Below are 137,330 nucleotides of genomic sequence, written 5' to 3'. Positions count from 1 at the left end.
AAAAAAAAATTATGGACCATGATGAAACACACTATGTAGAATCCCCACTTCCATCTTATGACCCACTTGTATCCACGCTTTTACCAATCATTTTCCAAATCGATTTCGCCATATTATAATATTATAAACTCGTTTTTCATCTATCTGTCGGTGTTGTATCATTGCTTTTATTTAGCACATCATTTTCACCGAGGAATAAAAGAAAAGGTATCATCACAGAAAATTTCCACTATATGTCTTCACGAACTGCTTTCGGTGGCGACGGTTCAGCATTAGAGGTTACTCGAGGAGGAACGAGACCTATGGTACATCCAAGGTGGTACTATGCTCGCCAAAACCAGGGAGGTGGTAAGAGATGAAACCCTCCTTGGTATCCATCCTACAGCTTTATACCTCGCAGCTCTTCAGCTGGTCACAATCTGCCCTTTGGTGTGTGTGTATAGGCCTACATGTTCTTTCAAAACACGGTATTACCAAGGAGCTATTAGCTCCTTGGTATTACGTAAGACAAGCAAACCTTTTCCATGCTTACCCCCCCCCCTTCTTTTTTTTTTTCCAGTCGTCAACAACGAAGCCATGATCAGGTGGAGGTCCACGTGACCAAACGTCATGTGTGTGTGTGTGTGTGTGTGTGTGTGTGTGTGTGTGGGTGGGTGTGGGTGTGTGTGCTTGTAGTAAAGTTGTACATGACTTGTGCCAGGTTATTTTGCACGCGATCGATGACCGCTTCGCTTTCACGATATCGTGATTTAAAAGGAATTTTCAACGAACTATTTGATCAGAATTCGCTTCCAATTTACTCAGCCATCATCACATTTCGGTGCTTGGTCAGTTGGATTGTAGTGGATGGTAATAAGCCTGCTCTTATTGTCAGAAGCTCCAGGGATAATCACGTCATCGAAACCAATAGTTGTGGGAATAAGCCGTTGATTTACAAAGTCGTAAATAAACGGGCAGAGAAAGAGATGTATTCTAACAAGAGGTTATTATCATTAAGATCGCCTACTATACATTCTTGTTGGATCCATATAACTGCAAAATATGACTTAAAATCGTTTCTAGTTTATATAAGTGCTACATTTTTTTTCCTCATTGCATTTAGGATTGAGCCAATGTTGTTCGCATACGAGTTGTAGCTCATTGCGTAATTAATGACGTTTATGTTGTATCAGAAAAACTGTCATACTCATTGATTGAGTGGTCAGAGGGGCTCTGATACAAAATTCAAAGCTGATGTCCAGTCCTCCAATGGACAATAGATAGTGTTGTTATAGTGTTATATATAATATGTATATATATATATATATATATATATATATATATATACAGATATATATATATATATATATATATATATATATATATATATATATATATATATATATATATATATATACACAGTGCGAGAAGAAGAGCATTCGTGGACGTAGCTAGTGATCAACGTGCGTGTTTATTGCCGAGCTTTCGGTCTCGTTAGGACCTTCATCAGGGCTGTAATGATACAAAAATGACTCATTCATATGGCTGCGCTCGTAACAATATAAATCTAACTAGCGTGAGTCTATAATGACTATGTAATCAATAAATCCGTAATTATATAACAGAATACTATAATGATATACATAATTAATTTCATATTATTGAATACATTTCATATCAAACTCGTATTATTAATTGAAATGAAGGTATATAACAAAAACGCCAATTCAGTATCTTCATATTGTGTGTTGTATAATATAAGACTATAATAATATAAAAATAAACATTTATGTTGTCGACAATAATACAGCATGTGGCAGCAGTGCAAGACGTAAGTGGCTATATAAAATGCAGTACAGCAGCCACGCATCGTCTTCTGGCTATCGAATAATAATAACATAAATAATACTAATAATATAACACAACCATTCATATACATATTAAAAACAAATGATATAACATAATAACAGAATATTACATAAGGTACAAAATGTGAACGATTCACATAATAAAATTTATATATATATATATATATATATATATATATATATATATACATGATTTTATTTATATTTCTCTTGACATGTACTTCCAGTATCATACAGCATTTTCGTTACCAATTGCAATAATTTCGTTCACCTTGTAGAGGCTCTTTGGCTTGTGTACTTGGTTTTATTTGGATGAAAAATTGAAATTTCTCTTTCAATTTTTGAAACATACTCAATTTTCGAGCAGTGAAGTAGTCTGATATTAAACTACACAACTCATGAAAGTCAATTTCTAAACACTGACATACTCAATTTGAATCGCATTATAGCTGATATCACAGTCTTTGACCATGGTTTTCTGAAGAGAGGTGATTTACAATACGACAAAATTTCATGTTATATGATCCTTTATGACAAGAAGTCACAACTACGTCATCATACTATACATGTATTAGTAATTACATGAACATTGCGCAACTAACGATAGATCATCAAGATAATATAGACACGTGTAACCATCAGTGTGTTATTAGCCAAAGTATCTGATTGAAAAACCAAAACTCAGTTCTTTAGTTAGACAGGAAAAATTATAAGAAAACAGCCGTTACAATCATCTGAAAATGAAGTCATTTTGTAGTGTCAGTGTAAGACAAAGCAAATCTCAATGACAATATATGAAATGTTCAGTTTTTGAAACACTATACCAATATCTACGCAGACGACCGTATATCTTGCCACGATATAAATGTCTTTCTCGGTCACCGATAGAGATGATATTAGTGCTTTATTATGTTTTATAGAATTGCATGTGCCTTTAAAAGGCGAATAGACAACGAGAGCCACAAGAAGAGACAAAGGTACCTGGACCACCTCGGGACCATTGACTTCAAAGTTCATTGCTTTTGCATAATATGGTAAACTTGCCCCCGGGTTTGAGGGATTTAGCTCATGTAAACAACCCTAGAAGAATAACGATGATCGATAAACAAGGATTCAAGTTTCGGCGGGCTCGGCTTGGCCATTCTTCGACGGCGTGCTCGACGGAGGGAGCAAAATTTACGGCTGTATAAATCCCCCCTGTTCGTGGGATTACGTAACGGGCCAGGTTCATTGTCGCGACTCTGTAACTATCAGTGGACAGAAAGGATCTTGAGCAGCCTATTACTGCTCCCATGTTTTCAGCTGAGTGCCCGGTTACACAATACGTAAACTTCAAATGAACCGTCTATCTTCACACATTGTGTGTGTGTGTGTGTGTGTGCGTGTGTATGTGAGTGTGTGTGTGTGTGTGTGCGTGTGTATGTGAGTGTGTGTGTGTGTTTTGCGTGGGTTTGAGTGACAGGAGGAAAACAATGATATGACATTTGGACACAACTACTTAAAGGAATCATTTAGTTTTGGTTGAGACTTAACTTCAGGCTTTTATCATGTTTTGGTGAGAAACCTCTCATGAAATATGAAAGAGCATGTAATTCCATGAGGATTTCAACGTTTATTTGATGAAAATTGATTTTGAAATGGCTGAGATATCCAAAACAGACTGATCCTAATAAAATGTGGGACCCACATTTTATTACAGTCGTTTTATTTTACTTTGTTTTTGGATGTTTCAGCTATTCCAAACCTGAATTTCATTAAATAAACTTTGAATTCCTCTTAAAATGGTATGGTCTGTACTATTTCATAAGTATTTTCTTGGTATCTCACAAAAAAAGTTCAAGCCCAATTTTCATCTCCACCAATACTGTACCATCCAACATGGATGTTCCTAAGCCCTTCCATCTACTGGAGTTGATCTTACGACATTGCAAACAAACGGAGAAAACTTTGAATACATTCTGGTCAGAGGACGTTCGCACATCTCTCTTGGTGAGACACCACTGTGTTTCTCTCTCACAAATTTAAAAAAAAATGACCTCAAAGGACCGAGGAAAGTCTCGGCGATATATATAGTACCTCCTGGCTATATATTTATCCCTCCCCCTTCCTTCTAACGCTAGGTGATGATGTAGTACTTCTATAGAGGTTGTAGCGCTGTCGTGTGTATGAATAGAGTTAGTAGCCTGTATAATCCTTTCTATTGACGCAGGACCGCGTGGTCTATCAGTGATGGCAAAAGCAAACCACATAAACTAAAAACGGAAAGCCGACAATGAACTTGAACAATCACGTTCTTGTCGTTTTCTGTGGGTGAATAATATTTATAGTTGTACCCAATACATGATCAGCATTCAATTTGCAAACAAACATTCAACACTTTCTTCCCCCTAGAATTTTCTTTCATATCTTTTATTGGTAAATTTATACAGTAAAAGTAATATGTTTTTGCGTGTCCTCCTCATGGGAAGATGTCTGTCTGTGCCAAAATATTGGAGAAGAACCAAAATTAGTGACAGTTTGTATACAGAACAAATGGAAAGCTGCTCATCAGCAGTATCATACTCAGTTGCCAACTTGCCTCACTTTCTTCAACTTTTACAATTTACACGCTCTTTGTGATTAGTTTATGTCGGATATTTCTCAGTGATTTACTGATCTGCTTCTCTGATTTTTCTGCTTTCATAAAGGAGTACTAGGTTGGTCTTGTCCTTTGATGAAGATTCATGTGCAATCTTGTTAGACGCTTGAAGGAAGATGTCATCTTTAACTCATCTATAATTTCAAATGTGATCCTAAATGCATGATACGTTGCAGCACCGTTTTGTGGAAAAGAAGGTGAAGCTCTGTAATGCAATTAATGAGGTTCAGAATCATTCTTACCTTTTTGGTCTGATCTTGATGACGATCAAACCTTTTTTTTTCCGTTTGATACCTTTCACTACATCAAAATCACTTTGAACATGGTGAAAATTTTTCTTTATATTCTCATTCAATTCTAATCATTGCTTATTGTCCTTATGTGCCTATTACGGTCAAAAACATTAATTTTGCTCCTCGAAAATTGCTCCCATGAAATATCTGCACGCTAAGCTAAACATAACTTCTACCCACAAACATAACCCTAACCCTAATCCTAATCCTTACATCATACTAAACCTAAAACCCTAACACAACCCTAACCCTAACCTATAAGTCCTTGGAAAATAAGACCGGAGCAATCATTGTCGCAGGAGCAAATTTCGTGTCACCGTCTACAACCCTTTGACTATTTTGAATCAGAACGGAAGTTTGCATACCCTTCGGAAATTTTGCATAATCTGTTTTTTTTTTTAAACAACCTGTAGTACATCTACCCTGTAACTGGTAAATACGCGATTAAGACATTTTAAGAGATCTGCACACAGACATGCACACATACACCAACTCACAAATTATTAATGTAAATTACATGCGCTATCATTGACATTTTTTTTTTACCTCCATCGTTTCATAGCTTCATAACTTTTTTTCCCCCACCAGAATATCTATATCAGTTACAAATGCGTAGAAAAAACTACAACAAACAAACACAAGAGACACATGAGAGCAGGTCTCCGTTACTTATGCACTACCAGGATGATAGTACTTCTTTCATTCTGCGGCACTGAATAGACCATTAGGACAAATGTTTCATCAATGGTAATTTTAGATTTTACGGAGGATTATTCTTCGGCAGTTATGTTACTTTCAGCAAAAGAAAAAAACCAAGACAAACACTTCAGCATCACAACAGAGGAGGAGGAGAAGGAGGAGGAGGAGGAGGAAGAAGAAGAAGAAGAAGAAGTAGAGAAAAAAACCCTCTTGACTTGCAGAAAGACTATTTGACGGCTGTCCATTTAACCAATGCTTTTAAGGCCGAAATTATAGGTCTTAAGGACACATTACGGCCTGCTAAAGTCGCGAAAGGTAGTACAATGTTAGTAAAGTCCTTCCGGTAAACATCTCTGCACACTAGCTCTGCTCTTTATTTCAATAAAGGATTTTTAAAGGTCTAGTGCAACCCCCTTTACGAGCGCCCATTATAATTTTCACCTTATTGATTGATCGAGCTTTCATTTTCTATTTCAACTTAGGTGTAGTTTTGCTGTAGACATGGGCCCACGTGAAAAAACACATATGTACACACAATTTTGTAACTCCATGAATATTTGAACTAGGGGGCTAGAAAATAAAGATATATATTTAAGTAAGGAAATTAAAACATAAAAATGATTGTAGATGAGAAAGTCATTAATAGATAAACTGAAAAAATCATTTGATAAATAGATGAGAGGAATAGATAAGAAATTCGTGAATAACAAATAATCTAATTCAATGAATAAATAACGAAAAAATAAAACAAATGAGAAATGTTACCCACAAAGGGAATAACAAATAATTTAATTCAATGAATGAATAATGAAAAAATAAAACAAATGAGAAATGTTGCCCACAAATTTGCAAACATAGAGATTGATATTTTGATTTGCTATGATTTCACCTCACTTCGTTTATGCATTCTCAAGTAAAAAAAAAAAAAAAAAAAGAGAGGAAAGAAACATAAAAAACACTCACACGCATACATAGTTATTTCGAAAGATACAAAGAACAAACTACATAATATGATCATTATCCTATATAAGTGCCGATTAAGTTAACTCCCAGGCAAAATAATTATCAGAAACGTCGTAAGATTACAACAAATAATCTTGTTAATTTGCAAAACATTTTAAAAGATATTAATTGGTCGTTTGTATGCAATAGTACCGATCTTGACTTATCTTATGATTATTTCATGAAAACTAGATCACTTCTAAATTGATGAATATATTCAGTTTTGTACGAGGAAAAGTACTTACAAAAGAACTCAAAGACTACCGTGGATAACCCAATCTCTTCTAAGATCGATTGATTAGAAAACGTAATTTGTTTTGTAATTAAAGAAGCAACCCCACTTATACAAATAAATAAAATATGTGAACTATAGAAGCACGCGCACTATTCCCATAATTCATTGCGTTTGCAAAAGAGAAAATTTTATGCTAACCAGCTAATGGAATATAAAGATGATATCAAAAATATTTTGAAAACAATAAAAAATGTTATGAATGATGTATCTAGTATTTCAGAAGTACGATTAATGATTTTTTTTTTTGTGTGTGTGTGTGCATTGATTGGGAAAAATTATCACAAAAATCCCCGTATCTAGTAAAGTATTTCATGATTTTTTAGATATACCTAATCCCAAAACTATATTTTTAGATCCCACATGTAGAGAAGAAGTTGATAATATTGTTTAAAATGTGAAAGAAGGGAAAAGCCCGGATTGTGATGGAATCGATAATCTTGTTGAAAACTATAATTTCCCAAATAATAGATTCCTTAGTACACATTATTGATTTATTGTTTATGACTGGACTTGTACTAAATAAGATGAAGACTGCAAAAGTTATACCTATGTATAAAAAAAAAGGAGAAAATGATGTCAATAATTATAGACCAATATCGTTATTAACTTTTATTTCTAAAGTATCCGAATCGTGAATTTTTTTTTCAACATGAGCAATATGTTTACGAATTTTCGATTTGGATTTAGAGAAAATCACAAAACCACTCGCTTTACTTACCGTTGTGGAGAAGAGTACACATGCACTCGATACATTTTCGCATACAATAGGCATCTTCCTGGACTTTTCCCAGGCTTTTGATACGATTAACCAAGATATACCTCCTTCTAAATTATCCCATTACGGCATACGTGGAAAAGCGTTGCAATGGTTCGCGAGTTATTTATCTATAACAGATTTCAATATGTACATGTTAACTGTTTTGATTCTTCAAAGTGGAAAAAATGAATGTGGTGTTCCACATGCAAGTTTGTTAGGCCTACTGTTATTCATAGCTGAAATTAATGATTTTTTTTTTCAGGTTTTCAGATTAAATCTCATTTATGTTATTTGCGGAAGATTCCATTTTTTCAATCCCCTCCCCCTGACCCTAATATTTTGATTAGTACAGTCAAATATTACATTAATATATAAACTTTAAAAATATTTGCTTTCAACATACACCAGATAATTGCGTTTATAAAAATCCTCCATTAAAAAAAAATCATAAATCCAAAATAATAGTAAGTATACTGTTTATAGTATGCTTGTATTATCAACATCATACATCAATGACCAAATGTACAATGGTATAATGAATTTAATATAAATATACTTTATTGTACAACACATTGGTGTTGTCGTTGTTTTCAATCCAGTGTACAACGTCTTACAAGCTTTGCCTTTTATATAGCACTTGTTTAGTGGAACACTGTTTTCCGTCGCTATGGTTTCTTACTTTTTTTTTGTTACCATGACAAAGTGTGCATTGTTTCTTTTTTTATAATATCATTCGTGCATTATATACTTTATTGTTGTATTCGAAGGAACTGTGCTTATCAGATGAATGAAAGACGAATCGACAACTTGTAATGCTTTGAATCATGTTTTCTTTTTATTCTTTGATGGAAATGAATAAAACTATTGAATTGAATTGAAAACATACCAGCACAAACAAGACAAAGAATATTTGATAAGATGAACCTTTTCGTTGGCTGTTTCTGTGTATGCAAATCAAAATGTTTCATTGTAGGTACGCCCAAATTCTAAAAAGGTGCAATGTATAATAATGCATTCTACGCTATGATCCAAACTTCCCAAGCCCGGGGGAGGGGGGGGGGGGGGTGATAGCACAGGCCGCCATTCACAGCACATAATATTATTATTGTTATGTCATGATGGGCATGTCTATTATGACGAAATAATATTATAATGATGATGAGAGTCTGATGAAAAACTTGTCTCAGACTATCTCAGCTTCCCCTGTGTCTTGATGCCATGAATAAGGTTCATTTCTAGTGAACATCACTGGACAATTTTTATCCCTGACAATATCCTCTACCATTTCGCCATTTTAGTCGAACTTCATTTGGTTTACGACCGTATTGCATCCACAGTTCCATTTCATTTGATTTTCTTTCTTAATCTTCTCGATCTTTTGCCAGTCTGACCGCGCCTATTTTTTCATTTCATTTCATTTATTTTTTCCATCTCCAACAGAACTTGTAGTTACATTTTCCTTCCACATAAAATATAGATACATATAGATGTCAGTATTATAAAATATGATAAATGGAATTTATGGATATACAAATAAGGTGAAAAAGAAACAGCACCAAAAAAAAAACACAAACATTCTAAAGTGAAGAAAATGCAGGAGATGGGGAGGAATGCTGAAGAAGCAAAGCTTGTAGGGTGCATTCCCCCCAAACATATGGTAACATCTTATATAATTGATCTTCTACTTAGCACATGAGACTAAATTTACAAAAAGAATTACAAAAACTACAAATAAAATGGACTGCAATTGCGTATATGCAAATGAAGAGTTTGTTCGCAAAAACCGATAAGTCCATATTTGCCAAATGGAGATATTTGCGATTAAAGGTCAAGAAAAATAAAGAGAATAATAAGAAAATTTTTGCTTCTTTTGACCATAACTTCAAAAATGTACCTTTATATGTAGTGACCAATATATCATTTAAAAGGTATTATTTTGTACTTTATGACAGAGACCGTACTTCAAAATCTTCAAAAATGGACTTATCGGTTTTTACGAATAAACTCTTCAAATGCATAGTTACACTGTTGAATATTCATGGCATGAAAACATGAGAATGGCTTCAATGGCACTAATAGAACGTGGGTGTGCTTTTTAGCATCCCACCATTATACATCCTTTTCCCTCATAGGCTTCAAACAATGAGGACTAGTTAGAAAGCGAAGTTGAGATTCACACCACGCTTCATATAGACGATGCGTGTCTATCACGCTATTATAACCATGAATGAGAATGATTGGACCAACTATGATAGACCTAATACTGCTACTCCATTTAGTGATAATGTTAGTTACAGAAATAACAGTAAACATTTTCCCAAAAAATGACAATAAGATTAATGATAACAATAATGATAATGATAATGACTTTTATTGTCAGTTATCATCATCATCATCATCATCATCATCATCATCATCTTCATCATATCCATCATCATCTGTATATAGTATCATAGTACTGCCCTCGTTCAGAAATATACACTTGTCTTAATCTCATACTAGCAATTTTTTATTTCTATTTATTTTATTATATATATATTTTTTATTTTTTATTTTTTTAAATTTTTTTCATCTAGCAAATCTATCTATCTATCTATCTATCAAAGTTCAAAGTTCAAATTTATTTTCATTTTCATCAAATAAACAAAAAAGTTATAGTTATACAATGTATAAGCAGAACATATTTGTAATAATTGCAAAAAACGTATACATGTGATAATGAGTAACAAAATAAAAAAAAACCCAACAAACAATTGTTTTTTTTATAGATATTATGTCATACATAATAACATGCATACTTCAAATTTAAATAAGGATGCCGGGGAATGGAAAAGGGTCCCACTATCAAATGGGACCCTCAATCTTTTTATCTACTATCTATCATCTATTCAATTATCTATCTATCTATGTACCTATCTATCTATCCATCTATCTATCTATCTATCCATATATATATATATATATATATATATATATATATATATATCCATCTATACTTGGATTATTTATATTTGTATTCGTGTATGTGTGCACGCGTGTCGTGTGTGTGCGTGTAATGTGACGGTAAGAAGGGATTCGTGTTTAGCAATGTACATTGTATAACGTCAACCTCCGAGAACTCTGGTGTCACGCGATTGATACCATGATGCGGATGAGCCAGATGTCTCGCACTTTTATGGTCCCTTCTTGTTTTTTTAATATGTTTCAGAATACTTCTTCCTCTTTGCTTATTTTATATCTTTGCTCTGTTCTTCATCAGCTTCCAGTATAGCACGTTATTCTCGATTTTGGAAGTCACACGTATACAGATAGGTAGGCCCTATACGCAACGATTGTCGGTATCGGACAAAAATAGAATCTCTTCTGTATGCCATTTTGCTGTCATGTTTTACTTTCCATGACATCATGTTCGTTGAATGTGTTCACAGAGAGTACAGTCTGTCATGGATCTTAATGTCCCAAGCTCGTGTTGATGAGAAACACCCAAACTAAAACTAAAAGTTTGCCACCTCCATTTTTTTTTTGAAGAGTCTGACAGATTCTGATTCACCTCCTCTTGCGTTGAGAACAGCTGATTTCCTGTTTTTGTGCGAATCACATGTATTTCAGTATCTATTATCTGGCCCTAGCAACAAAACGTTCCTAAATGGGCCACAGTGATACCACGCTGACCTGCAATCGGCGACAGAATTACGAGGAAACACCACGCTTCAGTCGGCGGGGTCGCCAAACTTTCACCGTGTTGTCAACGAACTTTCTGCCGCAACGTTCAGTTGCTTGCTATTGTGTGTTCTTCGTTGTACATTGTTTGTAATCTCTTCGTCCCTTGTCACCATGACTATATGATACATATATGTCGTCTAACCAGAAAGAGTAGGACTTTCCCCGTTTAGTTGAGATTATTTCCGATTAACACCAACCTAAATACAACGTCATAAAGTTCTGTAAACGTGCAATTGTGCCTCATGACATGCAGAAATCCATAAAGTCCAAAATCGTGGAAGAAAGCTGCAGTATGGTTGAAATGTCACCCTGATGGGATTTCTGTAGAAAGAGGAGGAATTCAAGGTGAAAGTTTGCTCTTTACTTCTGTAAAATTACACCATTTCGCTATTGGTTCCTCAAAGCGGAAATCTGCTTTGGACATCACCGAATAAAGCATGTCAAAGATAAAGAATGAATTGTTCCTTGTCGTTCAAAAGACATTGTTTATCGATATTTTCCCGCTTTTCATACTCATGTCACAATGTGACTATAAAGCTGATTAGGCTACAGCTCAGAAAGTGTGAGTCTGTGCATCTAAATAATGACAGTTATTAGGTGATGAACTGTTGGCCTATAGTGGTCTGTCCAAAATCGCGTTTGCTTTCACCTGAAGAATGTTAAAGGGATCGTACAGTATTGGTGGGGATGAGGAATGGGCTTTTGACTTTTTGTGAGATACCAAGAAACCACTTATGAAATGGTACAGAGCATACCATTCTAAGAGGAATTCAAAGTTTATTTGATGGAAATCAGTTTTGAAATGGCCGAGACATCCAAAAACAAAGTAAAATAAAGGATGGGTCCCACCTTTTATTAGGATTGCTCCGTTTTGGGTGTCTCAGCCATTTCAAAACAAATTTTCATCAAATAGACGTGGAATTCCTCTTAGAATTACATGCTCTTTCATATTTCACAAGAGGTTTCTCATTATCTCACCCAAAAATGTTAGAAACCTGAAGTTAGGTCTCAACCAAAACTATACAATCCCTTTAAGAGCACAACGTCAATGTATAGTTGACATCACTCTGTTGCATTTTTCAGATGTGCGTATATAATGACAATACTTATTCAATGAAAATACATGCTCTGTCACTATCTCTCTCTCACACACAGCTCACAGCTTTGTATTCTTTATATATATATATATATATATATATATATATATATATAATAATCATGTATAAATCAGTGCAGTAAATAATTTCTCGCTGCTCGTAAGTTTAATTTCATCAAAATGTGAGATAATGTTATGATTACAACTATAATGGTATTTGAATTATTCTAAGTTCATAGTTGCATGAGAAAGAGATTCTTCATTTTCTATTCATTTTCCTCTTTCATCTCTCATTTTGATAACCTTTTTCATCTCTCATTTTGATAACTTCTTGTGTCTTTATGTAATATACTTATTACCTCCGCCAATATGGTTAATAGTTTTTACAGACGCTTGTTTGTTTATTTGTTTGTTTGTCTGTTTGGAGAACAACTCAAAAAGCCTTTTGCGGATATGGATGAAATTTCAGTAAATTGATAAAAATTGATAATGGCATAAAGATAACAGATTATCAAATATTGGTAGTGATCACCGTTTGGATCCAGGGATTTTTTTAAAGGATTCTTTATCATTGGAAAATAAGGCCATTTTCGGCATGTTTATATAACACCACAAAAAATAGCCAGATAACTTAACATTGCCATCACTCTTTTGAATGATCATGTTATGACAGTGACCGTTAATCAATTTTGATTATATGCAGTGGGAAGTAACAATAAGGGTGGAAATGAGTTGTTCGGCTCCCCGAGTGCTTTTCTACCAACAAACAAGCAAACAAACAAACAAACAAACAAAAAGTTACTAGAGATGATCTATGTATTACAACACTTAACATATTCTTCACACAAGACTCCCCCATTATAAGATTATTCTATCATGTGCAAAACACGCATGAATCACAGGTAAACGCATATATACTTAGTATTTCATTATTGATGTGACAGAATCATGAGAAAACTTTTTTTTTTTTAATGTTTCATTAAAATCAATTCAAATGAAGATTTACATGCGATTATAAACGATTGGAAAATTATGACAAAAACAACAACTGCAAAGAAGAAAAAGAAGAAGAAGACAAAAAGGCAGCAAAATATATTGTTTTACAGTCAAGCCACCAAAAGGACCAGAGAGGGGCAGCCCGGGACAACATCGACGACACCAAAGATACACCCCCTCCCCCCCACCCCCCCCCCTTTCGAGCGACTAAAACTGAAATATTGCAATGTCCGTCAAATCTTGCTATATCACATTTACTCTTAGCTCCTTGTCAGATCTTCAGTATACTTAATGTTGTTCATGGGTACCATTAAACTGAAGAATCGAAGAGAGAAAATCACATCAGTCAAATCACATTAAACGTCATAATATATGAGAAGAATAGCTGCGTCATCTAACACTCGAAGAAGAAAAATACTGCGATTATCAAAATCTAATAATTCTACTTGTTGCCATTTTGAATAAGTAGTTGATGAAAAGCAGGCATTTGGTTTCTGTTGGTTTTAATGCATACATCGAGTTTAACGCATACAATGGTAAAATTAATACTGGTCATGATGGTAGATTGGTGAACTCAAATCGTTGTCTAATCACTGTGTATGACACAAACCTGTAGAAAATCAGGGAATGAAATATCTACATAACAAACAAAAAAGCGAAAGAAGAGCTTCATCCTTCATCCATCGTACGGATATAGGTATTCTGATTTAAAAAGAGGGAAGTGACAACGTGCGTAAAAATGGAAGCAATTTTGACGGGATTATCTCACGCAGATTACATTGTGTCTTTAAACTATACAACCATTGAAAAACGTGAGAAATGAAAAATCGTTGCAACTTTGCAGCAATGCAGAGATCGAGAGGGTACTCAACTGCCCCGGTTCTGAAGGTCATCAAAATTAATTAAAAAGAAATTGCGCTGTGGTTGAATAAGAGGATGGGAAGCTTCAAGCAAGTTTACACGAGCAAACTATGGACAGTATGGATAGACACCCCGCGATAGCTTTCATCCTCTATCGCGTTGGGTAACTTTATGGACTTGGGGGGGGGGGGGGGGGAATGATATAAAGTGGTACTATCTGTTCTAACAAACATCCATTTTGTAAAGTTATGCAAAGAAGGAAAGTTATACTTCTTGTGCACACGTGCTTTAAATTCAGTGTCCTCTTATTTTCAAGACAATGTTTTTCATTAAGATATTTTGCTCAGTTCAATTCTATTTTTGTTATTAGAGTAACTGTGTTTGCAAGTACAGCTGTTACACACACAGGCAACGCAAACAGTGTTCGTGTTCGTATAGCTTTTTAAGGCAATAATCATTCATCAAGAATTGAATGGAGTGCCGTCCCAGTTTTGGAGGCCATCAAAACAATTAGATATCTGGTTATGATTGATTATAAGGATGGAAAGTTTAAAACGAAGTTTGCAACACTACGCAAAAAAGGCCAACCAGTTCGACACTAGGCAAACAATAAAGCCCATGAGCTTGACACAAGGCAAATAAGGCCCATGAGTCCGACACAATAAGACAAACAAGGCCCACGAGTCCGACACTGGGCAAACAAGGCCTACGAAAACGACAAGCCCTGCAATGTAATGTCTGTCTCGTGGGCCTTGTTTATCTTATTATATCGGACTCATGGGCCTTATTTGCCGAGTGTCTAGCTGGTGGACTGTAGGACCATAGCTCTTGGGCCTATTTTTACCTAATATATGAGTTCGTGGGCCTTGCTCACTTTATGTCTGTAGCTCGTGGGCTGTATGACTCGTGAGCTGTATGACTCGGTGTCGACTCGTGACTTGCACCCACTGACCTTAGACCATCGAAAACTACATGACTAGGCCTATGTATATAAAAAGCATTACGTTCTTGGCAGTCCTGTCAGTATTCTGTTTCATTGTTGTTGTTTTTTTCATCATTGTCAATATGATTTTCTGTTGCACACAGTATTCATGGAACGGTTTGTGACATTGTTTTAACCTGTATAGACTGATCTTAGTGGTATGCATGGGTCCACAGTTTGTCTCTGTTATTTCATTGTTGTTAGGCCTATATTATATTTCCGCGACTTAGGGGCATTTCGCACGTCGGCTATTGAAAATCAATGCTAGGTTAAATCCTTGAAATAATATGCAATTCCGTTGTAAATTCCCCATATAATGTTATTTAATGACGACTTCCTGATGTTTTTGCATGCAAGAGTTAAGTGTATAGCTTGTCAGAGTACAAACATAAAAGACAAAACAAAATAAAATAAACAATAGTCATGGGGTTTGATTTAATGATGATGGGGAAAGAAACCGATCATCCGCGCGCGTTACAAAGCACGAATGACTTATCTCGTCCTTCTGAGCTTTGTTCTACCTAATCAATGCCATTGCCATTGCTGAGGATTCGTGATAACTCAACGATCCTATCAGGACTAGGAAGTCAAGTAGGCAAAGAGATTAATTATATCATCATCATCAACGTTCCAAACATGCCGTGTTATCGGTAATTACGTGTTTATACTATCTCGGCAAATAATACGTGGACTTGGTACACCAAGTCCCACACGTAGCTCGATAGAGATTACGGCGGTGTTTTCGGCACTGTGCTGCTTTTATCATCGCGCATTGTTTAACATGAAGCTCAACGGTTTGTACGGTAACAATGATCTCAAAATGGCTGAACTGTCAAACTGTACGCCTGCCCATCACGAGGTGACTACAGATCCGCTTTCGGTTTGACAGCAGTTACCGTTGCCAATCAGTGCTGAAGGATTTCTACTACTATTTCGTTTGTGGCAGTTCAACAATAATTGTTCCACCATGTTTCGGTCATCTCTGTACATTCGTTCACCACAGACTCATTTGAAGAAGGCTGCGGTTTTTTGTTTTTTGTTTTTTTAAGAAAAAAGAAAGACATTATATGCTGCTTGTCCTTGCCATTTACTTTCCATCTGTAATAGGACCTACATGTTATATTGATTGTTTATGCGATTTGACATAGTTTATACCACGTCTATATTGCCATCAATTTGATTTTGTATTGGCGAACAGTATTATATTCTTATTTTTTGTTTGTTCGATATAGAAAGTGTTCTGTTGTTTCTCATTACCACACACACACAAAAAAAGACATCTAAAGCACCCTCTAAACCAAACAAAAGTATCCCTTTAAGAATTGTATGTAGAACTGGTGCAGTAAACTCTATCATTTTTTTTTTTTTAATAACCCCCTCCAATTCTATAAACACTGTCATCTTTATCATCAGCCTGAGCAAAATCAAGTCATGAGCTTTCGATTTGAAGTTGTCTATTTGCTACTGGTTTCTCATGAAGTCGTTCAAGGAATAATTAATTGCCATGTGAAAAAAAAAAATCTGGTTATGATGTTCAGTTGGAACAAAATTCTGTGACTCTAGATATTCAGGACAGAGAGACTCAATATGTGTGTATCTTTGGCTTATTCAAGAAGAAGATATATATATATATATATATATATATATATATATATATATATATATATATATATATATATATAGTAGTCATAGTTCAAACTTGCATAAATCCAAAGTTATTGAGAGTACATCAAATCGTTGACAACGCTGACAACGGAAAAGTGATGTCTATTCTTGCTTACGCTACTCGGGCGAGAAAAAATGAAGCAAAGTCAGATGATGAGAAAAATATACTTGTTGACACTGCTTTAATTCTTGCTTGACTGATTTACAACAAATTAAATTCTGTATGCCTATCATATCAAAATTATCAAAATGTCTTGATTCTCTTCTACATGTTGCCATTCCATGATATTTCATTAAAAAAAAGATCAAATACTAATTTCTGCAGTTCTTACAGTTTGAACTTAAGAACTGCAGTACACATGTGTGACATACATATAATTGTCATATGAAGGAAAACATGATGTAAGAACGAGTAAAGATCAGTAGACCTATTTCATGAACACGAAGATCACAAAAGCAAAAGATTAGAGTTTATAAAGTGTAAACATATACCTGCACATTAGTTTCAAACTTTACAATAATCATATTCAATTTACAAGCTTCTTTATATATATAATTGTGGAGTAAAAGATGACATGGCACAGCACACACAGTAATCACTATGATGTTAGACATGCTATATATTATAAGCAAATGTAACATTTGTCATACTGAAGTATAGGTGCATGTCATCGCTTCCTTGGCAGTGGAGTAACATTACTGTGCCTCTGCAGAAATCATAAAGCCCACACAACTACACGAACATGAATAATAAATTATACACACTTTGCTGTACATCCAAGACACAAACACTTCCGTTACATTTTACAAACGCACAAACTGTCATAAAAATTGGGATGGCTGCCACACTTCTTTATACGAAGAGGCATGTTACCATGTGCCTTCATGTGATAGAGTTTACAGATTATGGACATGGCAATCTATAGCATCATTATGATTGAAGTCTTCAAAACATAAGTTTACAGGTTGTTTTCTTTCATATATTTTTTTTTTAAATTTCAAACAATTAAGGCTTCTTGTTGAACACTTGTCAGGAGCAGGCAAACAGACTGTGTGTGCTGAGTTATTGGGCTTAGATGTAAATTAATACCTTAACCTAGTTTTCTCTAATTTATAAAAAAAGAGTAAATTAATGAAGACTTTATTGACAACAGTCTTTTTAAAAGCATTAGATAAAATCACTACAAACACACACATTCTGTAGAATATTCACATGTCTGCATCTGTCCAATAAAGGCAAAACTGGCAGGGTTTTAGGAAATAATGGGAAATAATGGGAAAGCATTATACTAATCATTGTATATGTGACAGCCATTGAAAACTCACAAAGCTGCAGATCAGGATTCTCTTGTAATGGACCCAAATATCATTTGACTTGACAATTGTTTTTTTTTTCTTAAATTTGTCTTTCCTAAGCAAGTGATCATTTCTCTACCTACTGTCAGCATTTGGTGGTTTAAAACAAACCCTAAATTGGTACATCAGCATTTTTTGTCTGGACCCATTTTTTTTTTCCAAAGATACTTTTGCACAGCAAGCCTGCATGACCTTAATCTTTTCTTCCTTTTCTCTTTTCTCCTTTTTCTATGAATCTGCACCTCCTAATTATCTTTTATTTCAATTACTTTTTTTTTATTGAATGGGTACAATGGTCCAATTTGATCAAGTTATAGGGATTTTAAAGCTCACAGCTTAGTCTTTTATAACATGTAGAAATTCATTTCAGCCTACTTTTTGTGGGTTTTGAGCTGAGTTGTCTGATATAGATTTTGTTCTTAAGCTGTGAAACAATGGGGAAAAGTAAGCTTGCTGTATCTCACACAAAAGTGTGTGTGTGTGTCATGTGTGTGAGGGGTATATAGAAGGACTCACATTTTCAGATTCTGTTAATAAGCTGTGACAAGTTTAAAAGGTAATAACAAATGGACTATCACTCCGCGGGAAGAGTTTTGTTTGACATAAACAAAAGTTGATAATCTGCAACTAGGTTTGATAACAGATGTGAAAAATAATTTGTGATACTGACATTTAAACTGTGAAGGAGTGCCACATGAAAATATTTATCCATTGAGAATGACATTCGTGAACCTACACTCCAAGACATACATTCACATGTGGGAATCTGAGTAATTTGTTTTCTGTCTTGGACAGGTGGAGGAGGGCATGGTTCCCAAGAATTCCTTCTACAAGAACAGACACAAAATGGGAGACATCAGAATTAAATATGTAACTTTGAAAAAATAGCAATCCATGGAAAAAAGTGCACCCTGTGTGTTATCAAGTCCTGGTGAAAATATTTGGATCCATTAAAGAATCAGGCGATGCAGCTGGCCTTACTGTCAGAAAGATGTATGTACACATCAGAGTTTATGTGTCAAACATGTCCGTGGAATCGGAATAACGTAAGAGTGATGTACTGAGCTGTGTAGCAGCGACATTAGAAATATTGCTTTGCCATGAAAACTGATGGATTAAAAAGATACTGAATTTACAGTGTACATATAACAATCTTGTCAATTTCATGACTAAATTGCAGAGGTGTCTGATGCATGTGGAAATATCAAGTCAGAATCATCAACCTTAACCTCTTTCCAGAAATCTTTCGAACATTCTCCAAAACTAAATTAGAATACTTAAGAAGGATCATAAGTATGTGTCCTACTCTTAAAGCAGAAGTTGAAATTAATGCACTGTATATCTCACACTTTATCCTAAGTAGCTCCAGTACCACGTTTGGCAATTCAATAAATAAATTTGTAAATTAATCCTTTTCAATTCTTTTGACAGGCAACATACAGTAATGTTTCTCCAAAGCATGTAAGACATTTACAACTAACATGAATGAAATCTCAACACAGAAGATAGATGTCTTTTCCAATCCTTGGACCTTGTTCCCACAAATATTAACTTGATCGAAGTGCCAGTCATTGGTACTGGTATTTGTGCTCCAACAAAGGGTGAATAAATATAAAAAACCATTATTTTCCCTCCAAATAATTGCACAATGAGCTGGTATGTACAGAGCAAACTCTTAGACAATTTAACATACAAATGTCCACAAAGTGAGGGGCATTTTTTTTTTGTAACTACCAGAATGCCGTGAAATATGACACACAAGTTTGTACCACTCTTTTCTGTCATGTTCAGTCACACAATGATGAAAGTTGAATGAATAAGTGATTGATTGGATTTGAACAACTTTTTCACGTTCACGTTTAAAGTTCCTTCATGAAACCAGGACTTTTCCCTTTTCAGTTCAAACAACAAACAAAATGAAATCACGGAAAGAGAATTAAGACATGGAGGCACTCTTGAATAGTCATTTCTGCCATTACTAGAAGAGCACTGTGGAGAGCAGAACAACTAGACTTTGTGATAGCTTCTGGAATTTCCACCAGCTTTCGTTTTTCCATTTTGACTCGGCCTTTACAGTGGCATGTGTCAATACAGGTGACTCCATTACAAGAAAGTCCACAAGATGGGGCAGCTTTGTTTCATTATATCAAAATTTCATTAAAGCCGAACAAGTATAAAGCATATCAAGATGTACAGATGATAATTATTGGGACCTGAATTTCGACTTCATTGTAATGAGGACTTTGTTATAACCTTACAACCATTGTTCCTTAAGAGTGGGAGTGCACTGTATACGATAAACTCTATGCCTATGCCAATTGAGCAATGGTTGCTTGATGAGTACGATGAAAATTGCATTTCATTATGTCTCTGTAACTAACAGCTATTTTAAGAATGTAAATACAGAAAAAGGTTGTGACTGGACTTTGGTCAGAGGGGTAACAATGACTTTCCCATCCCCACACCCTCTTCAACTGATATCCTGTCCACTACGCATAACTCCTTAGCATGGAGGGAAAAGCTGTGATTGAAATCAAATGATGAATTTGTCATTATGTGATTGGTGGCTGTACCCCTGTGCAAGCATAGTTTAATACATCAAAGATTTCCTTTTGATTGTGTGGTAGAAAGACATGTGAAAATACTTAATATCAAGATCACATGATGACAGTAGGTATCAGCCTGGTTCCAATGCAGTCGTGTTGAAAAAGCTGAGGGTAAAATCTTGAATCAGCTTTAACATCGCTCACAACAATGATAGCTGGTGATGGAAGTAAATATGATTTTGAATAACTTGGTTTACTTCCACTTAACATTTCCAGCCAGTCAGCTAGCTTACAGAGCTTTCCTTTCAAGCGGCCTCACACTGTCCCAAAATTAAGACAAGATGGCAATGTCAATATGAAATTTTCAATTTCATGTGAAGTTGGCTCTAAGTACGGTCAAAGCCCAATCAACAGCTTTTATTATGATGCCCACACAGGGGGTCAAAAGATGGCATCCAAACCACATGTAGACAGATGACATGAAGATGTGAATCTTTATCAAGAAGCTTTAGATGGACAAATGAAGGGTGGCTACACGTAGATTTTGCCACCGTTCAAGAAGTTGCTGCTGGAGCCTGAGAAACTCCATCCCTGGTCAAACGATGGCTTAAGATGCTCTCATGAATGACCTGGTGTTTATACAATCACAGCCGAAATTTGAACATTTCCTTTAAAGGCACTGTTTACCGTTGGGAGCAGTGGTTAAAAAAAAAAAAAAAAAAAAAAAAAAAAAAAATTCGAGTTATCACGTTTCATGCACATGTTTAGGTCAGTTGTATCACAAATCATTCTATCATATAAAAATTTCACAACAAAGCCTTAAATATCAGGAGATATCACTATTCTTCTTAATAAACCATAACTGTAGATGGTTTAGTCTAGAAACAATTTTATTGTAACCATTGTTCACATTTTGTATATTTAGCAATACTAACATTGATTATTATGACTACAATCTTTACATTGGTTGTTTCTAGCCCTATCTCACATTTTAGAACTATTTTGAAGCACTAACGCTGGGTTTTTGTTTCATCTTCACATGGTAAATAATGCCTTTAATATCATGTGCCCATCTTTGTCTATTTTCAGGACAGTGTAATGCCTGCATTAGAGCCCACATCATCCCTGCTATGCCTATCTCTTGCAAAGTTGTCATAAGATATACACCATAAGGTGGCGAGCAGTCCCTTCACAAACTGTCTCCATTTCAACAGAAATCCATATAGATGTGATGTTGGAATGTCACACACCACACTGGCAAACTTGTTACGGTACTCGGCATTGACACTCTTGAGCGTTTCCGTCATACACTTTTAATGATTATCTCGGGGCTAACAATATAAAAAAAAAAAATGCTTTGCCACATAGTGAATATTAATTGCTATCATGTCAAAATATGCTTACACGAGTCTCAATATTTATCATGTTATAAAGACTTTCTTCATTTAGCTGCCCCCCCCCCCACACACACACACAGACACACACACAAAAGAAAAAAGTTTCAATTGATCTTATGAGTATTAGTTGTAACTGTATGGCTATTAGGGTAGAAAACAAACTTGAGATCACTAAAAACTCTCTCTGATTTTCATTCATATTACCCTGCATAACTAAGCACCATTGAATGCTGCTTCCCAGAGCCTATAGTGGATACTCACAGGAGATTGCCATCATACACAATGCCAAACTTTTGAACTTGTGATAATTGTAGTAACTAATGGCAACAGCCAGATGACACCCTATCAGCTGCAAGCATTTTTTGTTGACCGCAATATTTGAAACTTTAACCCATTGAGGACAAGTCCCGAGTAGCCTATACTCGGGCAAGTGTCTATGGGAAAATGCATGTTGTAGCAAAATCAGTCCGTCCTCAACGGGTTAAATGACAGTCAACGGTATCAAGACAAAAACCTTATAACTGGAAGGTACACAGAACACCAGGGGAAAGTAGCCAGCACAACACACGGTTTCACTGGACTGTAAGATTGACTTTGAATCTGATGCCTGTTTGACAGGTCTTCAAAAATCAACCCTTTGTGCTAGATTGCAGGGGGATACTAAATTTGCATAGGAATTAAAAAAAAGAAAGGATGCCATTCAAAAGAGGAATATCTTATGTAATGAAGAATAAACTTTCATGGAATATGACCAACTGGAAGTAATCTTTCATTGCAGAATATTAAGTACAGTCAGAGACATTCCGTGTTGCTGGATGGAGGCCTATACCAATGAATCGGCCATGTGCTGACAGACTAAATCATTGCATCGTTTCTATTCACACCATCTCCATGATTGTCTCCTCTAACAGGGAAATGGGTTTGCGCTGCTCTTTGCTCCAGCATTAGTCATCTCCATGGCGACGGGAGTCAATATTCGGCGTACTCGGTGCCGTGGAGTCCCCGACAGATGAGACTGAATTCCTTCACCAGGGTCCTAACTTGTCTCTTGTTGGAGCGATGCCTGCATTGGGAAGAAAATGAATGGGAGTGCAGACAATATAAAGCAATGGCAGTTTTTTTCCTTTTTTGAATTACAGTGCCCTCCAATTTTAACAAGTAGGGTTATAACGAAATCGTTGTTACACAGAATCAAAAATTCAGGTCACAAAACTATCATCTATATGTCTTTATATACTTTACTGTTCAGCAATAATGAAAGTTTGATATGGCAAAAGAAAACTGCCAGTCTCACAGACTTTGCTATACCGGTAGTTGCCCATACTGTAAAACAGAAATTTTCAATGTGACCAGAAACGAGTGCTAGAGAATAAAAGGTCACAAATACTTTTGCTTGTTATATAAAACACTTTTTGATATTTTGATTGCATGGAATTTAAAACCTGTGAAATTAATTTTACCTGGTGGAGCATGAAATATTACTCACGCCCAAATTTTCACTTTTACAGCAATTACGGCGTATGCTGTAAAACTCTCATACATTCAAATGTAATAATTGTGGCTAGTACTCAAACACTGAAATATCAGTATGTTTACGCAAATAACGGGCAATTTGTCAATCAGTTGCAATTATAAAAAGATCAGGTGGAACACTGAAGTTCAGTAGGCTAAAACTAAACTTGGGAGTTCTTCATAGCTGACAAGTGCCACGTTACGGAAAAGATCCCATGCCTTGAAGGTTATTTTGTGTTGGTGTGTTTTGAGATTCAGCATAAGCAAAAATCACGGACTTGCTGATGGGAATGAAGTTAGTTGAACTACAATTATTCATAATGACTGATTGATATCAACTAAACTGGCTGCATTTGTGGAATTAACATGCCATAATACATATGAAAGACAATACAACCACTCACATGTACACAAAAGTACATAAATATTATCACAACTTTGCGAAAGCGATGACGCCCAAACTAAAACACCAGGAACAGGTTAGAAATCACTGGTTTGACCCTTTGGCAAAAGTACAATGACCCTGAGCTGCTTAGCGTCATTTGAACAATGTCAGTGCTCTACTTAGAGCACAAATCCTTGCTGTTGCTGTATCCGTGAAAACTAACATGGGGATACAGGAAGCACATTTCAAGTCTGTTGTTTTTTAGAACTGAAGTTAGGTATTAAATACAAACTTAACTGATGTACCATCTGCAAAAAAGTACAATGAACCATGCACAATGTAGTTCAGGTACGTATAGTTGTATATATCCATACATCATAGGCCAAACTACCTATAACAACAAAAAAGACAAAAGATTTCTATCCTTTTTGTGAAGCTGAATGCAGTGTTGCTTAGTCTGCAAATATTTTTAATGTAATTTTTGGTGGAATACATGTTTACTACATCTTATACATTTGTAGCATTATTATCATCATTGTAATAGCATTGCAGAGACTCCGGCCCTTCTGTGTTGAGGCCACTTCTGCTAAATCTGTGCAATCTTTGGCTTTAACTGTGTGTATGTTTCTCTTTAATAAGCTGTATCTTGTAATGCTTGAAGGCATGATATAGTTTGGTTGAGATGGGGCTGCAGGTTTCCAACTTTTTTTCTGAGAGATATGATGAGAAACCTCTTATGAAATCTGAAAGAGCATACAATTCTTATGGGAATTCAAAGTTTATTTGATGAAAATTGGTTTTAAAGCCTTACAATTGTGGCGAGTGGTTTGTGCGGCACGGAGACGAATGCAACACACTGCCTCCCCCATTCTGTATCAAATGTCGTGACACCGAATGAGAATAGCGCTGGCTCAATGGGTCAGCGAACACACACTGGGCTCAAAATCACCCTGACCCAAAATGGCTGTCCGAGCCACACAAGCTTCCGAATGGACGCACACTCACAGTGCGCATGCGCACGAAGAGAGGCCAAATGAGCCCACGTCTTCTGGCCTCTCTAGCCTCCAATCACCGCAGCTCGCGGTCACAATGTTTGTGTATGATGCGCACACACACACACACACACACACACGTGTCTCAGTGGCAGCATTGTCCCACACGTTTGTGGATAGCACTAGAGTCTGGCATTGCGCAATTGCTGCACAAATTTCGTTCGTTCGGAGGAGTTACATAATAACGTACCATTAGGGGTTAGGATCGTCCGACTTGAAAATGGCTGAGATATACGGAAACAGAGATGTCCTAATAAAAAGTGGGAACTACCTGTACTTACGACCACTTTCTTGTACTTTGGTCTGTCTGTTTGTTTGTTTGTTTGTTTGTTTTCTTGATATCCCAACCATTTCAAAACTGATTTTCATCAACAACAACAACAACAACAACAACAACAACAACAACAACAACAAAAGACCTTTGAATTCCTCTTAGAATTGTGTGCTCTTTAATATTCCAGTAGTGGTTTCTCACTGTCTCAAAAAAAAAGTTGGAGCTCCATCTCAACTGAAACTATACCATCCCTTTAAAGTTAAGCTTTCATCCGCCCAACTTCAGTTAGGTCATATATTAAAAAAATAAGGCTAAGAACAGGGGCAGATCCAGGAATTCCGTAAAGGGGAGGCGTCTTTACAAAATTAGAGGGGGGCGCTTGGCCCCCCTTTTTCTTTTTATTTCTTTTGTTTTTATAACAAAAAATAAGGAGGGCGGCACACCCGGTGCGCCCCCTCTGGATCTGCAACTGAAAAAAGTACCAGAGAGCATCTATATAATCCTAGCGTTTCAAGGGCTCTTTGGCGGGCCAAGAACCCCAGTTGCAAGGGATGTTGTGTTTTGCAAACATGATGTGCGCTATGTAAACATAGTGCACATGTTCGCATAGTCATAGTCTCTGGTTTGCTAGGGAGTCTAGGCGGGAGAATCTCCACTTTAAGAGGTGCTTAGGGCTGGAATCTCTTGATTTGAATTTGGTTGTATACAGTATTTGATATGATTATTCCTCCACAGGCAGGAAACATGTCCACATCAGTTGAAGACAACAGATGGGTACCTAACTCATGATCTCGCAGTAGGTCAATCACTGACTGATTCATCAAAGTATATGGAATGACAGACACACATATGGCTGATAATTTCACAACACATGACCTGCTGGTCAATTGTAGACCCAACCTAACACAGCTGATTTATATAACACACTGAATTGTAAAAGTTATTGCCCCTTGCACCTGCCCCCCCCCCCCTTCCCCTGAAAGGGAAGACGAATGCTTCGGCCAACTGCCAAAGTCATCGAAAAACAAACAAACAAAACAAGCAAGAAAACACAAGCCCGATGTGATATACTTTAATCGGAAGTCAGGGAAATCCTGTACATACCTGCTTGTTCTATTAAAGTGTCAACTATCACACATGTTTACATCCCATGACAATAATTTTCTGCTTCATCCATGAGCTAGATACTGAATCTGAAGGACTATGCACTGTTCACTGCTTCTGCCATTTCCTCCGTCATGAGGCTAAATTGCTGGCTAATGTACTCACAGGCGCCACTGGAGATGTCATTATGTCGGATTTTCACAACCTTAAAACAATAGTCAAATGTCATTACTACTGGCAAATTTAAATCTGTGCACATTTCCTGGGGCTCTTAACGAACAAAGAAAATATTCAGTTTACCACAAGGCACAACAGAACAATGCTAAAGTAACACGTAGTCTGAGTTCCAGACACTTTTTTCTCTATCAGAAGGCAAGAATGTTTATCTTGCAGAGGCAGCTGCATGACATAATGTAGTCTGCAATATTTTCTAAAGATAGTTCATTTTTCTGACCAATTCTTTGATATGTATGGACAAACCAATATCCCTTGTGCATAAACATGATCATGCGGCTAGAATACTACCCAATGGCCCAGGTCCCCAATGTACGCATACAAACAGTACATAGACTCTGATGCACTAACATATCAATTATTCAACTGCTATCCAAACTTCTTTGACATGTTTTGCTTTCATATTCCTCTTTTTGTTTCAGTTTCTATGGCTTTAATCGATCTTGTATGTCTTCAAAGGTGTTTGGCCATACAACTCAGTGGTTGTCATGAGCAATACAGGTATTACAGAGTAACTGTACCTAGAATTTGACTACCGGTACACTGGCAAATCAGTCAATAGAAACTGTTCAAACCAATTCTTTTAAAAACTTTATAAATGATTTTGCAGCAGCAAGGCAAGGAGACTTGTTGCCATGGTGATGCCTACATTCACAATACAAAACAAGGGCATATGCACTTGGTTTTTATCTCTCTCTCTCTCCCTCTCCAATATAATATGGATACATATATGTATATCATCTATCTATCTATGTACTGTCATGCCTGTCTGCAGTGGCCCTGTAAGAGAGGCAGAAAAAGTGACTGTTGTGGGCAGGTGGCCTCTATAGACAAGGTCTTTAACACAACTTTTCTTGGGAGGGGGGAGGAATTAGTGGCTGTACATGGCAGGTTGCTTCTAAGGCAAGTTTGACTGTATATACATATACACATATATACATATACATATACATATACATACGCATTTATATATATATATATATATATATATACACACGTATATACATACATATAAAATATATATATACATCTGTTACCGCTACTTAAAGAGTGTATTTGCTGACAATAATGTGCACTTCCAATACTTCTGGATTCCTTGACGATTTGGTGACAATCTGCTTTTAAAGTTTTCACACTACAATGCACTCCCATTTTATCTAAGTCAAAATTTAGGTCCCAGAATTATGAACTTATCTTTATTTATTCTACTTGTTCTGCTAGAACAAACTTTCCAAGTAACAAAAGAAAACTGCCAGTCCCAAAGACTTTGTGTTTAAGGGGAGTTGCCAGTAAATTTGTGCTGGTGGAACTGGTGATTCAAATGTGTTTTAAAACAACTTTTATCAAGATTCAGGAACTTGTCTTTGATAAATATTACAAACATTTATTGTCACTATGCTTCCATTCAGCTGTTTGAAGTCTAATCTCTCAGACTCATGATTTAATACTTGTATTAAATCCAACAAACATTTTGTGAAAACAATAATTGGGAAAGAAAGAGAGAGAGAGAGAAAAACAAAAGAACTTGTGGAGAAAATGCTGTGTGTAAGTTCTCGTAACCTCTCAATCAGCAGGGTTTTATCAGTACTATCTTTAGTGACAGATAGTATATCTTTCAATTCTTGGAATGGGTATCATACCGCACTCATGTCCATGGTGTTCTATCAGCCACAAAACATCCTGAATGTTCTCAGTATGTGATACCGGTAGGTGTTGACACACCCACTGATAGATTCAGTTTAACACTTTGCGTGCCAAGGCACCAAGCATTTATTTCTTGCTAAGCTTCTTTTCCTCAGTGCTCAGTATTAAAGTGATGGAGATTCAGATTTTAACTTCTTGCCAGATAATTTGAAACCTCCTATGACATGTGAAAGAGCTTATTGAAACCCATTGAAGACGAGTCCCGAATATACTTGGGCAGGTGTCTATGGGGAATACCTGTTGTAGCAAAATCAGTCTGTCTTCAACGGGTTGAGTGAAGCAATGCCGTTCAGTTTAACTGGAAGGTCATGCAGACACGATTGGGATTAGAAGAATAAAGTAATCTCTATTCTTGGCCAATCAATTTCTATACATGTGTAAAGAGATGGCAAAGAAACACGCTTGTTAAAGGAAACCAAAGTCCAAACATAGATAAAATTTGTGGAATTCTTGTTATATTTTCTTTATATTGTTGTCCATGATGACATCATGAACTGTAGCCATCTTCTTATCCAGCCATGACAGCACCAAAACTTTAAGAATCATAACTTTTGAATCGATTTGTCCGATTCTCTTCAAACTTTCACTGATGTATTCCATAAATTATATACCACTGCTTCCGCTCAATCCACATTAATATTTGGGCTTTGGTTTCCTTTAAGGGTTAAAGGGAACTGACTTTTACTCTGGCTTCGACGGGAGTCACTGGGAACGGTTGGCTCGCACTTTCGGGGCGGCCTGACCGCTATCGTGTCCACACAATCTAAAAGTCCCTATTGTAGGGAGAAGAAAAAGCTGGCCTTGAATAAGCTCATTTCATCTTGCATAAGTTGATGATGCATTAAAAAAATTGTATCTAGGGGTGCATTTATCAACTCACTTCTGGTGCACAATTAAGGTTTCCAAACAACTTTTATGGAGTTTTGAACAGTTGATCAATGAAAAGCTGTTTTGATTATGGTGCTAGAAATGCATTTCTGAGACACCAAAAAAAGCGTGATTGCAACACATTTTCGTCAGAAACGCATTTATGTAGAGTTGATAAATGCAAAGTTGTTTTCAAATGCGTTTAGAGCTTGGACCTGCCCACGCCAACCACTGAAAACTGCACATCTCCTCTCCTTGGGTCAAACTGCGCATTGGAGGTGTGCAGTGACAAGGCCTCCCAATCGACTCATGACAGAGTTGATAAACGCAACAACTCAAGAAACACGATCCGAAAGGCATTTGCAAGTTTTAATAGTGGGTATTGAAACACATTCAAGCATGGGAAAGTTGATTAACATAGCCCACTAGTCAGCAGCAATCTACTGATATAAGTTTCAAGTATATTTTCTTTGTGGAAATGCTGACTACTGAAGTTGTTACTGCAAGACAGAGAGTAACAAGAAAGAAAAAAAAATGGAGGAAACAGATTTGACTCCACTAGGTGATTAGTCAACTGTTATTTTAAGCTTCTATTGATTGCTGCTTTGTAAACTCCCATAACAGCATCCTAACTAGAGCTTTATTGAGCTCATCATGAAATTTGATCACTTCTGTTGTATAGTAGGTGGTCAAAATGTCATAAACAGTGGTTCTTGTTAAATGCACGCAGAGGTTAAACTGTATGATGGTAATGACTTTATTATCTTGCTTTCTTTTCAGTGCATCTAACTGCACATGGTTTCATTTACCTTGTGTACCTTAAATTATGCAGGTATATCATATAATGTACAAAACAAAACAAACAAAAACACCTATCCACAACAGTTAAAAGCAAATAACACAAGAAACTCTTGTGGCACAAGCTGGTCTTGTGAGCTATTGTGAGAGGTTTGACCCAAACCCAGAGGTTTGACCCCAACCCAGGGGCTGAACACCACTGATTGGGTCATACATAGCTTGGTAAACATCGGCCATCAGTGGACATACAGTGCTCCCAACATATCTGCGGAACAATCATGGCACCTTGCCAAATTCTCCCCGTCATCTCTGTAAACCGGCACTTATTGTTGTATGGGTGGATGATTCCCTTTTATACCGAGTCCAGCAAAATAACAATCTTTGCATTCAATCAATGAGAGTAACAGTGTAAAATGGTGTTGGAGACATTGCTTTTGTCAGTTATTTTGTTGTATCTGACAGAAATTAATCCATGCTCTGTGTGCCAAACATAACTATCCTCAAGTAATACGTATGGCAATTCAGTGTTTCACAAAAACGAAAAGGATCATATGGTCCTCAAGAAAAAAAAAATGGAATTAGCGATACCATATGCCCCTCCCCCCCCCCAAAAAAAAAAAAAAAAAAAAGAAGAAAAATTACAACGGGACCCTTCACAATGGTAACTTCAAAAATAGTGAATCAATCGAAATACAATTTCAGGGTATGAAACTATAACTCATTGCCCACATCTTGCAGAAAACTGCATTCAATTTGGTTCAGTGGTCAAAGAGGAATGAGGATCTTTGTAGAGCATGTCAAGAATCCCTTCCGTCCATGTTCTGTCCATTGTGTTCACACATTAATGTGCAGTTCCAAGAGCATCAAAGTGCTAAACTTGGGAGAAACTGACCCATAACATGTTTTAGAAAGATCCACATTTCTCTGTGACCACTTACCTAAATTGAATGGGGTTTTTTTCAAAATATAGGTAAGATGTTATATCTTTAGACCCTCAATAGTATTCATCAAGTTTAATCACTTTAAAAGTTATCAATGCGGAAATCCATTGTATTTTTTTTTTCTTTTGGGGGGGGGGGGGGGCGTACTGTATTCACAATCAGGGGAAACCAAAAGTGTGTGACCATGTACTAACTATTGAATTTCACCATGGAAGAGCATTTGAACTCACACTCGATGAAATGGTAAGTGCAGGAACTCCAATGTTTCCTCTGACGAGGTCACTCATATGAGATTCATATTCATCTCTCATTACAGGAAATATCCAAGATTAGTCAAAGTCATTCCACATGTGTATGAATGGAAGCTGAATTTTAGTGTGGATGTATGTCTTTACACATCACATGTGGAAGTGATGCAAATGACTTATAATGGATATAACACACCAAGAGTACATTATACCATTTATGCAAGTGCAAAGGTCAACCTGATATGCACACAGGCACATCAATTTGATGCGATTTTTTTTTTAATACTTCGAAGCTCTTTCAGATTTTGGGAAATGAGCAGAGTTCACAGTTCACAAACCAATTTCTCAAAAACTGCTGCGTAATCCTCCCGCCCGTAACTATGTATACTGAAATGAGCCATTTTATCAAATTCACCGAAGATTTCCTTTGCTACCTGGAAAATTGAATGACTGGATTTTCATGCATTTGTGATGACATACCCTGTATGTTTTAGTATACAAACCCTCTTGCCAATTCTTGCAGGAGGTTGGGCAGTTATCATAATGGCCAAAGAAACTTGGGATAAACTAAGGTTGATATCAAACCAATCCATTACTACACAGTAATGAGACACTCAAAACATTCAACTCAGATAAAGGTTATTTTGTAAGGATACAGTTTTAAGACATATATATATATATATATATATATATATATATATATATGCACATCTTTCCAACCTTTGGAGTAAAACAGAGTAAAAGAATAATAACCTTGCCACTACCTAACTTTATTACCAGCTCATGTGTGAACTTGGCACATATATTAGTCACTCCTCAATGTCAATTTCAAATGATATTTTGATGGAGGTTGGGGAAAGTTTGCAAAAGGTCACACAAGTGTTGGTGAACTGTTTTTCTCCTTGTGTAGCATCCTAAATTGCTTTTGTTAAGGTTACAGATAGAGAAACCAGTCCATACAGGTTACCAAGCAGGCATTGTTTTGCAGTTGGACCAGAAAAACAACAACAAAACAAAACAAAACAAAACATTTTCCTATATGGTGTAGCAGTTAGAGGTGGATCTGTAATGAGGTTTGTGCAATGTGTCCTCTAGAATTCTACATCTTGAATGACAGTCATCTCATCACCACTACAGTGGAACTTCATAATAATGAGTTCTGATATAGTGAGATACCTGATATGACAAGGTAATTTTACAGGTCCCATTCCTTTATGATATTCTTTTGTTTTTATCCATGATATAAAGAAAAAAAAATCAGTGGTCTCCAGTGGCTTGTTATAGTGGGATTCCCATGTACTAGAAATTTGCTAGATGTCGTTTGTTCTAAAGACTGAAAGAAATGTCACAGGTACACTTATTTGGAATAGCCATAAAATGTTGGATCCGACAGTGTAGTGTTATGGTGCATACATGAATTACAAGCATAAACGTGAATGTCAATAGACGTGAGAAAAAAAAATACAAGTGAAACGAAAATGTAGACCAAAAAAAAAAAATTATCTAATCTCATGGTGATTTCAGTAAATGTAATTTCAGATTTTGATTTGACTGTTTCAAAACATGTACTTAATCTTATGCTTGCAGGAAAGCCACTTCAAAGATCAGATTCACCATTTGCAAAAGCTTGATCCCAAAACCAGTTTGTACTTTGGAACAATTAGCTGACCAGAGTTTGAAGAACAAAGGTTTATGGGAGGACCATGACTGTGTAGTCATTATGAGTGATGTTGTACCAGTAATCACAAGGGCAGAACCATGGACACAATAGAAGGTTAATAACAAACTGGAATGTTGATAAGTATCAAGATTAATAACATATTTCCCAGAAATATAATCATGGAAACCCAAACATTTGTATATCAACAAGATTACATATTTACCTAGATGGCCATGCTATACTTACACATTGATTAGTCAACACTTTGATTAGTCAACAACCATCAAAAAGAAAGAAATTGATGAATGTCCTCTCTGTGTGTATGTCTGTGTGTGTATGTGTGTCTGCATCTGTATCTCTGTAGCAGTGAATTGAACAAACACTGGCTACTTCTATACCTTGAAGGCGGAGGGAACACACTGAGCCAAACCATACAGGCGGTATTCTCCGTTCACCCTACCAATTTTCTTCAAATACCAAAACTTCAACAGTTCTCTCAGTGCTGGAGTGTAGAGTTTGTTGACCCCAGAGGGCTTTCCCTATTGTGTATCTTGGTCACACAATTCCAGCGTGGAATAGCCATGTGGAGCAGTCGGAAACACGAGGTGTAATGAGCCAGTTTCCTGCCATCTCGTCAATGCTTTCCTCAGGAACCATCCTAAAATCTCTCCTCAAATCGAATCGATATTGACCACACTGGTGGGTTGGAGTGGTTTTGACCAGTTTTTGTCACAAAGGACAACTCTAGGAAGTCACCCACACACACACACTGTAGTCGGGAAATTAAATGAAAACATCTCTGCTATCACGCAATAGAGATGCACCCTTTTCCATAGAATAAGACAATTAACGGTTGTAGCTCCATGGTTGAATTTATATCTCTTTGTGATCAGGGAGGTAGGACGTCTCACCTCCCTGTTACGATCAGCTCTACCTGTTAGTCGCCTAGGTGCAGCTCCAGAGATCTAGTGTGGAGAATTCAGCCTAGCTGCCAGCCTCAAATCTTTCCAAAATGCCACTCAGACCATATAGCAGCTCCATACTCAAACAACAAAAATGTAATGAAACACAAATGACACTGATGAACACAAAACTGTGCTCATCTATCATATAGGCCTATCAGTCAGTTGAGTATGAGATCCATTGTGTGTCATCTCAGGGTGATATTACACAACTCCTTGGTCATCTCAACAACTAACCAGAGCAAGTAAAAGCACAGTGCCCCTGCGAATCCGTAACGTTCAAGAATTCATCGCCACACCGTGAAAAATGGGGCATTTCGAATGACAATGTTTATCACTCTACATGATTCTTGTATAGAGCAAATACTTTTAACACCTCTAATACAGGATGATGAGAAGAAATTAAAGTAAAGCTACAGGTGTACAGACATGATGTAATCAGTGGAATACAGTGGGCATATTGTTCAGGTCACATACATGGACTTGACTTCTCAAGACTGTGGACAGTTTTAGAAGTCAAACACTGTCTTAATAGAAAAGGGGAATGCTTCACCTCTCCTACTGATTCTGGAGGTGGTTATTGTGTAACAGCAAGTCATGATGTATATGTACACCAGGGAAACTAAATAAAAACAATACTGCAAAAGTGGATATTTTTGTGTGAATAATTTTTCGTGCCTGGGTGGGTGAGATGAATTTTTCGTGTTTTTAATTCTGAAGAACTGGGACATTAATCACTGGAATACATATAGCATGCAAAATTATTTGCATGCTCGTATTTTCGCGCTAGCTTCTGGTTGTGTGAAATGTGTGAAATTTTCAACGTGGCAAAAAAATTTCCACTTTTGCAGTACATTTTTTTCCTCCAGAATTAGCACGCATGGACAAAAAAAAAAGAAAAAGAAAAAAGAAGAAAAAAAAAGTATGTGGGAGTTGGGGCTTCACATGGCTCATTGTGGTATAAGGTCCACAGGATCCAAAAACAGGTGCAGAAGCTTACCATGAACATAATCCTAACGGTGGTGCAAGCCCAAACTGATGTAGTCATGTGACCAAGCACCAGAATTTTCATGTCTTGAATGGGAGCAAGCATTACACTTTAGAAAGGGTCTGAGGAGGGATGGGTAGAACTTTGACAAACTAGACTTCTGATGTGGGTTTTTTTCTTCGGGCTTTTTGCTGAGTTTGCACGAAGTTGCATATCGACTTCCAAAAACTATACCAATAATGTCAAAATAACTTGTGTTGCCACTTTTTTTGTCTCTCAATATGATTTTTTTTTTTCATTGAAAGTATTCAGTACTTTTAAGCTTGATCCAAGAGGGCATTTCACAATGGTAAGTGATAACTTACTTGAAACTAACACACACACACACACACACACACACACACATACACACATGAAAACAACAACAACAACAACAACAACAACAACAACAACAACAACAAAGCCAAACAATGCAGGGGGAAATCCTTATTTTATGAAACAGTACAGCAAACCCCACTTGCCCAATACATCAGCATAGGTCAGGTGACTTCCACCGACAACCTCAGTAGTTCTGGGTTGGGTTTTTATTTTTTTTATTTCTGGAGCACGCTTCCTGGTAACATACTGTCATACTTGGTAATACCACATCTGAATTCTTTCATTTTGTAGCTAGTACATGTATGTGCTGACAGTCGCAAAGGCAAGACTGAAATGTATGCTGGTCTGTATAAAAAAAGACAAAATAAAAAGCCCCAGTAGGAAATGGATGTGAAACTAATGGTGTACCTGTCAAAGCTCTGGTGGATTTGTTGAAATCTACTGCCTAAGACCAGAATTTTTGGTGCGCATGAAACTTTTGTGAAGCACCACTGGCATTGTAAAATTCACAAAAGTTTCATGCTGCGAAAAAGGCTGTAGGCTCTGATTTGCTTTTAAAAGTTAAATGCCACTAATGGTTTCTGGCTTAAACTGCAAGTCAGGAAAGAACATCTTTCAAAATGAATAGACCTACTTCCTTACACAGCACCATGACTGCATGTATGAATTCTTGTATTTGCTGCAAGACTGAAATCCTGGAAATCTCTTCGTTATGCAGATTACTCTCTATTTAGGAGCATTTACATTGGCATAAAAAATAATAACAATAATAATGCCACCCGCAAGTTTACCGGCCTTTCGCAAATCCTTTCTTGTTACAGCACCATCCACAAGTTCCCAGGAGATCTTGGGTAAAATTTCCTATTCATAATGCATGAAAGGGGTATTACAGATAGTTGATAAAGCAGATCATGGATAAACCCTGTGAGGTGAACAAGCCTCAAGATGTTTGGTAAACTACGACAGAGTTATAAAACTTCACCCAGATGAACAACTTGAATGTGTGATCTTAGAGGATGAGGACAAATATGGTGCTTGTGCAAACATTTTTAGATCATCTACAAAAACATGTGTGCCTGCAGGTGCTCAAAATATCTGTATCAATTTCAGATCAAACAATGTGTAACTTGAGTAACCTGTATAACATGACACAGGGCAAACCTGGTGCCTTGAGAAATGTGTTCAGCAAATATGGCCATTTTCTATGACAATGACTCAGATCATTTTACAGCTGTATTGTTACCATCTGGTAAATACAGCAATATTTACCTTCCTTGTTGAGTCAATATTTTCTTTCCCTTTTTTTTTTTATAGGTTTCTCAGAGATTTTCTTGAATATGTTGGTACCTTCGAGGGGGCATAATGAATCTATGACTTGTTCAACATGCCACGTTTATGTTTACATGCTACATCAACTATGTAGAGTTAAAACTTAATAGGTACATGACGGCATTAAAGAATCGATAACAATTACCTTACACTGTATTCTAGGAACTGTTCCACTTAACCTGTCTTTCATCCTGAATATTTTGATCAAAATTAGTGGAAGGGTTAAACACACACACAGAGACACACATACAAATAAACAAAAATCAAAACAAAACAAAACAAAACAAAGCAAAACAAAAAACAAAACATGGCTTCCAGGCAAACCTGTTCTGGCAAATGTTGACACCAGCCTTATCTCAACTAATGGCAAGTTTGTGTATATACAATTATGAAAGTAATGTTTTAAATCTGAAAGCATTAGAACAAAAGACATGGTTGATCTCTCCCTTTAAATTGGCAAGGCAGGGTTAATAACTTACCAACTGTGGGTAATGAGCACCCAGGAGAACAATTCACTTAAAGTGAAGCACCACTCCACGTCCTTATACTGACTTTATTCAAAAGAGTAAAATTCACACAAATAGAACAAGCAGAGATTGAGGAAAATTGGACAAGTTTTTGTTGTTTTTGTTTTCATGTTATATCATCTTTGAAGTTTGACAGGTTTCAAAAACCCAGGGAATTACGTCACAATCATATAATGTGAATTCAACAGAGGGATGATGTCCTAACTTCACTACTTTTCCATCAGTTTGAATGTAAACACATCCGATATCCCTTAAAACAATACTATTCAGACACTGAACGCCATTCCTGTCACAAGTTGTTCTTGCTCAATAGATGGTTTGGACTGTAAAGTGTATAAAAATGAGGAAGTATAAGTTAAATAACTCTGATGTAATTTCCACTGTACTGTTTATCAGAATGTTATTCTGATTTATTAGTCAACTTTAACATGAAATACAGTATAGGCCTATACTGTATTACATGTTTGCTTCTTTTCTTTTCTTTTCTTTTTGTAACTTCAAGCCGATTTCTACTTTAAGGCCATTCCAGGTTTTTTAGCATGCCAGGCGGTGTCATTTTATTGTTACTGGCAAAACAGAAACTGCCTGGTAATGATACTAATTCACCCCATGATAATGCAAGTATGAACTGCCTACTGAATGACATATAGAAAAAAAAATCCTCTTTATATAGCTTCATATAGATATACACACACAACTTAACATATATAATAGACATGCACACTGTGGCAATAGAAACCATGTTCCTGGGGGTGCAGTCATAACTCCACTGTACACAAACCAATTCATGATGTGCAGAACTGACTAGTCTCACCAGGGAGGTGGAAAGAGCCCACCTCCCTGGTCTTACAGAGTGTACATACATTATAATAAATGATCACATGCACTGGCACGGAACTCGTTCAGTACGTGAGGTCAATAACACAACAATCTTTGGGTTAGACCCCTCAACAGCTTGGCCTTCTCCTATATGTGTGACTATCACGGGGACATGTCTTTGCTCTCACTCTCACGAACCCTCACGGACCAAAGGCATTACTCATTTTCTGCAACCTCAACCAAAATTATTACCAAAGTGTTCGAATAACTTTTTTTTTTCTTGTTAGGATACCATCTTTGCCTGATTTTTCAGTTCATACAATCAAACACAAAGCCAGCAGTTGGTACCCCTGAATTTTTGTTTTAAAATTCTATTTCTTCCTTTCCTTTTTGTATTGTAATGTTCATGGACAACTTTTTATTACCTGTAGAACCCACCCCCCCCCCCCCATATTTCATCTGGTCAGCATCATGGAGGCATTTGAACCCGAGATATTGACTGCAGTAAATGACTGCCATTTTGACTTTATAAAACAACAACAACAACCCCAAAACAAAAAAACAAAACAAAACAAAACAAAACAAAACAAAACAACAAGTTTAGAGATGTGCAAATTTTAAAAGGTTTCCCAGTATTCATTTCTCATGACATTATGGAAATAAGTAGAAGTGTTGTATCTTATTACTTTCAGTTTCAATTTAAAGCTTACAAATGGAACTAACAAAACACAACAACTGAGAGAAATGCCAAAGAAACAATTAATTCACTGAACTCAACTTAGGAAGAAAACACAGAGACATGTAAGATGCCAAACTTTCATTGAATACTTTGCTTTTGTCACTTCAACAAGCAGCTTCTTTGCTTTAATCTCACTCAGTTCCAAAGAAAATTCAGGAAAAATACTTCCAAGAAATGCAGCAACCAATGGAGCAAGACACTTTTGACGAGGAGTCATGTTCCGGGTAATCCAGGCCCCGGACTTCAAACAGCACCTTTAAGGTCCACTCCATTCAGTTTAATCATCAACATGTCAATATGTGCATTGCCAGCTTGGTGACAAGCCCTTCTGTCATCTCTATTTGCAACGGCCAATAACAGGAGGGAGAGAGATACAGAAAGAGAGGGAGAGAGAAATATATAGAAAGAGTGAGAGAAATATATACACTGTAGAAAGAGGGAGAGAAATATATAGGCCTACACGGCAGAAAGAGAGAGAGAAATATATACACTGTAGAAAGAGAGAGAGAGAAATATATACACTGTAGAAAGAGAGAGAGAGAAATATAAACACTGTAGAAAGAGAGAGAGAAATATATAGGGCCTACACTGTAGAAAGAGAGAGAGAAATATATACACTGTAGAAAGAGAGAGAGAAATATTCAGAAAGAAGGGAAGAGATATGAAGGAAAAAAAAGAGTGGAATAGAAGAAGAGAAAATGAGAGGGAGATAAAGCAAGAGAGAATTTAAAGGGAAGATATGAAATCTAACAAGAAGGAAAGATACGGGAAAAGATGGGGGAGTGTTGAGAGAAGGGATACATAAAGAAAGATATAGAAAAATAGAGGAAGAAGAAGAAGAAGGAGAGAGAGAGAGAGAGAGAGAGAGAAATATACAGAGAAGAGAGGGGGCAACGGGGAGAAGAATGGGAGTATTGAAATTACACATACTGTATAAGAATGGAAGAGGACAAAGTCCAGGGGAAACCACAAGTCAAGACTACAGCTGGTGACCTGGGAGAATGAAACACAGCAAGCTCACTGAGAAAGGCCAAGTATATTTTTAGCCCATCCTGTGTTGTCAACAAGCACTTTCAGAAGTTCCTCATACATACATACATACACGTACATGTACACACATACACTCCCAGCCTGTGTACATGTATGTTGTAACTCCGATCCATAGCAAAGACTTCTTCTATTCGGATGAAGAAATTGGCCAAACTATGAAATCAGAGTATTGTGGGATATTACATTGTACATCCAGCTCCATCTTCCCTCTGCAAAACTCATGGGCCCGAATTCACGAAGGTGGTACAATTGAAACCATGGTTTAAACCATGGACAAAAACCATGGAGTGCCAAGTGTCGCATGGAATATTTCGTTACGAAATTAGTCATTTCGTTGATGAAATGATTAGTTTGTAACAAAATGACAACATTTTGTAACTACTGAACATATCGTCCATGATATGTTAATTTCATAAATGAAACGGTCATTTTGTCGATGACATGACCGATTTCATAACGAAATATTCCTTGCGACACTTGACGCTCCATGGTTTTTGTCCATGGTTTAAACCATGGCTTCATTTGTACCACCTTCGTGAATTCGGGCCATAAGGTGTGAGAGATGATTCTTGGTTATTAATTTGAATTTCTAGTCAAATATCAATGCAGATGGTATTAAAATAAACACAGCTCTGCCTTTGACAAGTGGTAACCATGACAATGGAACATTCCATAAGCATACCTAATACCCCCCCCCCCATGCACATCTTCAATTAAAGCCAGAAAGAAAATGTTTGCCTCCAGGGAGAATGACTACAAAGGGACAAGTTTGGACCACAAAAGCCGAAACACCTGTCCTGTGCATGCAACATGAGCACACACATACCAGGGAGGTGGGATGCCAACTCCCTGCACATACACAAACACACACACTTGTACACACTGTACACACTGTACACTTGTACACACTGACATGGACCCCACACACATGGAGGAAGAACAAAATAAAGGGGAGGGGGTTAGCTCGTTTTGCAAGGCCAAGGGTTTAATTGTCAATCAAATAGCTTTCAACAGCAATGCACATACACCTTGAAATGTGTGCATGACGACTGTAAATGCTCTTCTCCTGATATAAATTAAAGGCTAATGTAAAAGGCAACCAAAGAATCTCAGAAGGTCAATCACCTATTGACTAACCCATCTCCACCCCCATCTCCTACCCATCTCCACCCCAACCCCCCCCCCTTTCACAAACACACACTCACATTACTGTACATGCATGTGCAATGGATGGAAATCAAGGAGGTATGTACCTCCTTGGTGCAAATCAAGTGTGTTAGCATGGCCTCCATCTCTTATCGGAGAACATGTCTGCATACAACATGCATTCATGCCTCTTTCATCCCAGAAAAGCACGCTCCACGCTCAAAGGCACTTTTATGCGAAGGGCTTCTATTGGGAGACATTCACATGTTTTTCAGCCCCCCTAATTCACTCTCTATTCTCATCACACTGGCTATTTGATCCAGAGGCAAGGTTAATGTTGCCCTGGGAATTATTTTCGTAAGAAAAAAATCACCTCCAGTGGCAAGATGAATGCTGCCCTGGGAATTATTTTCGTAAGAAAAAAATCACCTCCCATAAGACACCACAGCAGACTGAAGGGAGGGAAAGGTTTGAGGCAGCTTGGGATGAAACCAAGGAGTTACTACCAACTCCTTGATGAAACCAATAAAACTGGAGAATATGGGAGGGTACGGACAAAACCCAAAAAGCTTCATGGCCAAGTTTGAAACACCTGTGGACTGTGATTTTGTGATGACATTGAGGTTTAGATTCTGCAGGAAATGTTGACTTGTGATTTATGACCATAGCTACATGAAATTCTTTCTCATGTATACATGAATGTGTATAAACAAAAAATCCATCACGGGGCTAGGCTGTCGGGGTAGACCATGTCATGCATTGTCCCGCAAAGGAAACAAAAATGGTAATCATGAACCTGAGAAGCTACTGTTGAACAAGTCCCTCATGCGTAAAGGAGACTCCAATCCACTCCATGACTCCAATTGAAAACAACAACAACAACAACAGCGCAAGTCTGCTAGAATAGAATTGCCAATCAACACTCCCTATTGGCTCATACACAAAATCATTATGAAACTCATATTTTTTTTTTGGTCTATAGTTCAGCAACTATAACCCTTGCCCCTAAAGGTCCTTAAAAATTATCAAGATTTAGTACAGCGCAGCAATAATTTGATGCAAAGGATATAACTAAGTTGTTGCGTTTTTCATTTCACATCTCAAAAATGGGAATTTTTTGGAAATCTGTGTGCGGGACAGTGAGAGATGTGCCAGGTGATGACAATACCAACTCCTTAACTTGGCATTTGTGGTTGCAATTGGCATTGGCTGCACTGTGTAGAAATGCAAAACTCTGAAATTCCTCAACCTTTCCTATCATACCAGTAAATGTAATACAACTTAAAGAGATTATATAGTTTTGGTTGAGGTGAGGATTCAGATTGTAACTTTTTGCAAGATAATCATAAACCACTTATGAAATATAAAAGAGCATACAAATCTAAGAGGAATTTAAAGTTGATTTGATGAAAATTGGTTTTGAAACGGCGGAGATATCCAAAAACAAAGTAAAACAAAGTGGTCCTAACAAAAGATGGGTCCCACCTTTTATTACAACCTCTTTGTTTTTGGATACAGGGCTGTACCTCAGCCATTACAAAACTAGTTTTCATCAAATAAACTTTAAATTCCTCTTAGAATTGTATTGCTCTTTCATATTTTGTTAGAAGTCTCTCATTATCTAACAAAAATGTTAGAAACCTGAAGCCCCACCTCTACCGAAACTATACCATCTCTTTAATTGTTGTATGCTTAATTTATTCTAAATTCAGATTGACTTCAGTGTGGAGTAGCTCGTCACCATACCCCAAGTGCATAGCTCATTTCTCGATAACTGACAATTTCATTTTAGATATAATGAGATCGTGAAGACACAAATGGTTTCACACCATCTTCAGCTGAGAACCCAGTCTAGGCAAGTATCGGGAGCTTCCGAGAAAGGAAAGAGCATTGGAATGTGGAACTGGAACTGAATCATTCCAAGCGCAAAGTTGAGCAAAGGGTTTCACAAATTACACTTGGCAACCGAACCAGAACGTGCGAAGCTCTAGACACTGGCCGTGATGACTATTACCAGGGTTATTTTCATCAGCTGTAAAAATCTAAAATGACTGCAGCTCATCCAACCAGCCCAGTTGGAAAGGAGAGCTGGAACCCTGGGGTTATGTAATCCTGTAGCCTCAGCTGGAGGACAAAGAAGGAAAAAGAAGAGAGAGAGAGAGAGTTTGAAGGGAAGCTGCAAAGAGGGGGGGGGGGTGGAGTTCATGCCTTGTTATTAGTTCCATCCACAAAGTCACCTTGTGCATGTATGTACAAGATGTTTATAGACTGTTTGTTGTGATTGCTACTGTGTTCCACTTGGTCTCTTGTGTGTCTTTCCCCAGACACAACTTTGCAGTTTGAAAACAGGAGAATATACATTGTACAATAGGGTAGGAATTAGCTTACCCAGAAAAAAAAAATCAGTGAAGTACAAAAAGCAACTAGAAGAACAAAATTTGAGAAGTATCTTTTCTTTTTTTTAATTGTAGCATCCAGAATGGCAAACTCATACATCTGATATGATTATGATTGGTATCTTATTGAGACCACAGAGGTGCATTTTGATTACATGATTATTAACATGGCTTACAGACAATGTACCATGTTTAATACATGGGTGTCCCTACAGTGAAAAAAAAAAAAAAATTCTCTGTGAAGATTAATGCACATCAGAGTCTTGAAGTGAAAAAGAAAGTATGATGTACATTGTAAACATTGCATTCACTTACAGGTCAAAATCAGACCTTGGCTCAATTTTTTATTTATGTTTTTAAAATCTCATTCGTTTCTCAGAGATTTCCTGCTCATTTTGAATTAAGGGCGCGCACTGTTTGTCCTCGTTGATAATCTGGAAAGTGTGGCAACCAACCAGAGAGAAAGAAGAAATAAAACCTGTGCAATAACCCACTTCTATAAGTGTATCTCATCAGCGGACATTATGTAACAAATATGACACATGGAATGCCCATGGCCAATGACATACGTGATAAAAGCCATGCCTCATAGATTGTGAGAAAGTGCAACATTAGCCTTGCATCTAGGCTGAACTATAATACTGTCTATGACTGCAAAACTTTCCATCATGCTCGTAATATGTAACACAGCACAAAATGCACTTTTCAGCGAGCTTAAATGGTGTGGCGGAGACTAATACTTCTGCTGAAGATCTGAGAGGGGGGAAAAATTGAAGTTGACAGCTTATAACCTTAAAGGTCCAGTTTACCTTTGGGAGCAGTGATTTCAAAAATGTTCAAGATATCACATTTGATTCATATGTGTAGGTCTGTTGTATCATAAAACATCCTACCATATAAAATTTTTGCAATAAAGCCTAACATAAAAGGAGATATCAGTGTTTTTCTCAATAAACCGTAACTGTATACGCTTTAGTCTGGAAACATTTTTATTATAACTTTTGTTTATATTTTGTGTATTTAACAACACTTGACATCGATTACACGGATTCAAATTTTTACAGTGGTTGTTTCTATCCCTAAATCACATTTTAGAACTATTTTAAAGCACTAATGCTGGGTTTTTGTTTCATATGCAAAAGGTAAATTGTGCCTTTAAAGGGATTGTACAGTATTGGTGTAGATGAGAATTGGGCTTTTAACTTTTTGCGAGATACCAAGAAAACACTTATGAAATACTTATGAAATAGTACAGAGCATACCATTTTAAGAGGAATTCAAAGTTTATTTAATGAAAATCGGGTTTGGAATGACTGAAACATCCAAAAACAAAGTAAAATAAAGCAATTGTAATAAAATGTGGGTCCCACACTTTATTAGAATTGCTCTGTTTTGGATATCTCAGCCATTTCAAAACCAATTTTCTGCAAATAAACATTGAATTCCTCATAGAATTCCATGCTCTTTCATATTTCATAAGAGGTGTCTCACTATCTCGCCAAAAAATGGTAGAAACCTGAAATTAGGTCTCAAACAAAAGTATACCATCCCTTTAATTTATCCCATTTTTGGCAAAGACATTGATTTGCATGGACTTCTCTCCATATAAGCATGCACTGATCTGCAAGCTAGTCACATTACTCATATTATATTTCCTTCTACTTTCTCTTCTCTCTCTCTCCCTAGCTCCTTTTTTTTTTCTTGCGCAGTGGTCTTCCTGTTATTGCTCAGAAGACATTAAAAAAAAAAGGTCAGCACTTAATTGTCCACGTACTAATCTTCCTGTCCTTTTTAAGTGGGAAAACCCAACACATCCTTTATCTTGACATAACCTTACATTCTTATCACACACCAATATAACATCTGTCAAAGTATATGCTTTGAAACACGTAGGCACACTTGGCCATGTCACACCTTTCACGTCAATATCAAAGCCTTGATGACTTTGGTTCCATGTTTGCAGTAACACATGGATGTAAGGATGTATGCACCAGGGTACCAAGTCACAGGTACCAGCTACATGTTCATCATACAGATTTAGTTACACCATTAATGTCTCCACATTTTCAATTTACACAATTATGAGTTTGTTTGGGCAATGTTACCAAGGAGCTTCATGTTGAGCCTCCTAGATGTAGCTCACATGTAACTTTGGGTATTTACACCATTACATACTGTAGGAGGCCAACCAATGCCTAGTGTGTTTTGTATCAATTATTATTACCCTCATAATGCAATGCGCATCTCCCTGAGGTCGCAAACTTAATCAAAAGTGTGCATTATTTGATTTATAAAACAGGTCTACTGTATGAACATTTTCACTCAGCTGGACGATGTGTCTGATTTCCATAAACACATTGTTAATTTGGTTGCATCCTATGATATCATTGCAATATTGATCTACTGCTATGAGCTCTTAATCATTCTCATGAACAAGCCTTACATTCTCAAACTAAATGCAGCCATGGCCATATTTTGTATACTGCTGGTGGGCTAGCACAGCATAAAATTGTACATGTCCTTTCAATGGGCACACAAATGTTATCATTAACTTGAACGTTACAGTCAAGCACACCAAAAACGATTGATTGCTGAGCAAGTTGTGGGACCAAGGGGGTGTTTCATAAAGCTGTTCTTAAAGTTACGAACGACTTAAGAAGGACTGGTGGTCAGTTCTTGTGCTGCATTGTTGAAATTCTGGTACTGTATACGCTGTTATTTTCGTGGAATGACCAGGTCATAGACATTTTCGCTAGATGCTGTTTTCGCGAATCGACACCAACGCTTACGTTTATGCTCTATTAACAAAGCGCATGGAGATATTTCGTGTGTGGTTAAATTCGCGATCCAACTGTGATTCGCGAAATTCATGAAAATTAAACCCTCACGAAAATAACAGTGCATACAGTAAGTATAGCACATCAGAATGTGTTCCAGTTGTTCAGTGGTTCATAACTTTAAGAACAGCTTTATGAAACATCCCCCAGGGCACCAAGTACAAATTGCAGACGGCGCGCTGCACACAAAATGTCTCGACATGTGACCTAAAGACACGTTTGCCAGTTGCTTTGTTCTTCAACCTGTCTCAGAACACATTTATACTGGTGATCAACATGCCCAGAGGAGGAGCTATTAGTACTTGTGTTTCACTCGAACACAAACACAGACATTACCCGATGAAATGTAACAACCATTATACCTTCATGTTAGTATCCCATTACAGGTTATTATAATTCCTGCTACTTGGTGATCTAGTTTGAACATTACCTGCATGCATACAGGGTGTGAAAGAATGCATATATGTTCCATTCTTTAATAGTGCAAAGGTATGAAAACGATTGACTTTTATACTGTGGGATTTCACATGAAAACTACGTATGAGCTTCAGCCTCATAAACCCACTGTCCCTGTCGTCCTTTTTAAACTGTATGAAAAAAAAAATCTTGAAACAAAATTAGAATATTTTGTCAACATTTGCAGCATTATGACAGGTGATGCTAATGTCTGTCAACTGCTGAAATTGCTACATGCTTTCCTTAGAAATAAGTCATGAATACTTTTTGCAAGAAAAAACAACAACAACAACCCTAAAACAACAACAACAACAACAACAACAACAACAACAACAAAACAAAATCAGCAACTACATGTATTCCCCAGCCCATCCAAAAAGTGTATCATTACTGAACTGTTACAACTTTGGACGCATTGAGGCAAACCAAACACATATGAACAACACGCACAAATAACAATAACCATACTCTTAATAATAATAATGATGATGATAGTATGATAGAAATAGTAATAGTAATAGTAATAGTTATACATCGTCGGTTGAGAATGATAAGGGCGTTAAGTTGCCTCTAAACACATAGTGTTCTGGACAACTTACCGCCCTTCTCATTCTCAACAGACGACATGTAGTAATAATAATAGTAATAGTAATATTAATTATAATAATAATAATAATAATAATACAAATTTGGTTAAGATTTGTATTGAGGAATGAGAGACCAGGGATGCTACAACCTCATCTGATTTGCATCGACATCACTATTCTGGAGGGAAGAGGAATCTTAAACTTTGATAAATCCAAAACTCTCTCATCTTATGTGAAATACTATTGAAACTTCTTTCATTCTATTCACTTCATCTCATTCCATTTCCTACCGTCAAAATAAACACGGAGTAGACTTTTACTTTAATCTGTGGTTGTCCAAGCCATATCTAATTGTGTAATTCAGATTGTTGTTGAAGTTTTGTTCTTTCTCTCTGTCCATTAGAAATGCAAATATATCATTCAATCCAAGTTTCATTTTCTCTCCCTTTTATCATTGAATATCACTTTCAGGAATAGGCCTACACAAAGTCATTTGCTAGTAGGATGTGACAATGACACATCTGTTGATACATCTGAATGACCTGTAAATGGATTTTAGAGGTGTGTAATCAAAACAACAGCAAATGAAAAAACCCTTGTTACAAGATGACGCATTGGGTCCAGTTGAGATATGCTTGACCATAGAGGGCGCTAGATGAAAAATGGTTTCCTGTGGAAGAACTCTCCCCTTCAAGAACTTTCACTGTGTTGCTGCAGAAAAACAGTTAGCTTACTTCAGTAAACTACTGTTAACTCTCTGCACTGTATAACTTTAAAGCCACATCAGACCAATTATAAGCATTTAATCACTTGACTGTGATGCATGCGAGGTTTTTAACTATATTCTTTCTCCATTAAGTCCATGATACTACCATTACTAAGTCAAGGACATACATACCACGCTATGGCTTATTTATGTTATCTTTAGGACCTGATATAACCTCTATACTGGTTTACCATGCATAACTGTATTCACTTTAAGGTTTGTCTGTGCAATGTTTGTCACTATCTATATCATACTTTTATTCCACTGACACAAAATGGCTCGACTTTTCCTTTATAACCAGACAATAAGAGATAGATTTTTCAGCTTAATTTTCTGAAGTTAATCATAAAGGGCACAGAATGAGGAAGTTTGATATATATAGAAGTTTAGCATCAAACTGCAATTCTACTTCATCAGAATATCTGGGTCTTATATCAAGTTGCCCAAATAACACAGCGTGGCTTCTCCTATTAATTGTTAATCCCATACTCAAACACAATGGAGCCAGCAGACTGGATGATAACAGGGCATAACTCTGGAGGAGTACATCAGGGGGCCACATTACATGACTGATGGAATTGCCTCATACCTCCTTGGTGGAATCAGGGCCAGGCTTCAAGTCCATGGAAAACCTGTCAGACTTATCTTCCTGCAAATGTCAAAGTTATCTGATAAAAGAGCTTGAGCAGCAACTTATCAAGCAGAAACTGCCTAAAGATTAAAGCTAGTTTTCTTTTTTTTTTCCCCCTGACTTTTGGTGAACATCAAGATGTTACCTCTGCAACAACTACTGGTTATCATAATGCATTGGTATAACTATGTTTTAACCCTTTGAGGATGGACTGATTTTGCTACAACACACATTTCCCATAGACCCCTGCCTGAGTATACTCGGGACTCGTCCTCAGTGGGTTAATGAAGTAATTCTGAGAGGTTTAAAAAGTTCATTAAAAATCTGCACCAGTAAGGTTAAGCATGGTATATTAAAGGTGAAACACTTTATTCCTTTAGAACCTACAGGTTTCTTGACACTTTAATTTTCCTTTTTACTGAAGTGAGAGCTCACTTCAGGGGGGTGTTTCATCAATGTCTGTCAGCGCTGACAATCACAATAGTAACAAGCAGTGACCAGCGCATCTCAGCCAATCAAAACCAAGGATTTTGCTGAAATTGTCAGTGCTGACAACTTGTCAGCGCTGACTAACGTTGATGAAACACCCCCTAATCTATTCCTGCATGATTTCCGACAAACTCAATGTGTATTCGTTGAGATTTCTATCAAGAGGGGCCGAATAGACCCAAGGATTATAATCTAAGTATAGGAAGAAAAATACTTGCATTCTCACATCCCACATACATACAGATACACACACAAGGAAGCCACTGCTGGTTTAGTAATTTGTGGGAGGGGCAGCTACAAGTCCTAAAGGGTTAATCTGTAAAATTCCTTCCACCCCTTTAGCATAGGGGCACACTGGAGTCTTCTTTGCAAAGAGATGACAAGGCATTAGTAGAACAAAGGATAAATGAAACAAAAGACCACTCAGAGATAGCACTAGATATGTAACAATTAATGAGCAAAGGTCGTGAGGAACATTCTAGAGGTACAGGTATTGCAACAGATGTATGCCATTGGATGAATATGCGTAAAGATCTGGTTTCAGAGACTGAGGCAAATGCTTCCTAAGAGGTATACAGTATGAGCAAATTTGAACACGCACATTTCTGTATTTAAAGAAAAGTATGTGTTGAGGAAAATTAAAATTACACTTCTTGAATCACCTAAAATGGGGACTCACATATCATACAATTACTTTAAATGATGGCCATGAAACTGAGATTTCTAAATCACTACAGATAGAGTCACAAACACTGGTAGAAAAATTAGAAGATTTTTGTTCAAAATCATACATGAGGAAAACTTCCTGAATTAGAGGCATTTGTGTCTGTGTGTGGGTGTGTGTGTGTGTGTGTATGTGTGTGTCTGTGTCTGTGTGTCTGTGTGTGTGTGAAAAGTTGGCCATAGCTTTATATAATTTAGAATATACCACTATGTATTTCTGAACAAGCCATAAAACTAAAACACACACACACACACACACACACACAAGATGGAGTAATCTAATAAACACATCTGTTGCTGGCAGAATGCAAGTACAAACTGTTATAGTTACTTTGATATATCATATACATGGATATATAATGTGCAAACACACAGTATAAAATGCTGCATTATATCACTAAAGGAATGCTATTTAATTACTTGTATTTCATCACAGAGAAACTGCATAATTTACTGCTTTTACTCTGATTTTACTCAATGTAACTGACCGTCATATTTGCCATGACATCAAAGCCATAGGCAATAGGAATTCTTATCAGTTCCTCCTTTGGAATCAAGGCTTGATAAATGCTGAAGGACATTACAAAATCAGTGGCAGTATTTAATGAGTCATCATCGATGACAGAATGTTACATAAAAACAGTTTTAATGTGAAAAAAAAAAGGAGGAGGAAATGCTTGATAAACTGCTTAAATAAAAATGATGATGATGATGATAATAATAATAGCAATAATAATAATGATGATAACAATAGCAATAATAATAATAATGATGATAATCATCATCATCATCATCATCATCATCACCACCACCACCACCATCATCACCACCATCATCATCATCATCATCTGGCACTAATTGCCAAAATTGACTGCAACACCATTGGATGATGGAGATAAAGTTTTATACCAAGGAAAGATGCTATCATTGGTTTAAAAAATGGGGTCTAGGGCAATTACGCCCTGGGCGATTACCCCGTCCATTCCCCTGACCCTAACCCTAATCCTAATCCTGAACCTAATCCTAACCCTACCCCAAACTCTAGACCATAAACTTAACCCTAACCCTAATTTTTATTCTAACCTTATCACTAACCAGTATTTAGCCGGAGGGTAATTGCCCTGATACGAAAAAATGTATTAATGAAGTTTCACACACGTTATCTAAAAAAGGGGAATTATTTCAGGAGTAAATTTTCAGATTTTTGTCAATTGCTTGGAGGATTTCATTTGACATGACAAAAACCATCAAAAAAGATTCATGTATAGCATCAAAACAGTTTAATGACAATATGGCCAAGAAAGAAAAATCTCTGCACCAAAAGAGAACCAATGCAATTATCTCTGATAATTGATTTTGTGTCATGTATCAATATTTGATTATGAGAGGTGGTATTTGATCACCTTGATCTCAATTGATGAAGCAATTACACTGACAAAAACACCAGACCTATAAAAGCTTAGACTGTCTTGTAGGTAATAATTCCATTAAATTAAAGATGTCACACATGCAGCATAATCTTAATTTCTGTAAAATACGAAATAGAAGAACCATGGGAACTTTACCCCCCCCCCCAATCTATCATCACAATGTGTGAATACTCATACAGTGTGATGGAAGATATTTCTAAAGATGGATATCAGTGAGTAGGCATTTCATATTACAGTGTCATTTTGTCTACTGGAGAAAAATCTCTTCTTTCTGAGTACCATGTCTTTCATATATGTGACCCTACAAAACATCGTCAGACACAAATTCTTAGAACAAGGGAAGATTCTGCAAGAGAAGATTCCTAAGCTCTGAAATGATGTACAACTCAATATAAATGAAATTTCCTCAACCATCTAAATAATGCAAATAGAGTACACACTCTGGAAAAGTGTTGACTGAAAAAAAAGGGGAAAAAAAGACAATTTCCCAGTTATTTTGTGATCCCAAACTTAAGAATTATGTAGATGAAGAACTGCTCTTTCAGAAAATATAAATAACTAAAGATTGACTACAGTGTAGGTTGAACCCTGTAACCTATTAGAGTCCCAATGTAAAATCGGGAAGTGCAACTTTTCATTGTTTTTTTTTTTTGTGATGCACAGTCACACATCATGTTTGCATTTTTCTCTGTTTTGGTGTGTCTGTCATCAAAGTAGAAATCATATTTTAATGAACATGATAACAATTTTGCTACTTTACATACATTCTGTCAATCTTTTCATTACTGGTATTAAACTTTTGATATGGCATATGAATGATATCTGTGGAACTGTGTGATCATCAGACACATAGTAAATTCATGCTATCGATTATACATGTATGGTACACACACTAATAATACACACAAACAAAAAAAAAACCCCACCACCACCAAATAACTACTGAATATTTTCCAATGACACTCCCGCTCCCTTAAGAAAATGGTGTCTGAAAATGATTGATAAGGATAATAAAAGTGACTTCAATGACAAACAGCAGGCATTATGTCAATTTCATTGTCTCAGCTGAAGCATAAAGAGAGTGAAAGAAGTCGATCAATCCGCAGAGAAGGTTACCTTCATCGAAGTGGCTATAAACTATGCTAGGCCATTTGAGATCTCAATTTCCAGGGTACAATGAATAACAGATCAAACTAAATGATAATTCCACTATGAGTCACTTGCTTTTGTAAAGTGAGTTGACCAAAACAACTCCATCAATTTTTGGTTCCTTTTCTTAGCTGGCCATGAAATTCAATTCCATGTATGAAGTATTCATGGACGATATGTTTGAAACTGTGACATATAACTTCAATAGATTCTTTCAAGATTGGCAAGCCTATGTAATGTTTCTTTTGTAAAGATTCAAGAAGAGATATACCTTTAAATCCTTCCAAACTCAGATAAGAGAGAGAAAAAAAAAATAGCAAGTCCATTTTTTTAGCTCTTGTTCCCTTCACCTGCCGGGATGTATAAACAAAGAGATTGCTATGAAATTCACCTTCACAAAACAAGCGATCTTGGGATACAATGGAGGGGAAAAGATGGAGGCATGGCCCTGGGTCATGCCCAATTGGCAGCTGGTTGGTCGCCCGTATCTCTACGAACACTGCCCTCTGGAGATAACAAAACTTTGTTGTTTGATATCGAGCCCTCCTTGGGTCTTCTATTATGTGTTCCCTCGCATCAAATTTGGCGAGGGTCCAGGGCTTTTTTTTTTTTTCATTTTGGGTGGTTGTTTTGACCATTGTCAAACACATTGTGAAACCAAAATCAACAAGAAGGCAACTATCGCTTCAGCGTATTTGTATTCTGGAAAAAGACAATTACAAGAAAAGGAGGAAAAATCAACAGACTGATCGACTGCTGGTTTTTATGTAAAATGAGTACACTATGAGCATATTATATACACGAAGCCACTGTTATTATTATTATCATAATCAAATTATGATGATGATTATTGTTATTATCATTATTAAACTATGACGATGGTTATTGTTATTATCATTATTAATATTATTATTATTATTATTATTATTATCATTATTATTATTAGTAGTAGTAGTAGTAGTAGTAGTATTATTATTATTATCATTACTACTATTACCATTATTATTATTATTATTATTATCATTATTATTATCATTATTATTATTAACATTATTATTATCATTACTATCATTACCATTACCATTACCATTATCAATCAAAAGAGAATCATGCCTTGAAGCAAATATTTCAGGAGTTTGCAACACCCTAAACACATAGAGAGGTGTATTTACATGAGAATTACCACTGTATTAATACCACAATAATTTGTCAATACCATTCACATTGGCGAGATACGACGGTAATATATGCTGCTGTATTTTACTTGGTACAATTCCCATTGACAAAGTACCATGGTGTTTCTGGCCTGAAAGAACATCTCTCCAAGGTAAGCATGACACTTACACATATCTCCCACACTCAGGAGATGTGAGAAATATGTTTGTACACCACAGTGTGCATGATGGTTGGTATTTCGTGACAAGTTTCGCACTCAAAGCTTGCATGCACATTTGCATTCACACAACAAAATACCATGGTATTTCACCATACAGATGTATGTGTGAATAGGCCTAAAGTGTAATTAGTATAGAATGTCAACGCACCTATGGAATGACACAGAAAGCACAAATTCATTTTCAAATTTCGAAAAGCTCACATTAAAGGGTTTTAGAACTAAAGATACTCTCTTCAAGATAAGAAGCATATTCACTGTTGTACAGATGCACACATGATACATATAATATATATATATATATATATATAGATATAGATATATAGATAGATATATAAATATAGATACAGATATATAGATAGATATAAATATAGATATAGATATATGTAAATATATACACACAAACACAAATCAAATAGAAATGTCAAAGTTGCAAATGCCAATCTGACTTCAATTTTTCCTCATACTTTCACTTGAGGATACGTGGAGGCTGGCATCATGCATCATTTGAATTCCTCCAGCAAAACCTGGGACAGGAAATTTGTGAGTGATACATGCAGTTTAAACAGTTCATCATCATGTCAAGGAACATATTTGTGGTATACGTGCAGGAATGCACAAAGTTCTTTGCTTCTTCCTTTTCCAATTTTGTTGTTCTCAATAATGACAAATTTGTACACATATCATGTGAGATGAACCAAAGCTTAAAAAACTCTTCAGAAGTTTCTGTCATGTAGCCCTACTCATCAGTTAGTACGTTGCCTTTAGCTGCTCTGAAAATGTGTCAGCAACTAAAATCAATTCTACTGCACAAAGTTCTTAACTGTGAAACAATCTAAAAAAAAAAAATTCAATAGCAATGGAGTACAATATTCTCATTCAATAGCTATTGAATTCAAAAGTGCAAAATGCACAACATTAAAGGGATCGTATAGTTTTGGTTGAGCCCTAATTTCAGGTTTCTAACAGTTTTTGGTGAGAAAATGAGAAACCTCTCATGAAACATGAAAGAGCATGTAATTCTATGAGGAATTCAACATTTATTTGACAAAGATTGGTTTTGAAATGGCTGAGATAACCAAAAAAGAGCGATTCTAATAAAGTGTGGGACCAACACTTTATAACAATCGCTTTGTTTTACTCTGTTTTTGGATGTTTCAGTCATTCCAAACCCGATTTTCATCAAATACACTTTGAATTCCTCTTAAAATGGTATGCTCTGTACTATATCATAAGTGTTTTCTTGGTATCTCGCAAAAAGTTAAAAGCCCAATTCTCATTTCCACCAATACTGTACCATCCCTTTAATCTTTGTTACAGAATTCAAATTGTTCAACTTGTGCAACCATCCAAATGCTGCTAGAGTGAATGTCTAAATCACTGAAGAACGTTGCCACTTGGTGCTTCTTTCCAAGTGTCAATGAAAGACATGGCAGACACGTGAATTTCCATCTCAAATTTAACGTTTCTATCATTCGCCAAACAAATTAGGACCATTTGCTATCACAAAGATCGAATAAGCAGCAGTCAGAACAAATAAACAGGGCCGCATCGTATCGCGAACAGCCAAAAAGTTGGGACTAAGAGATAAGATGTGTGCCTGGCCACATGTAAGAACATCTCTATAGTATTTTAAAAAAATCTAGTATTTGATCAACATATTAGGACTATTTCAATTTGCATAGTGCGAAGAAGCAGGGCCAAGGCAAATAAACAGGATTTAATGTGACAAGAAATGGGCGTGACCTGGTCCAGAGGTAAGCTAACTCTTAAGTTATCTTATGCAACACACGAAGCCAAAAATTATGCTCATCATAGAGCTATGAATACCTTTTCAGTCTACTAACACTGGACAAGGGATGAGAACTTTCTAATTCTCAGAATACAAGTGCCTTTGTCAAGATTTGTAAAAAGTGTTGTATCCATACGGATTACAACACTGTTTGTTAGTTTGTCCGCACGCAAGAATGATCAGTTCTTGCATCCTGCTACTCGCATTACCCTTACATTTACTCTGCAATTTCATTTGCAGTCATACACAATCAACTTAAACCCTGGAAAAATGCAGCAAGATTTAAAAACTGCTTTCTGCATCATGCAGAGTTTAGCATTTCAAGTAAGGTGATAAGATGGTTGATATGTACATCAATCAGCTCATCAAGAGAAATCAAAAGCAATTAAACATCGCGTCCTGCCACCAGCTCCTGAGTAATGAAAATGTTAACATTTATCTTATTCTAAGGTGCATCTTTGAATATACACAGATGACATTGATTGTGGGGTGCAAAGTCCACGTAATGTTTGCATCTGTCCTTGAAGTTGACTTTCACAGAGGTTAGACTCTAGATCGTCTCCAATGATGTGTCAGATTTATTTCCTACTAAAATAACCGACAGCAAAGTCATAAAACGATGACATTGAGGTATTTTCCATAGGATGCCTGAATTGGGAACTTTACCCCTACTAATGTACAAAGAGGTTTTTTTTTTCTTTCTGTGTTTGGAATAGAAATCAAAACATAACAAACTTGCCAATAGAGATTAATGGACCAATATTGACTTGCTCTACCCATTCTCTTTTCTAACAATGCACCATGGTCTTTTGAATCTATGCACTAGTAATTCAAACTGGATTGACACTGGTCAGATATGTGCCTTGTAGCACTAAAATAATGTTCTGGCATCATTTGACCCTAAAATATACATGTATGTGTAGATTCAGTGATTGCAGTGATATTTAATACACATCAGCAAAGTTTGAGACAAATTGGGCAATCTATCCAAAAGTTATGAATTTCAATAGTTTCAGTGCCAGCATCGCTGGATTAAAAAAAAAAGAAAAGAAAGAAAAGGTGATGGCTAACTATTCAAGACTTCTTGAGTATGGCCAACATTTCTTGCACATTTGTATAAACGATGAGGCTTTGATTTACGATAAAGAAGATATATAACTGATATTTCTGGAAATTTCTCTGTCCTTTGCTTTGCACAACTACTACTCTTGCAGGTGAGATGATATCCCAGTTTTGCACACAGCCCTGGTCCTAGGCATGCACTCGGTGTGTGTAGGAGTTACTCATTAAAAAGCACATGACCAAACTCCAGAGGGGATATCTAGCCATTGTTTGACATGATGTACAAACATTGGGAAAAGGGAGGGAGAGAAAACGACTCTACCTACACGAATTGAGATAAGTAGGCCAAGGTGTAGTAGGACATTACAAAGTGACAATGAATGGCAAAGGTTAAAACAACAACAAACAAACCTATTAACACTCATACCTGCACATCGTACAACAAAGCGAAACTTCATTTGGGGAAAAACAGGCAACTAGAATGAAATAGGAAGCTAACCACAGAATATCATTATAGAAAATATCTCCCGGCAGCAAACAAAGAATGCAGTGCACTATCTTTATGACACAGTCCTCAGGACCAGTGGTTGTCTTTTGTTGTACTGAAAATTTGTCATAGCCGAACAGACAGAGTACAGTATGTAAAGATATATACATGAAAATTTTGAGACCTGAATTTTTACTTTGTTTTAACAAGAATATCATTAGAACTGTGTTCGCTATAACGGGACTGTACTGTATAATAGTGTCTCAGCAAGAAACGAAACCACTCTAAGAGTAAGTGGCCATCAGGATCATAAAGACGTATGATAACAACTATCATCCTCCTCTGTTGCACTGTCGCTGGGGTGACAAGACCTATATCTCATATTTTGGTGAAAATCACTTTTAAAAAAGATTGATTGCTAAATAATCAGTGAAGTGGTGTCTTGTCCAAATGCCAGCTGTCTTTCCCCCCCCCCCCCCAAAAAAAAAAAAAAAAAATGAAGCCACCACGGCATGTCAAAGGAAAGGCAATCCCATTTGTTATAGTGCCTAGGCTGCCATCTTTTTTTTGCTAGTCCTGATCATTATGTAAATTGACAGTTTTGAGATATGAGGTTTTGTCACCCAAACAGTGATACACCAGCACAGAGAGAGAGAAAAAAAAAAAAAAAAAGGAAGGGGGGGGGGGGGGGGAGAGAGATAGAGAGAGAGAGGGAGATGAGAAAGAGAGAAAAAATAGCATGCAACCACACAAACTCCTCTACGGAGGCCAAGGCAGATTACGACACCATCGAAGTGATCACGAATGTCACGCAGAGATTCCAACGGTCACGTTGGAGCCTGAAGATTGCCTATCTTGGTATATGTAATGACAGTAAACCTCATTAACCCCCTCATAATCAAAACTACCAGATGCCCCTGACATCTAGGGCAATATCACTGCCAGCAGTGGTGACAGGGTTAAACAAATTGCAAACTTTAGAGCCGTTTTAGGGAGCAATCCGACAGGCAGCTTTGGGCGGTTCAGTTACTAATGGGTTAAAAAAAAACCACAACATTAATTTACTCACTTTTCAGAAAAGTGGCTGCTACAGCTGGACTGTATGTAAAAGTCAACTTTAGAAAAAATAAACTAACAACAACGGAACACCAATACACATAAATCTTCCATCTCAAAATTTTTTATAGCAAGATATAATAATACATATTTATAACAAGTGATAATTTTTGCCAAAAGATGATATCTGGAGGTATATTCTTTTTAACTCTGTCAAAGTAGATTATATATTGGCTTTTCTGCATCACAAGTGTATTTAGACTTTACCTCAAAGAAAAAAAAATATCTCTCTGTCATCTTTCTTTTCATATTACAGTGGTCCTTCAACTAAGATAATACAGAATGAAAGATTTGATGTTATCATTAAAATGGAATAAAACACTCATCAACTGAAAAAGATACAATAACACAAACACATATCTTGAGTCCAATGTACCACTCCAATTGTCAAAGTGCCGAAGTTTGTCAAAACACTGAGATCTGCAACTCATTTCTGATAATGCCTATACAAAGAGTGGTGCAATACCTGAATTCATAGTTGAACTTTAACTTACAAGTATGATACACTTTTGCAGCGTTTAAGTTGTCAGGCACGTCTCTGTAACTGATAGTTTGAATTTGGGTTAAAAAACAAGTTTCAGAAACAAATGACTATTAAAGCCCATGAACTTGCAATGAAAATGTTAACAATTTGAATTGTTAGTATAACTTTTTTGCTGCTCTACCCTAATCAAGTTTTGAAGGACACTGGTATATGGATGAAGATCATGGTTGGTGATAATAGTTGCATGATGATCTTGTTGTCAATGTCCGAGCATGAAATTAAATATGGATAGATGTTTAACTGCTGTATCCTAATTTCATTCAGTGATAAAAGAATGAACTATCCTATTTACCGGTCATCACACAATCAATTATCTAATTTATCTCATTCCTTCAACACTGCATGTCATGAGTAAAATCTTTCACTCATTCAAGGGCTCCATGAGCAATTACGTCATTCATTCAGCACGAAATACGCAATCTCTGTCATTCATGCAGCGTCAACATGAGTAAACCAAGGATGTCATTGACTTTAACAACTGGATAAACCAAGTGTGTGGACACATTCCACCACAAAATAACCTCAGAGTTATCGTAACCACTGACCAATGTTTAATATGGAGCAAGCTTGGATATGGTCAAAGGCACCTTCACAGGGCAATATTTTTTTTTCTTTTTTTCTTAAACCAAGTGATGTGAAACAGGCACTTTTTCCCTACAATCGTAGTGTCAATGACTCCCTAACCTTTCATTATCTATCACAGTCCATGAACAAAATGATATCAATCTATGTAATCTTAATTAGTCCTCATCAACAGCATCATCATCATCACCTTCCCTGGTTTAAATCTGTTCACAGTGCGTTTAGAAATGCGCATCATCCAAAAACACTGTAGCCCTCGGAGTACTAGTTCCAGGGGTATTCATGCTGGAGGTACGTTGGGAAATTCACAAGTTGCATCATTTAAGGGGGCATTTAAAGCAAAGCCATGTAAAATATCAACAGAAAGCACCATGCCTCTATTTCCATGACAACATCTCTTGCTGTGAATTGAAAACTTTAAAGAGTATAAAATAAATACAGAGGAGCTGCTGTGGCTTAGTGGTCAAGAAAACAGGCTCTTAGTTGTGAGGTTTCTGGTCCGAGTCCAAAGCAGCAGTAGTAGTGTGCACTTTATCTCCATTGCCAAATCCTCTGGAGGGGACCAAAAAGCAGTTAGCCCTTCTGTTGTTATCAGGCCTCGAATTAACCGACGGCCACCTACGGCCATGGCCGTCAGTGCCCCTCTCGTTGGCCGCAATGCCTTATTTTCCTTGATCAAAGTTACAGCAAAAAAAAAATGTGCCCTTTTTCTTGTGGCTGTGGTGCCCTTTTAACGTTAGAATGAAAGTTATTATTTATGACGTATGATATGCCCTTTCTCAAAGTCTACACTTTAATAAGCTTGAACAACTTTTTTGATCTCAAATATCATATCTTCAGTTCACTCGCGTCCCAATATATCTGATTCAAACTCAAAGTATCTTTCCGAGATACGAGACGACGTGTAGAAGTCTACGTACATGTACGCCCGACGGGCTTTTACCGTCCCGACTGCCTCCGCAGCGCAGCTGCCATAGAGTTACTAGCTAGGCAGCGGCGGGCCGGAGCAAGTGGTCGCAAGCCATGTTAAAAAACGCCAGGCCTGTCGGACGGCTGCGAGCATTGCCATCTCTCTCGCTCTGAAAAAAATATATACCTGACACCATATGAAAAAATGGAATATCATCTATAGAATATTCCTGCCTCCCATTCTACTTCCTTCCATTTTGTCAACGGGAATTATTGTCTTTGGACTTTTCACTCATTTGTATGTTTTATATGACAATAAACCTGATCAATTTCAATTTCAATTTCAATTTCAATTTCCACAGAAAAAACCAGCTGGAAGTTTGGTCTGAATTTGATGCACGCTGATCCAGAGCCTAATGATATGTTGAAGGAGACGACCAGAAGACTCAATCTGAAAGACAGTGTTAGGACATGGGCAAGAGAGACCTTTTACTCCACGATACTGAGGCATGGAATTTATTGCATAACCACCCCACAGGCTGAAGGGCAGACGATTGGCTGGGGGTGAGCGAGCGTTTGAGCATGGACGACATTAATGACCAAAGCAAATGACATTCTGAACATGATGGCTGACAGCAGGTTCCCATTCTTGGCAGTTGCCGAATCTGTAACAAGGACATTAGCCAGTTTCCACATTGTTCGGATTCCTGATAGAAGTGGACCTATCTGAAATCAAACAGACTTGGCCGTGGAGGTTTGAGAAGCAGGGCAGTGTTCTCCAATGTCCTGGATGACAGTCATGTATTATTTGGCCAAGGAATGCTTGCTGCAATGCCCCAATACTTTGGGCAAATAATCAGGGAAAAAAAAATAATAAAGCACAAGAAAATCTCGGATTTTGGAGGGTTCCACATCAAGATTTTTTATTCTATTCTCTTTTGTGTGTGTGTGTGTCAGGTGGGGATCATTGACCATGAGTACTACCCCTTCCTCCCCCCCCCCCCCCCCACTAAAAATGTTCAGCAGCTCCTGTACTGAATACTATGTTGCTCACAACTGAACAACTGATCCTTCTGTATTTCACTGTGCTTACACTTCTGTAATTCAAGCACAACTACATGTGGGAAATAAATTCAAGCAGCATTACACGATGTATAGTTCTCTTTTCAATGTCTCGCTTAATAACCTTGAACCATCATAAAACACTGCAACATGAATACTATTCATTCAATACAACTTTCGCTGACCTGTTTGAAATAGAGCAGTCCTTTAAAATAAGCTTAAAGGGAAGATAAACCCCAAGAGCAATGTGGATTGAGTGAAAGCAGCAACATTAGTAGAACACATCAGTGAAAGTTTGAGGAAAATCGGACAATCGATGCAAAAGTTATGAATTTTTAAAGTTTTGGTGTTGGAACCGCTGGATGAGGAGACTACGAGAGGATATGACGTATGAGTGGACAACAATACAAAGAAAATATAAAGGAAATTCAACAAAAATTCACTTTTCTAGAATCATGAAAGAGCAATGGACCAACCTCTTTCAGAAAGCAGGGGGAATAATTGCTACCCTTAACATATGTCAATATCAAGTTGATGGAATTTGTAATTTTCATGAAAAATGGATTTTTGTAGAATTTTCTTTATATTTTCTTGGTATTGTTGTCCACTCATACGTCATAACCTCTAGTAGTCTCCTCATCCAGCGGTTCCAACACCAAAACTTTAAAAATTCATAACTTTTGCATCGATTGTCCGATTTTCTTCAAACTTTCACTGATGTGTTCTACTAATGTTGCTGCTTTCACTCAATCCACATTGCTCTTGGGGTTTATCTTCCCTTTAATTACAAAAAACAAAAAACAAAACAAAAAAAGCTTTTAGTTCCTATCAACTTGCTTTTGAATTGAACTTTTCATCTCATGTATGTCATGCTGCCCAACTGTCAGAAATGATATGAATAAATATGATGCAATAGGAATTGATCCACATCAATTCTCCTTGGGCACGTACAAGTAGGTTGTGTAACACTTCCAGATAGGCAGCAAAAAGTTTATTCACACTGAAGTGACAAATCAAATCAAGATTTCTCTAGCAGTAAGAACAATGCATGAGCAATAACGGGAACCTAAGACAAATGTCAATATGTGCTCGGCAGAGATAACTTTGAATTGTTGAGAGGATCACACCGTTCTGCACAGTCATCTCTGCTCGACCCTTCTAGAGACTGTCTTGTGCTTTCAAGACTGCGAAGACCGTTACAGACTACTGTCACACAGAATTGGGCCGGGTTGCAAGGGGTATTGAAATGGTAAAGTCATAGTTCACGTGATGTGTGCCCTAATTTTTTCTCTTTTTTTTCTGATAACCATTCTTTGATGGCTTTATTTCACTCCAAGTTCTGCAAAATATTTGGATTTCAAAATACTTAAAAGAATATTCAAGACGCAAACATTTTTTTTTTTTTTGACAGACAAGAATAAAAGTTATGATCTCCAAATTTAGTAATATCAATTTCATCGCATACTTATCTAAATTAGTCATTTTGTGTTGTGATGACCTAGGGTCTTTTCAAAAAACAGTACATGTAAATATAGGCTTTCATTGGTATTAAACACAAGTGCAAATGTCAATCTACTCATTATTACCATGCAATGAGCATTGTTTACCAGCTGAAAGATATACAATGTGATTTGTGATGAGAATCATAAACATTTCCATGATATCAAGTACGAGGACACATATCCCACATATATTTTTTGTCACTTTAGAGCAAAGTTTTCACATGGCAGTGTAGGATAAAAATGAAATTGGGGCTCATCTGTATATTTTCCATTTTTGTCATTACACTACTTTTGTGACCCTAAAATTATCCCAGCACAAACAAAACCTCTGATAATATGCACCAAAGAAACTTATTTCTTCATTTTTTCTTTCTGTCTTCCCTGCTCCAATCTTGCTTTTTTCTTGACACAAATGATCCTGCTACTATATGGTCAGATAGGTTTATATTGTGATTGACTCGGAATTAGTGAACAAACAAAATTAAGGTGTCAGGTCGCGGCCGACTTTTAGCTTGATGCGTGCGAGCAAATAGGGGTAAATCGGCATTATTGGGCCTCAGAAACTGGGTTGCTTGGCATGACCTTTTGAATTCCTCTTCATAATCTTTCATGACTGTTAAAGGGGATGGCTAGTAACTGATCAGTGGGAATCAGTGAGAATGCTGGGGGATGATTGTTCCAATCCTTGTGGAATTCATTTAAGAGTACATTAAATATTTATTGTTACAAAGTGTGAAAATTATTTGCGTCAGAATGGTCTCATATTCAAGTAATGTGCAGTTTAATGTTTCCAGGTTAGCATGCCTGTACAGTGACGGGGCAACCGGGAAACATTAAACTGCACATTACTTGAATATGAGACCATTCTGAAGCAAATAATTTTCACACAACAATATGCATATAATGTTCTCTGAAATGAATCCCACAAGGATTGGAACAAACATCCCCCAGAATTCCCACTGATTCCCACTGATCAGTTACTAGCCATCCCCTTTTATCATAAAGAATAAATCAGAGTGAATTACCACACACATGCTGTCTGTGCATGACAAAGAAATTATTCGGTTAATGAAAACAAAAATAAAACAATAAGTAAAATAGCAACCCTTTACTCTTCCCACCATATTTTCCTCTGAGGGCTATTTCTGTGTCTTTAATTGAAAACTGTCATAACAACATGTGACTTCCTGCTATATTCCTTTCTTCCTGTATTTTTTCATATGCCTGAATGTTAGCACAAGGGTAATTGGGCTGGTTAGTAGGGTGAATCACTGCTCACTTCTACAAATATAAATATTTTTTCAGTTGTTCTGTTGTTGTTGGTTTTTTTTCAGTTGTTCTATTGTTGTTGGTTTCCTTTTTTTGGGGGGGGGGGTCAGGATGATCACAAGACAAAGATAGAAGTCAAGGCAACAAACTGCACTTGTTCTTTGTTCAAACTGTGAAGTCAAAATCATGCACATGGAAGGCCCTGTGAAAGTGATATGACAGGAACCCTTAGCACGATGGCAGCTGCAAATCCTGCTTTTTGGGAGTGAGAGTGCAGGCACTTTCGCATGATGACATCACCAGGAGGATGAAATATTGTATGTCAAACACATAAATACACATCCATAGGAAGGATGTCTGTCCTAGTCTTGAAATGAAATAGGAAAAACAGAGAAAAAAAAAAATTGAGGCTAAATGACAAAGAGATATGAATGATGAGCCAAGGGGTAAAGTTTGGTGCTAGTACTGGTGCTATTTCAACACTAGCACTGGCGATAAAACCGAACTTGAAAAATCAGTCGGTGTTGGAAGGTTGACCTCAAAATTATGACGTATTCCAGGTAGATGGTGTTGAGTCTGGTGTTGAATGTCTCTGCTGAACAGAGCTCCGCCGTTGTGTTTGCGATTTACATGCTTTTTCCCCCATTGGCTGACAGTAGCCCCTCGGGATAATGATCTGTATAATTTCAAGTTCGGTGCTGGTGTTAATGTTGCTTTTCGAGATCCACATTCACGTCCATAAGTACAGTTGTAGATGCACGTTGTACATTATACATAAGCAAAGTCTTTGCTAATGCAATGATCGCCAATTTAACATACATGAACACTCTAGACACAGCAACATAAATCTGATCCTGGGAGCAAAATTATGATCATTTTATCTTGTATCTTTTAATCCGTCTTTCTCATTATCTATCTAAACTAGGCAGTCATGATTACATATTTTCATATTTGACTTTAACTTTGTGACATCCTTTTTTTTTTTTTTTGTCACATGCAATTCATGTGGACTTTGCAGAAGGTTTGATGCAAACACCAGTGTTAGGATTTTGATCAGTATCACTTGCATTCATCTGACCGTTGGTGTTGGAGCTCAATTTAAGGCAGTTGTTTGGGAGGTAGCACTAGCACTAGAGCTTTCCTCAGTATTCACATCCACAAATTACCCCCCCCCCCAAAAAAAAAAAAAGACAAAAAGAGGACTACAACTCAAGATAGTGTATACAATGTGGTTTTCATTTAGAAAAGTACGATTAAAGGAGCAGCAAGCAAACCGGTGCCAAGTAGCCAAAATTCACACTGACTAATATGAAGTAAAGGGGGGGAAGGCTACATTAAAGCTTCTTTCACTTTGCTGGTGTAACAGAGCTAATTCCATGGGGTTGGAACACACACCAACAACCACAATAAATTCCTCCACAACAAGAGATGGCGCTGTTGCACTGTTGGTGCTGCCTCACTGCTATCCACAACGCAACTGAGATTGCGAGGATGCAATACAGATTGTATTTGCCAACGAAACAGCTAAGCAAACATCATAAAAGCCTAAATACTGGCCACAGAACTAGTGACAGCAACAGGCATACTTGAAATTTTTAATGGCCCACAGCAAATTTGAACAGCAATAGCATTCTTTATTGTTAGTCAGCAATATTCGCTGAGGCAAATTAAAGGTAAGAATATTCACCCATTCTTCCATAGATAAGCTAAAAATTATGACAGTACACCATTTTTATTTGTTTTTACAGAGACTTTTCTACTCACACGATATGTATAGCAAGGAGAAATCAAAGGTTTCACACGTTCTCTGATATAAGGAAACATAAATGTACACAAGCGTTCGAGCCTTGAAAAAAAAAAATGCCATCAAATGGGCTGTACATGAAGGCTACAGTAGGTTGTCGAGCAGATCAAGAAAATAAAGTCACTGACCATTCAATATCTGAGAAAACAACAGTCTGCATGCACTCACACTCAAAGTACAATATCTTAAGCATTCATTCACAATAATTTCAATTCTTGTTTTGCTGATGTGTATAGATGTGAGTCAGAAATACAAAATATACACTATTAAGAAAACACACCGTGTTATAACTATCTGAATCCATTCAGGAGTAGGGGTTGAACTCGTACAAAAACATACACACACAAACTCACCACCACATACACAAATAGATAACATGAGATGTATTGTTACTCAAATTTTATATGAAAGTCCGAAAAAAAAACCACAGCCAACCTCAGATTTTTCCCTCACCTCAAAATAGTGTTCCCGAAGTGCTCTCTCTGCTCTTTGGTCGCCCGCGGCAACTCGAAGCTGGTGTTCAGCATGAGTTCGGTGACCCAACCGGAGAACTTGGTGAAGGAGTGCTTGTTGAGTGAAAAGAGGACGTCGGCCACATTGTCAACCATGTTCCTTGGCGCCCCGCCCGAAATAGCCTGTGATGCGTGAATGACGAGGATGGAAGGTGTGACTGTGCAAAATTATCATAATCAATACACTTTGTTCCCATTGTAATGATCATGGTTTTGACAAAATTTTGCTATGACAGAGTAAAAATTCAGGCACCAAAAGTATTATCTAATTTACTTTGTATACTTTATTTGTTCGGCTATTACAAAATGTTGATATAATGAAAGAAAACTGTGGGTCTAAAGGGTTTGAGACGAAACGAGAGATGCCTGTTCACACGTTTCTGATGCCCAGACACGATAGAAATGGGGTGTACTACTGTATGTGCCATATATTTCCCAGGATTTTATTTTCGCAAAGTTCAGGAGAATGGTGCTTTTCACAAATTTAACAATGCGCAAAAGTACGAACTGAATTCCTGACTTTGTGCAAAATGTACATGTCGACGTATCTGTCCACTGTTGTACTCTACAATCACAAATTGATAGGCAATCATGAAATTGTTGGGTAATCTCTCATCATTTAACCCGTTGAGGACAAGTCCCGAGTAAACTCGGGCAGGGGTCTATGGGAAATGCCTGTTGTAGTAAAATCAGCCCGCCCTCAACGGGTTACAAATTAGACTCGCTAAATGTAAGGTGTACACATGACTGCAACCTTCTAACAACTTCCCAATGTGCATAATATGACAAAACAATGAATTTTTGACTGAAAAGATGTAGTTTCAAATTTTACTTGATGGGATCTGGTGACAGTGAATTCCACTCTTGTAGAAGTCAGGCTGGCCTGTTCATTTGACCACTTTCATTGACAGACATCATCCATTCAGTAAGACATTCATTGCTCCTTCACGATAACATGCAAAATTGGGAAAAGTGCAATTTGTCATCTTGTTGTCATCTACGTTCATGTGCTCAGTCATCAGTGTATTACATTTGTCAACATAATTAGTTATCAATGGAAAGAGGAAGAGTTCCCCTTTCCTCACAACCAACCTTGCACTCTCCATTGCTGACATTTATGAAATAGTAGCCCTACAAAGTTGGATTACCTTCTATTTGATACGTTATGTATCACACTTCCCTGTAAAATTGTTCAGTTGAGATTGGAATATCAAAATCTAGATATGAGAAAGATATCTGCCAAATTCAAAGACATCTTTTCAGAAACCAGAATGAGGATAAAGAAGTCACGGCACCTTAATCCACCCTACCAGGTGCATCTAGATCTGTTTGTTTCCCTGATCATTTTTTCCAGTAAAGCCCAGGGCACATACCCAATCCTCACGGTGACCCACAAGTGTCGTGGTGCATGAACGTGATTCGTTTACATTTCGCATGTGAGACCGCAACCTTGGCGCAGGAATCTGGGCCAGCCATATCTTGGAACAACATGAGCAAACTTTGAACAAGGAGGGTAGGGAAGGTTTTGTTGTTTTTGTTGGTGTTGTGTGTGTGTTTTTTTTTTTTAATATATCACTCCTGCGAATAACCTTCTCATGTCATTCTCGTCGGGGAGTGACACGAACACAGTTCCTGCTCATTGCAGGCTACATATTTGTAGATGGCTTTACAGTGTAGTTTTTTAAAAATCCATGAATAGAATCATATTTCACTAACTTTAGAATTAGTGAATCACTTCATACATATGTGGCATACTTGCCATCGTTGGAGGGCCAAAGGAAGTTGTGAAAAATCTTTAAATTATTCAATGGTGATTAACATTCTTAGGGATGTCATCTCTTTACTAACTAGCCCAGTGTGTTTCTGTCTACATCATCATGGGTGATTCTGTGTCACTCTCACGTTTTGGTCAAATGATACATGAATAAATGCCTCCTGAAAGATCAGCAAAGCTTTTTTTTTTTACAAAATGGTTTCAGCTTTTAGAAAAGAAAAACTCAAAAAAGTGTCACTTATATTTCTGAACCTGAAGGAGGGGCAACCAGTATTACTGGTTCTGGACACATCTGCCGAGTGCAAATGACTAGTATATGGGATTGTGCACCTGTTCGCCAGCACAAGCACATTTTGCTAGAAATAGTTTCTTGCACGTGAAGAACAATCACATTCTTTGCAGCCACATCATTCAGGTTTTAAACTGATTTTATTTTTTCTTCTTTTGTCCTAATTTTAGTTCCATTTGTTCCTTTGATCACAAATTGAGGGTTTACTTTACACAATGGTAACAAGCATCTGTCTAGATACACATCAACTGGGATGTGATAGGGACTCTAAAAACTGGTCCCCTGCCTTGTCTTTTGTTGACCCTTGGAACATGAGGCAAAGTCGAATGTAAACCTGGATATAACAATGATGTTCTCTTTATCTCGGGGAGAGAAATTCTGTTGAGACTTGTCAGCAGGTCCTCTTTGTGGACATTTCTTGCCATATAAGGGGGCAGAAGGAAGCAAGTGACAAAGTGCCAATTCTTATAAATAGAACAATGAATCTTTCACGTACATTGACATTAGTGCAGTGTTATGAAGGTCTTGACTTTGCTATCTCTGGATGTTAAAGCTGTGTGCTTCTTCTCAAAACCTTGGAATCCAGCGAGAACATGCCATGTCCAGGTTTGGATGGTTTGTCACTTGCTTCCTTTTGCCACAGTAAGGCTGTATCTAGCTTTGCAAGATTTTGAGTTTTCTCCTGTGGGGGGTATGAATTTGTCAATCGACACCACAAAATATTCCTGTCAGCTTACAAAATTCAATTTTGTTTCCCATCCTACCATATCTCCCTAAACCTCATCGCCCGCTGTTCTCTATCACATGTGACGGTTTCATGTGACCAAAATGCTAGCACAGCGTATCTTGTTCTCTGGCATTGCGCCATAGTATCTGTGCCACAAAGGGGGGGGGGGGAGGGAAATAAAATTATCACACAGTCCTCTCAGCGGCACGCACTGAAGGAGAGATAAACTGCGTGGTCAAACTTCAAGAGCGTGTGCTGAAATATCAGATAAAGTGACACATACAGAAATTATTCATCCTTGATCTGTCAAACAATTCAATCCACAATTGATTACCCTTATCTTGTTACCTAAGGACTCACTTGTATGCAGAACATAAAAAAAAAAAATGATAACACGGAACACATCTGAGGCTACCGCTATATGAAATCTCTGATAACCTGCAGAGTACATGATGGGAGGGCTATTAAAGACGAAGCTCTTTTCTTTTTCTTCAATCAATCTTGATTTGAAATAACTTTAGCAATAAATGTGCATGAAAATGATAATACTCTTTGTATGCTTCACAAAACTAATATAAAGCATATTATTGCTTTCTCCTATTGTATTCAACTGGGGGATATTTAGCATGATTTGAACAATATTATTGCTCAAACAAAACCCCAACACTAGTGAAAACTGGAATACTAACATGCAATTTTACGACTAATACAAATAAAAATATATCAAGTCTGAGAAAAAATGTCTATCTAAAGTGATGGATATGATTCTTAATTAATCTAAGAATGCTCTCGGGGCTAAATAAGCTGCTATGCATGACTTTTCCGCAAATACTAGGTTAGAGACGACAGTGCAAGTTTCAGTTACATTATCCAATCGTATAACAAAGGCTCCTCAATGACAAGGTTCAGACATTGTCTTTGGTGGTGAGTATACATCATTTTCTCAAGGTCGTGTACTTTTCTAGTTCACATACTATTTCCTTCACTTTAAATTGTGATAATTTTGATAGCGTAATATCTACACATATCTTTTTGTTGTTATATAATTTTGGGTAGACGACAGGACAGACCAACATGCTGTCTCTTACAGAATCTTTGCAAACATCAACCAAGCCACCTAGCCCACAAATATCCCCAAATTCTGTGACAATGCAAACATAGCTATGGTGGAAACCAAAACAGGAAATACTAACATTTGCACTAAAAATTCTATAATTTCAATTTCTCCTCTCTCGGAAAGGTGGTGAAAATATCAACTGTACTGAAAACTCCCTGCTGATATCAGCACACCTTTAGGGTGGTTAGTCTCAAACAGGTTTTAATATGGTACAATGGTTCTTTTTTCAATAGTAGCGGTGTGCGCGAGACTATAACCAATAACTGGAAAACCCGTTTTCATCATGCAGACACTAAATACGCTGTACTTGAACACCCACATTAAAGGACAAGTTCACCTTCCTAAACATAAGGATTGAGAGAATGCAGCAATATTAGTAGAACACATCAGTGAAAGTTTGAGGAAAATTGGACAAGCGATGAAAAAGTTATGAATTTTTAAAATTTTTGTGTTGGAACTGCTGGATGAGGAGACGAGTAAGGCTCGTGATGTCATATGAGTACAACAGTATAAAGAAAATGTAAAGAAAATTCAACATATTTTCACTTTTTTCGCATAATAAAAGAGCACTTGACTTGCCTCTTTCTAAAGGCAAAGGGAATAATATTACCAATAACATATGTCAGTAACGAGTTAAGGGAATGTGTAATTTTTTCAAAAGATAAAATTTTGTGAAATTCTCTTTATATTTTCCTTATATTGTTGTACGCATGTGACATCACACACTGCAGTAGTCTTCTCATCCAGTGGTGACGGCAAAAAAACTTCACAAATTCATAACTTTTGAACAGATTGTCCCATTTTCCTCAAACTTTCACTGATGTGTTCTACTAATGTTGCTACATTCTCTCAATCCTTATGTTAATGAAGGTGAACTTGTCCTTTAAAATTCAGTATCTCTATCGGTCCATCTTTTTATTTATTTATTTATTTGTCTGTACGTCTGTCTGTTTGCATGTACAAAAATATAAATGAATAAAGCAAAATTAATATGTGTATGTTTCTGTTAATATTCACATGTGTGTATGGCAAGAGACAATGAGAGACAGCGGTACATTGATACGTCCACACATGTCATAAACATACTCAAAGGAATGAATCAGTCGTAGTTACCCAACTCTGATTCATTCGTAAAGGTGACAGATGCATGTCAGCGAGATAGCTGGGGAGGCAGTAAAATATTATTGTGTATGGGCCCTTTTCCCTCTGATATGCTGGGGTACATCTGCCAATACTTTGCCAACATTCATGGACTGGGCGTGGTCAAGGGATAGGAGATGGTGTACATACCTTCAGCATCAACTCTACAAGGGTCTTCCCGTGCTGTGTTAAGACCTCCCCTGCCCCAGGCAGCGTCTCATTCTGGGAAACAAAGTTACTCTGGAGGAGAAAAAAAAAAAAGAAAAAAAAAAGAAAGTGGAAAGGAATACAAATCGTAAGACCAGCATAAATATATAAACATATTAAAACTGTGACTCATGGAAAAAAGGAGAAATTGGGACTTATTTCATGTATAGTTGGACTGATGTTGTGATAAGAATATTCACAATTGTAACATACACACATAATATATATTTCTCTTGCAATATGTAACAATATCTAATGTTTGCACTTATATGTTACCATTAATATCACTGTACTTCATTTCACTGTCTCTGACATATGAAATTAAAGAAATACTGATATAGATCAACATAAATTCATACTTGACTACTTGCTTAACTATGTTTCTTGCTTCAAATCTATAGAATTGATGATATATTTAGGAGGGGAATAACAGCATTTTGTGTCTTGTCAGAAAAAAAAAAAAAAAAAACTGTCAAGGAAGACCTAAAAGAGGAATCTAGCTCCACTCTGACACAAGGAAGCATGAACCAAAGAAAAACACCCAAACAAAATAATGAGAGATTCTCCTCTTCTCTTTTTCTTCTCTCCTTGCAATTTCTTCTGTTTTGAAGTTATCTCACTTTTTTCTTTTTTTTTCAAGACAGATAGATTTTCCTCTACTGTAGTTTTTTTTCCATGTAGCATCCCATCAATCATTTTTCCAAGAGAATTTGATGGAGAAGTTTCAGGTTTTTGTCTCTTTCAAAACTTTTACCTTCTTGTGAGATATAGACCCAAATGGCCCACTCTGCCTAGTACATCATACACAGACTGAAAATTACAGTGAGTATAAAGGGTATAAGACATACAAAGAACAGACAGCAGGCTTTCAGTGTTTGATGCTCGGGCAGCGTCACGGCAACCAGACCGCACTGGAAGATGGCCCCGAGGTTCAGCTCATCCAAGGTGAAAATTTTTGTGTGCTTCTTTAACAACTGGTGAAACATAAAGTGGAAACAGAGAGAATAAAAGGGGAATTAAAAGAAGCTGCCAATAAGTCAAAGTATTCAAGTCATTGTTGTAAGCTTCATGATACTTTTACAGAACATTCACATGAAACAGGACCAAAAACAAAACAAAAACAAAAACATACTGCTAATGCTGAACACTAGCTTTGTACTTCATCATTTTCAAATTTCTCTGCTAGCCCCTCCAAACCCAATGATGCAAAGAAAAAAAGTAAAAAACGACAAATTGTTACAAACACTATTTTGACAGTTATGCAGCATACAATGGAGCATAAAGTGATTTTATGAATGTTGCATTCAACAGCATTATCTGTGAGCTAAAGTGGTGCATAAATCCAACTTTTTTTTTCCAACAGCTTTTCTTTCAACAGCTACTTGAAATGAATCTTATCATTCAGGGCAACGTTCCTGACATGGGCAATTTTTGAATAAAATCTGAAGAAAATAAAGCAACAGGGAACACACTATTGTGAAAAGTTATTAAAGTGAAACATATTTGAGTGATAATTCAACATATAATGGACTCTGCAGTGAAAGAGCTGATATCACTTTTGTTGTCATTGTCACTTTGTTTTGCATTAATGTCATACAATCCAGTGACAATTTCCCTGAGCTTGACTTTGGTCTTGCAACTCACCCAACCCCTTTAAGATCCTGACAAAATGAAACTCTGAATTATTCATGTAAACACTCCAAAGGGCACTCGTTGAGGTACTGAGTAGCACAGGATGGCTCTCAAACAAAACAAAGCAACTACAAGCCATGTCGTCAAGCACGTGTCACCAACGCACGTGGGGTTGAGCTAAACTCGAGACAAAAAAAGGGACTCTTGCCTATCACTACCATCGCACTCGAACCCCAATAATTGTGGGTCATCTTTTTCGCCGTTCTGATATCCAAGCAAACGCGCAAAGCTCAAGGAGAAGATCTGTGGTTTGAAATTTGCCACTCCAAGCTGGAATGAGAAAACAGGTAACCGAAAACAAAGACTTGTTCAAATAGATAAAAGAGGACTCAATGAATCTCTCTTGTGTCAAACTGGAAAATTACCCTACAAAATTATGAAATCAAATTTTTTGGTTTTGCTTTGTTTTCATGGAAGGAAATATGTCTCAAGAAATATAAATGGGGTATACATACAATGTACATTTACATACATATACATTACATATATACATGTACAAATGCACATACGCTTACACACATATGAAGTGAGATGATTAACCCGTTCCATAATGAATTCCCCATAGACTTAATACACAGGCCACCAGTTTCTCGTATGGAATGGGTTAAGTGAAATTTCCTTTTGACAACTGCACTTTATGTTGAGTCAGCAGTTGAGATATCGCACAACTTTCTTTGTTTCTTTCCACCAGTGAATCTTAAGGTCACCTCTGTCAAAACTGGATCCTCGCCAATTTGAAGAGATCAAAAGCAATCATATTCCCATCTAGTTAGATTGGCAAAAGGTCAGTTATTGTCACTGTAAGAATTATCAGTGTGAAGTGTGTTATTGTATCTACAGCGGTGGATTTGATGTAGAGCTTTTGATGATAACATCGGAACTTGAAGTCAATATCATTTAGCACTTAATCAATTATCAATGACACTAGTGTACTTCTGGAATCAGATAAAGTTTTTCCTCATTTGTCAAGAGTCATGGAAAGTTACATGTGCACAAGAGTAAAATATAAAAATATTTACAAAAGCAGACAGATCTCATATCACTTCAGCTTCACAAAAATACTGTTACCTTATACCTCTTCATCCATAAATCTTTTATATCTCTTTGTTGTAATCATGAGCTAGCCATCTTTTTCCCACTCTGTCTATTTACATATTAATCTAAAATTTAATGCCCTATGAATTATTGTACATGTGGATTATTTTGCAGAATGGAAATTGCCTGAAATTTCATGCTCTAATGAAGCAGCATGAAAGTGCAAATGTGCAAGTATTGTGGGGAAACATCAAAGTAGGTACAGAATTACTCTCATTTGAATAACTATAAGCATGTGGAGTCCACTCTGAGTTGGCCCTATGTATCAAAAAAGTTAAATGATCACACACAGTTACACTTTTACAATACAATTTTCATGTATGTTCTGCACATGTACATGTCGTAAAGTGTTTGCATTCCTCAATCAATCTATCTATACACTATCTCTATTTATTTTACTCTCTCACTCTCACTTCCTCTCCCTGTCTTTATCTACTATCTGTCTATCTATTCATATATCTTTATATATTCATCTCCCTATCTATTGGTCTATCTCTCTTGTCTGTAAGTTATCATTCATATCTCTCTTTCTCTCTCTGTCTCTCTCTGTCTCTCTATCTATCCATCTACCTAGTTATCAATCTATCTATCTACCCAGTTGTAATATCAATCTATTTATATTTCTGAATGTATGCACGCTTATCAACTTATGTTGTATCTATCTATCTATCTACATTTCTATCTATCTACCCAGTTATCAATCTATTTATATTTTCTGAATGTACCCTTGAACCAAAGATGGTGCTCACCTGTGCACAAGTTGTCATATATTCTTCTAGTACATCCGTGTGTTCTCTGGCATCTGGTGTGGTAACAGACGGTAGAAATAACAGAGAGACAGAAATAACAGCGAGACAGAAATAACAGCGAGACAGAACAGAGATGGATAGAGAAAGAGAGGAAATGAAAGAGAGAAGAGAGAGAAAGTATGATTGATGAAAAGAGTGATTTATACTGGAAAGTACTGTGCATTGTATCAACATGCAAATTAGTGAAATACTCTTTTCTTTGACTCTTCAATTTTAAGTTTGCACCTTCTCTTACATATTTTGAAGTTGCGGTACTATTGGAGTTCATCTGGCAGTATCCCCCCCCGTCCAAAAAAAAAAAAAAAAAAAAAAAAAAGAGCAAAGAAAATGAGATTCCATCAGGATGATTAGTATTCTTACATGTTTTGCCATTAAATGAATAATACTAGAATAAATGCATTATAATATCTTATTTTCATTCTTACTTGGTTTTTCATGACCTTCTATTGGTGCTATTCATTCAAGGCGAGCATTTTTATCACTCTCTCTTTCAACATGCTAAGCTGGCTACCATAACAAGGGACATTAGAACAGTTCCCAGTTTGATGAATAATACATTTTCATCTCTAAATGCCCTGTTGACCTAGGGGAACTGGACTCGTTGATGAACTTACTGTTTGGGAGCACGGACAAAGTTTTAGAAGACAGCTGCAAAAATAGCGATGCAATTGGGGTGTTGAGTGACACCACACTTCCAAAGAGAATGATTATCTAGAGAAGATAAACAAAACACACAGAAAAAAAATAATGAATACAAAGGGTTGCAGAACAATACCTTAATGTATAAACCTAAATTGTTGTGGCCAGCTAAAAAAACAAACAACCCCAAACAAAATCTTGACTTTCAACATGTGACTTTGACTCAGCAGTGACCTTTTGCGAGTTAGCTATGTTATGGTGAAGGTCACATAGAAACAAACTTGCTGTTTCCCTTCAGCACTGAGTTGTAAAGGAACCAAATAGAGATAACTCTTTATTTGTGTATTCCAAAAAGGATATGTATCATCCCTGCCCTTAGGGAATAATCTTTTTGTTGTTGTTGTTGTTGTGAATGTCATCATATCTTTTAGATGATGATATGACATATACCTCAGAGTGACAAGCTTGTGTTGGCTGGTGTTACGGTGAAGGTCGCATAGATACAATCTAGCTGTTTCCCTTCAGCACTGAGTTGTAAAAAAAAAACCCCAAAAATACACACACAACAAAGATAACATTTATTTGTACATTTGAAAAAAGCATCTATCCTCTCCTCCCATTAAAACGTCACCATTTGTTTATTAATTATTGTCATTTTTTTAATGTAATCTTATCTTCAAGGGAATGATTTTGGATACTTCACTTCAGTGCACGTGACTACACTCAAACAATCCCTCCCACTTGGTCTAAATCCAAAGAACATTTTGGAAACACAAAAGGATTGATTATCTCTGTAGTACTTGCTGAGCAGCCTTCAGTTCTCGCACACTTGACTCATTTCACAACAAGATATCGGCTCCTTGATCATCATACAGATTCAGGCTGATAACATCTGTTTGAAATACACCTGTACTTGCATTGTCAGATAAATCTTGAGCTCCTGAAAGACCTAAAATCTTTTGAAGTGTTTTGTATCCATCCAGTTTACAAAGCTAGCTTGAACAAAAGATAAAAACAAATCACATGTACCAGGAAGTGGAAGAAGAAAACAACAACAATGAAAACTTAGCCTTTGAGCCATGTAGTGGTTTTCATAATTAGATACAAAGTTCATCTTCTTAAATCAAACACAGGCAAATTGATTACAGTGAATGTGTAATTCAGTATTAGCAAAACCAACACAGAAGTGAGAAAGAAGGAGAAAGCCAACCCCCAACACTCCCCCTCACCCCCCCCCCTTTTTGTTTTTCTCCAATTCTGTTGACAGAAACAATTTGCAATCACAATATTAACATAAGAGAAATTCACCAGACAGTATTATTGTCCTCATATGCAAGTCGTCCCAAATTTAATCAAAACCAATCCACAGATTGCAACTGGTAGCAGAACTGCTGTTGCCAAGTACAGATATGATTTTATCCTAATATAGCAGAATACATGAAACTGTCTCTTGCATCTGAGATTATGATGTCCTAAATGCTCACAAGCACAGATGATTACATTTGTCAAAGAGATTATTGTAAAGTGTAAAGTAATCGCTACGAACATGACTGTGAATAAAATCTTGAAGATATCTTTAACAAGCACATTATACTTTCAGCAAAGGAGGGTGAGGTGTTATTTTCTATTTAAGAACACCATAATTGTTAAGTCCTTGAAGAAATAAGGGTGACAGCTTCAAATGTTCTGTGCCTCTACACACCTGCTGGGCAAGGTCTAGCATGGTTGGCTGGGGTACAGTGTTGTACATCTGACAGAGGAGTTCACATAGCTGGGGCACCAGGGGCTGGAGGTCGTCCAGCAGAGTCCTGATGGCTCGTTTCAGCATTTCACACACCGACTGCAGATTGAACGCAATGGGATGGAGAAAATATGAACTTGATTATTAACTCACACACAAACACACACAAACAGAAGCAAATATACAGTTCATAAAGTTAAGTACTTCTGATCTTACACCCATATCCCCATTCCTCTGTCCATCTTCCTTCTCCTCAGTATAATCTTTTTCTTCTTCCCCTTCCGATTCCTCATTCTACCTCCCCCTCCCCCACTCTTCCACTCTAACCCTCTCCTCCTATTCCCCTTCATCTTGCTGCTGCATCTCAATCATCATCATCATCATCATCACCAGCATCATCAGCATCATCATCATCATCATCATCATCAACATCATCATCATCATCATCATCATCATCATCATCATCATCATCATCATCATCATCATCATCATCATCATCATCATCATCATCATCTTCAAAGTCACAACCTTTTTAACTTCATCATCACTTCAACATTGTCATCATCCTCATCACTATCACCATCCTCCCCACTGCCATGTTTGTCACCATCACCATCCTCCTCCTCCTCCTCATCATTGTCATATTAGTCATCATCATCATCATCATCCTCATCATCATCATTGTCATATTAGTCATCATCATCATCCTCATCCTCATCATCTTCATCATCTTCATCCACTATCACCACCACCTCCTCCACATCCTCCTCAACCTCACCTCCACAATGGCTGCATCAGAAATCCACATGCTGAGGAGTTTCTCCACGATGGGGAGAATCTTCTGCAGGATGAGGAGGACAGGCTGGGTCTCCTGGGCCCCCGACGGCGACTTGGGCTCGATCTCCACCTGACCTATGATGGACTTATCTTCCCGCTTGATGTCCAGCGAGGCACACAGGTTGGCCATCATGGCCAGCTTGACCAGGATGGTGGTCTTGCCTGATGGAGATGGCTTTTTCATACATAAAGAGTTTGGTCAATTCATGTTAAAAAATCCTGTTTCCGAAGAACACTTCGCTTTGTTCAGAGAGATTTGTTGTGTGAAAAAAACATAATATACTGTATACGCCGAATATTTTGCAATGTTTTTATTTTCACAAATTTCGAGCATCAGGTGCTATTTGCAAAATTAAAGACACTCAAAAATATTGACTCTGATCCCGATATAAATGTGACGTATGCGTAAACGTTTCTCCGTTCAGTACAGGACTCCACAATCGCGAATTTGACCACTCGTGAAATTGTCGGGAAGTCCCGATTAGCGAAAATTTAAACTCACTGAATATATGGCGTATACAGTATGCATGATGGCTGGCTCATGCTTGTAAAGAGAGAGGACTTTTGTTTTTTCAGTCAGTCATTTGCTGCTCTGCCTAAGTGTGATCCTGGCAATAGATGGGCAACACCCAATAGCTCATACAAACATGGCTGGCATTGCAATAGCTACAATAATTATTAATGTGACATAGAGTACTTGTGACTCTATTCAAAAGAAGACACTAAGGTGCTGAAAGTTAGATAAATGTCTCAACATTTAGCATTCAGCTTGCACGCTGGAATGAAGTTGATATTATCTAAAACACATATTCATGCTTGGTGCATATATTCTGATGATGTCTATGAAAGCAAGAATTGTATAAAATGTATGTATGCTCCCACTTCTGTGATTTTTATTCATTTTTTAGGACATATAATTGGGATGTTTACACACCTGTTGGTTAGCCACCTCTTCCAAGGCCTGGACGTGGGGTGTGAGGATGACCTCCAGGTAATTCATGATGTCTGGCAGAGGGAGGGACGAGAGCACCAGACCAATGACCGACATCAGACGGGTGGCCTCCCTTGACTGGACATAGTGAAGAGAACAAAGACAAAGTGGCTATATATAAAACAGTTCTATACTGTAGCATAGGGCTGAGAAGAGCTTGATCTCTCTTGACTTGTCAGCCAAAAAATGGGGCAAGCTAATCACTTTCACTTGTCAATCAATTTCAGGAAAAGCTCTTGCAATTTTTTTTTTATACCCCATCAAACAGCATCTGTCCAAAATCTTAATCAAATATTCAATTGTGATATTTTTTACTTGCAAGTCATTTGCATATTATGTAATAGATAAACAAAGACAAACAGAAAGGTGAAATGAAGAGATGATTTGCTGACATGGATAGCAAACATGAATTCATAGAAGAGATATATACTAATAGATGGATGGATGCACAAACACATATGTAGGTGAATGCATGACAGACAGACAGACAGACAGACAGACAGACAGACAGACAGACAGATGCACAGACACACAGAGAAAGAGAAACAGGATAATAAGAGCTAACCTTGAGTACACTAGACATGAGAGCCTGCTGGCTGGCTGTAAGGATGGATTCTGCATGGGGTCTCATGCCAGGGATACAGTCTGAGGCGATGTCCTTCAGCGACATCGTGGCCGGCGCCGCAAGCTCGGCATCGTTTAAACCTACGAGTGATGAGCAGGAATGATTATCACGCACTTCACTGTGTGATTAGGTGTAATACCGTAATACAGTCTGACCTCTGTTATCCGGCCATGTTGGGACTGGTGTTAAGGATTAGCAATTTGGATTAGCAATTTGGCCAAAACCAATGTCTATGTCAGGGCTCCACACTAACATTTATTTTTGGTGGCCCAAAGGCAAACATCCGACCTTTTTTGGTGGCCTGATCAGGCCACCAAATTCTTCATTTCTGAAATTTTGGTGGCCCAACTTGTGTTTTTGGTGGTCCCGGGCCACCGGGCCACTGTTAGTGTCGAGCCCTGTCTATGTACATAAAAAGTACAGGAAGGTAGTGTACATCACAGTACAGTTGAACCTCTCTTATCCGGCCTCCCTTTATCCGGATCTCTCTATTATACGGACGCAATCTCACCGTGATTTTTTTTTAAAAATAATTACGGGAGGAAAGGGGGATTCCCAACTCCTTGAGAACTCCTACACAAACACACATGAATTACATATTACAGAACTTCCAACATTAACATACACCTCTATTTTGGGGTCTGTTACTGAGTGTAACAATGAAAAGGTTGCAGCATACACATTACTACATGTGGTACTACAATGGGCTACATCAGTACATGTGTATGTATATGTACATGTATAAAGCATTGAGTCTCCCGTATCCGGCCAAATCCCTTATCCGGATGAGCCCCGGTCCCGACTTGTCCGGATACGAGAGGTTCAACTGTAGTTCAGATGTTTTGTATTCTGGGTACTCATCCATGATCTGTCCACAGCAGGTCCATATATACAGATAGAAGCAACATACTCTTTGCAATTGGCATCTCTTAAAGGGATCCAGTGAGAGGAAAGCACTCTCTTTCCATACCTTGATTCATCTGTCTTTTGGTTACCGCACTGCTCAAAGAAAGATTTCATCTCTCTGAGACCCCTTTTACAGTGCGGGGCCGGGCTTGTTCGCGGCTCGGCTGCGGCTGAGCCCGGCCTCAATTGCGCGGCCGAGCCTCGCAATTTTGTCCGTTTACACTGCTGGGCTCGGCTGCGCTTTTAATTCAAACCTTTCAATATTTTGTCGTAGTGGCACTCTGCTTGTAAACAAACGCAATTTGGTATAGCCTGGTTTTCAGACCCTTTGCCAACTGGATTCCGTGGCGACAAAGTTGCCATTCGGGCAAAGGCCTTTGCCGAAGGAAAAATCCTTTGCAGGACAAAACCACCTTAAACTATACTAGTTTTCCACGTTGAGGGGGTTAATATCGTGAATAGCGAAATAGTACGGGCAGAGGGTCTGGAAGCCAGACTAAAATTGGCCGCGCATTTGGCCCAGTTTGCGTTTACACCAAGAAGAGGCTGGGCTCGGCCGCGGCACCCGAGACCACCTCCAGAGCGAGGCCAAATGCGAGGCCAATTTTGGCCTCGCATTTGGCCTTTTGCGCATTTACACTGAAGCGGGGCTGGGCCTCGCACTGTAAACGGGGTCTAATCTACTTTTAGTGCAATAATTTGCCAAAATAAATTTCCTAGAAAAAGAACACACTACATTCACACACATAGTCAAGATAATTTGTTTTGATGTATCCATAATTTGCAAATTTGTAAGATTGCATGCACAGTATATGATGATGATAAAGTTTGTCTCAAAAGTTAACCCACCTGATAATAACACAGGAATCACAGAGCCTAGGGCTTCTGGCATGTCTGCCAACCACTCTGAGTAGGCACCTGGTGGATGGAATTCATGAAAGAAATTAAATATGAGAATGGAATACTTGGCATAGAAACATAAATGAGTTTACTCTAGACATAAATCTGCAACAATTTCCAGTCAACTCCTGGGTGCAGTCATGATACATCAAATTCCAAGCCTCTACCATCAGGCATGGTTCTTTTCTAGTACATGGGCAAATTTTTAAGAGTAATAAGATCATCTGAAAAAAAAAAGGGTTTAGAGGCAGCAGGCGAAGGTAATACTTGAATATTTAGAGTGTATCAATGTTATAATACCAATGCTCTATAAAAAAAAAAAAAAATATTGTAGGATGTACAGTATACCATTGGTACTTATTTCACAATAGCAGCTGTGCATATCTCATAATAGAGACAATATTTGAATAGTGGTGAAAATTTTATAGCTTGTGCATGAAGATCACATTGTTTTCATAGAAATGATACATTGCATTGGAGAGGGATATTGCTGTACTACTTTTTATTCACAGTTTTTATTTTCTTAGAATATCGTTTCTACCCAATCATGAAAGCAAATCACTGTGAAGGCGGAAGAGCAAAATCAGAATCATGAGCAGAGAAATTCTGGTTTTCTATTCCAGCATAGATAAAGCATATAATACACAAATCAAACCATAATATTGATGATGATAGTCATGGCTTGGGTAGAAACTATGGCATCATCACGATTTGTGAACACTGTCCTAATTTGGTTTTGCAGTGATGCTGAGTCAGTGGCAAAGAGTTTGGCAATGCACTCACCCAGCATGTAGAGGGCGGTAGACGCTAGTTTGACGTGTGACATGTTGATGGAGCCGATGAGTTGCAGGAGGTTGGCGGCACACTGGTCATCGCCATAGTCTCCACCCTCTGCTATCGAGCGGAATGCAAACAGGCAGGCCTCTACATGCTGTCGTCATGGAGACAAGAATGCAAAGTAGGAAATGCGGATTTGTTTTTTTACTGTGTCATCAGAACTGAATTTCTACACTGCAAGTGAGGCTTTTTGTCTACAAAAAAAAAAGAAGAAGAAAATATCTACTTCAGCCTATCCACTCAACTACATCAACCTTTATCCATAGTCAAAAGACTGATGTATGACAGTTCAGAAAAAAATGTATGAATGAATGAATGAATTAATTAATCAAAGTAAGAATGTATTAAATGAATAAACAAATAACTGAATGAATGAAAGAATGAATAATCCAAATACATTGATTGGAAAACACAAGTATACAAATATCATAACACAATAATGTAAATTGAAACTTTTTTGTATTCACAAAAAGGAGAAATGGACCTGGGGAACACTGTATCAGTGTAGTGTGCAATTTTAAAACATCCCATCAGTGGGAAAAAAAGGAACAACGGACATTCCAGTCATGTTGTTGAAAATGTATCTGATGTGCATGGATTGTGTGAAAATGAATTGATGTAAGATTTACCTGCCATGATGATTCTTGTTCCTGTATCCTTGTGAGAGACGAGAACAGGTGATTCAGGAGCGGGTCCTTCAGCAAGGTGTAGCAGTACATCTACCAGAAAAATACAAAATGCTATGAATAAATCCACCACAAGGATTTCAACAGAATACATGTAGCCACAGCAGACCGGTGATAAATCTGCAATACCTAGTACTGAAATGATGTAAATACCCAGTTTATTCAAATATCCTGTCGTATCAATTTTAGGCTTCACAGTCACACGCAAATGTGCATAATGGCCATCACTAAAAGGTCGAAGAATACTTGTAAAACATATTTTCTACAATGCAGGAATACATCTACTCACGGTTTCACATACAATAATCCATTTTCAAAGATTCACTGTACATACACACTGAGCTATTTCAGTAAAACTTCCGATGACAAGAAACAATTTTGAAGGACCTTGCCCAGTTGGGCATTCCTGTACGAATTTATGTGCTTAACCCGTTGAAGACTAGTCTCGAATATACTCGGGCACATGTCTATCGGAAATGCATGTTGCAGAAAAATCAGCCCATCCTCAACTGGTTAAATCAGCCCAATAATGAAACGTTCACTCACTAATGTGTCACCGATGTCTTGTCTGTAGCATCTGAATTGCTCTTTTTCATCTGCAAGAGAAATGGTTGAAATTGAAGGGTGATTTCAGGGTTCAGGGTTTAGAAAAAGCATTTCTCAACCAACAAAATGAATATCAGTTAAACAGAAACATTGAGCTTCATCCACATTTCATCACAACCGTTTGGGGAAAAGAAAGAGTAACAATAAGCACCAATATCAAACTCTCCTTTTACCACTCTATCCTACTCCTACAACTACTGACTCCAAATTACATACTGTAAAATCAGAAATGTTCCTGTGTATTTTATTTTCACAAAAACTGCGAGAGCCAAGATTTGAAAAAGTAAAATGCAAGCGAAGTTCTTGTCTACGCTATATGCATGGAATGCCAGTGGAAATTCGCAAATATTTCATGCGGTGAAAAAGGCCATCGGCTCCAATTCGCAAAAAAAAAAAAAGAAAAAAATTCATGCTGCGAACATTTCTTGCTTTACAGTGTATTGTCTGGGGAAAAGCTGTTTTCACAGGATGTGTGCATGGCAACGTCACACAATAGGCAAAGCTTGCATGAACTTAGATCATCAAAATGTACATCACACAACTAATTCCAGATATACTAATTTGATTTGTCAGGTGGAAGTTATTAATTTCTTGTGTTCTACATATGAAATGTTTATGCCCACTGCCACTATGTGGCTTAGGTGGGCGGAGTGAGGTTAGGGTGGGGTAACATAGGTGGAGTTAGGTGGGGAGGAGTTAGGTCAGTGAGACAGGTGGTGGAGTTTGGTGGGGTTGAGTAAGTGGAATGGGGTTAGGTGGGGTTGAGTTAGTTTGGGTGGAGTTAAGTAGGAGGACTTAGGTGGGTGGAGTTAGGAGGGGTGGAGTTGGGTAGGATGGAGTTTGGTGGTGGAGTCAGGTAGGGTGAAATTACGTGGCATGGGTTCCATAAATTGAAGTTAGATGGGGTGCAGTTAGCTAGGTGGGGCAGAGTTAGGTAGGAAGGAATTATAGTAGATGGGTGTAATGAAGTGAGGGGGAGTTAAATAGTGGCACAGACAGGGTTCCCAGCATTTCTAGAAAACAAAATTCCATGATTTTTCCCTGATTTCTCCCTGATAAAGTATCAAACCTCCATGATAACTATTTCAACTCATTTCCAGTTTCACATCCCATTTTCATCCAGTTTCATCCAATGAATGTTGTTTTGATATGCAACAAAATACAACAGAGTCCTACCGACTACTTTCAATTTTTGGGCCAATCAATTTCCATGACTTTTCCCTGACTTGAAAGAAGTAAAATATTTTCCCTCATTTCCCTGATTTCCCTGATGGGCTGGGAACCCTGACAGAGTTAGGAGGGATGGAGTCAGGTGAGGTGGAGCTAGGTGGCATGGAGTTACAAGTGGGATGGGATTAGGTAGGTGAAGGTTAGAGGGGAAGAGTGGTGTGGGGTGGGCAAGCACACCTTCTGTCCAACTGTTGTATTCCTCGTCATCTGGATATTGCACTTTTCTGATCATGATTTCCACTAGCTGAAGGAAGATGGGAGCATAGGTCTGGATGTAGGACTCCAGCTTGTCTGCCTCGGCCGACACAATGTCATCCTATCAAGCATCCAGGGAGAAATTAAAAAACAAAACAAAACAAGAGTGACTGCATACTCCATCTCAGCCATTATCACTGGTGTTGCAGAAGGGTTCATGCTTTCAATATCATTAAAAGAAAGAAAGGACAATTAAGTGGTTGGACTCAAGTGTACCTGCTTCTGCTGAACCAACATCATCTTATAAATGAAAATGAAATGCATTATGAGGAAACTGGCAAAGATCCAATGCCCAGAGAAGCTCAATTACAGGTTTATAGACAAGTCAATCCTCATAGGAATCTACAGGGTATTTTGATTGATGACAGCATGGAAGGAAATTGATTGAATTCTTCAAGCACAGGATATAAAATTCATAACAAAGTACAATCACCAAATTCTAGTCAATATTTCCCCATTCAATGACATTGCTTTCAGTACATAAGTGATAAAGTCAACACAGATCAAATCTTATCATCCAAGTGTGGATAAAAAAGGAATGACATGGAGCTGGCAACAGGTGGCGCCATTTACCAAATGAATACTGCCCAACCTTTTCTCTACTCATTACACACACTGTGATCTTTTGCAGAATAGCAAAATAAACACTGGTCTATCCATTCCATGGCTACCAACTTCAACAAGATCACAGGCATCATCTCCTTAACACTTAGTGTGCCTTGTTTGCCAATTGGCACAAATATCTTAAAACTATATGTGGATGAATAGAGACTAGCAAATCCCCATAATCCCAGTTTATGTCCCCATGGCCTTTCTGTTAAAACCCAGGAACCAAGCTACTGTAAAAGTGGATATTTTCGTGTGATTAATTTTTCACGCTCAGCTGAGTAAGTTGAATTTCGCATGTTTTAATTCTGCGGATTCAGGACATTTATTTACTAGAACGCACGGCACGCAACAATATTTGCGTGCTTTTATTCTGATGCTGGCTTCTGGTTGCACAAAATGCGTGAAGATTTCCACACCATGAAAATTGCCACGTTTACAGTATACCCGAGTGGACTTGCTGACTTTACAACCACCTGGTATCTGGTAGGTCAAGTTTGGATGGGATTACTTAATGCTGATGGAATAGCGTGTCAAGTTGAGTTAAGCTACGTGCCTGGGCACATAAAGGCTTAAAACAGACTTACCTGGAGGAGATACCAGAAGCCAAACGGCATGTTGCTGATAGTCTCATCCACAGGATAGTGACCAGGAAGAGCTGTGAATCCCTTTGTGTGTGGAAAATTGTATCATAAAGACATAATGTCATATATTTCATCTACTTTTGATACAGGAGACGATTATACTATAGAAGAAGCTGCAACAATGAAATATAAAGCATAAAATGTCTCATTGTAGTCTTGGTACAAGGAACTACTTTATTTATGAGGGGTTTAAAAGTGAGCAAACTGTAACAACAACACAAAATAAAACTATGAAGACATTGGGTCATAACAAATCAATGAGAGAGAGGGAGAGAGGATTTGAAGTGATGGCAGTCTTCACATTTAGTGCCTACTGGGCAGCATGAGTGAAATGGTTAAATTATGTTACCTACTGGTTCTTTAAACGAAAAAGTCTGATCAATGAATATAATTGTTTATAAGGCCTATATCTGTTGCATGAACATCATCAACAACTCACAATATAAGGTCTTGCTTCATATTCAATTTAATAACCAGCAATTAGATCAATTTGCTTGAAGTTGTAACACTGCTCTGAATTGTTCAGCACTGATTCTATTCCAGTAATTGGATGCAAATATTGTGTATTGATACTTTAATCACACACAACTCACTCACCATAACTAGGCTGGTGAACTCCATAGCACGCTGCTTGTCTTCACCAGTGCTCTCAACTAGTATCTTGGTGTGGTTCTCCCCCAGAGTTACGGCTAACCTGCACAGTCCCTGCACAGTGTCCTGGATGCAGGGGAATAGAGAAGGCACAGAATATTTTTGTGTTTAACTCCTAGCTGTAAAGTGTCCTTTGCAATCCCATTCTCTGGAGAAACAAGCGCGTCTTTTCTTCAAACCTTACCCTGAGAAAAGATGGTGAGGCCAGCTACGACTTGCAAAATAGGTTCATAAGGATGGTTGATGAACATAAAGTTTTCTAAACACATCCAATAATTGTATTTACCTGTAACAGTTTCGACAATGAGCTGTCATCTTTCTCAAACAATGGCTAATCAACAACTGATGATTTGGCGCCAATTAGCAAAGATGACAGCCTGTCGTTGAAACTGTCACAGGTAAATACCAGTTACAACTTGCCAATAATTACACAGATGCATCCATAGATCAGAGAACTAGATAATTACTACAAGATAATACTCACTACAGCAAATGCCATGACAAGAGCAGAGAACATCATTGGTACTTTCCCAATGACCAGTAGTACCTCACTCTAATCCATTTACCCTACTAATTGGTCATCCACAATTTGTATGGAAGGGTCTCTCAGACTACATTTTGAACGAAACTTGTTTTTCATCCACCATGATTATTTACAACATATCCCAATAAGGCATTATAGCCACTTTTGGAAAACAGCCCCCTCTCCCCCCCCCCCCCCAACACACACACACACACACATATGCACAAATTGACATTTATCATGCCATAGTTGCTAGAGAAAATACAAAGGGAAAACTAACCTTGCAAAACATATGCAGCCTACTTTTAATAGTCTCATTAAGAACAAAGTTTACATGGTACATCTCACTGCAAACAGTGAAAATTTGATATACATGTATGAGGATGAAAACAACATCTTGAATACCACTGGCATCAAGCGTCAATCAATTTCAATTCAATTTCAATTCAGTTAATGCACCCTCCAGTTCACCAAAGTGATTGGCAAGTTGAAATCACAGGGACTGCAAATCAAATGAAATTTACAAAATCATAAAATGAAATAAATGCAGAATACAAAATGCATTAAAACTGCATGAGATACAATCTTTAAGACATTCTGTGCAATCAAATGAGGCCTATGATTACTACAGTGTATGAATAAAAGAATCAAAATAAGACATTCTTTATACTCACCATATTCTTTTCTCTGACTGATGTGGCCAGCAGGTCCTGTAGCTGTAAGATCTCTTGTATAATACTTCTTACTATTGTAGGATATCTGTGGGGAGGGAGATTGCAGTGGAGGTATTAAAATCATGCCATCTCCTATGAAATGTCTCTCATACAGTCACTCGGCCAATGCCCCATTTTAATTGCTGCATCATGTGCAGCGGGGTACATAACCTGAGAAATTCATCACATGTAAATAACTTTCTGAAAAAGTATTTTTCTTTTCATTTCAAGAAAATATATTTCTAATCTAATGAAGAAAAAAAAAACACCTCCAGATATGATACAAACATACTGGTTTGCAACAATGCAACAGTTTCTACTTTCCATCTGTCTGTCGGTCTTGTCTGTCACTGATATTGCTATTGTCATCATCATCATCATCATCCTCATCATCAACATCATAATCCTCCTCCTCATCATAAACATCTCCTTCATCTTCATCATCACCATCGTCATCACCATCACTACCACCATCACTACCATCACCATCATCACCACCATCACCTCCATCATCATCATCATCATCATCATCATATCACATTATCATCATGATTCTAATCATTCACCATAATCATCATCAACATTATCCCCACCATCACCATCATCATCATCAACATTATCCCCACCATCACCATCATCATCCCCACTTACTTGTGGGCTGTGGGTTGGGACACGACACTGATGAGGGAGTCGATGCAGCAGTCAAAGAGCTCGGGGTCGTGGATGAGTTGGAATAGGAGGGTCTTGAAGGACTCCACCTCGGTGAGGGGTACGCTGAGCTGCACCCAGCTGGAGAAGCAGCGCAGGGCCTGGTGCCGGATGTGACTGGGTGAGTCCTCCTGCTCCAGGAGCGACTGGAGGAGGGGCAGAACTGGAGGATGGGGGGTAGAAATGTGAGATGGATTAAAGGTCCTGTTTACCTTTGGAAGCAGTGATTCAAAAAATGTTCAACATATCACATTTGATGCATATGTGTAGGTCAGTTGCATCACAAAACATCCTACCATATAGAATTTTTGCAATAAAGCTTAAAATATGAGGAGATATCACTATTTTTCTCAATAAACCATAACTGTAGACCGTTTGGTCTGAAAACATTTTTATTATAACTATTGTTCACATTTTGTATATTTGACAAATACTTAACATCAATTATACTGATTCAAATTTTTACATTGATCGTTTCTATCCCTAACTCACATTTTAGAACTATTCTGAAGCACTAATGCTGGGTTTTTGTTTCATCTGCAAATGGTAAATTATGCCTTTAACCCCTATTGCGATTTGTTTGCTGATCAGCACTTCTGCTTGCTAGATTGCATACTTGCTTGTTTGCTGCTCTCCTTACTTTGCATGAGCAGCGCAGACGTCATTAAATTTGACTGAAACATGGAAATAAATAGATAAACTGGAAAAGCACTCCGAGGGCATAGACTTTCGCCAAGCAGCTAATATCCACCCATACACAATGCTTAAAATTGTCCAATTTCCCAATATAGAAGCTTTTTGTTTACGTCATCAGCCTCCAGCTGTGCGGCGCCTCGCCCGAGCAGAGCACGTGCTTTAGATAGAGCGCCTATGCAAACCTTATAAAGTATGCGCAGCGTGAACTCCCAAGTTCATTGATCCTACCTGCAAAGAGATAACAAATCCTTCAAAAATCCACAAAAATTCTGGGATCACTATCAGAATTTAATCATCTTTCCTTGTGTCATTATCAACTGTTCTTGCAAGTTTCATCCAAATCCGTCCACAACTTTTTGAGTTATTTTGCACACAGACAAACAAACAAACAAACAAACAAATGCCAATGAAAACATAACCTCCTTCCTTGGCGGAGGTAATAAAAAGTCATATGAGTTTGAACTCACCATGTGTCATGCCTTTCTCGAGTTCATGCCTGACTGTGCTTTTCCTGTGCTGTGACATGGGTGCTGTCTGGAACTGTGAGGAGATCAAGAAAAATCCATGTTAAGCGATATTTTGCGAAAACGTAAGAGGCATAAATACTCCTGGATTTGACTTTACAGCCGTTTCCTTCGAACAGGCGGATAGGACCTGCTAACAACTGGATTAGGTGCATAAGGGGAAATGTCTAACGGCATCAGTTTTAACTGAAATGAAAGACTTTGGGGTTTGGATTGGGCACATACTATTTGCTTCTTAAGATATAGATCCAAGCTGTCCCTAAAAACATGCCAAGTCAGGGCATTTTCTGTTTCAGTGAGATCATTTATTGACCAGTTTTAGCTCTTTTTTCTAATTTCTTGCTTCCCTGTAAATTCAATATAAATTTTGTTCTCTCTATATATGCATCCATTACTTCTTAGGCATGACTTAAAGGCATACTTTTTGTGGAAAAGCCATCAATATTTTTTAACTTTCCTGTAAGTGTCTTTCATGAAACCTGTAGCATTTTTTTTTGGGGAAAAAAAAACAACAGAACTACATCAGTAAATACTGCCAAAAAAGTGACAACTGGCAACTCCGACTCTGTGATCTGTCTGATACACTGTAGCTTTTGAAAAGGGGGCAGAGGTGGGGGGGGGGGGGGGTGGACACACCACACCACACCCCAGTTCTTACCTCTTCTGGGAGGACTGTGAGGAGTTCAAGGAGGGCAGAGCACCTGTGCGTGGAGTCCAGGTGTGGAGTCCTGGCCTGCTGGAATGTCTCGATGATGCTCTTGACAGCATCCGGCCACACGTCTGGCATGGTGCTCAGCGCAAAGGACGACAGCTGTTGGGGGAGAGGGGGTCAAAAGGTCACCAATTCGCAGCAGCTACTTTGCCTGCCTAACGCAATCTCATCTCGTCTCGGTGGCAGGCGGCATCCGCCCTCAATTTCAACTTTGCTTTCTTTTTTTAAGGACCACAACTTTAAACACATTCTTCAAATGCCATTGGACAGGAAAGAAAAAGAGGTACAGTTTGGGGGATTATTGTTTGTCCCAGTTTTTCCGAGAACATAAACATACCACCCATTTAATTTGCACTGGTTTTAAAATAGATGCATAACAGGAAATCCACAAGGATTATCAACTCAAAATATTTGTTTCCATGGAGATCATACGCAGCAGGTGGCAATATCATTCAGAAGCCCCCCAAAAAGTGTCTGTGTACTTTAAACTGTGCACTGTGGATCAAATACTATAATGCCATTCAGAACAGGAAAGGAAAAAATGTAAAATTCACACTTCTAAACCTCTAGATTGAAAGCTGGTATTCATTCTGTTGACAAGGGAAAGTCAAGCTACACTTTTTTTTTCTGATATTCCCAATATATCACACTTTTCATTCACAAATTAAACTGCAAAGGAACAATGGCAGCCATTTCCCCTTGTATAATGTGGTTCTGATTCCTGGCACACAAAATTGTGGCATCAAATTATGATGTCACATGCAATATTTCTGCTGAAATGTGTATTAATCAAGTTCATACTCATTGATTTTGGACAAATTTGATGGGTGACGGACTCTTTTATATTGACAATCTATATGAAAATCCAGTTTTTCTTTATCATGAAAGAGTCTTTACAAACAATTTTTTCTTTCGATACTGTGGTTGAAGAGATTTCAACTCACCGTAAAATCTCCTGTCAGCAAACACTCACAATGCACCATGTTGCACATTGTTCAAGGTGGCTAATGTTCTGAATACAGCATTTAAGTAAAATTAAAGTAAAGAATTCACCAATATAATAATACAGGTAAGTTTGGGGGGTTTTTTGTGTGGTTTACAGGAAAAAGATATGCACTTTCACTTTTCCTATGCATTTTCATGCTTTCCAGGCACACAACTTCTGACAAAGATAGGATTTCTGTTGCCCAACAGAGAACTAAAGTAAAAAAAAAAAAAAAGTCCAAGCTCCAAGCACTGACAAATGTTAATGGGTCAGTCTTTCACGGGCCACATGTCTAGCTTGAACCCAAAGGGGTCATGTGAAAAGGTGGTGCCTACCGCTACGCAAAGTCTGGTGAGTACGATTCGCGTGCCGAGGGCGGAGTTGAAGATCTGCTGGAATAGCTGCGTCCTGAGCACGTCATACTGCTCCGAGGGAACCTCTGGCCTGCGGGATGAAGACAGTGGGGCGGAAGGATTAAAAGGGAAAGTACACTTGTGGGTTTCAAGAGGAAACATTGTGATTATGAATGCATGGTGTCAGCTGAAATCACTATAAATGTCAACTGAGCAAATTTGTAATGTTTCGAGTGGAAGTAAAGTGCATGCAGTTCGGGAAGGGCAAACTTGCTTATGGGAAATGCTGCAAGTGTGCATTATGACTACCAGCATCGTAAGGGCAAGAATGAGCTACATTTGTAATTGATCCGAATTACTCGTTACTTTTTGAGCAGGAGTACAATCAGTGTGTTCCTTGCTTTCTTGAGGCAGTTCCACCATGACATTTAGCCATATGGCTAGCAATCATTAGGAAGCAGTCGTTTATGTGTTGCAGTCTCACCAGATCAACGTTCTTTATACAGTAGGAGCATTTAATACTATTGGAAATAACCTGACAGTGTGGACCCTCTAAAAACCAGTCTTGGGCTGACAAGGGCATTCCACCCCAAAAGTGGAAGATAATCATTAAGTTGAATTAATTTGAATTTGGATTGAACTAAAATTGAACATGAATTGAATACACACAGACTCGCACATTTGCATTTTTATCAACCTGAAAAGCACAGCCAAACCTAATTAGAAAAAAAAAAAAAAACTTTATTGCATGCTCCACAAATGCTTTCTGTAATAATCGAATAAGTGTATATCGGAAGACTGGCAAAACATGAATATTCATTAGTATGAGGGAGGAGATTTCTGCAAACGTCAAAAGCAGCATTCCCAGAATTTTAATGTAACACACTTACTGTACTCCTGATCTTGAAACAAGCGAGGATCAAACTCATTCTTGCAAGATTATTAGTTTTATTTTCTTCAGGCACAACAATCACATAGTGCTGTTCAATGATCTTGGTACATGGGAACATGCCAACAGTTTGCTTGATACTATTTTGTACAACACTTTATCACTATATTTAAAAGAATATTATCATAATTTCTGTACTGGAATTATTTCAAAGTTGGTGGAATAGGTCTCTCTGAAGAAAATAAATGGTGAGCATTTTTTTAGACCAAAAATGTCCACTCAATGAAATATGGGCAATGAATAAATAATAACTTAAATTCTCTTGAGACTGGATTCTTCCACCATGTATACCTTGGGTGTTTTTATACTCGCAAATTTGATTGATCAACTGGCATTTGAAACATCAACAACTTGAAAAACCATTTCCTTCCATAATTAACAGAAAGGAAATGTTTATACTTGTCTCCAAGGAGGGAAATTGATAACTTTTTTTTTCATTTCACTGCTGTGGTTCTCAATTTTGACTTCAGCCACTTGTGAACTTTGCCACACAGGTCTTGATGTTCAAAATACTTGGAACATACAGCATCTGACTTAATAGGGCAACGAGGATCTTCACTCCGTTCATTCATTAAGATCCGAGCATTTGAAAGAAAAAGGAAACAAACAAAAATTTCTGCACACATGAATGACATCAAATGGTTGTATTGCATGAAAACTTGATGAGCAAAGGCACTCACCAACTGCGGGATATTTTGCTGTGAAGTACGCTTGCTCCGAAATACTGCACTTCAGGTGCCTAATACAAAAGAAATGAAAAGAAATGACATTTTTAATGCTAAATGAGTCAAGCGAGTCAAGCATTAAAGCATAGTATGGTATGCATGTACTTGGTATGATGGGCATATGCGTTTGTATGTCTGTGCCAATAAAGTGTTTCACTTGGCTCAAGGTGGTAACAGCTAGAATGCATTTTATTCTTTCTCCAATCCCTAAAGCTGCCCAACCTGCTACATAACACTGTGCCTCTTTGCAGAAACACACCATCAGCACATGCAAGGGCTCGGACCCAAACGCGAGCTGACGGGTGTTAAGAGCGCTGTTTGCTCAAGCTGTGACGGCCAGTCTCCCTCTCTTTAGTTTGATGGCTATCAGCACGTGCACCTGGCACAGCGAGGGAGCCCTACTTTTTGTCTCCACTCTCAAATACACACACACACATACACACACACACACACTTAATCTCACACATACACCCACATGCACAAATGCACACATATGCCAAACACACACACACACATACACAGACAAACAAAAACAACAACACAAAAAGAAATGAAACACAAGCACAAACAATAACACACCTGTAACATCTGATGAACAGACAAAATAATAAGGGGGTGGGGTGTGTCTCAGTATTGGGCACTACTCACATCATGTTCTTGAACCAGGACATGGGGAGGGGAACGGGTAAAGGAGGGGGGGGGGGGGTATGAGGACAACCACTGGAGTGTGTGTGAGTCACATGAATGTTATTCACAGGATATGGCAGTCGCATATATCCAGGAGCGGTCTAATAGCAGTTGACTACTTAACTTGCAGTAGAACAAAGTCATTTGACACACTTAGCGACTGGTCCAACGACAAGCATTTTCTCGCGTGAATATCACATTCATTTAATGACTTGCAACATTCAAATTAGCAGTGATGCTCTAGTCTCCGTTTCAGACACTTTCAGTATCAACTGAGTAGAATAAGTACCAGGTACTATTTAAAACGATGCTACGTGTATAGGGCGCCTATTTGAACATTAATGATTCAATGAATATTTAACTTGTGTGACTTTGTCCCCAATCTTGTTTGGTCAGTACAATGAGCATATTAAAGAGCTACAGTAGCCCATGAAATGCTGAGGGTATATCTAGCATTTTCTAGTTTTGGGGCCACACATTTTTTTTTTTCAAAAATATTATATTTCTAATGGTCATGTCATGTTAGTGAAGATAAATTGAAAATATTCACAACAAAATTTTGTTTTGATAAATTGCATATTCTATGCCAAACAGACATTTTCATATCGAAAGTACCATAATTTTTGTTTAAAAATGTCACACATTTTTCACATTTTACTGGATGGGGGTTTCCCCAACTTTTCTATCTAATTTTGTAGATTAATGTCATACAGTAGGAAAAAATACAGAAATTCCAGGTTTTTATCTCTTTTCACTACTAGGTCCTATATTTGCATAATTATGAATCATGTTTGCAATGTCTGTGTAGTCCCATATTACGATCTTTCTGTGGTACTTTGTGCAAAAATGCACATTTTGACACCATTTGCAGCTGTAAAATTTCATTTTTATGATGAAACCTATTTTTTCTGCATTGTTAGCTGATGAAATTGAACAGGGTTTAATGAAATAACATGGTTTTCACTTAAATGCATATGTTAAGGATAACAAAGAGACACAAAATGTAGCTTAGCAGTTGATTTGGGATGTATACTTTGTTAAGTACAAATAGTCACTGCACTACATGTGTACAACATGTAACTATACAAATTTATCAGCAGGGCAAAATGTATCTTGCCCCTGTACTGTATGCATGATGGCCCATGGGGAGTGCTCTGAGTTACCATATGATTACAATCATGTTCAACTGAGGAGCACAGCTTGAGTAACAAGCATAAAAGACATGGGATGAGCGCAAGTTACTCTATTCTAAAACGTATACTGCCTCCTCCCCTGACCATCATAAGGGACAACCCAGGCATCAGGGGGGACTTCCCCCCGTCTTATCCAATTACAGGACTGCGGGCAATTAGATTAGCTATGGTTCAACCGAAGGATGTCTCGGCATTAGATAGCAATTAACTGTCTAACCTGGCCTAATTGGCAATCTTGCGGCACGGGTAACGGTTTTTAAAATGCAACTTGTCTGCTGACAACTAGCGCATGCCTCGAGGGACAGTGAAGCTTTCTCAGGTGGTACACGGGGGCGACTTTGCCTAACATAGCACATCCTATGCAGTTGATTGATGAAACTCACCAACTCTGGGATTTGTAATTCAAAAAGCTATGGATAGCCACTTGTGTGTCCATCATTTTATTCAAATACATTGTATGATATGATATGCCAACATTATGATTTCTTAGAAATAAAGAGCTTTCATTCCTAACATGACCTCAATAAACTTTTAATTTAAAACATGGCTACCCTCTAGTTGTGGTCTCCACTCTAAAGCACTAATGAGATTGAGAGGAAATTAGTGATTCTAACAGAGTTTAACCCGTTGAAGACTAGTCCCGAGTATACTTGAGCAGGCGTCTGTGGGAAATGCATGTTGTAGAAAATCAGCCCGTCCTCAACGGGTGAATGTCATTGTGCACTAGCTGTATCTTTACTCTCATACAAGGAATCTCAACATTCAGTAATCTTGGATAAATTCCTCTGGTAACTCATACCACAAAGCCCCATAATTGGCATATGTACAAGAAACTGAATACTTGATAATAAAATACTCAGTTGCTTTTTACTTTGTTTGCCTGTTGTAGGCCTACAGGAATAAACTCAACCTCATCATCACTGACTCATACAAACACTTTGCGCTGCACTGAAGTTGACAAATTTCAGATCCAACCATACGGCAAACAACTTCCGGCAAGCCTGGCTCTACTTCCCACAAAAGGTCAAACCACGAAACGATGTCCGCTGACCGCATCACTGGAAGAGTAATACCAACTCCTCGCCAGGTAGGTTAAGATGGTGAATTCTGGACTGCTCTTCAATGCACATCAGAGTTGTGAAGCAGGAGGTGGAGAGGGATGGGGTGTTTTCTTTTGATGGGATACTGTACGAGCTGAAATTTTCGCGTACAGACATTTTCGCGAATTGCTACTTGGAGGACATTTTCGCGTGTCGTTAATTTCGCGGTTGCAAGGGTCTAACTGAACTTAGTTATTCGTGCGTTAATATTTTCGCGTGTTGTTATTTTCGCGGTTCAAAGGTGATTCATGAAATTCGCGAAAATAAAACCATCGCGAAAATTTCAGCTCGTACAGTACCACAACACTTGTTTAGCTACCAATCATATCATTCACTTCCCATTTTGATTCGTATAAAAGTACTTTCTGATCTCATGCCAAATATGTGTATGTCCCTGTTTCAGAGCAAAATCTTTTTAATCTTGTTTAACCCTTTTGTGCCAATGAGACAAATGTGCACAAATTTCACACACATACCTATGGACAAGAAATGAATGTGGTGCGCAATGGGTTAAAGACAGATTGTTCATTAACCCATCAAGGAACAGGATAATTTGTGGCAAATTTTACAGTAAAAATCTCATCTTATCTTTTCTTACATCAGTCTGTGATTTTAACTGCATATACTATTTTGTAGAAATATTAGAAGGAACTGGTGAATTTTTTTTTTCTATCAGAAAATCAGAAAAAAAAAATCATAAAGATTTGCTGATTCGAGACAAAATCAAACATATATTTACCTAAAATCTTTTAAAATTTGTCACTAGTTTCATGGTGTTATACAGTTATCAGTTTAGAGGCTTTTGATCATTCTGCAACCAAAATAAACGCTACATGATATGAAAGGCTATTTATTTTATCTTACAAAAGACTTATAATGAATATTACAAATAATGAAAAGATGTATAGCATCAAATGACAGAAATATAGTTAATGGACTTAATGGGTTAAACTTTTAAGTAGCATGGCAATGCCATGCAATGGGAAGGCCGGCCTGACTCTGATACTGTAAAACCAGAAATGTTCGCATGCATTTTGATTTCGTAAATTTCGCGAGAGCCAAGATTCTTGAAATTAAAATGCAACTGAAAGTTCTCATCTCCATTATAATTATGCATTGAATGCCAGTGGCAATTTGAGAAAATTTCATGCCGCGAATAAGGCTGTTGGCTCCAATTCGCGAAAAATTTGTCATGTGCCCAAAAATCCCACACCAACTAAAATTTCTGACATTAATCTGTTTCCCTGTTCAAGAATGTGCCTTACATTGTATACCATTTCAAACATCCACACATACAGTGTAGATGCTGCTAGGACTTCACTTTTCAACTGACCAAGGGCGAGTGTCCAAATGACATGAATTACAGATATCGCATGTGTACCATAGCCACCGATGTCAACAAAGGGACCATGCATGAAATAGGCCCCGAGGTGACCGAGTCGGCCGTTAGCCAGCACCGAGGATGTGGCGATAATCAAATAACGAATACATCTCTCTCTATGCGACTAATGCATCATGTAAACATGTCTATTTCAAATGAGTTGGATTAATCGTGAAAAGTGGTGTCGCTTTTTGATGATCATTTCAAAAGAGTAAATGCGTTGAAAAAAAAAGTTATGTAGGACCTACAAACTACAGGACAAATAAGCCATATCACATTTTTAATGGATATGATTTGTGAGATCATGCATAACTTTAAAATTCAATGACTTTCTTAAGTTCTGGGCTGCCGAAAAATTTGGCCACTTTGTTTGATTCCAATCAAGATGTCTTTACTGAAATCGATTTCAACGTCATATTCTGTCCCTCCAGCATGATTTGATTTTTAAGAGAACAAAGGGACCATGTATGAAATAGGCCCTGAGGTGACCGAGTCGGCCATTAGCCGGCATCGAGGATGTGGGGATAATTGGGTCATTACCAACAGGAAGTATTCCCACAATTGATTGCCTCCACCGTCTCGTCACATCTCGGAAACTTATATCTTCATTAACCAGTGAATATGATTTGATGAGCAGTAATACGAGATGATAGCTCAAACCCGTTCGCAGTGCGCTTGCTCACTTTAAGACGCGAGCATGAGACGATAACCACGTATTCACCACTCTGACACTTGTCAGAGAAAGGTGCGCGTTGTTTTGCAGACCCTTCCAATTACTGTCAGCTTTTCACAAATTTCACGTGTCCACACCGACACAAATCTGAAAAGGCCTATATACACAAGACCTATATGGAAATCAAATGCTCATCCTTTGATTTTTCCTATACTTGTCTGATTTCATTAAAACTTTCCTTGATAATCAGCTTCTCATTTCATACTTCTCTCATATCATATAAATATCCCTTTGGAGTACATCAGTTTATCTTTGAACACATACATTGACAATCATCCCTCACATCACCATTCGTCATCAATTTCCTGTTGATGTCAAAGGTCATGAGAAGGACAAGATGCATCCTTCCTTTGAAAATTGCTTTAATCTTGTTTTTACTTTATTAGTTATGAAGACAGGACTTATTATTCCTCCTACAACCTAAAAACTCACAACTTATAGTACCTTCATCCAATCCAATAAAACCACATTTTTTTCTGAACTTCTCCCTGTACTGACCACAAAATGCAAATATGCATGCGTCTTTAGATATGACACACTGAATTTACATTTTCATCCTTGGAAGCTGTACATTGTCAATTTTACCAGCAGAATAAAAAGCAACAACACAAAAACATGAAAACCATTATTAACGTCAACTAACCACTTCCTTATGTTTTTGCAAATGTTTCAGTAACATTAATGTGCCTATATGTGAAAGAAAACATCTGTCTTGGTTATGAATAATACAGCCTTCACTGGGCATCTATTGCAGGGTGAACATTAGATACATGTGATTAAGCAAAAGGGGGAACAAAACAGGGTGGCAGAAAGTGTGTGAAAAAGGGAGAGAAAAAATATATAGATAAGAGGGGGAAAAAAGACTGAGAAAGGCTGAGAGAAAAGGGTGGTAACATAGATTAAGCTCCTAATCCTAGGAAATTAAACAATCATAATGACACAACTTTTCCACTGTCCACATTACACCTATGTGATGAACACTATCCCACATGAGCATGAGGGTTCGCTTTAGTGATTCAGTGAGCCAAAAAAGTGCTTGCTTATTCATGTAAGTTGGTTGTTTGCTGTGGATGATGTTAAACTTCATCATGAGAGACGAGGGATAACGTATGGTCTCTTTGCTTGTTTGGGTACTTGATCTGCATCTTGTCGTAAAACAATGTGAACGTGTCGCCGAAGGAAAAATTTAAGTTTACAATGACTCCACAATGAGCAGAGAACTCTGAATCAGAAAAATGATAGACAACGACAACAAAGGAACGAACACATTGCAAACTCAATCACATGAGAAGAGTTCAGTCTTCATTGAGTCAAGGGCATGGAACGAGTGACACTCTCGATTGGCTGTGCACGCTCCAAACAAGCCACCCTTCACTCGCATCACGGCAAATTTGTCTAGACTGACAAATCCGAGTGACAAAACTCTGGCAGTCCTTTCGGATCAAGAGTTTAATCCTGATGGCTGCAAGCTTAAGTCATTTCGCTCGCCTTCCGCCCGCCCGCAGCCACACTCCAACAAACAAACAAGGATTTTTTTGTAAATACATGCACACAAACACACAAACACACACACACACACACAGCCTTCACAGCTTGTCATGACAATTATATCGCCCCTTCCCCACACACAAACGCACACTTACACACACACACACACATGCACACACAGCAGATGAGCCTGGTTTAATCCTGATTCTGATGGGATAATCTTTAACAAGATCAATGTGACACAATCAAATCCCTTTTACAACAATTTTCATTCTGCCATCACTGGATTGACATACTGCCTGTCAAATCTCTGCACAGGAAGCCTTCAAGAAGCTATACAAAAGCAATTCTGAAACAATGGGGTTACAACTTCTCTAGATACTAGTATCCACTTCACTGCATCTCTTGTGCATAATATGCATATTATGCACAGGTGTCTGTAGGAATGTAGGCATGGGGTTAATATCGTAATTTTCCAAAAAAAGAGGTAAACTTCTCAAATCTAATCCATAAATTGCAATATACTCTAAACTTAATGAACTCAAATTCTCGTGCATATATTTGTGACAGGATCAGCAATCAAAACAAAGTGAAATGTCCTTGGACCATACTGTAAATGTGGATATTTTTGCAGGAGTGTTTTTTTTTAATTCATTTATTTATCTATTTTTTTTTTCTTTTTTGGTGCTGGGCTGGGTAAAAAGATGACATTCCTGTGTTTTTAATTCTACTGATTCAAGACATTGAATAATGGTACATAAAACAAGCAAATATATTTGTGTGCTTTTATTTTTGCACCAGCTTGTGGTTGCAAGAAATGTGCAGAAATTTCAACACTGCACAAATGTGCACTTTTTCAGTATTTCAGGGTGCTGAACATCACCCAACTGCAAATGAAATGCAGAGATCTACAATGAATAGGGGAAAAAGTTTTCAAAGATTCAAATTCTTCCTTTCCCATTTGGGAAGGAAACAAAAGAGGAAACTGACGACGATTGATGGAGAAAGATGGAGAAAAAGAGGAAGGATGAGGATGAAGAATATGGAGAAGAAGAAGAAAAGAAGGAGCAGAGAAGGAAAGTCTGACTGTACACTCACAAATGCACATCTGTGTGGGTGGTCTTTTTTTTTTTCTTCTGTTTGTCAGGAAGTACTTGAAATGATATCCCTTTAATATAATATATATGTATGTATAGTACAACGTCAAATAATGTCAGCATACAATATGTGTTATAAGCACATATTCAAAGACATAGAATTGTGGCCATTTTGCAATTTCAATAGAGGAAGCACATTTGGGCTTCAATATTCATTCTGATGGTCATGGGTTCAGTAACTGAAAACTCCTTCCATGCCTGTAACAGCTAAGATCAGAATTAGGCTATCTGTGGAACATATAGCAATGTCAGCTATTCAGAAAAAGAGCAGACAGACCCAGACAGCATGCAGAAAAGATCATAAAATGAGTTCGTAACAAACATCACATGAAGGACTAATTCAGATCTTGGCCTTTATATCACATGTAGAAAAAGAAAAAGGTGCATGTAAAATCATTCAAAGGTACTGTTTACCCTTGGGAGCAGTGATTTGAAAAATGTTCGAGTTATCACATTTGATGCATATGTGTAGGTCAGTTACATTACAAAACATACAATCATACCATATAAAAATTAAAGTCTAAGATTTAAGGAGATATCACTATTTTCCTCAATAAACCATGACTGTAGATGGTTTATTCTAGAAACAATCTTATCATAACTATTGTGCACATTTTGTATGATTAAAATACATAGCATTTACCAATTCAAATTTTTACAGTGGTCTTTTCTATCCTAACTCATATTTAAGAACTATTTTGAAGCACTAAAGCTGAGTTTTTGTTTTAACTGCAAATTCTGCCTTTAAAGTGAAGGAAGACTGCAATGAAGGAAGTCCTTTTTCCACAACACACCCCAGATATGCAATACAGGTGATTGATCAGTAAACCGCCAGTAATCAATCAAGTAATAGCAATGAGTCATATTTATCGAAGTATGTCTTTTGAGGGCGTGCCCTCATACCCACTGACGTCTTGTGGAGTTCAAATCAGGCATTTCCTCATCATGAAATGACTACATTATCCATGTACACCCAAGTTATCCCTTCACAATGGGTGGAGGGAAGGTGGGGGGGGGGGGAGGGTTGGGTGGTTTCAATTGTCTTTCCACCCAGTCAGAAATCACTGCTGACAGGTTTGTTTCTCACACCATTATTATTCATCTGCCAGTACTAACTAAACAGCCTGACGGCTCAAAATAGGAAACTGGTGCACCATAGGCAAGTTTCCACGACTTTCTACTTTCCAACATACTGGTATGGTAAAGGGCTACTGGCATGCTGAAATCCTATTCAAATCTCAGTTTTGTATGACAGCAATCATAAAATAACTGTAATTATTCCATTAACAGGGAGTAATTGCTAACAAAACCAGGATCATTTGAACATTTTGATACAAACTCTCTTTACAATTATGTATTTATGGTTTGCCAGTATACTTAAGTTTGATGTGTACACAGAGCAGCACAAAGTGGCTCTTGCCTTTATATATGGGGCATGAAAGGGATATTTAGAAATACAAACATTAATATTTCATGTGGTATAATGCCTTCCATAATGGTTGCCTGGACTTCTCAATATATTATGATAGCCTTAAACAATACAGCCAAAGCAGCAATTGGTGGTGCAATTACTTGGCAATTTCCATGTTCAGCTAACTTCAGTGAACTTCTCATGTTCATACTGTAATTTGATGTATGAGAATATTTCTGAACATCTGTGTATACATCCCCAAATATATCAATATTATCATTTTCACGTTTGTAAAATGGAGTGCTAAATTTCGGATAATTACCACATCAAAAAATATTCTATATTTACAGAGGTATGCTTTATATCTCTCACTCTTTAATGACACTCTTGTATAAACAACTAAACACAAACTCATTCTTTTTCCCTCTGAAGCGCGAGCTCTGGAACATAATTATTCCATCAGATCAAATAACAGGAAATTTTTTCTTCTATATGTAATGATCCATTAATATATATGAAAATGAAATATAATCACTGTTTCACTCCCTGAATCACATCCTTACTCCCCTTCAGTTTGCTCAATATGCAAATCTCATTTTGTCTACTTTGTTTTTATAACTGATTCATGTGAGTTTGAAGCGATACAATATGTGCAGCAACTACCTGGAGTTGCTGATCTATGAGTGCATTGGCAGGGCACAAAAGGTCAATGTTCTACCTGTTTAGCTGACATGAATGCACAATTCTTGCACTGACTATAATTGTATGTGCTTGTGAAGTCTTTTGCTGGAAGCCTTCATGTGTCTGAATATCACTTGGATTCAGAGTGCATTCTGTTGATTGTTGTCGTGGCACACAAAATCATGACATTGAGACTAGGATAATGGTACTGTCCTGAGAAGTGAAACCAAAGACTTCAACTGATACTTTGAGAGCTTGGCCAAAAAAAAGAGCTGAAATATTCTCTTTTATGTTTGCCTTTCAAGTGGCATACTTTTTTCCTCTCTCTCTCTCTCTTTCTCCACTCATGTACGATACATGACTGCAAGCTAGTAGCAAGATCCAATTAATGTTATATTTCCTGTTATTACTAACAATTAAGAACACTCTCCCTTCCTATACAACGTGTTGCTTCTGTGAACTGGCCAAACTTAAATGAACTGCCGAAATATCTCGACAAACATTCGCCATCCAGAAGGAAGCAGGCAGGAAAATGCTGCCACAATTGTACAAATAAGAAGCTTTTAAGGAGCAGTGTGGCTTTAGATATGACTGCTGTATAATGCATGTGCACATGCAGATGATATGTCGCACAGACACACAAAGAAGTATATTTTAGGTGGGTATATATTGAAATCCAATGACACCAGTCATATTGGTTTCACAGGACACTGACTAATGAGAAACTCAGGGGATGGGGTTGGGGCGGAAGGATGGGAGGCAAAGGATTATGAAAGAAGAAAGAAAACAAGATTATATCGGAAACTATTTTTGATAGATCCCTTGGCAGACTTACAAACCACGGGCATGATACAAGGCCAGTGTAGGATTAACGGTGGCATTGTCAATAAAAATTTGCATCTTGAAATCATGCCCTCCCCCCCCCCCCAAGTTTTCTCTTCATCCGATCATTTTCAAGAGAAATCAGCAAACTGAAAACAGGTGGGATGTTCTAAGATGGGGGGGGGGGGGGGTGGAAGAGGACACACCCATCAAACATCATGCTTTAAAGGAAAAATTCAACAGTGAAGTTTAGCTTCTCCAAAAGACCCCACAAATACAGCACATGTGTAACAAAGTAAAACACTTTGAATACTCCATTTCCTGTGGGCAAACATATTCCTAGACAATCCTTGAAAATTACTTGTAACAACACTACTTTTGAATGACATATTAGCTTTAAACAAGTTGACTGAGATTTGAGGTATGTGATTTTGCTTGTAATTTCTAGTACTGTCTGAGAATATAAGGCATTAAAGACTTAAGAATCTGGAACAGAATGTAAATGTCACAATTTGGTAGTCCATTTTAAATAGGCTGCTTTTATGCAAGGAAACACTACAATAATTTAATAGATGTCTACATGATAGAAAACACATGATTGTGCATAAACGTGCAATTTCAGAGCACATGTACCTTAAAGGTACTGTTTACCATTGGGAGTAGTGATTTCAAAAATGTTTGAGATATCACAATTGATGCGTATGTGTAGGTCAGTTGTATCACAAAACATCCTACCCTATAAAAATTTCGCAGTAAAGCCTAAAATATTAGGAGATATTGCTATTTTTCTCATCAAACCTTAACTGTAGATGGTTTAGTCTAGAAACATCTTTATTATAGCTATTGTTCACATTTTTTTTATTTAACAATACTTAACATTGATTATACTAATTCAATTTTTACAATAGTTGTTTCTATCCCCGACTCACATTTAAGAACTATTTGTGAGCACTAAAGCTGGGTTTTTATTTCATCTGCAAACAGTAAATAATGCCCTTAAAGGGATGGTACAGTACTGGTGAAGATGAGAATTGGGCTTTTAACTTTTTGTGAGATACCAAGAAAACACTTGTGAAATAGAACAGAACGTACCATTCTGCAAAGAATTTAAAGTTTATTTGATGAAAATCGGTTTTGAAATGGCTGAAACATTCAAAAACAAAGTAAAACAAAGCAATCGTAATAAAAGCTGGGTCCCAACTTTTATTAGGACCGCTCTGTTTTGGATATCTCAGCAATCTTAAAACCAATTTTTATTAAATAAACATTGAATTCCTCATGAAATTACATGCTCTTTAATATTTCATAAGGGGTTTCTTATTATCTCACCAAAAATGTTAGAAACCTGAAGTTAGGTCTCAACCAAAACTATACTATCCCTAGGAGGTTTGCCAACTGCCCGTGGTGTGTACCTTTAAGACATGACAAGCCAGGCGATCCACTGGCTCAGCTCGGCCCAGCAGGGGCTATCACATTAATGTGGCTGCCCTAATGGCAAGTTCCGCTCGACACGGGGGAGCGCTCCAGACATGCCCTTTGGCTGTGAGGGTGCACGCAGCCTAGCACGTCATTTCGCATTACAGGGCCCCGAGGACAAAATATAGGCCACAGGCGGGGTGCTCGAAACGCGACATCTGAGCCAGAGACGGACAGGGATTAGCTGGCAACATCACAACTCAATCCCAGGAAATGCTACATGTAGTTCCACCGATTTGCACATTGAATTTCAATGAGCGGATTTCTCCTGGGCACTTCAGTGCTAATAAGAGAGGCTCTTTTCTTCCAGCTACACAAGGCATGTAACATGATTTGGGAACACCATTCCAAATTTGGCAAAATTTTATCTGCAGTGTGCAGAAAGCATCAAATACATACTTGTCAAAGCCAATGGACCACGCTGTCTACAAAGAGACGTTCAATCATTTCTCAAAGGTTTCAGAATTTCCTTCATTTCCTCCAAGCTGAAAGCATCTACTTGTCCACTCACACAAACAGAAAAAAAAAAATAGCTCCCATTACCTCAATTACTCTACTCTGTAGAATTACAAATTAAATGTAGTTAAAATTACACGAGTGATGCTAATTTCTTTTTAACATCTTAGTGAATAGATCTATGTAGGTTCTCACTACTTCCAACTCAGTGTTTTGTAGCTAAGGTTAACTTGACAGTACGATCACTGCTGTGCAGCAGGGTGTCCAGTTTCACAACTAATCTGTCCAAAACAAAAGAAGATAGAGAAGAAATTAACTGCTCCTCATTTGTAGTACTTCGAAAGAAAGTGGTTGCTGTATCTTCCAAATACATTTAAAGTCTTCCTTAAAATTTGAAAGTGGAAAGTTGCAAAGACCTGATAGGAAAGGTCTTTGTCTTCAAATACAGATGAATGTCATGTCAAGTGATGAACGGGCAGGCACGCATGGGGCTTGCCACGCTTCCCAACCACTCACCACAGACACGTAGCCTGTCAACATCGTGTGGTCTACAACCAAAGTCAGCCGAGATGCGGCAAGGTGACACCAGCCTACCACACGTACGACTTTCAAACACGTGATGACTTTTTCATTGTTGCAATAACATTCTTTTGTCCCTCCATCTTTGTTTTTTTGTTCACTTTTTTTTTTTTTGGTGGTGTGTTTTGTTTCTCCTGAGCGACACACAAATACCACAGCTGTTTGGTAAATCAATTAATTTCTCTTTCAAATGTTAAGGCAATCTTGTCACAGGTTGTATGAGCATTACAGGAGGTCCTATGAGAACCCTATCAGTGTCACATGTGCCATTTCCATCTAAAAACCTAATTAAAGTCACACATGCTGACTTCCAAGTAGACCTGTGTGTTCTGGGGTCAATGACATTTATCCCCCATTTTCTTTGGCACATTTATGAAGGAACAGTCCTCCCTGTTTTCAAATAGTAAGTTTGGAGACTAACAGTGAGCGAGAGTTCTCTTTATTTCCTCCTTGTTTTGATTCAAAACTTCTCCCAATACTGACCACATTATCCAGTAAAATCCCTTTAATGCCTTTGATAAGCTTAACAGTTTCTCTTGTGCTTTCATTGCACCTCCTGCTGAAAGATACCACACTTGATTTTCAACAGTAACTTTCATACGACCCTGCTGAGCAAGGAGACTTGTGATTTGAATAATGCATGCTGACAAACCTTGTGACAAATTGGCACTGAGTCTTGTGCTTATTCAGCAGAGGGAAACAAAGTAAGCCTGTAACCCCAGAACAAAGACAGAATAATACGCATCTAAAGCCAGAGAGGGCTATTCTGGAAAATTGGGTGTGGTGTGAACGTCACCTTCAGCCAGTTTACCTTGTTGTGGTCGAGCAGTGCCCAGGCAAACTGCCAAGCTTGGGGGGATCGCTGAGCCATGAGGAGCCAACGCTGTGCGGAGTCTTTCACATCGGCTGAAGGATCATAGTATAACTCATGGATAGCCTGTTGGCAATGCAACAAGATGATATAAACACACACATTATGTCATAATTTACTCTTTGAAAACAGGACCTGTTTGGTTTCTAACTATATCAATACACAATAGGCAAGATTATGACCGTTTATCCTGTCTACTAATTCACCACTTCCAGTTTATACATTAAAGTACAGTGCATCCATATGTTCAGGATGATTTTAAATGCAGAGAGAAAAATCTATGAGAACACTTCAAGTTTCATCAATGCTGGATGTAAAGGACGGAAGATAGATATTTGAGTTTCATGTTATGAAATATCAATGTTAGCTCAAATCGCATTATACTCGATCATCGATACTGGATAAGGGTTTAGCGGGTCCAGCTTCTGGGAGTGTTGCTTACTTCTGGTGTTTTACACCACCTGCAGTAACATCACATAACATAACCCACATACCATCACAAATCCACGGATACTTTGTTAGATTTGGATTATATTCTGACCAACACATCACTGCTTTGCAATGGAACCCCACACTCATATGTACACCGTATACAACACTTTTGTCTCACCTGGGATTTAAATCAGTGTTTGAAACCATTTTAGATCTATTCTTGAATAAGACCACTGTTACACACACGAAAGAAATGATGCAACGCTGATCTTGGCCCGACCTTGTGTCAGTTAACAATTTTTCTTGTGTATAAACGGTCACACAAAACTCGGGCCGGCCTCGGGCCGCCTCCACTTCAGGCCACCTCTTGAGGTGGTCTGAGGCTCTGAGGCCGGCTATGTGTAAACGGGTCCAGGCCCGAGGCTGGCCTCAGCTGGCTTTCAGGCCAGCAGGACTGACTGGTCACATGACCTCTGGAGCAATTATGCACATGGTAGTGTTATGATGAAACCAAATACCCATGAAATGTTGTCAGCTGAACGTGGGTGCTCCTAGGGCCGAGTTTGGAAAAGTGACGCAAGGCCGGTCCACGTGTAACAGGGGGGTCCATGAGGAATGCTGTTCCTCAAGCTGGCCAGAAGTTCATGTGTCAACAGTTTTGCAAAGCGTCCTCGGGCTGCCTTTCATGTGTAACAGGGGTCTCATAATATCAATAGGAAAACTATCAAAATTCTCTAACTCCAAATTTGCCTTTCGTATATCATTGTATATCACAATTTCACCATCTTATTAACAAAAGGCAAAATTTACAATGATCACCCCTCCTCTGACTTCAAATTGACAAATTTGAAGTCAGCTTTAGTGCACTATACAATTAATTATCTACTACTTACTCTTATATTTGACATACTTTGCAGAATAGAGGGTTGCTGCACTAAAATTATTATGTCCCCTCTGCCATATAATGCAAGCATGTAACTTTTTCATTTCATTTCTGTTATCTCTGATAATGCCAGAAAGTTGGAGTAACATTCACTTCTTGATGCCAGAACACCTAATTTCTGGCACAAATTGAGCATACATTTTTACTGACAACTTTCATCGATGTAACGGGAATTCCACAAGAACTGCTTTCTCAGATAAGCATGCTTTCTTTGCAAATCCAAAGCCATAGCTAAAGGCGGTATTAGAACATTAAATTACCCACGTACTGCTTACACGACGACTTCATGTGTGTCGAACATTTAGACATGCAGTTCCTGTAGATAAAAATGCATTTTTGCCACTCAGCAAGTTTCAGGCACAACCTTTCCAGCTGGATAACATACGTGTACGTATATAATGTATACTGTTAAAAGACAGCAGACACACCTGTCAGAATTCCTAAATCACTACAGTGCTGTATAAAAAAAAAAAATATATAAACATGAATATTAGGTAACCATCATCACCTTAATGGCTAATTCCTTTTTTTCCCATTTTTCAAAGATTTGCAAACAGATATATCTTCTGTTAAAATCTAACATTTCATTTACAGCCATATTCATGTCAACAAATTCAGGTCTTTATTAACCCGTTGAAGACGAGTCCCGAGAATACTCGGGCAGGTGTCTATGGGAAATGCATGCTATAGCAAATCCAGTCCATCCTCAATATCCAGTCCATCCTCAATGGGTTAAAGCCTTTAAAAGTAGAATGGCGATAACAAAATGTAATATGAAACTTATAAAATATAAACAGTGACTTATGATAAGAGGGACACTTCCAATGAATTTATTTTTTTAATAGTTTTGGGGTTTAATTTGTTGTTTTGTTTTTTGTTGGTGTTGTTGTTGTTTACAGAACAGGCCACTTTCTGCAGATTTTCCTTTCAAACTCTGCAGAATGTAAGTATACAACAAATGAGTTCAATTTGGGGGAAAGATAGAAATTAATCACAATAGATTTCATAGAATTTGATCATTACATCTAAGCTGGGCAGTTGATACGCTGACCTACATACATTAATGCCTCTCCATAGAAAGGATCACACGTACATTATCTTGCCACTTTACTTTCAAAGCGGTGAAGATAAAATCTTTAAAATGGAAAAAAAATCAACACAACTCCAAAAATACAGCACTGCATCTTTCCTTTCTTCTGTCCTTTAAAGCAATTTCCCTTCATTCTATCCGACTGAAAGACAAAGTAATTCCCCCCATAACTTTGAATAGTATCAACATGCATAGGGACTTGCAACTTACAAATTGCATGTGTTTAACACACAAATGGGAATGTACCACGCTACAAAATACACAACTGGAGGCATTTCAAATATATTTCTCATTTTCCAAAACATGCAGCCTGCTTTGCGAGATAGATAACGTAACTTTGGAGCTTACCGGAAGCCGAGCGTCTCCCTTCACACACGTGCAGTAAACACCTCCTTACCTTCTCAATGTTATCCAGAGTTACTTCTGGCGAGCCGTCGGCAGATGCTCGCAGCGAGGAGGCCATTCTGAAGTCAGCTGCTGAAGACACAGAGCTCAGCGAAAACTCACCGCCTCGCGCCAGCCAATCACGCTACCTGAAGGCACACACTTCCTGCTTAGTAAGAGGGAGACAGAGGCACCGGGGGGGGGGGGGGGGGGGGGGAGGGAGGAGAGAGGGAGGGACAGAAATACACAAGACAAAGGCAAAACATGAGATAGGGAAGGTGAGGGAGAAAGAGAAAGAGTTTTCAAAACGTGAGAAAGATAAAAAAAGACAGAATGTGACACAGAGGGATTAAGAGACAAAGAGCAAGACAGGGATGATGTTGTTGTTTTTTTTTGAAGAAAGATGATGACAAAACATAAAAGAACAGAAAGAAATAAAGTGAGAGTGAAAGAGCAAGAGAGAGAGAAAGTGAGGAGGGGCAAGAGGGGGAAAAAGATTTAATGTTACCATAATGGGTCGATGAACAATTAACATGGTTTGCTTGGTTAATTGGCTGTACTTGGGGCGGGGTTTAACTAGAAGAGGAAGCAAACTTTTTCTTTTTTCGAGTGGAGTTCGCCTATTGTGTGAGAACGTACGTGTCGCACAACTTGCGCAGGTTGTCTCACGAAATGGTTAACAGCTACGTGGCCTATTGTCAGATGCCGAGTGATGAGCAGTCGGCATGGCGACCACGGCGCTCGATGTAAACATCTGTTACCGTTGAATGATGCGACAGCGATTGACTTTTAAAAAGAGGAATTTCCTCCCTCTGAACAAGGACACTGTGTGCATATAGCACTGAAATGAAGCCATCAATTTTGATGGACATGCAATCACACTATCTTTGAGACTACAGACTAAAACACATGTGACCATCTTCCCATTACCGCTTGAAATGGGATGCTTCCTATAGAATATAACTTAAAGGCATAATTTATCATTTGCAGATGAAATAAAAATCTAGCATCAGTGCTTAAATATAGTTCTAAAACGTGAGTTAGGGATAGAAACAACCAATGTAAAAATTTGAATTAGCATAATCAATGTAAAGTAAAATTGTTAAATATACAAAATGTGAACAATGGTTATAACAAAAATGTTTTCCAGACTAAACCGTCTATAGTTCCTATTTATTGAGAAAAATAGTGATATCTCCTTATATTTTAGGTTTTAGTGTAAAATTCTTATATGGTAGGATGTTTTGTGAAACAACTGACCTACATATGCATTAAATGTGATATCTTGAACATTTTTTTTTTAAATCACTGCTACCAATGGTAAACAGGACCTTTAAAATCTTTCATCTGTGGCTGCACAGAAAAATAAGGGTTGCTAACATACAGTTGTACATTCTGCACCCATTGTGCATGCTGTAATCTTGGCAAAAAAAAAAAAAATACTAGTATATATATTTGGTTATTAAAAAAAAAAAAATGAGCCAGCAAACAGTTATAAGGCATTCATCCATACCCCCCCCCCAAAAAAAAGAAAGGGAGAGGGAAACAACCTATTACACAATCGTAGTATTCCAGGGAAACAATCCATGAATTTAAATACCATGTTATGTTACAAGCCTTCTAAAAACCATACAACTAAAGGTAAAAAAAAAAAAAAAAAAATCTTCCAAAACACACACACATGCACAAAATGCAAACACCTTAAATTACTAGTTAGATTCTCCTTCGCCACTCTACTCTTCTTTCCTTCCTGAGCAAGAATTACTCTATGATGCCACGTCTTGTACAGTCATATTGCTCGTATTGCTACATAATTACATTGTAACCGGTAGTAGAGACAAGTTATCCCAGAGATTCCCAACAAAATACATATCCCACAAAAAAAAAAAACTAAAAAAGAAAATTCTTTAACCAATTGTCTCACAGATACCACTATTCTCCATACATCTGATAGATGGCATACTCATGTTATAGATCTAAGCATATATAACATCCCTGAGGTAACAAAAATATGAAAAACACCTCTTAACTCAATTTGAAATTCAAAAATACTGATTTGAGGTTTAAAACATTACAATTATTAATGTAATCTAAAACAATATTTCTACATTTTTGACATCAACAATGATTTTACTTGGCAAAAATGTTGCAAAAATGAAAAAGTTTAACTGGTAGTGTGCTTTGTAACTTCATGATACATAACTTAAATACTTGAAAGTTTGGTCACCCCAGGGACACTGGTATTAATCAGCACAGAAAATTCAAATAAAACATGTATTTTCAAGCTGGCAGGGTTACACATTTCATATGTGAACATATTTCAATATCACACAAAGATGCTGTAAAGAAATGTTGACTGCATCTTACTTCATCATAAACTGTGATCTTATAGACACACGTGTGTGAGCAAAACCAGATTCACAATGAACTAATTGCTTGACTATGAAAAGATCCTCTATAAAAGCAATATCAAAGCAGATCTCAAGCGACAATACCTAAATATAATTATATTGGATTGATTGCTCACTTCTTGCACTGCGTGGGACAAAATCATCACAGAGTTGGCAGCATCTAATTGGAGAAGCGTAAAAATACGCAAGCGCTCAATTTTTCCTAGAATCTGCAGATTGCGCACGGAATTACAGCAATTTTTCCAAGTACTGGCAGATTGGGGATGGAATTATGACTTGAGCCCTCTCAGAGTGCTACTGGAAATGTCTAATTCTAAACGGCACCTTCCAACAACAGTCCCACTTGTAGACTTGGGAACAGACTGGGGAACAGACGAGGGCACTGGAAAGGGGGATGGGATTCGACTATTTATCCTCTGCGCGGATCAGGGAAGGCACGGATCTGTTTCGTGAACATTCGTGAATCATTTTCCACAGCAAAGAGGAAGGAAGGGATTTGCCAGCCAGACAACTGGCGCTCCCCGCAATCACGGCCCACTAAACGCCACCACCCGGCAACGCATGCTTTTGCCTTTTGAAGCATGTGTGTGAGTACATGTGCATGAGAGGGGTGGGACACGGGAGGAGCAGACAAGAAGATTCAGTCGTGTTTCATCACCCATTTTGGCGGCCACAGCGATTGGCAAGGGCTGGCCTACAGGATCAAACCAATCATTAACATTTAGGGTGGCTACTAACACCATCATTATGTAATAGCCTTTGTCATATAATATGCATTGTTGAAAATATAACAATCAAAAGGTGTATGATAAAAAAAAAAGGCGAGTAATAGACTCATATACCTATTAGATACTAATTGTTCCAGGAAGTATGTACCAGACGTAAATAGATTGTTATTATCACTGAACATGATACACAATAAAATCATTTAAATGTAATCATGCATCTATATGCACACAGTTAATGGGGAGGGGTTTTTTGTGTTTTTTTTAAGCATACTTTTTCTTTCACTGTTTGCAATATGACGTGTATAATAAATATGATACTGTAAAAATTGACATTTTCGCGGTGTTGAAATTTTCGCACATTTCGCGCGACTAGAAACTAACGCGAAAATAAAAGCACGCAAATATTTTTGCTTGCTATATGTTCCTGTACATTGTGTCTTGACTCCGCGGAATTAAAAACACGCGAAGCTCTTCTTAACCGGCCAAGCGCGAAAATTTAGTCACGCGAAAATATCCACTTTTATAGTAATACCACACATTTATTAGGGGCTTATATTTCTAAGCGCAAAGTTGACCGGAAAATTAAGATATAATCCAAAATAATACAAAAATATCAAAACCGTATGTAAATCCAAAATAATACAAAAATATCAAAACCGTATGTAATTCAAACAATGGTTACAGTGTATAAATATGATAAATAAATACTGAAAATGAAAGTCAGAGTGCACCTCCATTGACCGACCCACAACTGGGTCATTTCAGAGGACTATCTACTACTAAAAAAAATAAGTTTTCAGCAGGGTCTTAGACTGATTAACAGAAGTGGCTAGATGTACATTGTATATGGGCAGGTAGAGAATTTGGGAGTGTAATACAAAATAATTGGCACTTTCATACATGTACATGAATGCATTTTGCCATTTTGATGGCATGCATTTGTTGCAGATTTCATGCAAGATGAGTAGATACAGACCACCGTTAAAAATTCACCCTTTATCTCATATTGTCTCATAGCGAATACTGTATACGCCAAATATTTCACGAGGTTTTTATTTTCGCGAATTTCGCGAGTCAGCTGCCATTCGCGAAATTAAAAACAAGCAAAAATATTGACTCTAGTGCCAATATGAATGTGACGTACGCGTATTCTCCGTTCAGTACAGGACTCCACGATTGCGAATTTAACCACTCGCGAAATTGTCGGGAAGTCTCGATTCACGAAAATTTAGACTCGCGAAATATATGGCATGTACAGTATATCAAACATTTAATACCATATCATAAATTTTTATCAATCATATCAGAACATACCACATTATACCATGTCATATCAGTAGGGGCATTCAACCATTTTTGTTGTTGTTGTCGACTGTTTTGTTTAATAGTTGCCTAAAAACAACAAAACATCACACTAGAGTGGGAACAATATAATCTTGGTCCCGAAACTTTTTTTTAAAATACTTTTAATGGATTCCTATAGACCGTGGCTAAAATACAGTTTTTATTATGTTTGTTTTCTCGACTGTCTCTCATTCCCCCCCCCCTTTCTCTTACCCACCCCTTCTCTCCCCCCCCCCCCCCCAATTCAATTTTCAATTAAAATAATTGTATTTCGAATATAAAGTAATAATATAGGGTAATATACATTGTACATAATGCTACATAAACAAAGAATTTCAATAATATATAATGTACAATAATAACAGTTTGGTCTTTATATTTCGATAAATGAACAAGTAAGCAAATAAATTACATATTTTCTTGACTACACTTTATATAAATGGAAAAGAGAAATTCACATGAAAAACATAACATGGAAATTTTGTTAATTACTCTAGAAGATAAGGGCATCTCAGGATCTGTCAAGGAATTTGAAAATCTTTACATCATGACGTCAGACGAAACATTCTCTCTCCCTCTCTCTTTACACCTGTCGGTCTGTTTCTTCAGCTGTTTCCTACAATTGTATCTTTTTTTTCCTTTTCTTTATTTCATAGTTTTTTTCCCCCATCAGCTCTTTTTTTTTTTATTTCTCTTTCTATCGCTCCATTTCTCTTTCTCCTTGTGTGCCTTTTGCTCTCTTTCAATTTTTTTTTTCTCTTTCCTTCAACTCAAATGTCTCCTACATGTTGTAATGGATTGGACCAACAGATAGGGCTAAATAAGGGTCTGCAGATAACAAACACGGCCACATCAACCTCCGATTAAAGTCAGCCAAAGTGAAGTTGTGATGGTATTTCAGTTGGCCACAAATATTCCATCTGCAAGAACCAATCGATAGTGTCAAGGGCTGTGAATCACAGTTGACTATTTTATTGGCACATGATCCTGTTGTAACCAACACAGTCCTTCTCAAAAGATTTTTCTTTTTGTTTTTTTTTTTCACTGACCATACCTATCAGTTTATATAGTCTGTCTGTGAAGATTGTGTTGTGTTTTGTTTTCTTAATAAAACACGCACACACACACACAAACACACACAAACACACACACAAACACACACACACAAAACAAAACCCAACAACTTTCGGGCGATCACACCATAGTGTAGAGATATTTAGAGGGAGAAGTTGCACAGTCTACACAGCCTGTAATAGGGCCTACTGTGTGACACTGATTTGAAACACTGTTAGTCTACGATTGTTTATTCCCAATGTGTGTGTGTTGGAGAGAGAGGGGGGTGGGGGAGGGGGAGGGGGAGGGGGAAGGGTGGGGGGAGGGGTGGTGGGAGGAAGAAAGGGAGAGTATGTTCTTTGAACTACATAAGAACAAAGAACTGAAACTCATATATGGCTGTTGAGTAACAAGGCAAGTGCCATAATGTGTCTCACCCATTCGCGTACAAGAAATTGTACGCGAATGGGATATAACAGATAAAAAAAAAAGAAATATAACAGATTTAAAAAAAGAGATATAACAGATAAAAAGAGATATAAAAGGGCAAAAATTTATGGCAAAAAAGAAACGTGCCATAAAAACTTAACATTGGGCCCTTTAAGTTTGTTGACCCCTGCCTGTGACCTTTGACCTTGTGGTGACCATCCACTCCCCAAGGGACACCTACCATCCAAGTTTAGTCACAAATGGAGTTTTATGCATCAACATTATCACCCATAACAGAAATACGCCATGAAAACTTAACATTGGGCTCTAGAAGTTTGTTGACCCCTGCTTGTGATCTTTGACCTTGTGGTGATCATCCACTCCCCAAGGGACATCTACCATTCAAGTTTAGTCACAAACGGACCTATGGATCAAAAGTTATGACCCATAATAGAAACGCGCCATAAAAACTTAACATATTGGGCTCTAAAAGTTCGTTGACCCATGCTTGTGACCATTGACCTTGTGGTGATCATCCACTCCCCAAGGGACATCTACCATCCAAGTTTGGTCACAAATGGAGTTATGGATCAAAAGTTATGACCCATAATAGAAACGCACCATAAAAACTTAAAATTGGGCCCTAAAATTCATTGACCCCTGCCTGTGAGCTTTGACCTTGAGGTGACCTTCATATATGGTAAAATGTGAAACTTTGTATGACCCCTCTTCCCTCTCGAAGTTTGATTGCAATTGAAGCCCAGAGTAAAGAGTTATTGAAGTTTTTGTAGCGTTACGGACAGACGACGGACGGACGACAGACGGACAGACGCCGCAGGCGATCCCTTAGTCTCCCGCGCCTCTGGTGGGCTTGACAAAAAGTATGCTATTAGATTGCTAAGACTAGAAATGTCGCTATGGCCACTGGTATGCCTCCGCCATAATGCATGGTTCTCCGAATAGGTCTATAACACAATGTCTTGACAATGTGTGATGACAGTTTCACATACTGTAAAAGTGGATATTTTTGCGCGACTAATTTTTCGCACTTGGCCTGGTAAGAAGAGTTTCGCGTGGTTTTTAATTCTGCGGAATCAAGACATCACGCACAGGAATGTATGGCAAGCAAAAATATTCACATGCTTTTATTTTCACATTAGTTTCTGGTTGTGCGAAAATTTCAACACCGTGAAAATTTCCACTTTTACAGTAACTGGCAAAATATCAAAATGACAGGTTTGTCACAAATGCATTCAGTGTTCACTTTCACAAATAGGTTTATTTGGATGAACGGCTATACTGTCTAAGAGTGCAGGTATTTGGGGATTTGAGGATTTGTACCCAACTTTTGACCCTTTTATAAGTTTAAAGAAGAAGTGAAATTTAGCACTTTCACTTGACCTTTGACCTTTTGGCAAGAATCTGTATTGGGTAATACATGCATACACTGTATTGGGTAATACATGCATACACTAAGTTTCAAGAAAAAATCCTGCAGGCACTGCATAGATAAGAGACAAATAATGACATTTTGACGAGTTGACCTTGACCTTTGACCCCTGACCTTAGACCCATGACCCATAAATTCCCTACATGAACACTGTCAGTCGGAATATACTAAGTTCCATGAAGATACCTTGAAATATTTGTGAGATATGGAGAAAAAAGTGAAATTGTAACATTTTCACTTAACCTTTGACCCTTGACCTTTGACCTCATGACCCAAAGCTCTCTCTGGGAAATCTTTATTTGGTAGTTCATGTATACACCATGTTTCAAGAAAATACCTCCAGGCATTGCATAGATATAGGGGAAATAGTAAAATTTTGAGCACTTGACCTTGACCTTTTGACCTTTGACCTTAAGCATGTGCACCCAAAAGTTGATAGGCACAACTTCGCCCACTCATACATATACGTGCCAAGTTTCATTGGGATACACTGTACCTCCAACAGTTTTTTAGATAAGCTGTCCATAAAATTGATTATGGACGGACGGATGGACAACCCGAAAACATAATGATTCCGGCGATACTTCGTGGCGGAGGCATAAATAGTATGCTACAGGAACCTTCCTCACATAGCAGAGCATTATACAACTTTGGTAGTCTTTGGTTTGTGTGCTGGTGTAGGCACATGAGTATCTGTCATCTTCAATCATGACATGAACGGGTAAACATAACATTGCAGTATACCCTGTATTTCCAAAAGTCAAAGAGTATCAATTTGGTTCGCAAAGAAATTGCATAGTTGGATAAGATATATGTTCCAATCCCAGCTTTATCCACACTCTGAACAGCCTAATTTTGGATTATAGCATAATATCTCCCTTCCACGGAACAGATTAATGGGATGTGCCTGAAATGTTTTCCTGTGTAAGGATACTAATAAATCCTAAACAGTGATGGAACAGGAGGAATGGTAGGAAATGTTTGAAATTCCCATTCAACAATTAAATTTTATGAATGAAACTGTCAATCTTCTATGATTCTATGCAGTAATTTCTAGTCTAGTCTAATATCCAGGCTACTCTTTCATTCATTAACATATCTATTAGTATTCATGCATTCATTGGAATATTCTTCTGCTTTACTAGCTATCCATTCATTTTATAATTTATTCATAAATTAATTGATTCATTAGCATACTTATTCATGAATCAATTTATGTTAATTAATACGATTATTTATTCATACCAATGTTCAATTCACTTATTTAAATTTTCTATGTATGTATTTCATTGGATCTTCCCGTCTCTCTTACTGTGTATATGAAAATATGAGTGGCTGAATGCCAGGAAAAAAAAAAAAAAAATCCCTGATATGGATGTATTGTACACGGATAATTCTTTGTATCATCAAGGATAGACCGACAAATCTGCCCAGTGTGTACATATTACAAATTGCAAATGAAAAGCATATGTGTAAATATCAGAAAGTTCTCTCAACAAACCAGTTCTTGTAAAGCATTTATATATTAAAGACAAATTCAAAGATAGTTACAAGTTGCTACTGAACAGAATGCCTAATAGAAAAAAATATATAAAAGCTTTATATGATGCTGTAAAAGTTGTCTAATGCCAAAAAAAAAACAACAAACAAACACACAAACAAACAAAGAATGAGCAGGACAAATTTATATGAACTCTATTTTTCCATAATTCTGAAGACTTTTAACACTAGTTTAGCAGTGTACAAACTAAAATAAAAAACAACTTTCCAAATGAATATTCCACTTTTAAGTCTGGAAACTCATGGGAGGGAGACATCAAGTGCAACAGTGAATTAGGTCTTCTGCCCTCTATAGACAGAGTCTAGACAATGCCAGTGGGTGGGAAGGAGGTGCAATGAATGGGCAACTCGAGACTAAACACAAATTACAGCAACATTTAAGAATAAATGGAAGTAGTGCATATTCAGTACATTTCACATTCCACTTTTTATTTTTTGCAAGTTTTGAGAGTTCATTGATATTCACAAAACCAACAACTCACAAAAGCATTGCCTCATATAATATAAATGCACTGCATGATATGAGATCACCCAGCTCAAATCCCACAAAAGGTTGCAGATTAGGATTCTCTGTAATGGACCAAAATATGTCATTTGGATTGACTAACAAAAATCTTCAGAGTTTGTCTTACCTCATAGAATAATCTTTTCTCTACCTACTGTTCAAATTTGGTGACTTGAAACAAAACCGAAATCAAGATGTTAGCATTTTTTCTAGACCACTTTTTGTTTGTTTTTTATTGATACTATACTTCTGCACAGCATGCTTAAGTGATCCTGTTCTTTAAATCCTCTTTTTCCCCTTTTATATGAAACTCTACTCCTAACTCTCCCTTACTTCATTTTAGCCTACCTTTTTGTGGGTTTCGAGGAGGGCAGTCAGATATTGTTTCCATGATTGGAAATTGCAACTTTTCTCCTGAACATGGATAGTATCTACTTTGTAATTCTGTCATTAGGGTTCTCGATTGCTATTCATCCACTTGAGAAACTGTCTTATGTGTCCCAATATGAGTAATATAATATAGTGTACTCAGTATATAGTGTGCTCTGTGAACACAATGTTAGTCAAATTTATTCAACTGATCAATTTAGTAATGGACATTACAAAGGACTTTGGGTTTCTTTTCTGATGGAGGAACTTGAAATGTCAACTTTCTGTGCAAATTGAAGAGAGTTGCAAAACATCTTAAACCATTTGAGAAGAAAAGGAATTAGACTCAGAAGTAGAGACAATTTAGTCTTCTTTGAAGCATGTACACTGTAAGCAATGAAAATTTAAAGGAAATTTGAGGTCAGTTAGGAGTTAATACTCTGAAAAGAAAGAGGAAAAGTTCATGAGCATAAGAACAAAAATTTGATCACATAATCAATAAAAATTAGAGAAATCATGAATTGTGAAGTTTTGCTATTTTTGCAAAACAGTTCTTGAACAGCAAATGAGTGAGCTAACAATGTCACAATTCACAATGTACTGAGACAATCTATTACTAATGTAGTGACACAGAACAGTACATATCACCACCAGTACTGAGAGGTGACCTTCAAGCTGCCTGGAACCAGCTTTAAAGATAATAAAAAGTTTTGGTACCTCAAAAGTTTCCCTGAATTTCCATGTTTCAGGTTAAAGTACCATTCAAATAACTAACATTGTGAGACTTACTCGCCCCAAAGTGCTCTCATTTCTTAGTAATCATGCAATTAACTGCGACCAGCAGCCCCATACGCATAGCGTAATGGGGCTTCGCATTGTAGCATTCAGGATCATGACAGATTTAGTATCGCGGGTAAATATCAACTTAAAATCCAAAAAATTCTTCAATTTGAAGACTTACCAATTAAGTTAAAGTCTTGAAAACAGGCTTCGGGCAACTTTTGGTTCTGCCAATAGTCCCTTTCTGTTCGAATTGATGACTGAATGTGACTCTGTCGAGAGGACCTTCGGAGAGCTACATACACTGATTACTACGGCCAGCGCATACGCAACACATCACATGCGAACAAATTTCAAATCCACGAACGGATAAGATGTTTGTGTGCGCATGCGCTGGCCGTCAATTCAGTGTAGCACTCCCAAGGTCCTTCCAGTACCTTCTTTATTTTCAACTCATCTCAACACTTTACAATTCTTTTGTTCTGTTTCCATTCATGTTCAACTTCATTTCATTATCACCTCGTCTTTAGTTTCCATTGATCTTTCTATCTTGTAGTACTTGTAGGTAGTTATAAGTGTATGTGACTACTTGGTGCACTTCACGCATATTGGCAATAGAGGGCAGGGGTGTACGGTGTTGGTTTCAAAGTAAAGGCACAACTGATTACATGAAAATAATACCCCACGCATTTGAAGTGGTTATCGAAATGCAAATCACATTTTTAATGAGTGCTTGTTAATTCAGAGTATTTTGCATTTTGTTTACTTGCGAGTAAAATTTCACGCAAATTTTGAGATAAATTTACTTTAAAGGGGCCCTGAAATCTAAATGCATGTTGATATGCGTTGATTTATGATACCCTCAACATCACTTTTGCGGTGAAACAAATATCTAGAAACATTCCATATATTCTTAATGATTTTTTCTTCTATTTTTCTTCAGATTACTTGGGAACGCCAACAAAAAATCCTTCCAAACCAATCAATATTAATATTCTTGAGATGACCTCATCTATCAATCATTGCTAAAGACCACAAGTACTGAAATGTTTAACAAAAGACATTGGAATGCACCTTCCCCTCGACTCAGCATAACTTGCACGTTCCCTCACCATGTCTTTTGTTAGTCACATTAATATGACAGAAACATGCAAGTTATGCTGAGTCGAGAGGAAGGCGCATTCCAATGTCTTTCGTTAAACATTTCAGTACTTTAGCAATGATGGACAGATGATGTCATCTCAAGAACATTAATATTGATTGGTTTGGAAGGATTTTTTGGGGACGTTCCCAAGTAATCTGATGAAAAATAGAAGAAAAAATCATTAAAAATATATTGAACGTTTCTAGATATTTGTTTTACCACAAAAGTGATATTAAGGGTATCATAAATCAACACAAATCAACATGCATTTGGATTTCAGGGCCCCTTTAAATTTCTAATTTATTGATAGAAAATATTAGGGCATTCAGGCTGTTGACTAGACACCTAACCATACAATGTGAGCTGCGAAAAGAGGATGAATTTAAACAAAGGAAAACCTCGTTTTAATCAAATTGTTAATGGACCATATTGCATGGCATGGCCATTATGGTCCATCATGGGTAGCTGATTGTGATGGAAACAATGCAGTCAGAATTTATGAGCAAGTACTACAGTTTACCATTCATGAGCAGATGATCGATGAGGTAAACCTAGAACTACATTTTGTATGTCACACGGTACAATTATAACCGCACCATATACCGATATACCAGCGACCCCAACACATACCGAGTCTACAGCGCCCAGCACCGTTATAAACGGTCCACACAAGTGCAAGTGTACTGTGACTGTGTGGATCTACTAATGTACTATCTAGGTCTATGACCGCCATGCCAGCCTACTTATACATTTATTGTAAAACGTATTTTGGGTATGGTGACGATGACGCTTGCGACTTTTAGAGGTGCCTGAATTTATGCTGTTTCTCAACAACGCAAATGAAATAACCCGCTAGGCCGGCCGGCCGCTAGCCGCTATTAATAATTATATTATCATGATTATTCATTCACTTCATTCAGGGCGCTCGAGCTCGCTCGAGCTCTCATCTCACAGCTAGCAGCTAGTGAGCTATACAGTACATGTACGGTACAGTGAGTGGTGGAGCGCTCCGCGAGCTCCGGGGCCGATGGGTCAACTCCGGTTCGGTCTGCATGTTGAAAATCTGATATGAAAGCTAATGTTAGAGCTGGGGAGAGAACAAGAGAAAAATACAGATGTAAAGGAACGCTCATATTGAATGTGAGACATTATTTACAAATACAGCATATCGATCAGTTGTATACACTACCTTGGCTTGATTCCGAAGGGTCAAAGTCTTCCTGTTCCTGTTCCCTTATCACAACAAATTACAAAGGATGTATGGAGGCTGCCATATTTGCTGTCCTCACCACCTCGCATCCATACTTAATTCTGGCAGGCAGCGCAGCTAGCTAGGAATACACGCCGATCTACTCTTTTCCCCTTTACTGTTTTGATTAGAATTTGAGAACTAGAATGGAGATTCACAAAAACACATAAACCAGTCGATGAAACAATTCAGTTATCGACTTGATTATATACCGTGGCGCAGAATATAACTATGTCTGCAACCCCTGGATGAGGTTAGTGTTCCAAATTTGGAAACTAGGTTGCATCAAAATCGTCTGCTACGGGCAGTGTAAGAGCTCTCACCAAGGCATCGAGTATGCGTAGAAGAGACTTTGTATTATAGGACGTAGGACCTACTAATATAAGTTGATAGAAAAAAACAAACAAACAAACGAGAAACAGGATTAACTATAGACCTAAATTTAGTTTGTATTATTTGTTGTCACCGGAGCTATTTCAAAGGGACAGGAACAGATCTACACCGCCAGAATGCACTTGGGAGCTACACAATAATGCAACAACTAAGCCGACATGGATGATAATTGGCGTGGCAACACATCGCACAAATCGGCTTTTCAGTCATCAGTGTTTTGTGGGGTTTTTTTTTTCAAGTAATACTTATTCACTTACATTCAAATAATACCAAAAAAAAAAACATCAATTCACTTGGTATTCCTGCACAACATAAAATAGTAATTCCTTTAACAAACATAGCAATTGAGATACATTAATTTCAAATAGGCACCTCTATATGCACGTCATCCCGGGCCTCATCCACGTCAAGCTCTCCTTATGATGACGGTCCCCTGTATTAATTTCTCCTTTGTTCATATATAAATACAGTATGCCTTAATATACAGACTGATGAAATTGACATTTCTTATATTGATTTCTATGTTATACTCTCCTTTTTTTTTTGTGCATTCTCTGTATCACTTTGTTTTTCACTTGTTATTGTATTTGGAGAAAGAAAATGCAGAAATAATTCAAACCAAAAAAGACAATGACAATAGCACAGCAAATTACCAGCAAAAAATAAAAAATAAAAGATGGAAGGATATCATAAGGCTAAAATAAATGCCACGTCCCCCCCCCCCGTAAACCTCTCTAGCTATCCTTCCTAACCATATACATATCTAATCAACTACCCAAGGGGTGGTAGGCCTGTAGTTTTGGTTGAGTTGAGGATTCTAGTTTAAACTTTTTTTCGAGATAATTAGAAACCACTCATTTGAAAGGTATACTATGAAGAACGTACAATTAAGAGGATTTTTTTTTTTTTGGATAAAAATCGGTTTTGAAATGGCTGAGCTTTCAAAAAGAAGAAGAAGAAGAAGAAGAAGAAGAAGAAGAAGAAGCCAACAACCTGAAGTAAAACAAAGTGGTCCTATAACAAAAGGTGGGTCCCATTGTTTATTAGGACCATTTTGTTTTTGGATATCTCAGCCATTTCAAAACCGATTTCACCGAATAATCTTTTAATTCCTTTTAATGTCGTTAATGTTTCATATAAATGGTTTCTAATCATCTTGCATATAAACCAAAGTACAGGCCTACCCTGTTGATCTCCCCTCCCCCCCTTTTTTTTTGACACAGTGCCATATCTGGAAGAAATCATGAAAAATGTTATACACAATTATCATGGTATTATCGCATTGACGTCCTTTGGGGTATAGGCCTATAATTACAAACTATTACATTAATGCCCATAGTGTTATCTTCTCTTTCTTTTTTTCTTTTTTTTTATTCCATTGATGTTGCACTGTATTAGAGCTTGACAGGCTTATAGGGTTGGACCTACTACTAATCGACCGCCTAATGTTTATTTGCTTGATAAGAATATTCAACACTGAAATTCACGTAAAAAACTTGACCTACGTGATTGAGAAAATCCAGCTCTATCAAATGCCGTTGTTCCCTTTTCGATTCGAAGTTTCAGTGCAAAAATATCGCCGACGAACTTGCGTGGCCTCGTTTCAGCTCCCCGCGGTAAATCGCGTTTTTAGGATCGACCGCTGATTTTGCATTGATAATGCACGTAAACCGAGTTGTATTGAACACCGTGTTGTACGAAGCTTTTTAGAAGCCTTTTAGAAACTTCCATAGACATTACATTTTGCTGTCATTACGATTCGGTGAAAATATTAATTCGAAATTTTGTCCTTGATTAAAACCATTAATGAAGAGTGAATTATCGCGTTTTCCCACACCATCCTAATCTACATTCAAAGCCAATCCATTTTTATGTGCTTTGCGCGCAGAGAAGTGCGTATTAAGTGTTCAGTGCGCGAATTATACGCGGTCGGTTTCAATAAGGGTGGTCGATATGTAGTAGGGCTACCATACATTTTTTTATTATTATACCAGGCCCGTTCACACACAGCAGCACACAAAGTATTTAATCGCGATTCTGGTTGCATAACGACGTTTCTAGCAGCTGTTTATGTACACGTGAAAGAAGGGTCGTGGTAGCGCTCACAGTTAATGTGACCTACTTTTTGAGTGACCTTTTGCCCTAATTTTAGGACGCGCATATTCATTTCACACGCGCTCGCCAACAGCGCGCTCTTTCTGTGACGTCATAGTAGGCATCCAGGGGCAACTCCGACCTTATACCCAGCCGATGTTTATTTTGAATGTTTATTGTCTGGCGGTACACATGGTGGTGGTGCTCAAGATAATGATACCGGGCAAGCACTTTACAAGCACCGTGTCACACGTCTGTACAAAGAAACACACACGCACTTTCAATGCTGACGGCTGAATAAAAGACCAACGCCATCGAACCACCACACTTCTCAGGATAGCGGCTTCATTGCTGACAGAGGGCGAGGAGACTAATGTTCTCCGCTTCCTTCCATCTCGGATCACTACACAACATCCAGCAGTGTGAGTATGCAGTCATACATTCTCAGTAGCGTAAATAACATTAGTAATAATTACAACCATAATAATGTCACTCACCTCGGCACCACGGCGACAACAACGCTCTTTCCGGAGACGTATATAGACATCGCTTTCGGATCGCAATCTGTCACTAAAAATGTGACATCGCTAATGCTCCCATTATCTTCATGGTTGATGTGCCCCACAAGTTCAAAATCTTGCCATTGTTATGGGAGCCTCTTCAAAGTTGCTGTTTTAGATCGATATTGACAATTTATTTTCCTGATTTTTTTTTCATTGTCATTTCATTTCCATACACAATTTGCAGTGTGAGGGTCTAATATTGTCATCATGATGACAACTGGGTAATCATGATTATCATCGTTGCCTTCACCACCATTCATCATCATTATCATCATCATCATCAACATCATCATCATCATTATCATCATCATTATCTTTACCACCTGACCATTATTATCATCACTATAATTATCATCATCATCGATCATCATCATCGTCGCCATCGTCATCAGCAGCAGCAAAATTATCGCCATCATTGAGATCATCATCATTGTCATCATCGTCATCATACCGTCTTCGGTGTCATTATGATCGTCATCGCCACGACCATCAACAAGGCATCATCTCGTTGATGCGAAAATTATGTGAACTTTTCATGAAATGTTGCACTACTGTAGGCAAGGACAAAGAATTCTAAATCTGATTATTAAAGGGATGGTAGAGTATTGGTGGAGATGAGAATTGGGCTTTTAACTTTTTGCGAGATACCAAGAAAACATTTATGAAATAGTACAGAGCACACCATTTCAAGAGGAACTCAAAGTTTATTTGATGAAAATTGGGTTTGGAATGACTGAAACATCCAAAAACAAAGTAAAACAAAGTGATCGTAATTAAGTGTGGGTCCCACACTTTATTAGAATCGCTCTGTTTTGGATATCTCAGCCATTTCAAAACCAATTTTCATCAAATAAATGTTGAAATCCTCATGGAATTACATGCTCTTTCATATTTCATTAGAGGTTTCTCATTATCTCACCAAAAATTTTAGAAACCTGAAATTAGGTCTCAACCAAAACTGTACCATCCCTTTAAGCGATACATGGTGTTAAAATACAGTATTGGGGTTCTATCTTCCTCTTTGCTCACCCGTGTATACCCTACTGCTCTGCTCTATACCTTAAATACAGGTCTACGCGATCCCAAAAGATGGCTATACCTGAAACCAAAGATCCCAAGTAGGATCTTTGCTGAAACTTGATGCTCCCTTATAGCTGTCCTGCTGTCACTGTACACGTCGTCACTTGCACGCGGCATGAGCGTGCTCACGGAATTTTCGCTTGATATTATGATCTTTCAGCCCATTACAAGCATTATTGCTTGTAAATATTGATAATGGAGTGTGTCTCCTGCGATATTGTGTACTAAAGACTTATAGGCGTATTATTATTCACCAATCACGCAAGCATGTCTTTATCGTAGATAAGTGTATGATAGGGTGTTCGCCTTTCTTCTGTCTGATACCATCCGAAGAAGGTTCCTAACCTTTGCGAGCTACATCCACGTTCATGTCACCACACATGACTAAAGGGATGATAATAATTATAGTATTTGTTGAGGTAAAGATTAAGCATTTAACTTTTTGCGAGATACTCAAAAAACACTTTATGAAAATGTTCAAGAGCATACCATTCCTATTAAAGAGGAATTCAAGGTGTATTTGATGAAAACTCGGTTTTGAAATGGCTGACATGTCAGACCATAGTCAAACAAAGCGATCCTAATATAAAAAGGTGGGTCCCATCAGCATCTTTTGTCATGCATGATCACTTTGTTTTGGATATCTCAGCCATTTCAAAAACCAATTTACATACTAGTAGAACAAACTTCGAATTCCTCTTAGAACTATATGCTCGTTCATGTTTCATGAGAGGTTTCTCATTATCTCAACAAATTATAAAAAAAGTTGGAAACCTGAAGCCCCATTTCGACTGAAACTGTGCCATCTCTATCACATTCCCTTTCGAGTGATTCTCTTCTTGCATGTCATATTGTAGTGTGTTTACACAATAGTTACGCCAGACGGAAACTTAATTCCCCGCCATTTATTCACGTCTATAAATTGAATCTTATCGCTCTGCAGATAAAAAGTATAATAATAATGAATAAAAGAAATAGAAAGACAAAGCACATCTTGATGCATGATACGTCTTGCCAAGGGGTATATTATTGAAACAAAGACTCATTACTTCATAGCTTGTTAAAAAAAAAATAGACAGTGTGACTATGTTGTGTAGCCTACATCCGTACAAAGCCTCTTTACGGCTCCGGATAGCCTGAGACTGATTCATGATTATGCAATGATCGATGGATAAAACTTGAAGTTACCGATAGTTGTCAGTTTGCAACGTACTTGAAAAACAACTTTATTCACAACGAAGTAGATGATAATGACAATGATAAAAATAATAGCAGACAATCATAATATGTATTATCATTATCATCAAAGTCACCATTACTTGCATCATCCTAACTTTAGAAATAATCTCTTTATCACTACTATATTATTATCATTTCGAGACACTGCGGGAATATACCTACTCGAAGCTCGAAAAACATTAAAAAGGACAGAAGGGGAAAGCATGAATCCACGTAAGAGAAACATTGAATAAGATAGATAAACAGTGTATATACATTTGTACTCTCAAACTGGTTTTGATATAGTCAATAAAGGACACCAGTAAGCTATTTCAAAATTTCTTTCGAAGCAACGGTACGGAAGCTTAAGTGCCACCGAGAAGATGAGATAATTCCTCGTCATCTCGACCTCATCTCGAGTGTGCTCTTACATAAATGAGTATTATATTCTATAGTTTGCAGTATCATAATAGAAATACAAAGCCGAGGTAAGGACAGGACTTGCGGACACTGACATTGACAGGAACATCAACTTCGACTTTGGGGCATGGGACCCAAGTCACCCAACAAACGTGTAATGCAGGGGGATTGTCAGGATTATAGAGAATGGAAAATGGCTCGGGGTATAAAAAAAAAACATGAGAAGGCGAGATGGAGTATCTCGCCTTCTGGACTTCTCCGGTCTACAATGGTCTAACAATCTAAGACGGGGCGATTTGACTAAAAGTCTCGTCTTTTTGTCTTCCCGAACCCGAGAAGTCAAGAAGACGAGATCTCACAATTCGTTTTCTCGTCTTCTTGGACCCGAGAACTCGGTAAGACGAGATCTCACAACTCTTTCTCGTCCCTTTGGACCCGAGAACTCGAGAAGACGAGATCTCACAACTCGTTTTCTCGTCTGATCGAACCCGATAACTCGAGAAGACGAGACCTCACATCTCGTTTTCTCGTCTGCTCGAACCCGAGAGCTCGAGAAAACGAGATCTCTAAACTCATTTTCTAGTATTTTCTGATCCGAGAACTCGACAAGACGAGATCTCGCATCTCGAGAACTTGAGAAGCCGAAATCTTATAACTCGCTTGCTCACTTTTATGGACGCGAGAAGTCGAAGAGTACGAGACCTCCGCTTTCGCATTTCGGACCCGTAAAAGTCGAAGATAAGAGGAAATAATACATGCCACTTATAAGCTTGCCGTACGACGGTCCTGCGGGCGCAAAGACTCGATCCCTTTCCTCTTCATTACTTCGAGTGAACCACTGTTCAAGGATCAAAAAGAGATTGCAGAAACATTTATTGAAGCATCTAATATGTCGTGTTCATGTGAGGAAAATTCCCAGATGTTACCTCATGAGTGCGAAGATACACAGATACATCTTCGTCTAACTTTGTTATTGTTAATCCTGCACAGCCCAGGCCTAACTAACCTTAACGGGTTTACTGCATGCTTAAATCAAGAGCCTCTTATAATGTGAACTTAAAATGGAGGTTGAAAGAAATACAAAGATCTCCACTACAAATGCAAAGTCAATTATGTTGATTATGGCGGCGATACTAAGAACAATAATGATAATACCGACGATTGCATTGATGATGACAATGATAACTGAAATTATAATTTTGATAATCATCATCATCATCACCATCATTAATATCACCATTGTAACGATACTATTAATGACAACTAATATGAAAGGTTGTAATACTATTAATGACAACTAATATGAAAGGTTGTAATACACTGGTTTGGACATTATTCGTGGTAGACTTTTGTTGGAGATCATAGTAACGCCACGACCCTATTGATTACATTTTGGTAAGTTTGTGTCTTCACTGTATCATATCTTATTTTGTAATACACTGTCCTGTTGCCATAATCGCAGGATATGAAAATTAATGCTGCCTACGCGCCGGTCTTCGGTTTTATCAGTGTTCATAATGATTACGGTATATAGATTTTGTTACACTCCATCTTTTGCTCACAGACACAGAATTGATACATCTACCAAACGATTTGGCACAAGTTCCTTCAGTCGTGTAATCAATGAGAGGAAAGTAACATTACCAAGGGCCAAACGAATATGGCGTCTGCTCCGAGCGACGTTCTCCTGATGCCACTGGCGATCGAGGAGGACTTTGACTCCACCCACTGGCACACGTGGATGCAGCGAGAGGGGATGATCGTTTACGCCGTGTCCACCGTCATCTACCTCATCGTTATCTTCGGCGTACAGAGAGCGATGAAGAATCGACCTCGATTCATACTGCGCATCCCGCTCGCCCTGTGGAACATCGGGTTGTCCATATTCAGCATTCTGTCGGCATGGAGACTGAATGTCGCCACGCATCAAATTCTCTCCGAGAGCGGCGCCGGTTTCCACGACCTCGTCTGCAGCGCTCGATGCTTCGACGCCGGCAAACCGGCGGTGTTCTGGCTGCTGGCCTTCGCACTTAGCAAGCTGGTGGAGTACGGCGACACCCTGTTCGTCGTCCTACGCAAGGCCAAGCTCATCGTTCTTCACTGGTACCATCACGTCATCACCTACATGATCTCTAGCTATCTATTCGCCTACCGCACCCCAACGGTCTTTGTCATGGCCATGGTCAACACCTACATACACGCCATCATGTACCCCTACTACGCGCTTCGCATCCTGGGCGTGGCCGTACCCAAACGCATTGCCATGACAATTACCAGTATTCAGATCATTCAGCTCTTCACAGGATTTCTCATCAACGTCTATGCGGCCTGGGCTTTATTGAGTGGGCAGCCGTGTGAGGTGGACCAGTTGGGTGTTGGACTTGGTCTGTTCGGGTTTGGAACTGTCCTCATACTCTTCATAAACTTCTTCGTTCACGCGTATATCTTGAGATCACCCAAAAAGAAATCAGAGTAAACATTACTAGTAGGCATACAATGTCATTACGCGAGTAACTATTTTTTTTTTTTAATGAACTTTCCTGACTTGCCGCTGTAGTAACGCTTATTGCCTTAATCATTGAAGCTCTATAAGGTGCTTTGTCTCACTATGTCATTACGCACGTAGAATCAATATGCCAAAGGTAAACAAGACAACACAGCCGCAACTAATTTTGAGAACTAGTTCCTGCCGATGAAGCGAAGACAAATAAAGAGCTTTTTTTTTCAGAAAAATAAAGAAACTATCATGTCGGAGCTATTGTTGTATTGTTTTGTCTTCTATTTATGAAGTGTCATAGTTTCGGGTTTTATTTCACCGAAGCAAGGAACATCAAAACACACGCAGATGAACATTAGCATTGATTAGTAGGCACCTATTACAGATATATCAATTAACAGTAAAACAAACAAACAAACAAACAAACAAACAAACAAACAAACAAGCAAACAACAGAAAAACAGAATGACAAACATATAGGTTTACAAGTGTAATGCTATTGTAGGTAGCATCCAGAAGGGAAATTTATTTATGGCTGACCTTAACCATGAACAACAACAGCAACAACTCGATATGATTACTTTTGTCTTTCTCCAGGAACCAATCTCGATTTTTTTTTTATTAAGAATGAGAATAATTCACCTTTCTTGATTATTCAAAAATTGCATAACTGTTGGGTTTGTGTAATTTATCATTTTGTCACGTTTTTCCCCATTCAATGAATTCTACCACTTCCGTTTTATCTTTTTAATGTACATTACACAAAATTTGCGTTGAAATTCAGAGGTGACAATGTGTTTGCCCCCTCCCATTGATACCCTCTCCCATTGCCCATTTCCCTGAATACTTTAGGCCTACTTTATATTTTTCCTACTCTTTTGATAAAAACAATTGAATATCTTACCAAAAGTATGCACTATACATGTATCTCTGAATTTCAGGTCTGAATAAGAAAAATCTCTCTCGTGTAGGAAGGGGCCTATCCCCCTCTGCATGCACACCTTTGCCCTTCCCCGCACACTTCTGTGAATATAATCTCTTATTCTTCTGTATTCTTGTTACTGTTTTGACAGACAAAAAAACAACAATATTTCACTAAACGGGTGCATCAGATCTCTGAATTTCAAGTCTGAAAATGCAAAATTCTCCCTCGTGTGATTATGGGACGGGCTATCCCCTCCTACACTCTCCCCTTGCCCGTTTCCCGGAATACTACTTCATATTTTTCCTATTCTTTTGATAGAAACGACAATAGAATATCTTAACAACAGGTATGAATAAGCGAAATCTCTCTCGTGCAGGAGGGAGCCTATCCCCCACGCACACCCTCCCCCTGCACACTTCCCTGAATATATATTTGTCTTATTTTTTTGATAGAAAAAAAAAAATCGAACATTTCACCAAAACGGAGCATCAGATCTTTGAAGACCGCAACTGCTGATTTTATAACTTTTCCGAAAAAGTTTTTTTCTAATTTTTGTAACTTTTCCGACAAACATGTTGGAAAAGCGAACCACGGGATCTTGTCATCTACTGCTTTCCGGGCAGCGACAGTATACCACCAGTCTACCCCTGATTGCCGGCAGTGACACTATGATCTTTGAACAAAAAGCTCCGAAATTAGGACATTGTTCCCGTGGTTCCTTTTTTCCGCCATGTTCAGATCACCAGTTGCAATCGTACAAATTTCGTGTCGTAGAGGGAGACAAAAGTCACCTATGCATTCACCCCTCACCTTCATAATAATCACTTGTATACAGAGTTTACTGTGTTAAAAGTGCTAGGTACTAGTATTATAAAAACTGAGAAGCAATATCAAGATGTATCATAACTGTAAATGACGCCATCTATAGACCACAGCTTAAAGGGACTGTACAATTGTGGTCGAGGTTAGGATTTAGCTTTTAACATTTTGCGAGATATTCAGAAACCACTCTATGAGATGTCAAAGAGCATGCAATTCTAAGGGGTATCAAAAGTTTATTTGATGAAAATCGGTTTTGAAATGGCTGAGATATCCAAAAACAAGGTGAAACAAAGAGATCCTAATAAAAGTGTGGCCTGTCGCCTTTTATTATTATCACTTTTTGGATATCTCAGCCATTGAAAACCAATTTTCATCAAATAAACGTTGAATCCTTCTTTGTTATTGTATGCTCTTTCATATTTCACATGAAATTTCTCATTATCTTACTTAGGAATGTTCAAAACATGAATCTCCACCCCAACCAGTACTGTACAGTTCCTTTAACTGTAGTTTAAATACTGAAACCATTATAAGCAAACAGATAGAATACTCAACATGTAAAGCATGTCTTACGAGTGTTTTAATGATATTGTATAGTATGTACAAAATTATTTTGTATTGTATTATGTCGATGTTGAGAAGTACATCAAACTAGTTGTGCGTATAGGTGTTCCGCATAATCATCTGCGGTGCTTCTCAGATCTTGCTTCGCGACTTGTATACAGTGGACTCCTTTTATATAACGAAGTCCTCGGGACCGGCGCTTTTCTTTCGTTATATCAAATTTCGTTATAACCGAACAAATAAACAATAAACAATAAAAAAAAAAAAAAAAACGTAGAGGGAATAATGTTGCGGCCTGAACTTTTACTTCGTTCTAACCAGAATTTCGTTATAACCGTGTTCGTTATAATGGGAGTGCACTGTACCTGCTTCGCGATTCGCGTCCCTTAAAAGGGTGGGTCACATTGCAAATGGACGCAAGATTGCAATACAAAATAAAGTTTTCAATTATTAGGTCGCGCGAAGATTCATAAACATGCCCCCGAACCTTGGTTAAATGCCGACTAAAAGCTAAAACAAGTATGATCTTTTGTTATGAAGCAGCCTGAGAAACTCCGCCGACAGTCATAAGCACGATGGCTTCAAATGCCCTCAAGGTGATCCGATGTTTAAACGATCAGGGGGGGGGGGGTGTTTCATAAAGCTATTCGTAAAGTTACGAACGACTTACGAGCGACTGGTGATCAGTTCTTGTGCTGAATTATGGAAATGTAAGTATAGCACATCAGAACTGGTCACCAGTCGATCGTAAGTTGTTCGTAACTTTACGAACAGCTTTATGAAACAGGGCCCAGAGCCGAATTTGAATTAATGTCCTATCATTGTGTTCATCTTTGCTCAACTTCGGGACAGTTATGTGACATCTGCGTAAAGGGTGGCGTCAATACTGTCCCGAAATTGACGTGAGATGGCCATACGAATATGGAATTTTTGATTTGGTGTGAAGTTGCCCCGAAGTTTATCAATAGGTGATCAACAGCAGAAGTATAAGCACCCGGGAGCAAGCAAAATGCAGAATGGAACCCGAACCATGCACATAGTATTACGAATAAACGAAGCTGTGTCATGACCTTTCTTTTTTTTTCTTTTCTCGCAAAATTTATTTTTCTTGCTTGTGTTATTTGTATACCATAATTAGAAATGATTTATGTTTGTATGCCAATAGTTGAAATCAATAAAACATATAAAGTTTGTCGTCAGTGAACTGAGGACACTCAAACTGGATGGCTACACAAAGATTTTGCCATCACCGCTCACAAAAACCTGTCAAGTTTGGTGAAAGTTGGTCATGGGGATTTCAAGAAGAAGATGAAAATGTAAAGTTTATGCAGGACGGACGACGTACGACGGCCGGACGAAGAATGATTGCAAATAGCTTGCTTGAGCCTTTGGCTAAGGTGAGCTAAAAAGATAAACATTTTGTTTACAAACTCGAGTCTAAGCGTATATGCCATCCTCATGATAGGGCCTATACTGATTGGGTATCCTATGTATAACCCCAAACCATGCCCTTGTCATCCATACTACGATGAATGATAAAATAATGATAATAATAATAATAATAATAATAATAATATCATACCCTCGACCCCAGGTCCCGCAGCGCCCCCCCCCCCCCCCCCATTCTGAAAACGTCCCGCAGGTCAGGATGTTCTCGAGCTAATATAGTAATTAGTATCATGATAGGTGTATACATCTTATGATTATGCTAACAGGGCTGCTCCAGTTAAACAGGCACATACACATTATTGTATAAATGAGTATTGTGCATGCAATGAAAAAGCATTCATTCAATGATACAAACAAACACTCACACACACGCACACATAAATTATACTTTCAGGCCTATTTCAGTGGTATCAGACAAGGTTCCATAGCAACTCGTTATTGCAGAAGAAATCCACCTCAAATTAAATAAACTTCGAAAGAAAGAGAAAATATTCCCTACAGAATAATACAAAAAATGACAAAATCGGATAAATATATCATGATGACATTTTGAAATTTCACATTCTCTTTTTTTTTTTTTTTCGGGAAACATTTCTTGACCAGTCATATGAATATTCAAGTGAGAAAGTTGATGATGTCATATCTTATTTCTTATCCGATTTTTGTCATTTTTGTATCGTTCTGTAGGGAATATTTTTCTCTATCTTTTGAAGTTTATTTAATTGTAGGATGGATTTCCTCTTTAATTCCACGGCTAATGTATCTGAAAAGTTTTAAGTCAGTGTTTGTTTGTATTATTTTGTTTTGTCTTGTTCATTCTCTTTTTTGTTTTGTTTAGTAAAATATTGTTGATTTATTGTATTTTGTTTGAGTTGTTGAAGCGCTTTGAGTCTGTATATAAAAAGGTGTTATATAGATATTGGTTATCATTATTATTCTTATTATTACACGTATTGTTATTATTATTATTCTTATTATTGTTATTATTATCATTATTATTATCATTATTATTATTATTATTACTATTATTATCATTATTATTATCATTATCATTATTATTATCATTATTATTATTATTATTATTATTATCATTATCATTATTATTATCATTATTATTATTATTATTATTATCATTATTA

The 137,330-nt window shown here is 37.6% G+C and overlaps 2 protein-coding genes across 2 annotated transcripts; one reads left to right on the top strand and one right to left on the bottom strand.

The window, feature by feature from the left end:
• Positions 1 to 22,358: 22,358 nt before the first annotated feature.
• On the bottom strand, positions 22,359 to 124,199 carry LOC140236908 (importin-13-like). The gene is made up of 26 exons (XM_072316844.1): positions 124,107 to 124,199; positions 111,158 to 111,310; positions 108,236 to 108,361; positions 94,216 to 94,274; positions 92,569 to 92,677; positions 91,195 to 91,347; positions 90,480 to 90,552; positions 89,260 to 89,479; positions 88,570 to 88,654; positions 87,319 to 87,438; positions 86,665 to 86,745; positions 85,394 to 85,532; positions 83,927 to 83,976; positions 83,324 to 83,413; positions 82,641 to 82,788; positions 81,807 to 81,875; positions 79,992 to 80,131; positions 79,370 to 79,504; positions 78,377 to 78,610; positions 77,560 to 77,697; positions 75,833 to 75,929; positions 75,159 to 75,211; positions 72,471 to 72,596; positions 71,566 to 71,655; positions 66,310 to 66,491; positions 22,359 to 23,216 (listed from the first exon to the last, which is right to left on the bottom strand). The coding sequence occupies exons 2-26, from the start codon at positions 111,221 to 111,223 to the stop codon at positions 23,123 to 23,125; spliced, it is 2,877 nt and encodes a 958-aa protein (XP_072172945.1). The 5' UTR covers positions 111,224 to 111,310; positions 124,107 to 124,199; the 3' UTR covers positions 22,359 to 23,122.
• Positions 124,200 to 126,833: 2,634 nt separating this feature from the next.
• On the top strand, positions 126,834 to 132,688 carry LOC140236956 (very long chain fatty acid elongase 6-like). The gene is made up of 2 exons (XM_072316901.1): positions 126,834 to 127,075; positions 131,499 to 132,688. Exon 2 carries the CDS (start codon positions 131,595 to 131,597, stop codon positions 132,408 to 132,410), a length of 816 nt encoding a protein of 271 aa, XP_072173002.1. The 5' UTR covers positions 126,834 to 127,075; positions 131,499 to 131,594; the 3' UTR covers positions 132,411 to 132,688.
• The last annotated feature ends 4,642 nt before the right edge of the window (positions 132,689 to 137,330 follow it).

This window comes from Diadema setosum, chromosome 13 (genome assembly GCF_964275005.1).
Source record: "Diadema setosum chromosome 13, eeDiaSeto1, whole genome shotgun sequence".
In the NCBI taxonomy this organism is placed as follows: domain Eukaryota; kingdom Metazoa; phylum Echinodermata; class Echinoidea; order Diadematoida; family Diadematidae; genus Diadema; species Diadema setosum.
Note: the sequence above shows the minus strand (reverse complement) of the source record. Positions and strands in the feature narration are given on the sequence as shown.

What these genes read in the sequence shown, in the direction of transcription:
- LOC140236908 (XM_072316844.1), bottom strand. Translation starts at nt 111,223, where the DNA reads ATGGCCTCCTCGCTGCGAGCATCTGCCGACGGCTCGCCAGAAGTAACT. An exon ending in AAGACATCGGTGACACATTA is followed by an intron (nt 83,414 to 83,926) that starts GTGAGTGAACGT and finishes TTTTTCTGGTAG; the next exon opens with ATGTACTGCTACACCTTGCT. An exon ending in ATATGACAACTTGTGCACAG is followed by an intron (nt 72,597 to 75,158) that starts GTGAGCACCATC and finishes ATGTTTCACCAG; the next exon opens with TTGTTAAAGAAGCACACAAA.
- LOC140236956 (XM_072316901.1), top strand. Translation starts at nt 131,595, where the DNA reads ATGGCGTCTGCTCCGAGCGACGTTCTCCTGATGCCACTGGCGATCGAG.